Below are 144179 nucleotides of genomic sequence, written 5' to 3'. Positions count from 1 at the left end.
TAGGCAAAAGTCCCAGCGGTTTATAGCAATTGCTTAAAAGTCATACAAGGAAGAACACATAATCCACCTAGATAGTTCAGAGGAAGGATCACCTGCATCATAGACACAGCTACTGGGCCCAGGGAGGTGACATGGCCAAGTCCGGCTCGCAGGTGAGAACAGGCACATCCATATCCTTGTAAAGACTGTTGCCCTGTAGGATTTGGGCTCTGTAATCCTAGATGCTCCCACTTTTCAAGAGACATCAGACATCACAATTTTTATGGAAATGTCACCTCTTTGAAATATAGGCAGCTAATCTAATAGCACTTTTAAAAAACACTGTATGGGCAAAAGAAACATTTCTGAGAATGGGTTTTGGCCCATGAACCACAGGTTTGTGGCTATAGAAAATGGCAGACAAAGTAAAACTGAGAAAGTGGACTGAGCCAATCCACAGTGAACATTCTTGACAGAGACTGCCAAAGCCCTGAGCAAAGCGAGAGAGAAGAGAGCGGAGGCAGGGATCCAGGCCAGGCCTGATGGGCCTCTTGGTCCAGAAGCCAAAATGCCTGTCCCCTCCTGGTCTACCTGCTGAGTTCCTACTCCTCTTCACCAGCCACCCAATTACCACTTCTTCTCTGAAGCCTTCCCTAACCTCCTCAGAGAAAGCCATGTGTTTCCTTCTCCATCTCTTCACCTCTTTGTGGCCCATCCACCCATCCACTATTGCCTGGCTGAGGGGCTCCCAAGGCCAGAGGCTGTCTCCTCTGTGCCTGTATTCTCCAGGCCTGCCATGGTTAAATAATAAATGTTTGCTGGGTAAATTGCAAATCCACGGGGAGGGGGAGGACAGAGAACCCAGGACATCATGAACATAGATTCAAAAGTCAAACCACCTTGGTTCAACTCTACTTATTGCTGTGTGGCCTTGGGCAAGTTATTTAACTTTCCCAAGCTTCAATTTATTCATCAAAAAAGTGAGTACAGTTTCTATTTCATAAGTATTCTTACGAGAATTATTCAAGACAAGTCATGTAGCACCGTGTCTGGCATATAGTAAGTGCTTAAAGAGTACCAATTACAATAATAGTACTTACTATTATTATTGTTTATTATTATTATTATTAGCCTAAAGAATTATAGTTCTGACAGTTGGAGTCTGAAGAAAAGTCTGTAGATTAGAAGGGAGATTTAGAGCAGAAAATGCCGGAAGCATTTATTAATGCTTTTTACTTGTGCCAAGACAAATAGTCCCATAAATTTGTATTGTAATTTCCCTCAGCTGTACTCTTCAAGATTTGCACCCAATTTCCCCATCAAGAGGGATATACTAATTATTCACTTGAACCCACTGTGTGTGCTTAAGCCAGCAATTGAAGCGGAAGCAAGGTGCATACCGCCGAGGTGATAACAAATAAAGACACTCAGGGTACATTCATCAACAAACCTCCTTGTCACTGGTGGGAATTATAGTCAAGACCCTGTAGCACTAAAAGGAACCTTGCTGGAATCTTTAGCCTAGGCTGGATGAGGAGTTCTGTGTTTAAAGCCGAATGTAGATTGGCTCTCTTAGACTGATTTAAGTGAGCCATATCTGAATACATGTTTTTAAAAACCCAAAGCAAAGTGAGACAGAGAGAATATAAATAGTTGAAACTAAAAGATTCAAAAACTTTTATTCTACTAGACCTTGTATGCTGATCATATTTTAAGTGAGTGCTGAAATATTCCAGGGAGCTAAAATAACAAGGAAGAGATAAGCCATAAACAGAATTATAAACAGTCAAATAAAAAATGGAGGGGGCATCTATTATAAGGTAGTTGACCTAATATGAGGTAGTCACCCTAAAAATGAGTTCAATTTTTTACATTTTCCCCCCACCAATCTATCAAATGTAATACGAGCTTTGCTACATTTACTCCCCTACAGGAAACAAATCATGCAGCTAAGTGAGCAACTGAAAGCAGTATATGCATTTCCAGATCTGAAAGAAACAATAGTAAAAATGAGAAATGAAGCAGACCTCTTACTTGAAAATCTTCAGGAAGAAACTGATTTGCTCTCCAGTGTCCGTAACGCAAGCATCATGGGTAAGAGAGAAAATGCACTTCAACTGTCTGTTTCTAGACAGAGATTGATGAAACCCATAGTGCATTCCATTAGTGATTCACCCTGTGCTTACTGCTGTAGTGCCTGAGCACTTTAGAACACAAAAACACACCCATCAGAGGTATTATTTGTACATGAATATTTCAACTTTTTAAACATTGCAGAACCTAGATAGCATTTGCTCAAAATAATGAATAAAGCTAACAATGTCTGATACTAAACATATACTAAAACCCAAAGTAATCTAGTGCCAAGCCATGCAAGAGATCTTGTGAAATCAGCAACTTGGAAATTTTAACATGGCCAAAGGAAATGAGAGAGATATTTTCCATGCCTTCCTCAATGTAAACCACTCCATTTCCAGCAACCAAAGAGCAAAGGAATATAGGGCAAAAGGACTTTCTCATAAGAACTTTGTAAAGATACTAGAAGATACTAGAAGCCCATAATTCATATTGCTCAGGGCTCAAAAATGAATAGGAGCCAAAGCCAAGATCATCCTGATGGAAGAGAGATGGAACTCTGGAGCAAAACTTTGATTAGTTCATCTCCTGATGTCTGAGAAGATCTCTGTTATATTAATGGACAACTTGTTATTACCAGGAGAGGCAGCACTGAATTTATTCACATTTAACCCATCTAATTGAGAGGTAAAGCGAAAATGTAAATTAAACCCATCTTAACAAAAAAACATTGTCTGCTTTTCTTTGTCCTATGTGTATGCTCCTGTTTTCATCTGATCTTGACCTAAAAGAGAAAAAAAGAAAACATAACAATTATGACCCTAAAGGAAGACCTAAATTTAGTAAAATGACTATTGATGATGTTCAATGAATGCTATGTCAAGATTAAGGAATCTGCTCTGGATTCCCATTCTGGAAGAAGGTGCCCACTGAAAGAACCGAAATCCATCAGTGGCCACCTGAGCCAGGAAGAAGGAAGGAAAACTGCTCTCATGCTAATCTGCTCAAACTTGCCATCCAAAAGCAGCCTTTTCTCCATGCCTGACACTTGCGCTGGGCAGCAGAGACAGGGAGATGAACACAGCAAGTCCTTGCCCTTAAATTATTCCCATCCAGTAGGAAGACAGGCATATAAATAATACCCCAACAATGAATCCCCCAAGCTGCTTCAGAAATGGAGTACTGAGAATGGAATTCTTCCTACGTTTATTAGGAAAGGCTTCAGGGAGTTGGTGACAATTGAATTGGACTTCAAGGAATGAAGATAAATTTGCCAGAAAAATAAAGGAAGAAAATCATTCCAAGCAATAGGAACATGGTTTGGTTTGGTTTGGTTTGGTTTGATTTGGTTTGGTTTGGTTTGGTTTCATGCTAAATGAAAATCATTATATATTAAGAGTATGTTAGTGTGAGAACCAAGAAGGTTTAAAAGATAAGGTGGTGTTGGTGCCTGAATTATAGTTATGCAGGGAATAAAGAACAGGATCCTGGGCCTTTGGTTCATAAAATACGCAGTTATAGTTTAAAGCCCCAATATACCATCATTTATATTAAAATATACCATATTACTTTCATGAATTTATACTTTAATAAATATATGGAAAAGATGGAGAAATGCTTAAGAACACAGGTTCTAGAGTAAACCACATGGCTGCAAATCCCAGCATTACTTCTTACTATCAGCAAGACCTCAGGCAAATAATTTACTTCATCAGAGCCTCATTTTCTCACTTGTGAAACAAGGGTGATCATATTAATACACACCTCTCAGCGTTTTGTGAAGGTTAAGGAAGAAAACTGGTGGAAGTACAGGCACACAGAAAGTATTCAACACACGTGAGCTGCTGTCATCAACCTCAACATCAGAGGTCAGGAAACTGCAGTCCACCGACAAATCTTACCCACGGACTGTTTTTGTAAATAAAGTTTCATTAGAAGATAACCTCGCCTTTTTATTTATGTATTGCCTGTGGCTGCTTTCACTCAACAACTACAGAGTTGAAGAGCTGTGACAGAAATGCTATGGCCGGCACACCTAAAACATTTATTCTCTGGCTCTTCGCAAAACAAGTTTATCACTCCTGCTCTATATAGTTAGGTAAATTTAGTATGTTTATCATATTAGGATTTTTAATTAATACTAATCAATACATAATTCATATATTTGTGGAACATTTTACCGAGTATTTTCATATTAGCTCACTTAATCCTCAGAAATTATTATCGCCAATTACAGAAAAGCAAACACAATCTAAGAGATTAACCAATTTGCTCAAGGACATACGCAGACAGCAAAGGGTGAACCAATACACAAACCAGTGTCTGCAGACTTAAATTTCAATATTCTGTACCATTATATCTATATTTATTACACTATATCTAATCCTTCCCTATTAAGTACAAATTCAAAGAAGAGGTTGTTAATTGTTGTATTGGTCATTGAGACCAAGATGGTAGTTAAACTGTGTAATAATTATCTTGATAGCTAATGTATAATTGCATTTGTTTTCACAAAATTTATTTTACCTCAATTCATGTTGATATAGATTTCTCAGAGAACATCAAAAAATATTATCAGAGATCGTTATCTGCTGAAAAGAAAACTAATGAAACTACTTCCATCATAAGTAACTCTGAAAAAATCAGAAATGACTTACTTACCATCTTAGATACATTAACCTCAAAAGAAAACTTGTCATTGGAAAATTTAAAGCAGATTAAGATACCAGATATCCAAATATTGAAGGAAAAGGTAAGCATTCATGATGGTGTAGTAAAAATGTTTGTGGTTTCTACTTGGTATACAGACCTCTTCAATTGTATTTTCATCTTACATTTTATTTTTTTAATTTATTTTATAAATGTATAAGTGTATATAACATATATGTGCTCTGTTATGTAATGTATAAACAATAAATATGTTTATATATTTTTATTTCTTAAGTCAAAGTTTGAGAAAAATCAAAGAATAAAGATTGTGGCTTGATTTTATTATTTTATATTATTTACTATTTCCAAATGGTACAGATTGTGGGCATTTACTCCTCCTGCCTCATTGTTAGTAAAAGGTAATTTTTATTTTTTAGAAAATAAAATTAACATGGAAATGCTAAATATTTGTCAATTTTCTCCCAAAACTGTAAGTATAAAAAGGATAGCAATTGGCACAATGCTGATAATGAATAATTTAGATACTGGTTCAGTTAGTTACCTAGGAAACATTTAATGGGTCACATCTACGCATTAAGCGTGAAGAACTATTGAAGAAATACTATGAATAGCACAGGGCCTTGCCTCAGTGAGCCTGGACGGCATTCAGAAAAAAATCTGCCAGCAAGTTGCTTTTTAACACAAGTCATTTCTCCTGTCAGGTGTGTGGAGAACCAGGGGATGTTCCATGCGTGCTCTCAACCTGTGGTGGCCCAAGTTGTCGTGACTCCCTGACCCTCTCAGGGAATGCCTTTCAGAAAGCTCAAGAAGCAGAGTCCATGATTTATAATTTGAGCAACCAGGTTCAAGGGTGGAAGAATCAGGTAAATAATGTTTTCTCTTGTTTTATTTATATAGCTAAAGCAATTTTTTAAAAAAGCAAACTATTTGAAATTTTTAAAATTATCATGTAGCTTCTAAGCAAAAGGGTAGATTCTGGTTATTAGGTATTCTTATGCCTGGAAAAATTGGATAAAAATATAGGTATGGATATAAATGTAAATTTAGAAGTACATGTAAATATTGACATATTTACTATTTCTATATTGATATTTCTATTACAATATATATGTTTGTAGGACATAGACTTGTGAGGACATGATTCTTTTATAGCAAACACTACATAGAAATGTGAAGACTCCTAGCCTCGAATATTTGAAAACTATAGATCTCTCAAAGTAAAAAATAGTTTTTCATCAATTCACAGGTATATTTGAAATTCTACCAAATATATAAAGTTTAATGTTAAAATTTAATTAAATGTTAGGAAATATTTAAATAGGATTATTACTCTTATGCCTTGAACTTCTTCCTATGTTGATAAACATGATAAAGTTGTTTTAATATTTAAGTCACTGATAATCGAATCTCTAATAATTTTAAATGATTTTATTTACTTTTCTGGTCATATTGATAAATGAGTATAAATTTTAATTATCTAATTTACTTTAGTTTTTTTGTGAATACATTATATTCATTTTTAAAATATGGATACAATTTAGGTATTCTGTAGATACATTATATTCATCTCGAGAACAAGATGATGATGTACACCCTAGCTTGCTCTTTCTGACAATATGCATTGAGCCTTTGGTGAAGAAAAAGCTCTTAAAGAGCTGAATTTTTTACCAATGTAAGTTAAATATTGTGTCAGTCAGCACTCTTATTTGCAAGCAACAGAAACCAACTCCTGAACAAAAAGAAAATATGTGTGAAGACATCTCAGAAATAAAAGGAGCCTAGAGGGCCAAGCTTGGGAAAGGGGTGAGGACCACAGCTACGATGCACGTTTGTGTATGCACAACCAAGTGCTTGTCATGTGAATATACGCGCGCATGTGCGTGCATGGGCATGCGTGCACACACACACACCCTCAGAGCAATAGTTTGCTCTGTGAGCCTCACCTCTATGGGCTTGAGCCCCAGCTGGTCCTGCATCCTTGCTCTACGTGCTCCAGAATCCAAGTCTGGAGCAAGCCTCTGATTAGCCAAGCTGTAGAACATCCCTATACATACTAAATGTTGAAAACTTTTATTTACAGAGTCATAATTCTTATTGCTACATACCTTTTCACTTCTATATTATTCTTCATTGCTTTAATGAATATTCACTGAGTACCGACTATATAGTAGGTATTTACCTAGATGTTGCAAATACAGCAGTGACCATAAATGCAAATCCTGGTCTTGCATCCCAGTGGTTAAAACAATCCTTAATTGCTTAATATAATTTTAAACTACTTTATTGCCCCTTCTCAAAAAAACAGAAATCTCACACCATTTAAACAATCTCTGTGTTAAATTATTACTTTTAAAAGATAGCCCCTGAAGTACATATTAGCAGAATCTGGCTTAATCAGCACATTACTGGAGAACTAGAAAATGTTGGGGAGGGGTTGTCATGTTGATAAAATGGTGTGCTGTTTTCCTCTTGATTAGAGGTGGAAGAATGCCAGAGAGATTGTGAGAGAATTCTCAGGAGTCAATTGTGACAGAGGATGGATTGCAGACAGATGTTTTAAGAGTGAAGTAACTTAGCAAACTCTTTCTTTCTGAATATGGCATCTACTAATCTCCACTGAGATTCATCTGTGTAATTTGGTGCTTTCCTGTCCAAAGTATTTATTTCTGGAATTCTCATTTTACTCTTATGCATTCTTACTGCTATCCATTTTTTTTATAATGAGATATAATTGACATATAACATCATATTAATTTTAGGTGTACAACATAATGACTTACTATATGTATATATTGCTAAATGACTAACACAGTAAGGTTAGTTAAAATTATTATGCATAGTTACAATTTTTTACTTATGAGGAAAACTTTTAGGATCTACTCTCTTAGCAACTGCTATCTATTTTAAAGTTTAAAAAGTTCTAGAGAATTAAGGAATAACTCAAATTAAGATACATATTTTTAATCATGTAAATATTTCTTTTTTGTTTCATCATTTGCCAGTGATACAATTAAATCCTTTCCCACAAAATATGTATGGCTCAATTAAGCAGCCTTCTTTTGTGGAGAAATAAAGGGAGATTTTTTCCCCTAATTATGTTTGATCCTAATTAGCCCTACTTCTGTCACAATTAATGTATTCAACACAGCTCAACTTGTTGGTGATATTGTCCTATTGCTTTCCGTTTTTCCTTTTTCTAAAGTTTCTTGGAATCCCCCCAAAAAGTCCATGACCTTTCTCAAATCACGCATTTAAGAATTTGCATTTTTAGGTTGCAAGCCTTTTAGTCCTATCATTCCTCCACCAAATGCACAAAGTGTTCAGAATTTATCTTTGTAGACCGCACTGAGTTCAAACGCATTTATTAACAGACGAAATGCTTTCTTTTGAGCTTCCAAGAAAGTGTATTACTTGAATTTGAGGAAGGTTTAGAAGAGTAACTATTTTAACTTATATAAAGGAAAATGCTCTAAACTTTGTTGAACATATGGCCACTGTAAGTAACTAGTTCTAAGTGAAATTTGTTGTTATTATGAACTGCTAAAGCCTCATTAAAACAGAATTTGTGTTTGAGATTTGTGTCAGGAAAAGTCATTAGTATTAGGTCAATATTGTTTTCAAATAATAATTTTGAATATTAATAATGTTTTGAGATAAATTTACATTATTAAGAAAATATAATGAAAGCAAATAATATCTTTTAAAAGAGTCCTTTAAAGGGAATCCATTATTAAATTACCTACACTTCTATTTCATTTTTAGTAACAGTTTTATTTGGTCCAGCTAAGTAATTAAGCATCACAGAATGTGCCTAGTTGTGTTTTCCTCATTATGGTTTTTTAATTTCAGATCAAAAATATAAGTAAACTGGCAGAAGTCTCCAAAAACAACACCTTACAGTTAAGTGAGAAACTGAGGAATATGAAAAACCAAAGTGAATCTGAAAAAGAAAAAATGCATCTTTTAATAAAAAAACTGAAAAAGTTTCTGTCAGGTAATTCTTAAAAAATATTAGAACAACTTATTGTTTCTTTAATTTTTTTAATGTATACTCAAACCTCACAACCAATTCCAAATTACGTTAATTGTAAATGACATGCCTAAATCAGAAACATGATGTACCCCTTAATTTGAGTTTTCTTAATGAAAATAATCTCAAAATATTAACTCTGGACCAAATATATGTGTGTGTGTGTGTGTGTGTGTGTGTGTGTGTGTGTGTGTGTGTGTGTGTATTAAAATTCTATATATATATAGATTATAATTAAAATTCTATATATATATATAGAATTTTAATTAAATTCTAGACTTTATTACTAAATTAATCTCATACAGAAAGCCATATATATATATATATATGTGTGTGTGTATATATATATATACACAAATAAACAAATAAATTTTGTCTTTAAAGCCATTTTATTTTTTTAAAAAAGGAAGGTCCAGCATGATGCCTCTATCAGATTCCCTAATGTTGGGATTCCATGATTTTCTCTGCTGACAGAGTGTATGAGATCGAGGTATGCCAAATTTTGGGTTGTGTATCAAATACCATAGTGTACCAGCTTCTAAAATATTGGTTATTAACTATTATCAGCTGCTTCCCAAGCCTCACATTGCACTCTGTGACCAAAAGAAAGTATTTAATTCATTATTATTATAAATTATTATAATTATAATTATAAACCTATTCCTCATCATGCCTTATTTGGGGAGAGACATATTTTAAACTCCAAAAACTTATTAAAGATAAAAATCAAATAGTATGGCTGGAATTGACATGAAACCTTACTCTGCAAATAATGCAGTTTGGGTACAGCACTGCACGGAATTCATCTCAAGAGGCTTTCTTTTCCATAGCCATCTTCTAAACTCAATAATTGAACACTCTCTACATGAATTGACAATTGGGATATCTATTACAATCTGTGCAATCATTTCATTAATATGTTTAAAACTTATAGGAGACCCCTGTGGCCAAGTATTTTTTCCATCTCAACATTTCTAGAAATAGTATTGGCGGCTTCTAGTTCTGATCTTCAAGATAGGGAAATAATTAAGTAATAAAAAGAATCAGTAAAAATTACCAAAATAATCGGTAAAAATGAATGGAGGTAGAATCAGTCTACTGGACATAAAGCAAATTTTTAATGAGTTAGCTAGATGGATTGGTATTGACTAGACACAGATCCAGGAACTGGTTGGATTGAGGAACACATTAGCTATTTCTGCAGATATGAGTCAATTCAGCATCAAAACAAAAATAAAATCAAAACTGCCCAACCAGTTGTGTGAAAATGGCAGAATATGGTCCTGAGCCCCAAGAGAAGGCTCTACCAGCTTTTCACCTAATTCACCAAATCATGGAGCCTTTTCCCTTATAAGTCCTATTTCTCATTGCTACTGAGTAAATTTTTAATAAAAATTTTACTTTAACCCAAGGAATTAAAAAAAAATACTGTATTCAAATTATTACAACAAAAATTAGACTAAGCATAGAGAAAAATCCTATTCCATTAAAGAAAATTCTCTGGTCAGCGTCACCAGGGAACAGTACCTTTCACCCACCCAATTCTTCTCTTTTCCTTGCTATGAAACCCAAATAAAATCACCATTAGACTGTATGGTGGCCTCACTCGTCAACTCTTCTTTGACCATCTTTATATTTTCCTTGTTTTCTGAATTCCGTATTAACAAAGTTTGTGTCACTTCTCCTGAAAATCCCATTAAAATTTTTTGAATTTATAATCTCATAGTAAATACCAATGAATGTTTGATGACTAAATATGTGGTTAAATGAAAACCACTTTTTATTAGAACTTTTTACAAAAAGAATGACTATTTTTAAAAACTCCCTGATTCTGTTTAGAATATAACTTATTCGCAAAAAAAAAATTGTTGCATTTCAAAAAAAATTACAGGAAAAATATATCTTTTTATATTAAACAAAATAGCTAAAACAAAAATGACAACAAAAAGGATATGAACTTGAGTCATGTCACTAAAATGCTAAAAACCATCTGTGGCTCCCACTGCCTCTTAAAGAAATTCCAAGTATCTTAGCCTCACATTTAGGGGTTCGGGTGACCTGCTCCCAGCCTTTCTGAGCTGCTCCTCCAATTTTAGATACCCCACTCTACAACCAAGAATGAGTATGAACTGTTTCTTGTTCCACTGTGAGCTTTTGCTTCTATGGTTCCCTCAGTTTAGAATGCCTCTTACCCCTCCCCTCACCCCATATATCCACGAATTTAATCTCTGCTGTCCTCCAAGACTCAGTTAAAATGCCTTTTTGAAGTTATTCTTGAAGTATTTTCTTATACTTATCATTTCTCTTCTTACATAATCAGTATTTATATACAATAACTTATATTTCCTCACTTGGTGGTAAACCCCTTGAGGATCAAATCTGCGTCTAATGCATCTCTACTTCCCCATGGGACTTACGCTGTCCTCAGTAGGAAGCTAGACAGCGGTGGTTGTTACCCCAAACACTACCAGTCTATCTTCCATGTTAGTTCTCACAAGGGGGCCAATTTTATTTTTCGAAAAAGCAGGGCAGAGATGTATTTAGAAGTTTCTTTATGATGTTATTCACATGATACTTTACTCGGTATTGTATTTCCTTCTCAAGATAAGCCTTTGAGTGGCAGCAACAGGTATAGTTACTCAGTTATACAGATGAGCAAAAATTGTGAGCCTCTTTAATGTCATGAAGGATTCGAATCAAATTTTGTTGAGTCCAAACCCAAGGCTGCCCCAGAATCTTATTCATTGTGTTTGAATTTCAATGACTGGCATCTAAACATTTTAATTGCTTTTGAATTTGTGCTTATAATAAACAATTTTTACAAGGATATTTTGTAGCATATATACAATATTCCAAGTCTGGAGTTTTTCATTTTTTCCAACAAGTGTAGCAGGTACTCAGCACTGTATGAGCAATGTTCCTTTCAGAGCAAAGGGAAATTGAAGATGAAGAAGAATCTATAGAACATATGCAATTTAATCCCTGCATTCTAGGGACATATACAATCAAATGCAAATGCATTTGACTTAGTTTGTTTTGGTTATACTTAAAAGATACAGTATTTGATAAGGAGACATAATGACCTAAAATCTACCTTCTTATTTAAGAGGAAAACGTGCCTCCAGAGGACATAGAGAAGGTTGCAAATCATGTTCTTAACATCCACCTGCCAATAACTTCACAAAATCTAACCCAGGAACTTGACAAAATATGGAAATTTATGCAACTGTGTGAGGACTACAGGACAGATGAGGACAAGCTAAATAAAACAGCAGATGGAGTCCGAAAGGTTTTGGTAAAGGCAAAAGCAGCTGAGTAAGTACAGTATTAATATTCTCATCTTGCTCTAACAGGCCAGCCACTAAAAGGCCATTTGAAAAATATTTGCCTAAGGAACTATAACATTCAAATGAGGTTACGTTCCAATAATTTGGTACCCAAATGAGGGCTAAGCTGTCTGTGGAGAGGCCTCCAGGAAACTGGGAGATTGGGAGACAGTGTGCAAGGATCCCTGTTTCCCATTTTCCTTAAACTCGAAATGCCTTTCCAATGGTCTGTTACCTTTTTGTACTAATATGCACCAATAAATGCCATATACTAATTATATTATAGTATCTTAACAGGTGGTGAGAATATCAGAGTATTTTCTCCTTCTTGTTTACCTATTATATATTTGGTACTTTCTAAATTTATAATAATAAGCAGTACTTTCAAAATCTAAATTAAAAAAATGACTTTAATAAAAAGGTATGATGGTGAAGAATAGAAGAAATGAACACTACTGCCCCAGGAATAATATAGGAGTAAAATGATATACACAGTACAGAGAGTTAACTAACTCATGCTTCCTTCTGCCCTTGTTGACTTAGCCAAGCAAAAAGAAAAGCCACCTTGAAGCTTTATGAGCATGGGGTGCTGTGGGTCAGGGTGATAGGGTTGTTAGATGGTGGTTAGTTACATCATCAACATCCACCACCATTTTGGGATGCCCAGCAGAGTCAAGACCTGAGCTGCCCTCTCTGTCTCATGATCCACTTACACAAATGAACTGTACCAGACTCAACTGTAAGTCCAACTCCTTCCAGTTTTAATATTTAAAACTAGGAAGATTAAGTAACGGCAGTACAATCACACAGCTATTAAAAATGATGTAAATGAAGGATTTTTAACAACATGCAGATTCTTACAGTGTAATGTTAATGCTTTTAAAAATAAGGTAGCAGATTATACATGGAAGAGGATCTCAATCATGAAAAGAAAAAATTTTGTAAAACAAAATGCTAGAATATGTCAGTACTTTAAAAGGTGGTAGGATTACTGGTAAATTTTTCCCTTACTGATATTTTTCTTCTTCTTGGTTCCCTTTTCCTGCTCCTTCTCCTTCTTCTTCTTTTCTAAATGCACTATAATGAGCAGTACATTGAAAATCTAAAAGAAAAAAAACATCTTCAGTAAAAAGATATGGTGTGCGTGTATGGTGGTGGGGCGGAGAGGGGGCTGTTATAAGAAAGGAAAGCTCCTGAAAGCTACATATAACTAAAGAAAGAAGCATAGAAAAGGAAGATGACATACTGTATGGTTCCAACTGTAGGCCAGTCCAGAAAAGGCAAAACTGAGGGGACAGTAAGAAAGATCAGTAGTTGCCAGGGGTCAAGGGGAAAGATGAAGAAATGGAGCACAGAGGAGTTTTAAAACAGTGAAAATACTCTGTATGACACTATAGATGGATACATGTCATACATTTGTTCAAACCCTTAGAATATACACCAAGAATAAACCCTAAGATAAGCTATGAACATTGGGTGATTATGATATGCCAGTGCAGGTTTGTCAATTCTAACAAATGTGCCCTCTGGTGAGGCACATTTATATTGATAATGGGTGGAGACGGGGAGATATACCTGTGGGAGTAGGGGGTATATGAGAACTCTCTGTACATTCCTTTCAATTTTGCTGTTAAGCACCTAAACTGCTCTAAATAAAGTTTTTTGTTTTGTTTTGTTTTGTTTTTTTATAAGAGACCTATGCCCACTAGGAGGAGAGGATAGGTTAGATGTGGAAGGGGGCATTTAGCTGTTTTGGCTTTGGGCACAAATATTGCTAATTATGCCTCTGCAAAGATCTATCTGATATTTCACTCACTTGGTATTTTTTTCCAAAAGTGTATTTTAGCCCATAGATCTAAGTATCTGGTGAATGTTGACTTGAGGTGAGCTCATTTCTATAAAATCGCCTATCACTTGGAATGCTTGTGATTTTAACCTCTGACTGGGCCCCTGGGCAACTGGAATGCCACTGAAGCTTAAATAAACCTGAATAAACACAGCCTAAAAATGCAAGACCTTCAGTTCTCTCTTTGCTCTCTGTGGAGCCTCTTGACCCTCACCCCCAATCCAATAAGGATTTAGAAATTGTTGCTTAAGTTTGAGAAATTAGAGCACTAGAATTGGCCGAGGATAGTTTTTCTGTTCAAAACTTGGCAGTTATATTCCCAAACCTCTGTGCTTATGACAAATTAATAAACAAGACCTGTATCCTTGATTTCCATATCTGGTGAAATCTGTATCTGCACATGCATATATATGTGTTTTTATTGGCATTTAATATGTCCGTTATTCAGAATGAAGACTTTAGCATTTTGCCTCACTTAAGAGTAATTTAAATTTACTTTATAAATAATATTGTAAAGCTTTTGGTTGACTCCAATGAATTCTCAAGTTGAAATAAATGAATAATTGCATATTTATCTAACCTGAAATATTAATATTTTACCTTAGAAAATCAGGAAATGTTCTATTAAATCTTGACAAAATGTTGAATAAGTTGCAACAAGTTCAAATCACTCAAGAACGGGCAAATTCTACTATCACACAGCTGACTGCTGAGATAACAAAAATAAAAAAGAATATACTTCAGGTATTTCTCTTTTTTTCTTTGAAACTAACATGAAATAGATTTTGAGGGTAGAAATAACCCAGTTTTTATGTGTGCCAATGTCATGCTTGCCTTACCTGTCTGATGGGATTATTATCAGGATAAAATAAGATTATAGTAGTATTATGCATTTATATAATGTTCTATAGAGCTCTCCCAGCAACATTACATTTCCTTGTTGACCAATCCTGGGGATAAAGCAGGTGCTATTGCCAGCTTGTAAATAAGGAAACTAAGACTCAGGGAGGTTAAGTGACTTTCCCAAGGTCACACAGCTACTTAAAAGTAGATTTGAGGCTAGAGTTTATCCCTTCTGATACCAGGGAAAGTAATAGACTTTTTAAAGTTCACAAACCAAAGAAATGAAGTTAATTGTTGCTAGGTTTTTGTAACTAAACATGCATAAAATCTCATCAGAGTATCCTACGACTGAAAAAATATCTTATCCTAAAGAAAGTGTTCTGTCCAGAGTTTGGAGGGAACAAGGCCATGGTTTAACCCATATGATGGATCCAGGAGAGGAATTCTGGCAATTGGGGGACAAGACAGGACCCAGTTCCAGGGTGTGTGGAGTCACTTCCTCCAAGGCTCCATCATCTATCTCATCTCCTTCCCATCAGATTGCGAGTTACTCAGTCTCAATTCTTCGGCTGTATTTTATAGATCTAAATGCATGCATCTTAAAAAGAAAAGCAGACAGCAACAAAACAGAAAGTAGTGCAACAGGAAATCAAAGGATTGGATATAAAGAGGTTCCATATATCGGGTGACAAAAGAATTAGGAAGGCCTCCAGATTTTCCTCCTTCTAGGCATGTTCTCTAGAACAGGGACTGACAAAATATAGCCCCAGGGCCAAATGGGTGCACCAACTCTTTCCATATCAAAGTTTTATTGGAATATAGCCACATATTATCTGTGGCTATTTTTATGCTACAATGGCACAGAATTGAATAATCACAGTACAGACTTTATAGATTACAAGGTGTAAAATATTTACTATCCAGCCCTTTACAGAAAAAAATTGAAGATTCCTGCTCTAGAAAACCTCTGACATATGCCCAAGGGCACAGAGACTTCTATTTCTAAAAGTATGGTAGACCACTACCTGCAAGGAATCTTACTAATAGAGAACAACAACAACAACAACAAAAACTAAAAATGTTAGATAGGACATTTTAAAATTTTTAAATGCATAGCTGAATTAGTATCGAAGAGAGGAAATAGTATGAAGACAGTAAATCCTCAGATGCCAAAAATGACAGGAAAGCATGAATCCAGAGAGGTAATTAAGCATGAACCTGACAGCAGGCAGAGGGCATCCATCTGCTAATCTCTGGTATATTAGAGCTGTTGGTTTTAATGGTCACCATGCATCACAGACAGAAAATAAAGCCCATGCAAGTAGAAAATAAGACCCTGCATAGAGGTGGGACCCCAAAAAGGCAAAATCCTCAGTGAAATCTTAAACTGTTATGCAGATATATCTATATCTGTATCTCTAAATCTATCTATCTATATCTATTGCTATCTATATCTAGAGAGAGAGAGAGAGACTGAGAGAGAGAGAAACACCAGTAAAGACATTTGCCCCTGAATGGAAAGGAAAGTCTTCATTAAGAATTACTAAAGCTGGGCTGGCTCTCACAGGAGTTTGGGGCTAGGATTCACACTACCTGGGTGGCCCCAACAACTCAAGCTAAAAATGTCATTTAAAGTGGTCCTGGGGTGGTGGTGCCCTCAAATGCCTGACAGAGGCAAACAGAAAATCTCCTCCAAAGGAATGCACCTTAAAACCCAAGCCTCAAAGAATTCCCCCAAAACACATAAAGAAACAATTTCCTTACACAAGAGAAACAGTAAATGCAACCAGATGTGGATATTATCATTACTGGATATAGAATACAAAATAAGAACATTTATTATGTTTAAGAAAATTAAAGAAGGCATGAAAGTATGACCAAAGAACAGGAGGTAAGAGATAACAAATGATCGGTTAGATTTCAGAAATATTTAAATCGGACTTCTAAATATGACAAGTATAGACATTGAAATAAAAAACAAGTATAACATGTTCATTATTATTTGTAAGGGGAAAAAAGTAGAAGCCACCTGCATTAACTGGAAAATAAAAAAATAATTGGAAAATAAAAATAAAATAATGATATATTTGTATACAGTCAAAATTAGGAACTATTGCATGTTGTTAGAAATATTGCATGGGATATAGTGAAAAGCATGTAGAAGTACATGGAATGACAAATATTAGATTCAGGGTAGTGGTCGCCTTTAGGAGGAAGGAGAGGAGATAGGATGGGGAGTAGTATACCGAGGACCTTGGCTCACTGGCAATGTTTTACTCTTAAATTGGCTGGTGGGTACATGCATATATATATATATATATCATATTTTCTCTTAGACTCTTTAGTATGTCTGAAGTATTTTATTTTAACATTTTTTTGTAAATGGAACAGAAAAAGCAAAGGAATAATTTTGTTTTCCTTCATACCTAGCTTATTTTCTGAGGGGTAATTATATCATTTATTTTCTCGTTTGTTTCTTGTTACATAAACAGACTTTCTCCTTTCTGATCTTTAAATCAACAACAGGCTGAAAATCAAGCCAAAGAGACTAAGAATGAGCTGGACTTAGCAAAGCAGCAGTCAGCACTGGAGGACGGACTTTCCCAGCTGCGGACCAAGCTGCAAAGGAATCAAGAGCAAGCCATCCATGCAGAAGCTCAGGCTGAACCGGCCCGACGCCAGGCTGGGAGCCTTGAGGAGGTCATTAGGCCTACCACTGCCACCAAGAGCAGACAAACAGTGCTTGTTCAAAGGCTAATCCTTTAACCCCAGATTTTTGCACCATTTATCAGGATTTCCTGTAGAGCTGGTCCATGCTCAGTAGTGTATGTCTGTAGGGATTCCGATAGACAGGAAGTCTTTTCCGCAGTGGAGGGTTGTCTCTGATGAAGGCAGGAGTCCTTTGGCCAAATCATGCTGGAGTATTTGCTCCCTGTATACTCTCCCTAGTATTCTTAGTGGTCTCCTGGTCAAATTTTTTCTGAACTTCTAAACTTTTACAATTTACGTCACTGGTTTATTTTGTATGTATTTGCCCTTTACTCTAATTAAATCACATAACATATAAAGAAAACAAGAAGTGAAAGTCATCTGCCAGAGAATAGATCAAGTTGCAAAAATCAGAGTGAGTTAATCAAACCGTTGTGGAAAGTGGCCCATTAATTTAGGCTGCCGAAAGAACTTACCATCTCATTTTCTTAGCACGGTAGCATTAATATGGTAGCTTAAACAAGAGGAAAATCTTAAGTTGTTTTTACCACTGGTCTATTTTCTTATTTTTTAATCCCTAACGCGCTGGGTAAATTTTCCACTGACTTGGGAGTTGAGAGCATTTTCCATGGAACAGAGATTGAGAAACTGCTTCCTGCCCGCCCTCTTCCCACTTCCATATTCCATTCTTGTGTCTGACCTCAAAGATTTCCTTTCTAACTCTGAGGGAGATCTTTATACTAACACTTCTACTTCCCTTCCTGCCTCTCTTCCTACCTCATTTCTCTCTCACCTTTTTGCCAACCAAATAATGTATACCTTGCTGCTTCTAAGTCATCACTGCTCATTCTGTCCTGCATTCTGCAGATGCAGCTGTTCAACCCAACTGAACCAAGATTTGTCAAGGGCAGAACTGGATCATTCTGTCCTCTGTATCTCTAACCTTAACATAATTCAGGACAATTGATGCCTCATAAATAGTTGCCTTAACATGGAATCATGATTGTTGTTTTGTAACAAGGAAGTTTTATTTTTAATTAACTAAAGGTGAGATTTTTTTCAACCTGGGCAAATAGAAGCCCTTTTGAAAATATCAGGGTAATTCAAGAATATAGACTGGATCATGGTTTCTCTTATTCCATTTATGAACAGTATCATGCAACATCATGCATATGTACACACTTTATGAATATTTTCCAATGACAGGAATATTGCTCTGTTACAGAAGTTCGTTGAGCTACAAACTCAATATGCTGTGCTTCAACATAAGACCAGTGCTACAGGACTGGCAAAGGAAACATTAGGAAAAGTGAAACAGCTAAAAGATGCAGCAGAGAAATTAGCCAGAGAGACAGAGGACAAAATAAGAAGAATAACAGGTATCTGTCCTTTTTTTCCAGCTTTACTGAGGTATAATTGATAAGTAGAATTGTATATATTTAAACTGTATAATAGCATGATCTACTAGACGTATACATAGTGAAATGATTACCACGATTAAATTAATTAACAAATTTATCACCTTACATAGTTACCTTTTTTCTTTTTGTGGTAAGAATGCTTAAGATCTAATCACATATATAATACAATATTATTAACTACAGTCAGCACCATGCTGTACATTAGATGCTTAGATTAGTACCTTAGAATTTATTCATCTTGTAACCGAAAGGTTGTACCCTCTGACCAACATCTCCCCATTTTCCCCATCCCCCAACTCCTGGCAGCCACCATTCCACTCCACTCTCTGTTTCTATGAGTTTGACTTTTTTTTTTAGATTCCACATATGAGTGAAATGAGTGAGATCATACACTATTTATCTTTCTCTGTCTAGCTTATTTCATTTAGCATAATGACCTCCAGTTTCATCCATGTTGCTGCAAATGGCAGAATGTCCTTCTTTTTTCATGGCTGAATTTTATATATATATATATATATATATATATATATATATATATATCATACACACACACACACACATATATATGTGTATATATATATATATATAAAATCTTTTTTTATCCATTTATCCATTGACAGACACTCAGATTATTTCCATGTCTTATCTATTATGCATAATGCTGCAATGAACAAAGAGCAGTGCAGACACCTCTTCAAGATACAGTTTCCATTTCCTTTGGATATATACCCAGAAGTGGGATTGCTGGATTATATGGTAGTTCTATCTATTCTTTTTCCCACTCCATTAATTTGACAATAACATCATAATATTCCACCTTCCTGGTAGAATTTATGTCAATTTCAATTTATCATTGACATAGTTTAACCACGTATATATGAGTCCACTGAGGAGAAAGAAGAAATTGGGTTTGTGCTTTGGGGACTGCAAAGTAACAAGACTCTTGCATGATTTTACTTAAAAGGGCATCTAAAACAATGAGCATCTACTCTGCATTAATTGGAAGGAAATGATATTTACCATCGATCACCTTGAAATGCCTTTTTCCTAACCTAATGGTTTTCAACTAGGGATGATTTTATCCTCTCTTCTGGATATCTGAAAACATTTCTGTTTGTCACAACTAGGGAGTACAACTAGCATCTGGTAGCTGGAGGCCAGGGATGTTGCTAAACATCCTGAAATGCACAGGACATGGCCGCCCGCCCACCCCACCCCCCATGACAAACAATTATTCTGCCCAGAGTATCAGAGGTGCTGAGGTTGAAAAACCCTGCCCCAATCTGTGCTGCTTATTTTCTCGCCTTGTGTAAACAACTCTTTTGGAGTCAATGTGATCTAGATTGGAGTATTAGGTCATCTAGCATAGGTCCGTAGGTAGCAAACCAGAAAGAATCATATTCTGGACAAGGATTTTGATCAAAATGGAAATTCTGATGCATACGAAGTGTGCACACATAGAATATGTACAATCAGAAAGTTCATTGGGATTTCTATTTTCTACAACTGATACTCATGATTTTTCTGGGCAATCATTATGTCTTTAACTACTTCTAAATCATCAAGAAATATCAAATGTTGAGTGGTCTAGTTTCACTTTGGTTGTATGTACTATTTCCCAAAATTTTAAACAATCATATTCATTTGTAATGTAAGTAACTCTCAAAGTTTTAAAATAACCTGAACTCCTCCCTTATAAATGTGTCTTTGTTATAAATGAGTCTCTGGCCTTACAACCATTTATATCATCATTATGACATGGAAAAAAGTGAAAATGCAACATCAGTGTGGGCCAAAGTCAGGAAGGATACATACCAAACTGTTAACATTAGCTATCTCTGGAGAGAGGGAGAATGAAGAGGAAAACACACTTTTTACATTTATATAATTGTTTCAAAGTAGCGAGCTTGTGGGCAATTTTTTTTTTCATTTTCAGCATTTCCCTAATAATCTAAAAAATATATACTAGGAAAGATTTAAAATGACAAAGTATTTTTGACCTTATACCTCACTCCATAGGCAAAAACATGAAACTCGGTTTCTATTATTCTCAGACCTTGATCCTTACTATAGGAGCAAAAAGATTGGAGAAGATTTTTTGTCTTATATTTTATGTCAGGATCCAAATTGTTTCCACTTATACCCAGAGACTAAAACTTTTACAGTTTTCAAAATTAGGTTGGAAGGGAAGTTTAAATTAGGGGACTTCTCAAAGAAGTCTAGAAAAACACATTCTACTTTTCCTCTTTTCACATTAAGGCTGTTTTCACAATTCAACAGGACAGGAAAAACAGTCATTGGTTTGGCCATCTTCCCAACTCTGCTGAACCACAAAGTTTGTGCTCTGTTCCCATCTGTTAGGAAGAGATGTCCGTGAGATTCCAGAAAAGTGCCTGACTTAGCTTGGCTGGATCAAAGTTGAGAGAATGGGTCAGGGTCCCATTCTGCAGCCAGTGTCCCTCCGCAGAGCTTTGTCAGTCAGGGTCCCAGCAAGAAACAGAAAGCATACTTGGATGTAATTCTGGATCATACATTTATAAGCCTAGTTGTCTCAGTTATCTATTCAAGCAGCTACCTTCATCTGATGGATCAACTGGCAGGTCTGCGAAGGGTCAGGCTTGGCTGAGAGGCTGAACCTCTCTTCTCTCTAAGGTATTTCATTCCAGGCTGCATTGCGACACAGTAGTTTCAGGGTTCCCCAAGAATGAGCACAGAAGCTTTGAGGCTCTTGAGGTCTTGCAGCATCATTTCTTCCACTTTCCATTGGTCAAAACAACTGGTAAAGCTGGTTTTGGGGGGAAAGGTAACTAGACTCTACTTCTTGATGGGGAGGAACTACCACAAAAGCACAGGAGTTAAGAGAATCAACCAAGGGTGTGGAGGTTCTAGGTGATAGCTGCAGTGAGAAGCCATCAGGGTACCTGGGCCTGAAGGAGCAGAGGAAGCAGGAGTGTCAGTGCTGTGAAGTGGACCCATGAACGCTGGAGCAGAGGGGAAGAGGCCACCAGGCGGGAGCTGGTGCTGAGATGTAAGGACTTCCAGAACCTGCTGCTCAACAGGAACGGAGTCTGCTAGCTCTTCCCACTGTCTGATCACTTCTCAAAACTGGGCAGTGGCCAAGTGTGAATGAAAGCTAGAGGTCAGGGAAGCCAGGTGATGTCATCCAGGGAGGCTAGCTTTCCAGGACACAGAGGAATATGGAGAACAGATCTGGCGGGGCAAGTGAAAAGTAAGCAGCACAGTCGTAATAACTTATGTAGTAAAAACACAGGAGTCTTTTCCTTTTCTTTTTTTTCCAGAAATACACTTCCAATGCTGAATCCCCGTTTCAACCCTGAATGATCTGTATTTGAAAGTTTCTAGTGACAGCATGCTCCCCATCTTCCATAGAAGCTGTTTAGTCTTTAAACAGCTGTGACTGCTAGAAAGTTCTTTATATTCAGACAAAATCTTCACAGAACTTTCACCTGCTAGTTTCTTTCTATTTCCTCAAGATGACCAAAAAAGCACATTTATTCTGCTTTTCTGGTCCGGAAATATTTGAAAATAGCTATAGCATATGCCCTGAATCTTCTTTCCTTTACATGAAACATTACCAGTTAATTCAATTTTTGTTCACGGGACAGTTCCAAATTTATTCACCATCTGGTTCCTTCCTCTAAATGCATGCAACATGCTACTTTGACAGTTACTCAGAATCAACTGAGTATCCAGGTGTGATCTGACCAAGTGAAGTGGAATATCTGCCTTTCTTTCTTAGAAATTCCACTCCAACCTAAAGCCAGGTTCTTTTCCAAAGGCCACTCACACTGTTAACTGTAGTTCTTTGTACCATCTCCATTCACCACCCCGTGGGCTCCTTCTTTGTGTTTAACATAATTCCCACATGTTTGTTGATTGAAGCATGGATGGATAGATGGGTGGGTGGATGGATGGATGTTTAAAAGTGAAGCCAAGAAAGGCATTGCTTTGCTTTTACTGTTCAAGGACTTCAATATTAGCAGAGGAGAATGAAATGAAAATATCAGTCCTTTTTACTGAAAGATTGGGATGCCCTAAAATGAAGAACACATTTTAAAAAGTGAAGTTAAAAATAGAAGGACTAAACTTTTGGAAATATAGTACCTCACCAAATCCAATCAAGGCTTGTCATCTGCCTCTTCATTTCTAATCAATTCTAAATAGCTATAGACTCACGTTGATAAATGCTTTAAGTATAGAATATTTTAGGCAAAAATATCAATTTCTCTGCTCTGATTTATGTGAAAACCTTGAGAAGTCTGGTGGAAATAAATGTTTTATCTATTGATTCAAAGCATAAAACTAAATCTCTAAGAGACACATAAATCTCTGTTTTGGGTATCACATGGGCATCCAGGAGGAATCTATCAATTGGAAATATATCGTTCGCTTCATTTTCTTTTTTCAGATTTAGAAAAGAAGATCCAAGATTTGAATATAAGTAGACAAGAAAAAGCTGATCAACTGAAACAGTTGGAAGATCAAGTCATTGGCATTAAAAATGAAATTGATGAGCAAGAAAATAAATATGCAACCTGCTAGACTTAGGCAGAGTTAAAGTACAAAAGCCTGTGCCTTCATTTCCGCCTTCTGATGAGCAAACCTGAAAGCTATGCCGAACTTGAAAAACACAAATGGTCAGTCTCTCCTGCTTCCCCTTCCTGGAGCCCTCTCCTTGCTGCAGATCTGCTCAGTGTGGCTGGAGTGGAACTAGGCCAAGGAAATGCCGCTTTGCATGGAATAAAAAGGGAGAAGTAAAGAGATTGTCTCTGGTTTCAGGAACCTTTCCTCTTGCCTTTCATAACTTAATAATAATTAGTTACATATAACAAGTACAAATCTAAATAAGTATTCTGTTTACTAATACTCATTTCAGTCAAGTGAACCTAAACATTAAATAAATTGCCAGAGGCTGGGGTGGGGAGAATGAGGAGTTACTAACCAACTGGCATAAAGTTTCAGTTAAGCAAAATGAATAAGTTCTAGAGTTCCACTATACATTTTCTACATAGTTAACAATAATGTATCATATACTTAAAAATGTGTTGAGGGTAACTCTCGTATTCAATATTCTTACCACAATAAAATAAAATTAAAACAAATAAATTTAAACAAATTAAAATTAAATGAATCAATCAATACCTCTAATGCTAGGATGGAGTAAATATGGATGATATATACTAGATTGTCTTATATTTTTATTTAGATTTGCTTTATCTATAAAACTATTACTCTATTCTAAATAAAATGTATACAGTTCAAAATGTAACTTGTTTTTGTACCTACTTTTCTATTTATTCTCTCAACCAAAGGATTCTGTTTTCTCCAAATGGCACTGGAACTATATTCAAAAACTAAATATTGAACCACTTTTCATAATTTGTCTGCAAGCATTTCTGCTGTAAATATGCTACTTATTTTTAAAATTATGCTGTTATTGTTTAGTATAAAAGATCAGATTATTTCATTTCAAATGGGTCTATGATTTCACATTAACTTTTTTCGCATGTGTGATAAATAATAGAGCATATTGATTCTGTTTGTAGAAGCTATCCTTCAGAGGTATTATTTTAAGGGAATTTGGTCCCACATTTTTGAATAAGAAATAATATACACCAACATCGATGTATGAAAGGGGAAAAGTAACTGGAGCCATTTCTATCAAGGACTGACTCATAAAAGATGGATTTAAAAATTCAACAGAAGGGCTTTAGAATTATATATAAATATGAAATTTCTATTGATAGAAATTGATTTAATGTAGGTTATTAAGGAAAATTACAGTTTCCCTGGAGATCCTGAGGAATAGAATGAAACTTTTCTAGAGGAAGGACCACCCCCAGAAATCTCTTGAGATATATGATGGTAACACTCCACATACATAGCACTTAGATTTAGAAACTTTCACCAAAGAATGGCGCACAATATGAACCAGAGTTAAAAAATACAGCTGTCACAAAACCGAAGTTGTTTAATGTAGAGGGTGAAACACACTCCAGCTTTCCCACCCGGATACTAACTTTTACCTTTATATAATGATAGCCTTAATTTTACAAGCATTGTTGTCTGTTTGCATCAGCAGCATTCAATTGCTTTATCTTTGCAGATCAGAGACTATAAGGTAACATTCCAGAGAGTGTGGAAAGGGTTAAAGAAGGAAGAATTTCTGTCCTCTGGGAGGTTGTTTAGTTCTCGAGAGACAGACAATTCCCCAGCCATGAAATCTGGGGAATCAAGGACTAGGACTAGATAAACCCATCATCTCCATGGGCCTCTGGGGTCTGCAGTTCAATGAAGTTAGGAAGTATGTGATGCACTTTGGAAAATTGCAATTAAGAAGTGGTTATGCTTTCTAAACTTTGGTTTGAAAATAATAAACATTGGTTATCTTTAAAAACAATGTGTATATATGAGAAATCTCATTCTTCAATAATGTCAGATAGATCATCCTAACTTCTATTACTTGCTGGATCAATTGTTCAAGATTGTGACCAAGACAGAGATTTAGTGAAATTGTATCTCTTATACATTGCAAATTTGACAATGTGTAGCAAGATCTTTCCTATGACCAATTGAATTTGTATGTTAAGAAAACCATCTTAAATATGGGGGAGGGGTGGGAGAAATTTTGTGAATAACTCATTGGAGGACTACTTATGTAAAAACTCAAAGAATCCAAATAACTAAAAATAAAAAACAATTAAATATTATAATTTTACCAGTTTGAGTTCTTGATGACAAACACTGAAAACTAGAGGTAGTTTATTAAGCAGGAAATGAATTTACAGAAAGAATGTCTGATAGCACATAAAATTGAAGGAAGACTAAAGAAAAGGTAACCAAGGACAATTATGCATCTGTGAATATATTCAAGATCACACCTCAGTAGCACTCAGGTTAGCCTGCTAATGATGGCTGTGCTGGACACTCTCCACCATCCCATTAACTTCTGTCTCTGCATGTTGCATCACCCTCTCATGGCTCAGCATCCCTGGTAGAAGTAAGTTTCCAATGGCTGAGCCTCTTTGTGTGTCCTGTCTGCCAGGGTGTGAGAAGAGAGAATATCTGCCCTCTTTGGCTTTGGTAGTGGGAAGGGAATTTTGCCTCCACCTATCTTTGGAAACTTCCAAAGAAAGATTTTGATGCCAGGCATCAAAAAAATTACAAATTTCCATTATTGCCCACCTCTTTCTTTCTATTTAATGTCATAATGCATTCTTTATCACATTTTTTCTTCTAAAACAAAAACAAATGTTTTCATCAAACATAATGTTGCATTCATTCACTCACTAGGTGACCCATCACTCACTAGGTGCACTAGCTCTATGGCTGTGGTCTCCAACTGCACTCTGTTCCTTTTCCACTTCTGTGACAATTCTGTCTTGAAGTACTGCAACTTGTAAAGAAAATAAAAGAATTTACCACCAACATCCACCAAGTATAGGATAGTGGGAGAAAGAAGAGAGACAAAAAGGAAATTAAATATGTTTTATATTTTATAATAAAAATATAAGTTCATACAAAACATTGCATATCGAGAAACACAGATTGAAGTCGACCTCATTTCTGTAACTTCAAGAGGCTATAATTGGGATCATAAACCCCAGATACTCTTTGTTATATATTCCATGTTCTCTCTGCCTTTAGCAAGTATCTGTCAGGTAGAGTGACTCAAATCATCCCTCCTGAGAATTCTAAGCCTTCGAAGGTCCTTCCTGTGTAGGGGTAGAGTGCTCTTACATTACATTTTTCCCCTGGATGTGACAGGACTAGATTGTCTAGATCTGCCACTGTACACTCCCAGATTTATTTCTCTTTAAAAGTCAATATAATTACCCCAGTCAAAATTATAATCCCCCCTTTTTGGCCTGTTTTTCCTTTAGCATGAGAAAACTGAAATAGCTGGGTATTGGTATATATTCCAATTCAGGGGAAAAACTGTTGCGTCATCTAGTAAAATCATACTTTCTTAGAGACCAGAGCCCAAAGTCATAAGTACAGGAAGTAAAATACTACTTGTGAGTCATTTGGATATAATTGTGAGTAGTGTCACCTATATATCCATTCCTGATTTTTAGATCCATGTACTCTGCCCTTAGGATGCTCCATCAGCTTTCATGGTAGAATGGCTTTGCCTACCATCTAAGAAAGATAATTTGATGTGAGTAGCTAAATTAATTTATTAATTAAATAGAATATGTAAGGCATCTATACAACATAATTGTCAACTGTTAATATGATTACAAGATACATTTTAATTCTTCATGCAAAATATTTACATACATCAACATGCACACATTTTCTTTGCCTCTGTTATAATGGTTCTATTAGTCTCCTAAATTTGAGTTGAGTGAACACTACATCTAGCCAGTACTGGGAAATCTATTGAAGTATGTGAGACACCACCAACATAGAGATGTCTAGACTAAATTCTGAGTTTCTCAGAGCAGGAGTTAAGTGAAGGGCAGGAGTTAGAGAGCCCATGTTGGGACTGAGAGTAGGGACCAGGCCTGTGGAGACCAAGGCTGGAAAGATTCAATATTTAAGGCAGGCAGACAGGATCTAAGATACCTAATGTAGAAGGCAAAGCAAGACAGTGGACAGTGGACTGAGTAGGTCACAAATGATATGAGTGAACCAGTAAACATGAGGAAACTCTGTTACTAGAGGCTAGGAAAAAACACTTGCAACCCAGTCGGTCACATCAGAAAATCATTATGAAGATTAGAAAACAAGTGACTATGAGGTAGCCAGTGTGATCCATTAAGAAAACAATTCTGTCTTCTCCTAAATTAGAAACCAATGCCAGATAAAGGGCAGCTCAGAATCAGTAGGTGAGTCCAGTTAGCCAGTCACCAAGGGGCACAATGAAGTGAAGGAAACCCGAAAGTAGATCCTAGTCAGGACAAATGAGCCCAGTTGGGGCACAGGCTAGAAATTGCTGTCCAATATCCATTCTCCCTCTTAATGGGGAGATGCAACTATAATTTTTAGGTTTCTCAGTAATCTTTAATCATTAAACAAATTAGTTTAATCAAATCCTTCTGTGTGCAAACCCCAGCACATACATACCCACTCTTCTTCCCACTCACCCCCAAAAACAAACTTGGAACATTTTTTTCATTCACTTTATTCTTCTAACTAAAAGATCTTTCCAAGTCCTGATTCTGGTGCTTCAGAAAAGCGAAGAATTTAAAATTTTAGTCAAAGAGTTCTCATAGGCTTTTTCCATTATAAGCTTTAGCGCTTTTAGCAACTGAGTTACCTACTTAACAACCCACAAGATGGCAGTCCCATGTCCTTTCATACTTCCTGCCCTTAGCCCTCCATTTCTTCTGTCCTCTTGTGAGAGAGTAAAAAAAAACTCCCCGCCCGCCCCCCCAACATAAATCAGCCAAAGCAGAACTTTTGTGAACACCTGCTCATCCATCAGCACCTAGCTTCTCTTCTGGGGCACGACTTGAACCTATAATATAATCTTTAGCTTTACTCATGAAATGCTATGAGTGGCTATTCTAGAAGGCTTATACTGTCCTACCAACCTGCTTCTGATTCCATCTGCCAACTAGATGTATTTGTTAGACAAAACAAGCTTAATACATTCTATATCAAACATATTAATCAGAATGTACAGGGTTTTTGAACAGAAATGTAGTGTTTTCTTTATGTTCATAGAAATTGTACAATTTTTAAGTCAAGAGTTTGATTCCTAGTGATATCCAACGTAGTTCCACACACAACCATAGTTCTCTTTAATGACAAAATCCAAAGGCTAGGGAATAGGTGGCTGGCTGCATTTTCTTATATTTACTAGGTGATCATAGATTACGTACACTGTGTTTCAAATTGCTCTCTAGTCATCCCAAAATGGCACCAAAAGTTAAAATCTAATCTTTAGTACTGGTACTTCTTTGCAGCGAAGACTTTGAAATATTTAGCCCATAAATGTTCACAGTAAGAAACATTAAAATCTACCTGTGGAAGATACTATCCCTGATGAGAAGAGATATAAAATGACTATGTCAGAAAAGTATTAGATATAGCTGAGCAAACTTTTAGAGACATTAGCTGCAGGCATCTCAGGAGCTCTCACACGTGATATGCTCCCAGAGACTCCTTCCTCATACAGGGAAAAGGTTTAAGAAATCTAAAATGCAAAAGATTTAATAAATTCCCTAGTCCTGATCCCTCATTTTCTGAAGAGTACTGAGATTAACTTAGCCAGGGTCACACAGCTAAACTGGCAGAAATACCAAGGCAGGTATGATACAAAATATATCCTGTGATAAAACTCGTTCTATTGTACCCTTCCTTTGAGACAATTTGCTCTTTTAATTGGCCTTAGGCTCTATTAAATGAACCGTCAAATGTAGCAGAACTAATTTAACTAATTTAAACGGTCTTTACATAAATGGTCTATTTTAAAAGTTGAATATTTTGAAAGTAATTCTGCTTGGGAAAAACAAAGGTCAAAGTAGCTAACCAAATAGAAAATCTTTATCCTTGATGTTAGTGAAAAAAAAAATGTGTAATCTTTTGGGACAAGTAGTCTTGAGAATGGCCAGCTGAGCATCTAGTTGTAGTTATTAAACACATTCAATAGAAATATTTTCGGTCCTCAAAACTTCCCATGTAGTTTTTAAAAATAGGGCTACAATTAACTTATAAATAACAAGGTAGGCCAAATTTTAGATACTAAGCTTTATTATATCTAAAATTTATTACAATATATATATTCAACAAAATTCATTTGATTATGTAGGAAAACAAAATCAACCTAACCACTAAAAGAACTATTTAGTTGGGAGTGTTAGTTTTATATGATATACAGACCATTTCTAGGACTCTGTAATAACCAAACAGCTATCCGGATTCTTACACCTTCAAAGTGGGCATCTAAATTAATCAAAAAACTTTTCCTGATTCTCAGTTAATTGAGCCTATCAAAGGTATCCCCATACTTCAAACTTTCTAGAAAGGAGTAGAAATGGAAGTTAAATGAAGCCTGAAACTCAACAACCATACTAGTGTTTGAGGATTCCAGCGATTTGTAGATAGGAAGCAGCCCAAAGCTTGGAAAGGCTGTATAAACATCCTATATCTAAAGAAAAACACTTGGGGGTCTATTTGACATTTAAATTTAGCTCTGTGTTGGCCATACTGCATTGTGACTCATCTAGGGAAGGCAAAATATGAATGGAAAAGATCAAATATTCAAGATTAAGGAAACAATTGCTTTCATTTGAAAAGAAGAAGTCTAACATTTCTTACAAATAAATGTACAAAAGTCAATCTAGTTAGATATCATGTTTTAAGTTATAATTTTATTTTTTAAAATTCTAATTCTGTTTTTCAACTCTTCAGACCACCATAGCATGCATATATATATATATATATATATATATATATATATATATATATATTCTATACCTTTCCATACAGCAGATTCATAGAAATGTATATACTAAATTTTCTCCCTAAATGCAATTTTCTTTTAACCCATTTCGAGGGGTAACTCCAATATACAGACAATTTGAAAGATTTAAACATCTATGTAAACATGTTTCTCTGTAAGAAAAAAAATCAACTTTCGACCTGAACACAGCTTACCATACTTTGATTAGAACATAGGAGGAAAGGAAGTGTTTAACAAAAATTAATCATGGCTACTATAACATTACATTCAAACCTAAGTAGATCATAACACTTCCTACTCAACTCAAATTCAAGTTTCTATCAAACTGCATAATTTTAAGAGATATCAGTAAGCTTGGTTTATTTTTCCTCAGTTCTGACTGGCCAGAAGACAGACTCTTTTCTTAAGGATACGAACATTTCTCAATATCTCCAACTTGGCTGCAGAGGCTATTAAAGTGAACTAAACTTCTAAACATAAAAGATCACTTTAGAGAATGCAATCACAGAAAACTACCTTAATTTTTAAGTAATTTTTTAGAACAAGAGCTATACATGTTCATTATGGGAAAAAAATCATAAAAGGGGAAAAGCTATTTAATATTTTGGGCTGTGTATACAGAGAATTCCTGGGTGGTCCCCCTTTAATCCCTCATGAAATCTAATATACATGTAATATACTTGTTTTTCATAATTGTAATCTACCTTTTCCCATTATATCATAGAAACAGGCCCCATCTTTTTAAGCAACCATTTAGTATTCCATTACAGTAATTAGCATGATTACTTAATTAATCCCCCATTGATGATCCTTGAGGTTATTTCCAATTTTTCTTGTTATAAACAGTGGTGTAAACATCTTCATATGCATTGTTTAACATGTTTTTCCAGAGTCAAGTTTACAAATATTTTAAATTTTAATATATTTCAGATTGTCTTCCAGAAAGGCACAATGTTACCTCCTCAACGATCACTTATGCTAGTGCCTTCATGAACCTCATTGCAGATAAGGTCACAAGACTTGGAGACATTGACTTACCATTATATCATCACCACCTCGCAGCTTCTCACATGACTGTAAAGGGTGGTTTAGTTCTTGGTAATCTTCATGTAGATTTATACCCTCCCAATTACAGTACAGAGCATTCGCTGAGCAAATTTGTGTTAATATTGTATCTATTAATATTTCATGTATCTAAATCACAACAAACTGCTCACTTTATATATATATATATATATATTTCCCATGGAATAAAATGAAATGTGCTATCTGCTTTTTTTGAAATACTAATGTATATTGAGGATGACTCATCCTGGCTAAAAAATTACTTGTGAATGTTTTCTCCCAGAAAGCACAATGGGCAGTTGCTAAATTAATACATTCAACAAATATCTGATGAGCTCTGTGCTTGGTGCTGGAGAAATTAGGATGCTCTCAAGGTACTTGCAATTTAGCACACATAAAAAACATATTCATATGCCAACCACATAGTTGGTGAATACTCATTACACACCTACAATGTGCTTTGTGCTGATGCTGAGGATAGAGCAGTGAGTGTGAGAGACAGGGTGCCTGGCCTCATGCATACACATCTGCTCTAGAACAATCTAGAAGACCTTCTCCAACAGATGTATGCCCAAGTATTGCACCTGGGCAGTGGAACTGAGAAGGTTAACATATGTGACGTATCATCAGAGGTGGACTTTGAACATAAGTAAAAGTTGGCTTGGCAGAGTTGAGGGAGAAGATATGCCAGGCAGAAGAAATTGGATGGATCATAAAACAGGGTTTGGTTTTTGAGAACGATGAGTACATCGAGGCTAGAGCTTGGTGGGTGTGGGAAGCTGGTAGGCTGAGAATGCAGAGAGATGAGAGATTATATAGGGGCCAGATTTCGAAGAGCCTGTATAATGTGCTCAGGTCTCTGTGCTAAGCTTTCCTGGACTTTGTATTTGCTTCACAGATAAGGAACCTGAGGCACACAGAAATGTGACTTACATGGTTCCAATTTAAGAGCCTCGTCATTCAGTGAATCTATTAGTGACTAGAAATAACTAAGTTAATAGGTCTTTGAATTTGTACATAAAGAACCCAAACATTGTCAACACTATACCATGCTTTATTCAAAGTATAGCAAATAGTTATATTTCAAAAAAGACTTTTGGTTAGAATTACACAAGTTGTAGACAAATACATTCTCTTTATTAAAAGTTAAAATTACAAATAAGGCAAGAGTTCTCTTTAACCTCCATCCCAAACACAATCCCTTAAAGTACCCACAATCTTCCCTTAAAGTACCCATTCCGCTTGCTATGCATCCTTCTAGAACTTTATCATTATCTAATCATGTGTGTGAGAGTGTATAAATGTGTGTATATGTTTGTAGAAATAGAAAACTATAATGTTCTTCCTTCATCTTAGACTTCAGTCCTTATTAATATTTACCAATGGTATATATATAGATATATATATATATACACACACTGGTCTCTAAATGTAGAATATATACCATAGTACTACTTGGCACATAGTAAGTGCTCAAGAGTATTAAAAAGAATGAGAGAGGTTGCTGCTGAGGCTTAAGGTACTAATTGGGTAGATAGGTGGAGTTTCAAAGGTCAACCAAATAGTGGTGATTATCACCATGGATTATCTGAGTATAGATGACCAAATTGTCAGCTCCATGTTCCATGATTTTTAAATAGGATTACCAAGAAATCATTTAGTCCTAGAGTTTAATAGCAGCATTTCGTTAGCCATCTTGAAAAGAACAAACACATCCTACAAATTCTTTGTTTGACAAATAGCCCAATATGTGAAACAGCACCTGATCCTGAAGTGAGACCTAGTGCCGACTTATTTCTGGTGTGATAAAACACAGCACCGGGCTCTGGGTGGGTTGGCCTTCATAAGCCTGATTAGCAGCCTTTGCAGCAGCAAGTGCAGCAGCTATGGTGAAAGAAATGCTCTCTTTCCAGAAGAGCAGGCTACTCTTTCAGAAGAACTGCTATTGTAGAGTTAATTCTTCTAGAAGGCCAAGGGCGTAATGGTTGGAGGAGATAAGGCAGAACTGCTGCTATTTAAGAGAGGATGACTTTAACCAGCATTTTCATCACTTCTGAAATGTGCTCAAAGATCTCATCTTCCCAGGGTAAAAACTGGATCGAGAATTAGGATCCACTTCCAGTACAAGCCATAAATAGTAGTGGAGCATTTAACTTGCTCATTAAATCCAGTTTCTTGGATCACCCCAGGTAATAATTAATAACTCAGAACTATGAGATAGGTTTGCAGCAAGAGAGTAGCTTAGACAATCACTTCAAGCCTCTGGTATAAGAATATTGCCTAGGTTCAAGATATAGGTCAAATAAGAAGTGCTTTTTCATTCAGTAAACATATTCCAGAGACTTACTGTGCACCAGGCATGGGGATAGGAACTCATGGGGAGATGTGTCAGGATTTCACGGGCTCACTGGGAGCTGAACTTGACCTTTCAAAAGGAAAAAAGAATCTGGATAAAAAAGCAAAGGAGGATTTTTAAAAATTAAAATATTAGAATACAGAAAATCCTCTTTTCTTCCTTTGGCTATTACTGATTTTCAGCATCCTGACAAAGCTGAGGGAAGTAACACCATCAGCTGAAATAAAACTTCTAAAATCATCTTTAAAATACAATTTTAGGTGAGTTGTTATGAGAGATGAACTAAGTTTAATGAAGAAGTGTTTTTCTAAAACTTAACTATCAACCACTGAGTGTTAGCTGCCTACTCAACATGACAGTGATTTCAATAAACATTTTTAAAACAAAAAGCAGTCTTAACATACCTCAAATTCTAGATGATAATGTATTTTGTCCAAGTATATAGCTTAGAGCAAAAAAGAACACATTTCATTATCCGTGAACTGGTAAGTATTTGTGTTTTTAAAATTCTTACTGCCCTTCTTTAGGTTGGGCACTCGTGAAGAAAAGTAAAGATATGATATGCCAGAAAATGGAACTCAGGTTGATGACTAACATTTAAGTCTTAAGGTATTTAACTGACTACATTTAAGTTAATCTTGCTATGACTCTGATAAAATGTTTGAAGAGATTTCCTAAAGTTCTCCAGCCTTCTTCAAACATTAATCTCCCTTCTACTCATTTTTAAAGTGTTGGGTTAGCAACCAGATACTAAAATCCATAAACAAAGAATAAATAGTGAACTGAAAAAACTTGTCTCATTTGGTGTTAAATATAAATTAGAACATTTTTAAAAAAGAAATGGTTTTTTAATTCATGGGCATAGGTGGGTAGAAAAGTGCCACCCTATCTCATGTTACCTCTACAGTACCATCTTGCCACCTTTTGGGGAGGTGAAATGCAATGGGTATGCAAGCTCAGAGAATGCCTGTAAAGAGCATGGATGAAGCCTTCTCGCATCTATTTTAGCAACTATCTTAAAATGCTAAAATATAGATTTGGGTATGCTCTCGTTTGTGACATTTCTTTTGAGATATTTAAGAATAGACAGATGATTGTTTTTAAGACGGTGTTGAAAAAGACCTGCCTGAAGTAGCCAGGATAAACTAGGTTACATTGCAGTTTAAAACAAAAAACCTCCCAAATCTCAGGCTAAAAGTAACAAAGATTTATAACTTTCTCATGCTAGATATCCAGAAACATTAATTGGCTAAGGTAATATAGGCTTTCTTCAGGCATAGCTGGATCAAGTTACCTCAAAGTGGTCCTTAAGGATCTGCCCTACTGCTTCCCTCAGTTCTGCTTTCCTCTGTGTTGGCCCCAGTCTCAAGAAGCCTCCACCAATTCCGGGTTGACATCCACATTAACTCCAAGTCTAAGAAGAAAGAGAGGTTTTCTTTTCTCTCATGAAAATTCCAGTAATTTCCACAGAAGTCCCATAAGTCACCTAACTGGAAAAGCTGACTTACATACCCATCTCTGAACCAACTACTGGGAAGAGGAAGATGGAAATGCACTGATTAGCCTAGAGCCCATGGAAAGATTAGCCCTATTTGAATTATGTGGGTTGACAATGTGAAAGGATCAATCCCCTCAAAAAAAAAGCCTAGGAGCTGTTACCAGATGAAGGGATGTTAAACAGCAGTTTCTATTGTATGGTCTGAAACCGAAAATGCCATTACTTCCTGCCTGATGGATTCTATATTATTGAGAGTGACAGTAACGACCCCTTAAGTGTTCCTTTAACACTTATTAGGAAGGGTTATTCAATTTGAGTTATTCGTCCAACAAGTAGATATTGAATGTGTCTGCCACCTGATGGGAATATGAATTCTGATAAAATACAATCCTTGCCCTCAAATAGCTCTTCGGGGCAAGGATATTGAATACAAAATTATAAATTACTGTCTTACATATTATAAAAGAGGTTTGTAGAAAGTGTTGTATAACATTTTTCCTAAATTTTACCAGTCATTGAACTTTTCTAGATCAATTCCGAACTTGCAAAATACACTTAAATCTAATTTTCAAGACAACAAAAATCTACTACTTTTCATGAGAATGATGTTATCTAAATAGCCAGGTTTTAAGACCTAAAGATCAAAGTCTATAATGTGACATCTTTGCTTCACTGTCAATGCAGTATTTAAAATGACACGCATAATCCCAGACAAGAAAAAGCTGAAGGAGTTCAGCTTTGGTGGTGACCAAACCAGTATTACAAGAAATATTAAAGGGACTTCTTTAAGAAGAAAAAAAATCAAAAATATGAATAATAAAATGACAAGAACTACTTATATATCAAAAATTACTTTAAATGTAAGTGGATCAAATGCTCAAAGACATAGGGTGACTGAATGGATAAGAGAGACAAGACTGCCTACAAGAGACTCACTTCAGATCAAAGACACAGACTGAAAATAATGGAAAAATACTTCATGAAAATGGAAATTTAAAAAACTGGGGTAGCAATGCTTATACCAGACAAAATAGACTTTAAAACAAAGGTTATGATGAAACAAAGAAGGATCCAGGAATCCCACTTCTGGGTACTTATACAAGAAATCCAAAACGCTAATTTGAAAAGACATATACATCTGTTTGTTTACTGCATTATTTACAGTAGCTAAGATATGGAAGCAGCCTAAGTGTCCATCAATGGATAAATGGATAAAGAAGAGGTGGTACATATATGCAGTGGAATATTACTCAGCTATAAAAAAGAATGAAATATTGTTATCTGCAATAAGATAAATGAACCTACAGGGAATTATGTTAAGTAAAATAAGAGAAAGACAAATACTATGTGATTTCACTTACATGTGGAATCTAAAAAACAAACGAATAAACAGAAACAAACTTATAGAGAGTATTTTGATGGTTGCCAGATAAAAGAGGGTTGGGGAGATGAGTGAAAAAGGGGAGGGGATTAAAGAATATGAATTGGTAGTTATAAAATAGTCATGGAGATATAAAGTATAGCATGGGAAATGTAGTCAATAATGTAACAATTGTGTATGGTGTCTGATAGGTACTAGATTTATCAGAGCATCACTTCGTAAGTTACATAAGCATCTAATCACCATGTCGTACACCTGAAATTAATATAACGTATATCAACTATAATTGAAAAATAAAAAGATTACTGAGAAAATAGATCATTAAAAAATTAAAAAATGAGACACATAAGTAGCATTCCAATACTGTGTGAAAGTGACCTTGAAAGCAGTTCTTTCCCCTCCCCCACCAAACAAAATGATAAATGCCTCAGGGAGCTAACTGTTACACATTCTTTGAGACAGAACAGCCAACAATTTGCAGTCTCATTGGCCATTCAAAATGCTATAGAACTCTCAATTGGGCTCCTTATACTGAAGCAGGTAGTCCCAGGTAAGTATAAGTGTGGGAGGAGAGTCGTGTCGGCATGAGTAAAGCCTCAATGGGATACTAATACTTTTACTAATAAAAGTGATTGATTCCTCCTAAACTTGTAACATCTTCAGAAATTAGAAGTTGTAGGAAAAATAATAGAAAAGAAGAATTTGTCCGTGAGCGAAATTTGGAAGTATTCCTAAAATGAACTCTAGTCTGTTGATGATGTTTCTTTATTTCTTCAACTAGAAATTCATGTTAGGTAGAAAGTGGACATTTAAGAAAGTTTTTAAAACATGGAGAATAGCCTTTATTTACTTTCATTTAAGAAATATTATTGAGTACCTACGGTGTGCCTCCTGTCACATCAGGCAATGTTTATGCACAAATGAATGTTTCACAGTACCTGTCTCACTGTCTAATGGTGGAGATAAGAGCATAAACAGTTACAGTCTTATGTCATTTATGCTGTAACAGGCTTTTACACGGTGCTAGTAGACGGGGTCAGGGTGGAGAAAGGGAGGAGAGCGTCATGCTTAAATGGAGGCTTCAAAGGTTGCACTGTCTATGTTGATGACATCAAGAAGGGTCCCTGTAGCAGACAGAAAGAAATGAAGGTATAAAAAGCATGTCACATATAGGGAACTTCAGGAAGCTCACATGGGCAGAGGGAAGCCATCGATAGCTTTTGAACAAAGGAGCAACATTATGAAAGTTGCATATGAAAAATCCTTCTGGCAATGTTATGGAAGAATAGACTGAAGAAGGGAAGAGTCTAGAAGTAGGAATAGCAGCCAGGGAGCTCCTGCGGTCGTTTGAACCAGACGTGAAGAGAGACAAAATTAAGGCAGGGCAATGAGATTAGAATGTCAGGGGAATGATGACTAGTAAAGCAGAAATGACAGGACCTGACGATAGGGTGAGAAGAGGAAAAGGAGAGGGAAATGTCAGGCACAATTCCCAAGCTGGGCTGGCTACAAAGGCATGTGATCTGCGCAGTCTCCTGGGACTCCTCGCTCAGAAGGGTCCCAGGCTTGGTTTAATGCTCTGCTGCCATCTTGAAATCATTACTTTTTGAACAAGGGGTCCCACATGTTCAATTTCATTTTGTTCTGGACCCTGCAAATCCTATAGCCAGTCCTGTCCCCAGGTTTGTCTAGAGCTAAGGGGTGGATCATGGTGACAGTAATTGAAATTGGAAACAACACATTTTGTTCCACAAGGGGTGGGTGAATAGATGAGTTCAGTTTTGTAACACATGTCCTATGGGTCATCCAAGTAGGGATATTCAATAGGCTATTAGAAATTGAATGTAAATTCCAAGCAAGGTTCAAGCTGGAGTTACAGATGTGGGGAGTACCAAGTCCAAGGCAGTGGAAACACTGGGTGTGGATGAAAGTGTTTAGAGGAAAAAGAAGCTGGAGACAGAGCCTGTAGGAACACCAACATTTAAGGGATTAGAGAAGAGAAAGAGAAATGGAAGAAGAGTCGGAGTGCTGTGGGAATATTTTGGAGGGAATTGTGTCCTGGAAACCAAAGAAAAGGGAGTCTCGAAATTGATGGAATGAACTTAATAAAAAAAAAAAAATTGAGGGAGTGATATGTGACACATATGCCACAGAGATCAAAAAGGGAAAATGCCCATTGTATTTGGCAACTAGAGGGTTGGTGGTAATTACTGAGACCACTGGAGCTGGAAGTCATATTATAAAAGGATAAAGGAGAAAGCAGGAGGAAACAGAAGGTAAGTGCAGTGTCATTTTGAAAACCTGGGCTATGAAGGTAAAGGGAGGAAAGGAGTAAGTAGAAGGCATGTAGAATAAAGACAGGTTTTTGGTTTTTTTCCCCTTAAGATGAGAGAATTGAGCAGGTTTGTATGTGAAGGCACACGCTTCCAGGACAGACATACAAAAGATAAAGGTGGGAATGGAAATAGACTAATTCAAAGACAGAGTGGGCGGAAGGTGTTATACATGCTCTCCTACATGTATACATGCAACAACAATAAATCTCTAATTTTATTAGTAGTGTTTAGTTTACTACTAAGTGAGGTGGTCAGGAGAGCAGGGGGCTTTAGAAGAGTGTTGAAGGTGAGTAACTCTTGCCCTCTGGAGAGGACACTGACCCGGGACAGGTATAATTGCCACATAGCAGGGAGGCCTCCGCTGCTGTGAAAGCAGAGGCCAGTCTCAGGAATGATGCTTGCAATTCGAATGGGTGAAAAACTGTAATAAGCAACTCTGCCCCAGAGTATTAAAAACTTGACAAGAGGAAAAGGGATTTGCCTTTTAATAGTTTAAGCTCTGAAGACCCTCCATTGCAACATTAGACCTCACAACAGCACCTCTGCTTTCTCAGTGCTGTCAGCACCTAGGATCCTGACCATCAGTGAGTCTGCAGGAGGGCAAGTGCCGCTTTGGTGAATAATTAATGCATCACCGAGACCTGAGGCTCCTGCCTCCTGCAGCAGAAAGCATGTTTATAAACTCATAAAGCAGCGTACTCTATGGTCTAATGATTAAACTTTCCTGAGCCCTATTTCATTACAACTAAGTTAAAAACTGACCAACTGGCCACTTAAACCTCTCTGGAGTGATTAATTAGAAAACAAGCAAACTCTCCTGACTGGACTAACAACTAAGGACACTTCCCTGGTTCCGGGCACTTTTTCCCAGAGCAAGACTCAAGAAAGCTCAAGCCTTGACTATCCATTGCTAACGCCGCAGAATTGGGCTAATTCGCATGGTGGCAGAGTTCTGTCATCCGCCTCTCTTCCCTCTTCAACTCCCAGGAGATGAGTGAGCTTATATTTTATCTTATTTAATTAGGCGGGTCACACACTGCCGGTTTAAGACACTTCATTAGAGGTCCTCTCCCTGGCTTCATCATTTGTATATTGTTCCATGGAGTTTCTCTCTAGAATTGCGGAGGTGGTGCTTGTGGAGATTGTGAGGAAGTGCCTCTTAGGAGAGACTTCCAGCTTCGTGACTGAGTCAACTCTGTCAAGGTGAGATGAGAAAGGTGTCACTTAACAAAAGTGTCGTCTGAGAAATGATCTGAATTAGAGCCATCGTCTAGATTTATGTACGAAGTAGACTTTTAAAACAGAATCAGATGGGTAATTCAATGCCGTTGCCACCTGGGCAGGCCCCGGATAAATGTGTGCACAAAGGGAGCAGTTTTCCTTCCCTCGTATGAAGACATTATAGCTGTCGCGCCTAGCCACATCTCAGAGGTACTTAAGGGTTCGCTTCTTTCCCAGGAACAAGCCAGAAAGGTCGACCTTCTTTCAAAAGGGTTAACTGAGTGCCTTCCCTGAATGCGCAATGCAAAAGTTTGTAGCCTTAGGCACCTTTTCGTGACTCACTCCTTACAAATGTAAATTGCACGAGTGCGCGGGAGGTCCCGAATAGCCTCCCCACGCCAGGCGTTCTGAACACCTCCTCGGAGAACAGCCCCAATGCAGCCCGACCCCCTAACCCGGCTCGGGACGCGCACCCGGTGGCAGCCGCGCAGCCGCTCTCTGGGAACCAGAAGAGCCAAAATCCCGCAGAGCCTGAAGACGCAGACTTAAAACAAAAGCTCCCCCGGATGGTGAGACCGAGACCTCCCCCCCTCCTAACTAAGTTGTGGCCTCCTGCCGCCCGCCCCTTCGGCTCCAGCTCTCCAAATGCGCATGAGCAGAGGCGCCTCCCTTGGTTCCTCCCAAGGCTAAACTTTCTAATTCCCTTCTTTGGCTCCGGGCTGCTGGCCGCCGGGAGAGCGCTCGCACAGCTGGGTGAGCTGAACAAAGTGGCTGCGCGATTTTACCCCTCCCCACCCGCCTGCCCGCCCCTGTTTCCGTGGGAGCGGCAGGAAATGGAAGGGCCCCTCTTCTCTCTCTAAACATTTACCTTATTTTTTACCCCCTTCACCTCTCCAGAAAGGAACACGAGAAAACAGGGCAGGCAGCTTGGTGATCTCTCTTTTGCCGTGTCCTCTTGGCTACAGGCACTGGACATGGGGCTGCTCCAGGTGTTCGCTTGCAGTGTCTTAGGTAATTCCGAGAAAACGGTGTCTGTTGGGGTGGGGGTGGGGTATGGGGGAAGAAAACCCCAATGCCGTTTGACCCAGGTTTGAGGGCGCCTGGGGGATCGGGAAAGGGACTAGGGTGGAAATTATGCCCTGGGATTAAATGCCAGCGCCCTCGGTGGCGGCTAAAGACCGCGCGCGAAGATCGTCGCGGACCTGCATCCCGGGGACTCTGCGCCCACATCTCGGGATCCCGCAGGCTCCCGCAACCGCCCGGCGGGTCTTTGCACTTTCGGCCTGTTCATGCTGGGGCTCTCCACCGGGGGAGGCAGGCTCCCCAGGGTAAAGGGGCTCGCCGGGGAAGGCTCTCCGGAAGCCCATTTCCCAGGAAAGTGCCCGACCTGAGTGCAGACTTCGTCCTGGGAACAGACTGGGGCCATGTGGATTTAATTAACCAGCGTTGTTTGCCCCCGGATGGCGCCAGAAACAGCTGGATCGGGAGCTTCCCTGGAATGGCGAAGCGTTGAAACTGCTCCAGAGCCCAAGGGACTGTTCTCTTCCCCCTTGCTTGGGAAAGTGATGTCCTCCGCGAGCCCTGCCACCTCGCCCTCCCCCACCGCGATATTTGCTCGTACACACACACACACTCACATGCCCCCACGATCACAAATTTCCTCGTACACACACGCACTCACATCGAGGATGCACGTGCACGCGGGTTCACATACACACGCGCGCGCAGATGTGCGCCGTTTGGCCGCCAGCTTCCTTGCATCCAGGTCCAGTCACGTCGAGTGGCAGGTCTGCACATCTATCGTTTGTGGCCGCAGCTGCTACCTCGGAGCAGATCAGGGTGGGCGCGATGCTCTTGGTCGCTGGACAAACCTGAGGTGGTGTCTGTGTTTCCAAATCCTCTTCTCCGCGTCTTTGCCTTCCCGGCCTTTCTCTCGCTCATCTCTCCATTGTGTCTCTTTTTCTGTGCATTCTGCTTTTTTCTGAATCCACTCTGTCGCCGCTCCTGCTTGTTCCTTTTGCTCAGGCTCGCTCCTTATCTCCCCCAACCCCCAACCTCTGACGCTTGTGCAGCCCTGTTGAAAGCCGGAGTGCTCGCTCAGGAACCCGAGTTCAGCTACGGCTGCGCGGAGGGTAGCTGCTACCCAGCCACCGGCGACCTTCTCATCGGCCGAGCACAGAAGCTCTCGGTGACCTCGACGTGCGGGCTGCACACCCCTGAGCCTTACTGCATCGTCAGCCACCTTCAGGTGAGAGGGCCCGGGGGACATCCCAGCTGGACGCTCTGCGAGCGCTTCCTCCAGCCCAGACGCAAGGGGCAGGCAGGCCCAGGGGACTCCGCATCCTGCCAGCTCTCCAGATAGGAAATGCGGCCAGCCAGGGAGGCCCGGGATTAGGCTAGTAGCTCACCCTCTTGCCCACCTCAGTTTGCACAGTTGCATCCCCCGAACGTTTCCTGCCGACACCACTGCCGGCGGTATGGAAAGGCAGGGCTGTAGACCGACCTCGCCCCTGCCCTGTGCACTGACCCACAGCTCTAATAGCCATATGGCTCTGTGTGTGTGTGTGTGTGTGTGTGTGTAAGTAAGTAAGTAATCTTTCGCCTTTGGAAACGTATAAAAAAGGCGTTCATCCTCTTTTTTTTATAGTGAGTAGTGATCTTGGGTTTTTTTCCAAATCTTTCATTTGCATGAAGAGTATTCCAGTGCTGACAGACACCTTGAAAGGTCACTCCAATCACTGAACCTGTTTTCCTCTCCTCATTTGGTGCTGTTTTCCCATTTACCCCTATTAGATATTAGGATCAGATGCTTTCTTATTCATAATACTCTAGTTTTCATGGTACTGTCATAGATGAGGACTGAAATGAAATTTCAGGATGTTATCTATTTCTAAAAGTAGAACCAGATTTTATATTTCAGAAGTCACATTTTTACAAAGTCAAAATTAATTTAAAAAGAAAACACAAAGTGTAAACTGTCCAGAATCAGAATCCCTTTCCTTGATGTTTAAAAAGGAGACTGATATCTCTAAGGCAAGTGGAAGATGTTAGTCTCACATGCCGGGCAAGTTCCAAGCTAATTGCTCTAATTTTGGTCACTTCACCCACTTGTATACCTGCCCTTCGGGAGTAGGACACAGTGCGCTGTGGTTTGCACAACAGATTCCTTAACATGGAGTCACTTTTACAAGCAGAAAGAGAGCCCTTTCTGGAGATCTGATAAATTAAGTCCAAGGAATGTGGTAAAGTGGATTCCACTCATTTGCTTCCAGGTTTATGCAGCAATGTCTAGACTGCTTCCTCATGATTAGAAGGGAGGCTATAATTAAACTTTTTTTTGTAAGTTCTGGTAATTGTTCTTCAGTATTAGTTTCCTTGACTACGAGTTAATGAAGGCAGTTGATATTACCTTTTCTAATATTAGCGTGTGTATTTTACCTAAAATATATGCTAACATTTACCTCAGAATCCAGGACATCCTGTAAATGAATCACCAGATTCTGAAACCAGCTTTGACCAGAATGAGAATGGACTATTTGTGTTAAAAGCAAGTAGAGCCAGACTCTCTGGTTTACATGATTAGCCATGAAATTGTGGAGTGCTCTTCACAGATACCAGAGCCTAAAGAAAGGAACTGGGCATGCACTTTTCTCAGGCATTTAGTGAATGTAAAAAATGAGTCAGGAAGTTTACATATTTTGTCCAGGGTCCCATTGCATCTGTGATTTCTGGTCTCTCTATTTTAGTACATCTTGCCGGGCTCTAAATCCTTTTGGGAGGAAAGAGAAAACTAATAGCTAACTAAATAAATACAAGTGTAAAAGTCAGTTGATATTGTCCTCATAAGAATATCACCCTTGCTTAAATGTTTGTAAGGAGTACATGGGACTTTATAGATTTCAATTTTAGCATCATTTTCAAACTTAAGAATAGTTTGCATTTTGGAAAACCTAGATAGAAAGCAGAGTTCCATATGGAAAAGGTAACTACTAAGTTATGCTGTTTATTATTTGTCATGATGAAATGCAAAGAGGGTTCTCTGAACCCTCCTGACCCACTGCCAGGGTGGCTGTGGCACCCATTTTAGGGAAAAGGAAGATGAGAAGAGAGAAGTTCAAAGCTACTCTAAAACCTAAGTATACCTTAATTTCAGTTCAGGACCATTTTGGCATTCTTTGAGCTGGTCCAGTGTATAGTTCTGCCAACACAATAGGACAGCCCAGTACTCCTTCCCCAGATATTCTGAGCAGTCTGTAGCCTGCACACCACTACTGCTGATTCACCACTTGTACAGAGTAGACCTAAGTAGCTCTTAAAGCTTCTTAAATACTTCTGCCTAACACTTTGTTTCTACCTTATGTAGGTTTTAGAAAATCAGGCCAAATGAATTGTTTTCTTCTTTCATTTTCAGTTTGCTTTATGTCAATAAAAATTCTCTAATGCCTCTTCTGCATTTTACTTTAAGAGTAAGCTTCGCTAGCTATTTATTGAGATTAAGGCTTAAGCCTAGAAATTGCATTTTGATTAAACTGTTAGCTGATGGAAACGATGCTTTTTTTTTACTTTTGACCTTGAATTTGCAAAAAAGGAGGAAATTTGCAGGAGAATTCCATACTCAGTAAGTTAAAGTGAAAGGTATGTGATACGTCATTTAAATAATTTTGGTACATTCATTTTTATTGAAGCAGGTAGGTAGGTTTGATTTTTGTTTTGCAGACTTGATTTTTGTTTTGGGGTGTGTGTGATTGTTTCCTAGACTCATGAAACTAACTTTGCTTTCAGGAGGACAAAAAGTGCTTCATATGCAATTCACAAGATCCTTATCATGAGACCCTCAATCCTGACAGTCATCTCATTGAAAATGTGGTCACTACATTTGCTCCAAACCGCCTTAAGATTTGGTGGCAATCTGAAAATGGTATGTGGTTGGTATGGGAACAAGTCCGTAGAGTGTGTTTGGTCACTTGGAAGGGGTTTATGGGCTCCTGAGTGTTTATAATTACTATTGGTTCCTTGATCTTGTAATCATGGCCTTTGACAGATAAACTGCCTGAAGCACTAACCTCTCTGGGTAAAATCTGATCCTTCTTCCTGAAGCATACACTTCCTACAAGAAAGCAGTCTTTCATGCTAGACCACAGTATTTCGTAGTCCTCATTTTGAGGAGGTTATTGAGGAGTGTGTGGTAAGGCCTTGTACTATCACAGGCCCACAAAACGTAGCATCTCTCATTTTGATCAACCCCAAATGAAAGGGCAAAATCACTCCTCACCACTATCAATACCTTTCTTCTATCTAAAGAAAATTTAATAGTACTATTACTAAGCACTGGACATGATTTTTCAAAGACTCTGTCAACATGGATATGACCCCAAGTCGGTTTCTCCAGTGAGTGTGTAAAGTCAGTCTTTCGTCCCTTCTTTGCCTTTTGGGTATGGTTTAATAAATTCATCAACGTGATGTCACTATTGCTGTAAAACTAAGCCAAAATTAGTTTTGCATTTGTTTCAAATTCAAATGCTGAACTTTGGGGAATAAAGATAAAGTTATTGTGTTTGTTAATTGTGTAGATCTTTTTTAAAAAAAAAAAAAGAGTGAGCCAGAAAGAAAGGCCTCAGAGTATGTAGACCTAAGCCTGGCCATAGAAAGCATGGACCCTACTACATCTGCACCCCTCCGCGCCCCAAGAAGCTTTTGGAGGTTCACAGTCATTCATCATTCTGTAAAGAACTCCTTTAATAGAATTCCTCATCATTGACTATGAACTCTCACGTGCTTGCTAGAAGACTGTTGGTTTCATTGATTGGCTTTGGCACTCCATTGGTTACCAGCTTGACTGAGATAGACTGGTCCTCAGAAAGCATCAGTTAGAGCCCTATTTTTATAGGAAAATAGCTTGGTTGATAGTTCAGCATGAAAGAGAAGCTTCTGTAAATCTGCACCTGAATCACAGAGGACTTTTGAAATAGCATAAAGCTTATTACAAACAGAACAGGAGCATTTCCTGACTGCTCACGTTCTTCTAGTGAAATGAGAAGATGGAAGAAGGATGTCTCAGTGTGAGGACTGACACTGTTCCCATTTCAGGTGGTAGACAGTAAAATCGTTCATCATGTGCTATTGTTCTAAAGGAGGGGAAGTTCTTGCTTGCATCAGGAGTTTATAAATTTCTACAGCTTTTAATTTGTGTGGCAAGGAGGCTAAGTGCCAGAAAGAAGGGATTTTCAATTAGAGGGGCTTGAGTTCTCTCACCCTATGACATAAGATTAGAGGAGATTAGACTGATGGACTAAATCGGACCTATTGTTACTGTCTCCTGTCGTCTCTCTGTTGTCTGATAGTTCACAATTAAGGACTTTCTTCATAAATGGGATTTCATCCATTTTCTGTGTGTTTTGTCCAAGTGGAGCTTTACATAGCATTAAATAATCAGTGCCTGGGCATAGAATTGGGCCTGGCATTTATATCTACTTCCAACTTACCCTTTGTGATGATCTGTTCCTAGGTCTGACAGGAATCACATATACTGTGGAATAATGATCTTGTTTTTCTCCATGGAATTTTCTTCTCATGTTAAAAAAAAAAACCGTTGTGCTTTATCAGGTTATGAATCTAAAGTGGAATGTGCTTTTAGGGCACACATTGCAGCATATGTTCTTATGTTACAGAAGTGGTGCTAGTCTTGTTTGTACTTTACATTATTTCATTATCTCTTCATTTTGAGCAAATATTGCAGGGTTTTAAAAGCCTAGACGAGGAGAGACATATAGTTGCTTAGCTAACATTTCACTTGAAAAAAATGTTCAGAGTAGGTTTATGATATGGTTCTTTTTAGTAATTTAGATAAAGTTAGTATGATTATAATATTTTTCTTTAACATTCCAACTAACTCATATCCGTTCCAGTGACCACTTCCTCTTCTCCTCCAATTGATTTGGCAGTTTTCCAGCAGGAGAGTTCATTTCAAAAGTTCTACTGATTTCCTGAAAATATGCCAGCTGGTGATATAATTCATTCTCACTCATTCCTATTTTCCTGTATGTAAGACTTCTTTTGCTCTGGAAGATGGACCCTAAAAGCTCTCTGAAGCACAGGAAAGGTGGAAAGGTCTCTTTTACCAAACAGGCAGGCTCCAGGGCCTAACGGATTGGGGTGGAGGTATTCTCCGCCTCTGGAATTCCAGTGGCCTTTTTTGTGTGTTAAGGCGGGTCTGATGGACCCTCAGTGCATGATGCAAAGGCTCATTTGTTTGTTCAGGCTCTCCCCGAAAGGCAAGATGTTAATATTTGTCTGGGCCAGTTTATTTATTGGATTGGCTCTTTGTCTCTTTGGCATTGTTTCTCAGTTGTGGAAATGCATCCAACGCCTTCCCCGTCAGGGCTGGGGTTTTCTAAATTGGAGCATAACCAGCATATGTGGTAGACTCTTATTTATTTTCCTTGCTGCTGAATAGAAACAAAAAGGAGTATTTGTGTTTCTCCTAGAGAAGGATTGTGTCTCTGTTCTTCTTCAGACTGTCAGTTGAACCCTTGCTGTGCACAGGAAGTGCCCCTTTTTTTCTTTATCCTTGGAGAGCCTCTTGGCTTAGTGAGTTGGGAAGATGGTTCACTGTTTCTTAAGTAAAGATGTCCTTGACAGCAGCTATAGGCATTCTGCCAGATGCCTTTTTCTAGTGGGCAGATTCAACACGTTGAGCCCCAGAAGGATTTATGAAGACGGGAGGATCCTTCTGATATGTGCTTTACCACCTAAATCAAGACAGAGGTTTATTGTCATTATCTTATCTGCGGCTTCAGCTTAAAATAGAAGGCAAAGAGGGTTTCTAGGAGGAGCATAAAGATAATTTAAGAAAATAGTCTCAACTGTTCACAGATGTTTCTGTTTACCTTACTATTTCCTTTTTTACTTTTTAAAAATCTATAGGTGTGGAAAATGTAACCATCCAACTGGATTTGGAAGCAGAATTCCATTTTACTCATCTCATAATGACCTTCAAGGTAAGGAATCCATAAATTTCTCACAAATGACACATGAGAACACTGTGTAATTCCCTGAAACTGATATTCTGAGTTGATATAAATGGGAACATAAATATTATTATTGCAATAACTTGGGATAATTGAGCAGTTTTAAAAAACATGGGCGTGAATAACTACACTTAACAAACTCTCTTATCTTTGTGGCAATAAGTAGAAAAACCCACTATTCTAAGGTAATTCAATGGTAAACTTTTAATGAGAAATCTTTTTCTTTCCCTATGGACAGAGGCAGGTCTGACTCTCTCCCAAACCACCATAAAACATCTGGACAGTAAATCCCTAATCGCTTGGCTTGATGATTTAATGCCGAGTTTGGTAACTGAAAAGGAAGTGTATTATCTTTAGTCTCCAAGGTTTTGCAAAATTTGTGGGAACAGTTTTACAGTTCCTTAAGAAATGTGTGTACCTTCTTAAATGTGGCTTCTCTCATCCTTTCTCTTTTAGAGATGTAAAATGACTCCAGGACTAGGGAATGTCTCCATACAAAGTCCCTTTGTTTCTCCTTAAGCAGCTGCCTGGGAATGACAGACTTCATATGGCTTAGAGTACATGTTGGTGCACACAAACCCCATAATTTACGTATTGCTTCTCAAATTAAAATCACTTGTGAATAGTTTTCAGTTGGAGTCGGGGGCCTTATCTATACCTTCTCAAGTTAGGAAAAGGTGCCAGGGATAAATTTACTGTTTGGGCAGGTAGCCATAAAAGTCTCACTTGCATCCTCTGCTGAAGCCTGGGAGGCTGGGGCCGTGGGTGGGCAGGGGTCAGAACTGATGGAGGGAGGCTGGGAGGGAGGCTGGGCTGCCGGTTCCCAGGCCCGAGCTCTTCATCTCCTTGCCCTCACCTCCTCAGGAACCTGCTGTTACTGCTGGGATGGAAGGTTTACTCTGTGACACCTGATACTGAGAGGGGCGGGAGGGCTTCCGCTAAACATACCTCTTGTCCCTTCATTGATCATATACTCAACCTGGCAGTTGGAATTAAAACTCAGCCATGCATGAGGATGCTGCTTTCATGTTATGTGACACCTAAATATACTCAGTCATTTTTATTAATGTTGATGGTCCTATTTTTTTTATTTTGGAAAGGACATCTGTTTACATACATGGATAGTTCTGAGTTTCTTTATATTCAAAGTCCTTTGGGCACGTATTCTGTAGTTGAAACTTATTCAAGGGAATACAATGGGCCAAAGGTGAAATTCTGCATGGAAGTGCAGAAGGTAAAAAAGAGGAGGTGGGTGACTAAACTGAGATGTGAAGATGGGTACAATGTGTCAGACTTTAGTTTGTGAGAGAGAACTCATCCTTCGAGTTCTAGCTTATGTATGAAAAGCAACCTCTATGGGGTTGGACAGACAGGTGCAAACCCCCATTCTGCCCCTTACTGACAAGTGTGGCCAGATCTTTGGCTTTCCCTGGGTAAAGTGGGAAGAATAATAACACCTGTTTTATAGGATTGGGTGACATTCCCCTCTGCTCTGGGAGTAGGGATAATCTTGCTACCTGGCCTATAGTGGGAATGTGGTTGCTTTTTTATATGGTGATGATTAGTAATTGCTCTACAAATATTTACCGATGAATGAGTAAGTGAATAAATGAATCTAACCATCTTCTGTTTGTAAAAACTGCCTCAGGCATTATGGGATATTTTAAAGATAGTGGTTACTGCTTTCTGGGAGCTTCCAATCTTCCAGGGGAGAAACAACTTATAATACGTGACAGAATGCACTAACTGCTGTGGCAGAAGTTCGGACAATGAACATTAACACAAAAGAGGGTGAGCTTAACGTTAGCCTGGAATACAAGAGAAAGCTTCATGAGGAGAGAACTGGGGCTGCACTTACCCTGGGCCTGGAAGAGTGAGCAGGATTTCAGTGGGAGGAGGTGGAAGGAAAGCCGTTCTGGGCAGAGGAGACAGTCTGAGAGCACAGCTCTGGTGGTGGGACCATTCGGGCAGGGTTTGTTCAGCACGTACAATGTAAGTTTGCCCCGAGCTTGGAGGTGAGCAGAGGAAAAGAAGTAAGATGATAAGCACCTTGATTCCTTCCTGGGGAGTGTGAACTTAATAAGAAATAGGCAGCCGTTAACCTGACAGAAATGAGACCTGTATTTCAGGGAGGGAGCCAAGAGGAAATGCAAAGGGGTGGCCTGGGACAATACTGAGGACTCTCGTATGGTCAGTGTCAGTGGAGGGCCGGGTCAGTGCAGAGTCTGTCTGTGATTCTCTGGCAGGAGAAAGCTGCCTCCTGAAACCCAGGTGTCCTGGAAGCATTACTTGGAGAGCTTTTTTCAGATCACATATATCCCCTTACCCCCTTCTACTGCTGCCTCTGATAATCATCATACAGAGAAAGGAGGAGTCTGTTTTCTAAGGAAGTCAGCTGGACTCCTTAGAATCAAAGGTTAGGCCATAACTGAAGAAAGATTAGAAGAAGAAAGATTAGAAAGATTAGAAGTTACTCCATCTGAGTAACTAGGAGGGTGGTGATACCATTAAGAGTACTGAGGACAGGAAGGGGATGAGGATGAAGAATATGTGTTCTTTTCTGAGTCTGCCATGAAGATGGCTGATTGCTAAATGGATTGGGTTTTCTTCGGCTAGCAAAACTCATTTCGTATATACACAGTATGCTTTTGTATATAGCCAGATGTTTCCAAATTCATAGCTCTTTTATTTAGTGTAAAGTCAGAGGCAACTGTGCAGTAATGTGAGGACTCTAAAGGATGGTGACTAAACAAAGAATGTGGAAAGCCTTGTGTTTTGTAGGTAAAATGTGTTATTCTGGTTTCCAGCAGTTTCTTAACTCCACAGGAAATTGGATAATTCATCAGTGGCCCTTTGGGACTAAGAAATTTCCAGAAAGGAGAGAGAAGGGAGCATAGCCAGGACTGGCTGCAAGGCTCTTCCTCTCTGCTCCGTTGTGACATAGACATCAGGCTCGTCTCTCTCAAAGCGATGCCACCCAGGACCCTGCTCGCCTGGGAAGTTTGCCCTGGTTCACTTAGTTATTGAGTTTTCACCCCTTACTTTAAAATTCTTAATCTAATACTCGAGTTAAATAAAGTATCATTTTCTTGTATTCCTGAATAAGTAAAAAAATATCAACTGGATCAATTAGTAAGTGAATAAGTCAAAGAACCTGTCAAAATATGACCTTCCATATTCTTACCCTTCTCTCCTTTTATCAGTGAAAAAGACCATTAGGATTATTAAGGAAGGCAAGAAAAGGTCTGAAATGTACTAGCTTTCACCATTAGCTGTCATCCAAATTTCTGTCCAGCACTGGTTTTAGTTCAGAAGTATTTTTGTTCAGGTTCCGTTTGCTAAGTTGGCTTAACTTTCTTGATCTTTTCTCCACTGTAATCCAATGTCCACTTCTCCAAATGCACTTAACCCTGTTGATCAGTGTTGAAGTATTCACCTACTTTTAGTGCTCATTCTGCTTCATCTCTTTTTTTCAGTTGACCCTGTCCACCACACTTTCCTCAACCTCTGCCTCAGTTCCCAGAATTCTTGTCTTTTTAGTCCTTCCTCTCTGACATCCACTTTCAGCCTTCTATTATGCCATTTTAGCCAGTGAGGCAGAAAGATAGGTCTGGTTTTAATTTAGCTTGAATTTCAATCTAAGCTCTACCGATAGCTAGCAAGTCATCTGATGTCTCTGAATCTGAATTTCCTCATCAGTACAACAAATGTGTTGTGAGGGTGTATTAGTTTCCTAGTGCTGCCATAACAAAGTACCAAAGACTGGGTGGCTTTGACAATAGTCTGAGATTAAGATGTCCTCAGAGTTGGCTTCTTCTGTGGCCTCTTTCTTTCCTTGACTTGTAAAGGCTGTCTTTTCTTTATGTCTTCACCTGGTCTGCCCTCTGAACATGTCTATATCCTAATTTCTTCTTATAAGGACACCAGTAACAATGTATTAAGGCCCACTCTAATGATCTAATTTTACCTTAATTATCCCTTTAAAGATCCTATTTCCAAATACAGTCACAGTCTGAGGTTCTGGGGGTTAGTTCTTCAATATAAGAATTTGGGGAGAATGCAATTCAGCCCATAATAAGATTAAATGAAATAATGTAATTAAAGTTCCTGGCATCGCTCACTTTCCTTCTTTGTCTAGCCCTTCGTTGATGCATTTTCTTGGAGCACTAACCTTGCTGCCTTTTAACTTGCCCTTTGCTTTTTGGTGGGAAATTCTATATTTGGAGGCTTCAAATATTGTATGTATACAGTGACTCCCAAATCCATGTTTCAAGCTCCATTTTTGCAGCTGTGTGCCAGACCACGTTTTCCAGTTGTTCAGTGGGCATCTCCATGTGGATGTCCCACATGTTATTAGTCCAAAACCAAATGCCTTCACATCGCTTCTGTGTCTTGGTTATTAGCAGCACGGTCCCTCCAGCTACCCAGGCTCAGGTGCCCATGTTTCTTTTCTCTCCCTCCCTTTCCACTGAAAGGGAGATTGATCACCAAGTACAATTCAATACATTTTACTTTCACTAAACTTTCAGAGCTTTCAGTTCTATCCCTTTATCTCTATCCAAACTATAATGTTTGACTTAAGACCTTCATTTTTTTTCTATTATTTGGTTTCCTTGTCTCTTGTTTTGTCCACGTCCAGGATCTCTGCCAGAGTTATATTTCTAAAGTGCACTCTGATCATTTCATTCTGTCCACTTACATCTTTCAGTGTTCCTCTTTCATTGTATAAAAATAAAGTAAACCCCTTAGCATGGCAAACAAGTCCCTTCCTGCCCTGCCCCAACTGACCTCTTCTGCCATCTGTAGCCATCTCCATCCCTGCCTGGAAAACACCTGGTTAACTCCTTTAAGATCCATCTTTTCTCTGAAGCATTCCCTCGCATTCTGTGTAGTAAATATACATAACACAAAATTTGCCTTTTCACCCGTTTTTAAGTATACAGTTCAGTGGCATTAGGTATATTCACAATGTTATGTAACCGTTGCCACTATCTATTTCCAGAATTTTTTCATCACCCCAAATAGAAACTTTGTTCCTATTAGGCACTAACTCCTCACTGGCCCCTCCTCTAGCCTTGGGAAACCTAATTTACTGTCTGTCATTGTGTACTTGACTATTCAAGACATTTCATGTAAGTGGGATCGTACAATGTTTGTCCTTTTGTGCCTGGCTTATTTCACTTGCTATACTGTTTTCAAGGCTCACCTGTGTTGTAGGAAATATCAGAATTCTGCTCCTTTTCATGGCCAGATAGCATTCCATCGCATGCATACAGCACTTTGCATTTATTCGTTCATCTGCTGATGGGCATTTGAGTTGTTTCCACTTTTTGGCTATTGTGAATAATGTGCCGTGAACACTCATGTACAAATATCCATCGGAGTCCCTGTTTTCATTTCTTTTGAGTGTATAGCTAGGAGTAGAATTGCAGGATTCCCCAGATTTTTGAGTTAGTAATTCCTTCCTCTTGTTTTCCCCAAGCATACCACATGTGACTCTACTGTGGTGTTTGATGTGTGATGTCGTATATGACTTATACCCATATTGGTACCTCAGTGGACTATCTACAGTATTTAGACTACTGTCTGGTACTGAGTAGCAGTCATTACATGTATATTGAATGATAAAATGAACAAATGAAAGAATAAGCACTCAAACTAACCAATTATATTATGGGCCTGGTGACTAAATATACCAAAACTTGTCTGCTATTAATGCCTGTTTGTAATCAGCTTCTAAAGAGAAACAACTTACTAATCTTTGGTAGGGTGGGGAAAAGTGTGAAATTTAGAGGCTAGACACTTGCAAGAAGAGGCTCCATGGAACAGCTTGAAGTATTTGAAATCCAGCCAGGGTCTAAAATACCAACCATAGGCAGTCAGGGTTTGTGGCGCACAGTAGAGTGATATTTTCATCTGAGATTTCAAAAAAAAAAAAACAGATTACCACTGAAAATTATCAAATGAGCCTTTTCCACCCTGCCTTCAGACATTCCGTCCAGCTGCTATGCTGATAGAACGATCGTCTGACTTTGGGAAAACCTGGGGCGTGTACAGATACTTTGCTTATGACTGCGAAAGCTCATTTCCAGGCATTTCAACTGGCCCCATGAAAAAGGTCGATGACATAATTTGTGATTCCCGATATTCTGACATTGAACCTTCGACAGAAGGAGAGGTTTGTCTGCTTTTTTGGTATTATATTCTATTTGCAAATCTTGTTTTTGATTATTGCAAAAATACCAATTACTCTTATATCTATTTTTAGGTGATATTTCGTGCTTTAGATCCTGCTTTCAAAATAGAAGATCCATATAGTCCAGGGATACAGAGTAAGCTTGTTTTCAAATAAAAGTTTGATGGAAAACAGCTATCATGGAAGAACTCTTACCCAGAGAGCACTGCAAACCAGAATCTAAATATTCAGTGCTAAATCCATGCTCTTCATTTCTTTCTTTCTCTGCAATACTCCACCAGAAGCTCTCAAAATTGACAATAATCAAAGTTCTCGTTGATGGGAAACACATTTTGATAAGAGTAAAAAATTTATGTCATAGGTACTCAATTATGCTGGTCGTAATACCTTATTTTATTGCTCAGTATAATATATATGTGTGTGTATTTATATGCTCATATATTAGGCTACAGATTAAGCTGTTGTAACAAAGTGCCTCCCAAAATATCATGGTTCAAATAAATAGAAGTTTATTTCTCTCTTACAAAATCACCCAGAGGGATTTTCAGAGAAGAGTAGTTCAATTGCCACAAGTAGGCTTACCAGATAAAATACAGACTGACATCCAATTAAATATGAACTGCAGATAAACAATGAATTGGTTTTTTAGTACATGTATATCCCATGCAAATTCGTAGTTAGTATAACTATATTCCGTGTGATATTTGGGACACATACTAAAAAATGATTGTTTATCTGAAATTCAAATTTAACTGAGCATCTTGTATTTTTATTGCTGAATCTGGCAACTGTAGCCATTAGATTACCCAGGTTCCTTCTGTCTTATAATCGTTGTCTACATGGGTAGAGTTGGACCAAAACCATGTTCTTGTCCCAACCTGTGGGAGGGGAGGAATGAAGGGCAAGTAACACAAAAGCTGTTATAACTTCTATTCACATCCATTTGGCCAAAATTAGTCACATGGCTATACTGCAGGTGACTCTGGGAAGCATCTCTAGCTAGGTGGCCATGTGTTCCCTCAAACTCTAGGCTAGGCCTCTTATTGTCAAACAAGAAAAGAAGAAAGTAGTGGAGGGAAACCAGAGGTCTCAGCCATGCTCAATATGCTGAATAAGGTGAGGGCTGTATTTCCACTTTACAGATGAGTAAACTGAGGCTTAGAGAGTTGGAAAACATGTATAAGGTGACATGGTCAGATCCTAAAGCCATGTGTTATGATTCTCAGTTGAAAGCTCTTTGCAGCATTCAACGACTATGCTTATCTTTTTTCAGAATTACCTTTTGATCTTGGGAGGCAAAATTCTCACTGATTAAAAGAATGGGCTTTGGAGTCAGACAGATTTGAGTTTAAATCCCAGTTCCAACAACAATAAAAAAAATAAATCCCAGTTTCGGCATATTAAAACTATGTCACCTGGGGCAAGTAATTTACTTAAAACTTTTTGTTTAAGCCTCTGTTTCTTTAAATCTGTAAATGGAGAGTACTATTGACCTTAGGGTTGCTATGGAGGGAAAACGAGTTAATGTATATAAACCATCTACCACAGTGCCTCACGCCATAGAAAATGCTCAGTAAATTCAAGCTGCACTGCTGCTGTTGATGTTGCCATCAGCTGTGGCTTAAGTCTTGCCTAGACCTGGTCCTGTAGTCATAGTGAAAGGCTGAGGCTCCCCTTCGTGCTTTTAAGGTGCAGTCAGGTTAGCAGAGTCAGGGCTGGTTCTGGCTGGTCTTTCCCAGCTGAGCAGAGCCTTATTTTTAACCAAGACCCCATGGAACTTCCCAGTCTGAAGCATGGAAGAATAGAATGGAAGGCATCCAGGGAATATTGCAGAGGAGTGCCATTTCCCCATTTAACTTCATTTTACATGTGGCTCAGACTGTCTCTGGTCTGTAATTTACTCATTCATTCTATTATAAAAAAATTATTTAATGGCACAGCCAGCCCTGTGCTATTTCTGCATGAGCTTTGTGAGGCCTACCCTCCCTGCTCTCAAAATTCAGTTGTGAGAAATGTCCCCCTGGGCTCCTATGACAAATTGCTCCTGGGCCCCTAAAAGGATTCACTCATGATCTGCTCCTTTTTGGGTGAAATCTATGGGACTTGAGAATGTGTTGTCATTACAATTCTCTTCGATTGCTAATTCTCTTCTAAGGTATCAAAATCTATTTCAATATTAACGAAGCATTTTAGCAGTTCATGCTTTTGATTAACTTTGCAATCAAGGGAACAATATCTGTTTAGTTGTCCCTATTGTTGAGATCTCTGAGACTCACTTCAAAATTGATTCTGCCTCTTAGAACAGCAATCAAGGCTTGGTTGTTAAATGTGGCAGGAGAGAGTGGAGGGGAGTGTATTTGCTCTTCTGAGGGCTTCCACAAAGATCAGTTCAAGGGTTTCTAAATACTCTAGCTGCTCTTCAAGTTCGTTGTTTGGCCTCTTGTCAATAAGCGCTTGTGTTCTTTCTGTGCAGAGACATTCGTGGAGGAGGAAATGTTGGCATTCATAAATTCTTTTCAGCTCGGTAGACCATGGTTTCTCTGTTTAGGTTTTGATTTTACAAAGAACCTAAGTTTAATGCATGGACTGATACACTTTCTCTTTTCAACCCTCAGCTCTTTCTATAGTCTTCATTGTAAGCTTTGCATAGATTATAAGTATTTAAAGTCGTATGTGGGCTTTGAAAGTATCTGATGTGGTGGGCCAATTCCCTGTGGCCCTGTGTAGAAATTAAAAGACTGCATCAGCAGAAGTGAAAGTAAAGCTTCAGAGCAGTCTCAGCCTACAGATCCAGGTGGGAGGGCAGAGGGACCAATCAATTTCTTGGGGTCCACTTCAGCAGGAGCAACTTAGTAACTAGTGAAAACACTGGTGGAGAAGGTTGAATGGCTCTTAGCTGGTAAAGTTACTGTAGAATGTAATTGACAGTGCAGCTTCCATAATCAGCATAGGTCTATAGACCCAAGAAAAAGAAAAGATAAGAGAAATTGATCTCCAAGTAACTTATATTTAGGAAAAAATAATTTGCCCCAGTATCCTAATACTAAGTTCCTTTATCTTTATGCCACTATATTATATGAGTAATTATATTGGTAAATTCATATCATAAAACTTGGACAGAAAAAGTTTTAGATTGTCACGTTGCTTAAAAACTTGGTTGAGATATTCTATCCCTGGATTGTGGTTATCTTATAGTGTTAAATCTATTTTAGTAACTTGAATTTCATCTAAATGGTGGGAAATTTAAATGAAATCTAAAATAAACACAGAAATATGTTTCTTTCTAACTATTTTATAATAATAATGAGAATTAGGGTGCTTTGATAAAACTTTTTCCACCTGAATGGAATTTTCTGATTTTGAGACTTGACACTAATTGCTGTGGGAACCAGGTGGTATTGCAATAGTTTAGATTACTATGTGCCAGTGGATTCTGGCAATCTTGCAACCACATTCTTGCATATTTCTACTTTTACACTTCTTCCTGAAACATCAGCCTACAGACAAATCTGTCACAGAATAAACGTTCTCATTAAACTAAGGAGGAGGTAGTAAGCTTTTTTTCTTCCAGAGACTGTCACATTATGTGAAACTTTACTATTATGATCATCTAGATCATACAAGGGGAGTAAACTTAACTTAAGCCATTTTTATTTATCATACCTTTCTATAACGAGAAAAGATGTTGTATAATTGCAAAATAAATCTTGCTTGTCTAATCAGACTTTTCATCTCCTTGGTGACCTTCATAGACCTCTTAAAAATCACCAACTTGAGAATCAAGTTTGTGAAACTACATACTTTGGGAGATAACCTTTTGGATTCCAGAATGGAAATCAGAGAAAAGTACTACTACGCAGTTTATGACATGGTGGTTCGAGGAAATTGCTTCTGCTATGGCCACGCCAGTGAATGTGCCCCTGTGGATGGAGTCAATGAAGAAGTAGAAGGAATGGTAAGCAAGTACTCTGTGTGGTGTGCCCCTTTATACAGGTGAACTTAAAAAGCCTATTTAAGTTATTCTTCACTGTGAGCCTTTCACGTTTTCTAGGGGTTTTATTCTTTTCAGGCTTACAGTTAGTCCTTTGCACTATCGTGGTGGTTGATTGTTGATTTTCTCTTTGCTGACTTTCTTGGACTAAGAATGTTAGGACTGCTGATTTCATAGATACTGAATTACTTTTTGGAAATTGTAGCTGAGGGCTGCTGCTACAGTAGATATTTTAATCAGCAAGGATTAAAAAGTTTTCTAAATAGCAATACATCTTCTTTTACTTTAGGGAAGATTAAAAATCACAAGCATTCCGCCTTTATGCTAGAAGGCATAAATTGATTCCAGCCTGAAGAAACTGAAATTTTGAACCTAGGACCATAGGCTATCATTTAGGAATCAAATGGACTGTTTCTTTATATCTTCTAGTTTCATTCTTTTCCCACTTTTATGCTGTGTTTTCAAATTATATACTTTTAAATTGGGGGATTTGGGTGATTTCTAAAATGGATAAAGTTAGGTTATTTTACCAGCTTCTAAGCAAACTGGTAATTCTTATAGATCCATAGAATTTTTAAGCCAGACAGGAGTTATTAAACCAGCAATCCTTATTAGAATCCTTATTAGGGATTTAGTAAGTACATGGCAGACAGAAATTCAAATCCAGCTCTCCTGACTCTGCCCCAGGGTTCCTTCCACTAGACTGTGGGTCTCCCTCTTTGATGAAGGATGCACCTTGCTGACTTGCTGTTTGCCTTTTCAAAGTTTGTTGGTCCTCATCTAAGAAGGCGGAAGATTGAGTGTATTCAACTTTCTAAAATTTCTGCCTTCCTTCTACTACAGTTAGAAATTTATTGCATAAAGTTGAATTTTTAACAGAGCCTAAAGGGAAGATGTTTCCTAATCTTGTTGCTATATATTTCAGAGAATGTTATGAAGATTTGGTTTACTTTTCGGTGTAATAAATTTGGTATGTAGCTGGTGTCACACAATCATGTCACTGTCACACATCTCACAGTATGTTGGACTATTTATTCAGGAACTATACAGTCCTGTGGTATGTGCTTTGGAACTGTTTTTCAATCTATGTGAAACTACTTTTAATGACAGGTTTTAGACTTCTGTTAACTGCATTTCTGTCAAAGTGGGTCCAAGGTCAACCTGTCTGTCCCATTTCTGAATTCCATTCTATAGAAACTAGTGTTAAGGTGAGGTGCCCACATGTGTGCATATTCGGTAGACTGAAAGAATTTATTGTTTATGTGCCTCAGGCTTCAGCATGCCTTGCAGTAACACAATGCAAAATAATACATCATGGGCCCTCATAAAAAGAATTAATATCTTTTTCTGAGATTTATATTTCCTTTCTTAAAAGAAAAAAAAGTAAAAGGAAAAATGGAAATGTAAAATAATTGGTTGGAAAAAATTTTAAGTACTGTGCCTGAAGTAAGAACAAAATTTACATGGCATGGTGGTGAAATGTACAGCAATGTGAGTTGCTTCCCAAGTGGTGTGTATACATTTAGTTCTGCATTATAATTTTTGTTGGTTTCTATCATATTTTTTAACTCTGAAATAGTTTGTTCTTTTTAAAAATTTTTAAGTTACTAATTTTGTTCATCTGGGTTCTTTTCATTGATACTTCATAAAATGTTTATTGAGTATCCATTATGTAATGGGAACTATTTCTATAGGTTGGTGTTATAGCCATCAACAGGACAGATAGCATTCATTTGGAGGGGGACAAAATAAAAACAAAGAAACACTCAATGTGATGCTCTAGAGATTAGGATTAGTATGAAAAGGGGTTTATATTCTCCATTGATCATGGTGAAAATCTGACCATTAGTATATCTTTTACTTTGTTCTTTCCTGTTCGTATAACTTTCAAGGTTCATGGACACTGCATGTGCAGGCATAATACCAAGGGCTTGAACTGTGAACTGTGCATGGATTTCTACCATGATTTACCATGGAGACCTGCTGAAGGTCGAAACAGCAATGCCTGTAAAAGTAAGTCTCAGTTGAAGGGACATTTTGAATCAATTCAGACCCCAGTATTCATTTTTTGGTTAGAGGTATGATAATAGTACACTATTTTGCAAAAGGAAGAAAAGTTACTACCCTTTTCCCAGCTTCACCCTGATACTCCTAGGAAACCAATATGCGCTCAAATAAATTAATATTTACTGAGCAGCATTGTATGTTGAGCAGATTCAGTAGAAGACAGTTATGTTTTCCCTGACACCATACCTGTTTTTTAAGGCAACATGACCATGAGAGAAAAAATGATTGAAAAATATGGCATGGTAGAGCATTAAGGTTGAAGAGATACAGAGTTAGAGTGTTTGAGCTTGTTCATTTACCAGCCCAGCTGCAGCCTCCAGCTTACTTCCATCTATCCATCCATCTATCCATCCACCCATCCCAGTGGTATTCTCTGAGCAGGGGTGTCATCTGAAACACCGCCACCCCTCTCCACCCCACACACAGTGATTCTAATATATTATCCTCCCCTCGAGGAGTGTGCCTGCCACTGCCCCCACTGAGAAGGGCTGTTCTAGAAGTCAAGAAAGCAGTGAAGGTTGGAGTGGTCAAGGTTTTGTTAGTAAGTACAACCCAGTTGGCTCTTGGTGAATAGTTAAGATTGTTTAGGTAAAGAGAAGAAAAAAAGAAAGGGGGAGGGGGAGGTGGGAGGGACCTCAGGTAAGGAGAACAACATTTAGCACAAGGCCCCAAGGACATTCTTGTGACCACCATAGTCTATGCTGGGAAATGATCCCAAAGTTTAATTCAACCAGTGTATCAAGAGCAATACTCTGCTAGACACCAAGGATACATCAGCAGATAAGACACCCTCTCTACAGGACATAGTGTTACAGGGGGAGACAGATCAGGCTAGAGGGTAGAGCCCCATGAAAACCAAGCTGAGTTAAGCCTCATTGTGAGAAGATAAAAGGAATCCATGTGGACTGTTGACTATGAGAGTGAGATGATTAAAGCTTGGTTAGACCAAAACAACTCTGCCAAATAGGCTAGAAGAGGAACAGACTGCACTCAATCCGGCCGGATGGCTGTTAAGCAGACCATAATTCTCAGTAAAGAAAATTACTGGCCTACTGTGGTGGCGGGAATGGAGAGGAGGGGAATCAGGACTTTCCTACCTTATTTCTCAAAGCTGGCAGCCCAAAGAGGCTTTTCTAGGAACATACTGCCTAGAAAATCCTCCAGAGTGATATATCTCCATACCCCCCTGAGCAGGACCCAAAGGAACCCTCCATGCAATGACAGCCTTCCTGTCAATAAGCTTCCAAGAAGACTTTCCCTAAAGGTTTTCAACTTTTTATAGCCCATTCTCTTCCAAAGAGGGCAAATTATTGAATTTATTTCATAAAGTTCACCCTTCAAAGGTTTCCAGCATGATTTAGGATTTAAGCTGATATCGTAAGTGGATGTGTCTTTTTTCATCACAGGTGCTTTCTTGTTAATTGCTGTTTTGCCTGAACTTTTGTCCCTACTTTCCAAAATAAGCTTCCTTCCTACCAACCCCAGCTTCCATTGATAAATAGATTTAAAAGGCTTTTCTTGATATTGGTCTTGTCACACAGAATGTAACTGCAATGAACATGCCAGCTCATGCCACTTTGACATGGCAGTCTACTTGGCTACTGGAAACGTCAGTGGAGGAGTGTGTGATGACTGTCAGCACAACACAATGGGACGCAACTGTGAGCAATGCAAGCCGTTTTACTACCAACACCCGGAGAGGGACATCCGAGATCCTAATTTCTGTGAACGTACGTGGGTAAAGGTCATGTGGGAAAAGGTCATGAGGTGGGACCTCTCTCAGGTCATCCTTCAGTTTGAAGAGTCTGATAGTTAGCATCCTTCTTTCAGAACTCATAGTATGGGCATCAGACCCAGCATTATTTTCTCTGCTATGCAGGATGCTGGGAGTGGAATTTATTTGGTAGTCTAGCCTTTTTTAGTCTATTTTTGTGCCATCTGGCGGATGAAAGGAATATATGTACTTATACAAACATACATCATGTCACCTGGTGCTTTTCATTCTTTGTAGAATGTACCTGTGACCCAGCTGGTTCTCAAAATGGGGGAATCTGTGACAGTTACACTGATTTTTCTGCTGGCCTCATTGCTGGTCAGTGTCGGTGTAAATTATACGTGGAAGGAGAACATTGCGATATTTGCAAAGAAGGCTTCTACGGTTTAAGTGCCGAAGATCCATTTGGTTGTAAATGTAAGTATGTTTGTTGAAAAGTTTAGGAGGTCTCATAATTCCCATTTTATTTTGCAATTCTAAATCCAGACTACCACTTCATACTCCTGTGATTTATGTTTCTTTACTTCGTGTTCTCTTTAATAAAGCTTGTGCTTGCAATCCTCTGGGAACGATCCCTGGCGGGAATCCTTGTGACTCCAAGAGGGGTTACTGCTACTGTAAACGTCTGGTGACAGGACAGCATTGTGACCAGTGTCTGGTAGGTAAATCTTGATTACATGGATGTGTAGTTTGTGAATATGACATGTTTTAACAGAAAATGCTTTTCGCTATTGTAAATTCTACCATCACCCTTATATGTAAATGTTAAAAGACATGCGTAGATACTTTACAAAAGAAGAATTACTAATGAATAATTTTGACAAGATATTCACCATCACTGTTAGAATCGTAAAAGAAAACCATAGTAACATACCATTTTTACAGACAAAATTAACAAAAGTTTTAAAAAATGAGTATGCTGACTATTAGGACAAAATGAGGGGCTGGTACTCATAAGCTGCTGATGGAAATGTGAATTGGTTCATACTTTTTGAAAAGCATTTTGGAGATATGTATCAGTAGCCTGTAGAAATGTGCATACCCTTTGACACAGTAATCACACTTCTGGGGCTCTACCTAATAATCGGAAAATCAGACTCAGATGTATTCACCAGAAGACTCATTGCATCTTTTTTTTAAATTAATTTTTCAATTACAGTTGACATACAATATTATATTAGTTTCAGGTATACAACATAGTGATTAGACATTTATATACCTTATGAAGTGATCACCCAATAAGTCATTGCATCTTTTATTAATCATAGCAAAAAACTTAGAAGCAACAATAAAGAAAATTGTTAAGTAAATCTGAGGGCTTCTATACAGTGTGATACTTGGTTGCCACTGAAAATTACAATAACATGAGGAAATGCTGATGCTGGTATAAAAAGTACTCAGAATATGAGTAATATCTTGATAACGTAGGAAAAAATTTCATCAAGAAAAACAAACTCTGGAAGGAAATATACCAGAAAGTTCACTGATTCCAGGTAAAATAGTTATGAGAGTAATTTTTTTAAATTAGTCTGTATCTCGTAACATTTTTATGATTGCTTTTATAATATGCAAAAGGAAGTCTACTTGAACCCATACTACAGTTATGATCACTAAATATGCATACTTGCATATACCCTGATAGATTCTTAAAGTAAATTTCTGAAAGTCTGATTTAAATGGGTGAACCTAGTTTTTATCGCTCATTAGGAAATATGTATGTGTTGAGATGCAAAGAGATCTCCCTTACGTAGAGTCTGCCCCATTTCTTCTTATTTCTTTCTCCGGTGTTCTCAGGACTTGGTGATCTCCTCACCTTCCAGTTGTGAAACAGTCCCTGCTTTAGGCTATGTTTCCAAACAGGCAAATCCTTGAAGAGCTTTTAAAATTTTTGACAGACTGAACTTAGGAAAAAATCTAAAGGCCTGCCGAATATTTGCCAAAATTCTCCTACTAACTAGGGTAATTCTAATGAAGAAAATTGGTATCTTTGCCACTTTCTCATGGTTATTATTGGGTTCAGGCTATTTGCAGGGCAAAGAAACTGCTCTGATCTGATGTTACCTTGTGCTCATATGTAAGTAACTCTCTCTGATCTCGGTGACCTGCAGCTTGGGTTTCTTTGTTTTAGAATATTTGTACTCATTTCTTCTGTAGGCTTTCTGCTTTCACAGTGCAAATGAATGTTCGGTGGAATAGCCAAAACGTGCTATAACTTGTTTCTTGCTGAGTCTATTATTTAATACAGGAACCCACTTTTAGATGCTTAATCTTCTGTTCTGCAGCCAGAACACTGGGGCTTAAGCAATGATTTGGATGGATGTCGACCTTGTGACTGTGACCTTGGAGGAGCCTTAAACAATAGGTGAGTGAAGATTCACTTACACCCTTGTACTCGGTCACCTGGGAAAGCCCTCATGACCCTTAGGTGAAGTGACATTCAGTCTCTGAAGAAGATATGGGAAGTATATTCACTTTTGATTTGAATGACTGATAATCACTTGGTCTCAGTGTTTTCAAAGATTTATTCATTCCAAGAGTTAGCTTTGAAACCTTCTACTATATTTATGTTTCTTGGTTTTAATAGTGTTGCTGTTACTTGTTTTTGTACTTTTACTTTGCAGTAGTTTTTAAATTGTGGAAGCAATATATACCCATAGTTTTTTTTAAAAAAACAAACGGTTCTGACAGGCATGCTGCCCTTTTTCCCCCCAAGTTCTACTGCCGAGAATTGCCACTGTTAAAAGTTTTTTATATCTCTCTAGAAGTTAATAATTGTGCTCAGAATATGTGTTAAAAATTACAATTTCTTTCCTCTAATTTCTTTTAAAATAACATGTTAGGTTTTATTTTTTTAACAGGCAAGTGCAAAGAAAAAAAATAGCCCATGAGTTCCCATTTTTTCTCACTGCCATTTTTTGAAAATCAAAGTAATATATGTTATGTACTATTCTGCAACTTGCTTTTTTTTAACATAGAGATTTTTTTTGTAGCAGTGTGTATTCATCTACCCCCCCCCTTTTTTTGTATTCTATCATGTAAAAGTGCTATGGATTTATTTATTTCCTTTTTTTTTCCCCCTTTAAAAATGTTTCAGTGAATAAATACCCTTGTAGATATAGCTTGATGGATGTTCGTAGATATATCTATAGATTAGGTTCCCAATAATGGAATCACTAAGTCAACTAGATGTACATTTTTTTATTTTAATAGAGAATGTCAGATTGTCCTGCAGACAGATTGTGCTAGTTTATTTTTCTGCCACCCAGTTATAAAAGTACCTTTTTCTCTATTCCCACCAGCAGTTGGTATCAACAAACATTTTATTTTTCATCAATCTAAAAGATTAAAAATGAACTCATATTTTGATTTGTATAAAGAATCTTTTTCGTTTTTTTCTTTTTTTCACCTTCCAAGCTTATTAATGAAAATTACACATAACTTTTAATGACTTAAATAAGTTGGTATTCTTTGAATAGATGAGACATGAAGCTCTACCAGAAATTATCATAATACACATTTGGCAAGATGTTAAATTTGTTAGAGTTTAATTGACCACCTTTGAGGTAAAGAGAGTTTTGTCTCTGTTAGTTACATGATCAGATTCAGAGCATTCGGTGAAGATGGTGTGAGTGACTGCCGGAAGGACATCAGGTGTTTCCCTGTGGCCCTGAGTCTTCCCCGAGAGAGCGTGCTGAATTCGCTGAGCGAGCCTTCTGTGCTCAGGAACTGACTCCCCTATAAGATTATTTCCAACACCACACTAGTCTGCTGGACAGGAAGGAGATTTTAGGCAGCAAGAACATGTTCTGTTTGGCCTCTGCATTCAGGTTTGTCTTACTCCAGATTGTGCGGTAAACTCAGTACAGTGGGCAGCCTCCAAAACTGCACTGTGAATGTCTGTTCTTAAGAAACCTCCAGAGAGGGGGAAGAAAGGCTAATTCTATACAAGCAGGGTAGAAAGGCAAACTGCTGGCTGCTTAGGGACTCTTCTCTGACTTTTCTTTGTGACTCCCAGGACACATGCTGATTCCTCTAGTAACCGATTCCTCAATTCAAAGCTGTCATCACATCTAAAATTCTTCATGATCAGATGAAAATGGCATCCGTAATTCTCCAAATTACGTCATAAACTCAGGAATGTCCGATGTTCCTTTACCCTAAATGCTTTCTATTACTTATACTCCCTTCTTCTTTTTCTCTATTCCACACACATTTCCTGTCTCTAAATCCACCCACACACATTCCCTGGGTTGCCCCAAGTCTGTCTTGCACAAATTTCCAAAAACCAGAATGTGCTAATCAAAAGAGTTTGTGAAGCAAAAATTTTTAGTGATTTTAAAGCAGATAATTTAATCCCTCTAGCATGATTGATAAGACTTTATATCTTTTGACGTCGCTAATGGCAAAAAAGAACCTTTACAGATGCCCCTAGCCCTGTGACTACAGTGTTTCATAGTGATGATCCTTTTCAGAGTTTCCCTCATGGGCATTCTCTCAGAGCCCTGGAGGGGTAGTTGAGGCACCATCTTCTGAAGCACTGATTCTACTTGGAGAAAGCTCAGGAAATACTTACTGAATAAACAATGTGTTACGACCACTCATAAATATCTTCTACTTGATAATATTCCTTTGCTTTACCTTGGACACATTGTAGGTATTGAATAAATGTTGACTGAGTTAAAGAATTTGAGAAACAAAAGATTTTTAAGATGTAGAAACTAAATACGCACTCCTTAGGAAAGGCGATCTCTAAATGTGATCCCCAAACATTCCTTGGGTACTTTGGCCAGGGACAGAATTAAGTGTAAAAGTCATGTGAAGTGGAAAAACTTTTTAAATGTTTTATATAATAAGCCAAATGGATTTTTATAAAACAATATAAGATTAGTAATCCATGTATATTATGTTGACAGCTAATCTGAACTTTCGAACATTCTCAGGAGGTAAAACTTAATGTAAATTATGTAACTCAGTGAAGCTTTGCCCACCAGATAACGTGCTTTAATGAATAAATAAGAATGGTTGCTAGGTAAATCCTACTTGTAAATGTTTAAAAAACACTGAAAAATATAAACATCTTTACATAATCCTTCAAAATCATTTCATCAATTAATCTAGGACTTTGATATCTGGCTTGGAACCCACCACCACTTTGCTGAAGACGTCTAGCTTCCTAGACTAAAGTTCCCAGTCCTCCTTTTGGTGTTTCAACAGCACATTACTTCTGCATCTCTTTTAGCACTTATTTTACTGGGCTTTGTATTATAGCTGTTTATATTTGAAAGATCTCTTTGGGCAGAGATTGTGTCTTATTTGTTTTTGCATCTCCTTCATTCCTAGCACAGTGGGACTTGCTGGTGCTCAATAAATGAGGAACTGAAATTTATTATACTTTGGAACAAGAGCAGAAATTAATACCCGTTTTCATCAGTGTATTGAATGATTATGGTGTCTAACCCTTTGTTAATTATATGGTAACTGAACATAGAAGGATTACAGAGAATAGCTCCTATCCCTTAAGAAAGTATCCTGGTTTGGGGAGTGGAGCTATTCTGGATAAAATGGATACTGTTTACTGTTAATCAATATAGAACCAACTCTTATTTGTAATCAGAATTTTAGAGGAGAAATCACTGTTGAGCAGAGTGGTGATTTGTATGAATAATGCTTTTCATCCTTTAATTTTTCCCCCTGATTTCTTAGTAATAGAGATAAGTTGAAACTGTACAGTATTTACTCTGCTCATCACTATTAAATGATAAATAATTTTCCATCCAATAGAATTTTTAAACAGGTTGCTAATGTCTATACTTACAAGAAATCTGTGTTTTTAAAAAATAATCTTGGTCTTCACCCACTTAGAAAAAATAGGGCTTGTATTAGTTTTCTATTGCTGCCATAGTAAATTACCACAACTTAGTGCCCTAAAACAAATAAATTTATTATATTACAGTTCTTTGTGTCAGATAAGGTCACCCTAGACTAAAATCAAGCTGTTGGTAGGACCAGACCATGTTTCTATCTTAATGCTCTAGGGGAGAATCTGTTTCCTGCTGATTTTCAGTTGTAGAATGAGGTTTCTGTTTTCCTGCTGGCTCTCAGCAAGCATCTCATGGCTGCCCACCTCCTTCGACTCATGGCCTCTTTCTTTCTTCCTCAAAGCTAACAACCATGGGTCAAATTTTACTCATTTCACATCTTTGACCCACTTTCTGCTTCCCTCTTCCACTTTTAAGAACTCATCTGTCTTGATTGGGTCCATCTGGATAATCCAGGATACTCTCGCATCTCAAGGTCCTTAACCTTAATCACATCAGTCTCCTGTGCTATGTGAGTTAACCTATCCACAGATTTGGGCGATGAGACCATGGACATCTTTGGAGGCCATTATTCTACCTACCACAGGGCCTGATTCGTTTTATCTTAAATCATTATTCTCCCTTACTGATCCAATGCATTGAATCTGTATCTAGTTACAGGGAAATTTGTGTGAGGGACATATAAACTTGTGTACCATTTCTATCCACTATGATTTTTACTTGAACGCAGGAAAGAATAATTACATGTAATAAATCTTTTATCTAACTGTGGAGGAGGTAGGATTTGAGCTTGGATGAGTGAGGTTTGAGAGGTGTGACAGGTGGGGAGAAGGGCCTTTTAGCTGAGAGGAAGAAGACTGGTGAAGGCATGGAGAATGTATGTCAAGGTCAAGATCTGGCCTGATCTTGACCATCTCTGCTTACATTTCTCCATTATCCATCTTTGCTCTTATCATTCCTGTCCTCTCTCAACCTGTCAAGATCCTCTGCAACCTTCAAAGCCTCCTTAATCAGGTGAACAATGTCTTTCTCTGTGCCCATAGTACTTTGTAGCTCTTACAGCATTTCAGTTTGTTGCATTGGTCATTTGTTCTATTGTTTATCTCCCTGGTAAAATTGTAAATTCTTTCAGACCAGGACTATGTTTCCCTCCATTATTCTCTTTATCATTTAGCCAGAAATAATGGACTTTACCAAGGAAGTAAGGATTCATCCAGAAGAAAGTTGACAATGAACTAAAATGGGAGAGTATTGACACCAGGAAGCACAGCTTCAAGGGCCAATATTTGATTTACTCAGTAAATATTTGTAGAAAACTATGAAGAGTGTGGCTCATCTGAAAGCAAAGAGCAGGCACCAAAAAAAGAAGCAGTTTATGATTCAGAGGGTGGATTATAGAAGCTGCTGGAAACCAGGCAGAGACATCATGACGTGATATGATAAAATAAGAAGAAACAATCATGTATTTTTGTGCAATGATGAAAGCAATGCTATAGAGAGACTGGTTTTGCAGTGTAGACAGATGTACTGGATGGTCAGAGGGGACAGAAGAGCTTGAGAGCTCAGTTTGAGAGATTGCTAGAGTAATAGGTATGTAATGACAACATACTGACTAGGACAGTGACAGTGACAATGAGTGGAAACTGCTAGGTTGAGAATCATCTTGAAATAAGACTTGGATATTGAAGATAAAGGAAAGGGACGGTTATGTCTCATCTGCAACATCGGAAGAATTTAAAATCTGCTGACAGAAAGAGCTGAAGAAGCCAGTGTTAAGAGGTGACAAGCAGTTTGGGACAAGATAAATTAGAGATGACAGCTTGGCAAACATGGAAATGTCCCATTCATGTCTGGACGTGTACAACCAGAGCACAGCTGTGTGAGAGCTAAGAGCTGTAGATGTGAGGGCCATCTACACAGGGGCAGGTAAAGCCACAAGAATGAGTTCATTAAAGGAATGACTATGGAAGTGGAGCCACGCCTAGTGTAAATTCTGTGGCCACAAAGAGGAATGATTGCCAGGGCTGATGTTAAGGAATTCCTTTCACCTGATCAGATTCTCCTGAGCTATTTCTTCTTTAGAATTGGGCTGCAGATAAAAGGCCACACCTCAGCTTTATCTGCTTATTCTTTAGTGATAGCATGTGAAGAATCTAGTTGTTTTCTTCTTTGGTGGTTAGTGTTTCAGATATTTGTTCCCTCCGTAAACATCTGGGGAAGAAAGAAAGATTTTTCTTCATGTCCATATGATATAATATCTGATGCTTGGATTTTTGAAAATGGCTTTTGTGGGTGGACTGTGCCCAAAGGGGCCTGGATCCTAAGTGGAACAAACTTTCCTCCTCTGGAAATTGGCTGCAGGATGTTAGGTATGCATATTCCTCTAGGATAAAAATGATTCACATAATTTACGGAAAACACTTCATTTGGACTTGCCTTAGGTACTTGGTTTAAAATAAACTTTGGGATGAGAAAAAAATTAAGGAAGTCTAGAATGGGTTTAAAGTAAGAATTCAAACCACTTGACTTAAATAAAGTAAAAATGGATGCATGTAATTTGGTTTTACCTTGTACACAAAATCATGATACTAAGGAAAAAGATAGACATAAGCTGAGAACAAAATGAACACATTATAGTTTATCCAGAAGCCTTTATTACCTAAAAGAGTAATGACTAATTTAAATAAGGTTTTTATTATTTACACTAAATCTTCTATTTTTCTTTTTTCTTTTTCTTTTTCTTTTTTTTTTTAATTCATAACTACTATCCTTTACACATTTATTTGTTCAAACAATGTTTGAGAGTACTGGCCTAGCACTGGGCCAGGTCCTGCAGGGGCCAGCTGAGGTAAACGGCCCAGGTCCTCAAGGAGTTTATAGTCTAGTATGGGATTAAATAGGTCTGTCAATAATCATACTACCAGAGAGAAGGCAATAAATATCTTAATAGTACAGATAAGGAACAATCGAAGCCTCAGGAAGCACCACTTGAAACTGGAAGAGGGAAGGAACCAAATGAAACTTAATGAAAGGAATGAAAGTTGATCTGGGCTTTGAAAAATAAGTAGAATTTTGAAGATACAGTGCCTCAATTTTAACAAACACCTATTTCATGACAAGCTTTGTTGTAGATATGAATACATCATTTCTTACGCAAGGAGGTAGTGGCATAAAAGAGATGATTCATTCTATGGAGTGAGGAGTTGATGGTCAGGAAATGCCAGAGCAGGAATCATATGCGAGCTCAGCCTAGAAAGAAGAATAGGTGGACCTTTGTTGGATGAATCAAGGAAAAAGACATTCCAGACTGTAAAAACAACATAAGCAAAGGGAAGGGGTCATGAATCACCCAGCCAGTTGAGAAATTTTAAGTAGTTCAGTGTGGTTGGAGAGGTGAAGGGAAAGAGATGCACTGGAAAAACAGAGAAAGGCCAGATTCTGGAAGTCCTGTTGCACCTCCCCAAGGCCAGTGTGGCAGGAAGGGATATGGTTAATGCAACTTAGGTAAGTTCATTTGAGCAGCTCCCTGGGGATAGTGGTTTAAGTTGGGAAGTTGGAAGACTGGCAACAAAGATACCAATTAGCAGACTGTAACTCCTTTTACTGTGAGAGAAGGAAGAAAGACCTGGTACAGCCCATGGAAATGGGGAAGAGACACTCAATATACTAGGAGGTGAAACCACAGAAGTTGGTCCCTAACTGACCATGAAGAAGGAATCTGGAGGGTAACTTCCAGGTCTCTGACTTTGCTGACTCAGTGGGAGTGTCTTCTCCCCAAGAGAGAACATGAGAGGGGTTGAGTGCTACCTTCTGGATCTGTCGTTAGCCCCCAGGACACCTAAGTTGGAACTGACCTTCTTGAAGTTGGATATTTGGGTCTGAGACACAGGAAAGGGGTTGCAGTTGGAAATAAGGTAAATAAGCAAAAATTACAAGATATCAAAGGAAGAACACTTGTGATATCTATAGAAAGCACCAACGTGGTGTGGATGGAGCATAGTGAAGAGAAGGCAGTGGAGATAAAAGTAAAAGACCAGGTCATGCAGAGCTTTCAGCTTCAGAGTTTGGGGTTCATTCATAGGAATATTTTTTTTGTGGTAATTTTCCAAAGAAAATAAGACCCCTCCCCCCAAATATTTCACCCCACTTAATGTTTAATGGCAAATGTACAGCTGCATCCAGGGGGTTCCTTCATAAGTGCTGAGCACAGCTGACCCAGCTCCACCCCCTTGCAGCTGCTCCGCTGAATCAGGCCAGTGCTCGTGTCGACCCCACATGATCGGACGTCAGTGCAACGAAGTGGAACCTGGTTACTACTTCACCACGTTGGATCACTATATCTACGAAGCGGAAGAAGCCAACTTTGGACCTGTAAGCAGGGGAGTGCTTGACAGGTTGATAAAGCAGTGTTTGGGGGGCAGTCAATGGCATATACACATTTTGTAAAACCATTTAAAAAGTATTCTGTCAGTGAGACCAAAGTAAGCATCAGTAGTATGCCTTCCTGAGAACAATCATATTTAAAGCTAAGTAAATCTACAACTCTCAAAGAGACTTTGGAACATTCACTAATAAGGCTTTTGGTGTTTGGGAAAAGAGGGTTTGGCTTTTGGGGGGGTTTTCTTCCATTCTTCTCTCTACTTATGCTCCAAAGTTATTGTTGATCTAGTAAATACTCAGAGAGAATATGGTTTCATTTTTCCATTGCCATATAACAAGCCATCCCAAAATTTGATGGCTTAAAATTTATGTCTGGCACTTCAGCACCGATGGCTGAGGCAGCTGGCAGCTGGCTGGGCGTTTTTCTCTATGAGACTTTACCAAGCAGCTACCCTGAGCTTCCTCACAGAATGGTGAGGATTGGGGCCGGGATTGTGAGACTTCCAGCATGGTGTTTAGTTCTAAGGAGGAAAAAACCGCTCAGTCTCAAAGTCTGACCTCAGACATTTCAGAATGTCATTTTCTTATATTTTTTTGGTCACCAGTCACAAGGCCAGACCAGAGTCAAGGGCGAGGTTACATAGGTCTCACCCCTTAATGGGTAAAGCCTCACACACACACATACAGGGAATGAAGGACTCAGGTTTTGGAAACGACTAGTCACAGGTATTATATATAACCCTGTGAACAAACTCAAGTGCATGCTGGAGTTAAGCAACTCATATTGGTCAATTCTCAATCTCAGTGACAGAATGAACTCATCGGTAGTTTTCATGACCGTATCGAGTTTCTTCACTTATATTTGGAGCTCAAAACAAATTCTGCTGAGAATGACGGACAGAAATAAATCCACTAGATAGTGGACTAACCTGGTAAAAGTCTGTGAAATACCTCATCACTCCTAGGCTCACTTACAACAGCATTCGGAATGTTCTCTCTCCTTCCTTTATGCTCTTTCCCATGGCTACATCACAGAAAGTCTGCCCTAGGCTTTTGAGTCCCATGTCCAATGTCCCAAGATTACCTCAACCACAAAACTAAAAAGAAACCAATTTGCTGTTCATATACCAAAAACTTTTTACGATCTACTGGGAAAATGTGACTACAAAAAATAGGTATAATATCTACAGTGTTGGACCTTTGACAGCTTTATTTAATTGAATCGCATGTCAAGGAAAGCCTAAGGACTGTCTCCTTGTCCTCAGGGGGTCAGCATCGTGGAGAGGCTGTATGTGCAGGACCGGATTCCTTCCTGGACCGGAGCGGGCTTTGTCCAAGTGCCCGAAGGGGCTTATTTGGAGTTTTTCATTGACAACATACCATATTCCATGGAGTATGACATCCTAATTCGCTATGAGCCACAGGTAAACCCTTGGGGGAACTAGTGGGAATAGGACTGAAATTAGTAGGGGAAAAAAAGCCTTTTTTCTATCGGATACTCTTTTGGTGAAATTTGGAAGCTACATTGGAATAGAAGAACTTCTCTCTGACTTTCTAGCTTCCATGGAAGTGAAAATACACATTTTTCTTGAATTCAGTTTCACAGACATCTAGTGGTCTCTTATTAGACACTTAACCTTACTGAGAACCAAAGTGGTGACGAGAATGTCTCAGATCCTCCCATTGCCCTTACAGCCTCCACTGCCCAGAAACAGACACTCCCCTAACTGTAGTAAGAGGCCAAAATTGGAAAGTGTAAGAACAGAGATATGGAAAGTGTTTTGAGAGTCGTTCCACATAAATAGGTAAGGGATATGGTTGGGCATGCTTTCAGGAAAAATGCCAAGATCAGTAAATGAACTTGGACTCTATATTGAGAGGAAGCTATCGAAAGGTTTTGAGCAGGGAGATGTCACTCTGAGCTGTATTTTAAGAAGGATAGAAAGGGATGTTGAGAGAGGCAGGGAGAGCAGTTGTTTCGGTGTCCAGGTGAGACAGGATTAGGGCTAGAACTGGGGCGGGCAATAACAGGAAATGGTAGAGGGAAGAGAAATGCAAACAAGTGTTTTCCATTTAAACTTGGCAAATGCTCTATCGGGAGAGATCTTGATAAAAACAGGCAGTAGTGGGCCAGTGTAGATGGTCCTTCTGATTGATTGTTTCTTTTTCTAGCTACCTGATCACTGGGAAAAGGCTGTCATCACGGTGCAGCGACCTGGGAAGATTCCAACCAGCAGCCGATGTGGTAACACAGTTCCCGATGATGACAACCAGGTGGTGTCCTTATCCCCTGGCTCAAGGTCAGTGTGACAGCTCAATAGAACTAATATGCAAATTATTTTTTTCTGGTCTCTTGCCTTGTGAGCTGTACAGTTACCATCTCAGAGCCAGAGCCAAACCCTGACTATTGACTTTCTTCCTTCGGAATGAGCTTTGATTGATTGTTTAGATATGTAAACTTTGACTTTTGTTGTTGTTCTCTTTCGTTCTGGGGCAGGTATGTCGTCCTTCCACGCCCCGTGTGCTTTGAGAAGGGTGTGAACTACACGGTCAGGTTAGAGCTGCCCCAGTACACCTCCGTTAGCAGTGTGGAGAGTCCCTACACACTTATTGATTCAGTAAGTGTAAGGTCGGTTCTGGCCTGTGCAGGGAAGGCTGGGTGGAAAGTGTTCCTTTGCTTCCCCAGAGAATTTCGTGGAGGGCTAACACTGAGAGGCTAGGCAGAATAATTTTTTCGTACCTCCAGGGTTGTTTTGCTTATATATTTTAATAAAACTCCACCCTCTGAAAAGGATTTACTCAATCTGATTCTTTCTGAAAATACGAAGTATCTTAAAAATGACATTTCAGAAACCATCAAACTATGTAGGGCCTCTCTAAGCTTTTTCTGGCAAGAATATTTTAAGAATGAGAAAGTTTATTGAATGAATCTGATTTTTCCTTTTCAAGAGTCAAATAAGCATTTTGGGTTTTTACATGTTTACTTGTTTTAATTGGTGACACAGGACACCACTCACAGTAAGAATACTTTGCTGTTCTTGTTTCTTCATAGCTTGTTCTTATGCCTTTCTGTAAATCACTGGACATCTTCACTGTGGGAGGTTCAGGAGACGGGTCGGTCACCAACAGTGCCTGGGAAACCTTTCAGAGATATCGATGTCTGGAGAATAGCAGAAGTGTTGTGAAAACGCCGATGACTGACGTTTGCAGAAACATAATCTTTAGCATTTCTGCCTTGTTACACCAGACAGGCTTGGGTAGGTATTAACTGTAGCTGCTTCTGCCCCTTCTTTCTTGAGAGCCAAGGGGACTCTTGGCATCACAAGATATGTTGGAAGGCATCCCTATAGTTCTGTGTTAGGCAGTCAGCACAAAGGAAATAGTGTCTGAACTACAGTTTGTCTTTATTTTTTTAAAGAATACGTATTGATAGAGCACCACTGCAAATGCAGTCAGTGCTCAAGAAACACACAACAGATGACTAGGGGAACAGTCCATAAGGATGCAGCATTTCCATAGGCAGGGTGGGCAGTTGGGGTAGTATCAGAGGAGCATCACGTAACTGAAATTTGTTTTTCTCTTTGAAAGGTCGGACCTTTCAAAAGTCTTAGTGACCCCGGAGATCACTAAGTTTTGTCTAAGGTCCTGTGATATTTGAGCTTTGAAGGCGAGGGTAAAAACCCTAATAACCTTCCTAGAAAAACTGCTTGTATCTGCTAACTCTGTCTCCTGTTACTTCCCTCCAGCTCATCATAGGAATAAGATTGTTTCTCATGGGAATTCTGAGTAAGCCCAGGTAGTAAAGGAGGAAGGATTGGAGTGAACCCAAGGGGAGGGATGGGCCAGGTGTGACATGTTGTACTCAGTTTCTTTGGGTGGAGCAGCTGCTCTATGTCACAAATTCTGGCCTCTCTTTCCCCTGCAGCTTGTGAGTGTGACCCTCAGGGCTCATTAAGTTCTGTCTGTGAACCCAACGGAGGCCAGTGCCAGTGCCGGCCAAATGTGGTTGGAAGAACCTGCGACAGATGTGCTCCTGGCACCTTTGGCTTTGGACCCAGTGGATGCAAACGTAGGTTAATCAGAATTGTAATGTATTTATTCAGATTGTCTGAGATATACTGGTGTGGGTTCCATAGCTTCACTTTGGAGGTTGATCACGCGAGCCCATGAGTACTCTGAGCTGGGCGTGAGGGGTGTGTTTGCATTTAATGAGTTTCTCAAGGTGGTTCCTCGGTCACCTGTCTCTTCAGCTTGTGAGTGCCATCTGCAAGGATCTGTCAGTGCTTTCTGCGACCCCATCACCGGCCAGTGCCACTGTTTCCAAGGAGTATATACTCGGCAGTGTGACCGGTGCTTACCCGGGTACTGGGGCTTTCCAAGTTGCCAGCCCTGCCAGTGCAATGGTCATGCCGATGACTGTGACTCAGTGACGGGAGAATGCTTGAGCTGCCAGGACTACACCACGGGTCATAACTGTGAAAGGTACGTGGCTGGGGCCTCTCAAAAGTAAAGAGAAAGAGATCATTTTTGGCTGAGCAAACAGCGTCTTAGGGAAATCACGGAATGAATCTCCTCTGGACTCCAGATGGCTCATTCATTTCTGACCACCTCAGTATTTTCTAGGAACTCATTCCTTTATCCAATACATATTTAGTTTCCACCTTCTGTGTGCCAGGAACTGTTCTGGGGCTGGGAATGTTGCAGAGAACAAACCCGAAAAGAACATGCCTTCGTGGAGGGTCATCCTAGAGGTCACCTGTACAGAAGTCATCTCTGTCTCAGCAGGTTCTGGCCTAGGATGAGAATTGTGAAATGTTAATGTCTAATTTCAGTCACAGAGTAAAAACCCAATCCGAATAAGATTAGTCATTTTAAATAGCTTTGTTTTTCTAAACACTTTATGCAGCTACAGTTTCCAGGAGACCACAGAAAATATGCAAAAGTCGATCTATTCTCCTGTCAGCAAATATGAATTGGATAATTATTATGGATGCAGAGCACTGCACTAGATGATAGTAGGAATACGACATAGAATGTGCTTCTAATAACATTACAGTCCCACTCAGTAGATAAGAAATTACTTGCCATGAGAAAATGGCATGCCGACTTACACTGTTCCTTAAAGCCAGACAAGCTATTAGAACCTGCTTTTTTTTGGCGTACTAGTCTCTACCTTCCATGTCAATAAATTTTCTCTTTTAGTATCTACTCACTCTATAAGATTCGTGTTTTAAAAATCTCAGCAAGTGCTTCAGTTAGCACAAAAGTTGTTTATCAGATGAAAGAGATTGTTAGTGAAAAATTAAATATGTGATTATGGCATGAAGATATGCATGGAAGCAAATGTGTGGCTGTTGGCTCTATGCTAGAGGGTGTTCAAGAATCGGGAGGTTCCAGTGATGATTCTTTTGAGTAAAAATTATTCCTTTCAGCCACAAATGGCTGTATTGTAAAAGGATCACAAGGAAACAGTTATACAAGAAATTAGTATGTTGCTGCCATCTCTTGTTTTCTGCATTAAGTTTTCCATTATTCTTTCAATGGGAAATGGAAAATAAGTTTGAGGAAAAGAGGAGCCGAGAGTAGGATGGGGACCACAGTAAACGAAGGTGGTTGTCTACATGCCAGTTCGAAATCAGCACGCTCCAACACCCCGTGGGAATGACTTGGTTGGTGTTTGTGACTGTTCTTGGATTTTTCTTGTAAAGCATTTTGATTTCTTGCAGGAGAATGGGAGGATGTGGGAGGAAGAAAGATGTTTAGCCCTAGTTTGATTCTTCTGTCTAATCTGAGCCAATTTCTCATCATTTTTTTTCCTCTTTCTAAGATGGTGTCAATTTAAAAAGATGTTCTAGGTTCGGATTGTTCCCAAAGTGGGAAACAGGCGGGAGGCAGGAAATAAACACTCATTTTCTTTCGTGACTTATTTGGGTTTATTTCACCTAGAAAACTTTCTCAGAAACCATTGTATGAAATTGCTTCATCACCACCAGTTCCCCAGCACATGACCAGGGAACATGTTCTTGTATTTTGTCTGTGTATTATTAAACAGAAGGTTGATTTCCTCTGAACATCTTTCTCCTATTTCTTCACCACCCCCATTTAAAAAATATTACCTTTGCCTCAAAAACAGACAAACAAACGAACAAAAACCCACCATGAAAAACAATGAGAAGTCCTTAGACCCAAGTTCTAGGCCTAGTTCTACTTCTAACCTTCTTTATTACCTTGGGTGAGTTAGCTCACCTCTCCAAGTATCCAGCTTTCTGTTGGTAGAATAACTAGGTTGGATTAGATGATCTTCAAATTCCTTCAAGCTCTTATGTTATAAGAATTAAAAAAGTAACCCAAGTATCATTCATGCTGAGAAGCTGCATGACAGTCAAATAATTCCTTGCTAAAAGTCAGGAAGCTGGATTCAAATCCTGCCTCATTACTAACAAGTTGTGAAAACCTTGCAGATCACTTAACCTCCCTGGGTTCCTTATCTATGAGGAGAAGAGATGGGACCTGTTGGGTTTGGGAGTTGATAAATAACATCCCTCCTCACTGCCCAAGTTCAAAACCACCTGAGACAGACATGAGAGTCGTATAGTTGGAGAACATCCTTATCAGCTCTATTACTGGTAAAGGCTGGGTTACAGAACATGCCACCATGGGCTTGCTAACATGTCACTCTCCCAGGCAGAGCCAGGGACAGACAACCACACCCCACCGCCCAAACTCTTTAATGCAAGGCAGGAGCCAACTAGAATGCTCAGGGCAGGCAGGCCGCTGATAGGACCGTAGGGTACACTTAGGAAGATGTGCCTCTTCCTCTGGGGAAAAGTGAGGGAGGGTCCAGACGAAGCCAGGGGTGTCACCCTAATGCAGTGGCCCTGAAAGTATGATTCCCCAGACCAGCAGTATTAGCATTACCTGGGACCTGCTAAATCAGAAACGGGAGGAGCTCGGTGATCTGTGTTCTAACAAGACCTTTCAGGGGATTCTGATGGGAGCTAACGTTTGAGAACCACTGCTCCAATGGAAAGTCCTCCATGTGGACACATGAGGAATGGGGAATGAGTATTCTCAGAAAACATGGTTTCTAAGACTTTCTTGTGACAGGTTTCTCACCACACTGGCTCATGGCCATCTCTCTTCTGTGGCTGATGTAGGTGTTTGGCTGGTTACTATGGTGACCCCATCATTGGGTCAGGAGATCACTGCCGCCCTTGTCCTTGCCCAGATGGTCCTGACAGTGGACGCCAGTTTGCCAGTAGCTGCTATCAAGATCCTGTTACTTTACAGCTTGCATGTGTCTGTAATCCTGGATACATCGGTAGGTAATGTGGAGACTCTTGAAGGAAAAGAGGTGTCTTTATGAGTTAGTTGTTAAGAAAAAGATGGAGAACGAACCAATTTAGTTTAGTTTTTATAATCTTTAACTAAAAGTGAAGGGAATCTAAGATGTTCTATTCCTGTTTGGTATACAAAGGAGAGTCAATTCTTGAGTCTCTGTGATACTGTTACAGTACGGAGCAGGAGAGCAAGCTCGTTTAAATCTATAAACGAATCCCTGTGAACACTGTTCTGTTTTTCAGTGGTAGAAAGATTAATTTACATTTGACTTCTCCCTTCCTTTATCCAACTCCTAGCAGAAGTCTCAAAGTAGTGAACAAACAGTGGACAAAAAGAAGACAAGAATATCACCTATGGGATCCCCACATAACTGAATCTGTCAGTGCTAGATACATTCTTCATTGCTGTTATACTCACATTATCTGTCAACACCCAAAGAGTGTAGCAAGTTGTGAAAATTAACCCCTTTAATTTCATCCTTGATGCCACCCTTTTAAATACTAGTTAGTTAGGCTTATCCATAGCTCCGTAAACTTTTGCCTGGAGTTTCAGGATTTCTTAGACAGGGACATTGGTCATCAGCAAGGACCCATTTTTGCTCATGCAGGAGCAGTGATTTTTCAGTTAATATAATCCTTGGATTAGGATTTAAAACCAAGCTAAGCTTTACCGTGTTAGATCATTGTGTAGTTCCTAACCTGTCCCATCCCTGTGTGATGAGAAGCTGAGGTCTCATATGCTGGAACTCTTAAAGCTGTCCATGCCCTGCTGTGGCCTTGGAGCTGGGCTACCACAGTGTTTCAGATGACAAAATACTTTCCCCTCACAACTAGAAGCCTGTTTTTCTCCCCTGAAGATGTGTTCACCCCAGGCTCGGGAACTAGGTGAGGAGCACAGCACAGCCTGGGGTGACTCTCCATGGGAATGTGGATGGAGTCAATGAGCTAACTGCCATTGGTTTTATTGGACAATAGGTTCCAGATGTGACGACTGTGCTGCAGGCTTCTTTGGCAATCCTTCAGAAGTTGGGGGGATGTGTCAGCCTTGCCATTGTCACCACAACATTGACACAACAGACCCAGAAGCCTGTGACAAGGAGACTGGGAGGTGCCTCAAGTGCCTGTACCATACAGAAGGGGAGCACTGCCAGCTCTGCCGATTTGGGTATTACGGGGACGCCCTCCAGCAGGACTGTCGGAGTAAGATGCACATTCATTTTGCCTGCTCGTTAGAGTGGTTTCCACTTCCTTCTACGTTGGGGGATCTCATTCTGGTATTTATTTCCTTTTGGGAATACACTTGTTCAGAGAGGTAAAATTTCACTTTTGACAAAAGAAAGATGAGACTGATATTTTTTTTCTTTGCATCCTCATTTTCTAGCAGGACTGAAGTCTCAAGGCATAACTCAGTGCTTGAGAGACAACCAAAATGAAAACCTTTGTAGCTATCCCCATGATAAATGCCATTTAATAAAACGTGTTGATTTTATGTTCTGCCCAGGAACTGTGCTGATTAGCTAGGACTTACGGATCCTAACAACCCACTTTTCTCCACACCTTTTCTCTGTTGTCAATGGACAGAGCCTTCCAGTTTAAGGAAAAGAAAGAAATAACACCTCTAAAGTCTCTCTCTCAGAACTCCTTATTTCTCAGCCAGCATTTCCTCCTGCCACTGTTGCAACCCCTCAGGCCCCCATCTTGTTGATACAAACCCATGAGGAATATTGAGGACCAACAGGGCTGGATTCCTTCAAGCCTTCCTAGCTTAAAGGGCTTCTGCCCATTCTGATACATCCATTACGGCTGCTCCCTGCCAAAAGTTTGAAATCATTAGATATCTCAACTCCCATGGCATGTTTTTTATTATTTCCAGTTAAATTCTCAATTTTAAAATGATAAACCAGTAGCTTATTAAATCTGCATATTTAGAAAATACTGCTAGGCAGAACATGTCATCGTGCATGTCCGCTCAGGAAATGTCAGAACTGTGTAAAGTAAAACATTATCAGAACTTCTGAAGAACAGTTGTAGATTTTTTTTTTAATGCCTCCATTTCTTCCCCTGCTTGTTTGCATTTCCAGATTGAAATCTGGAGAGGGAAAATCTTAGCCATTGGCGTATAGCTAACTTTCGCATGGCCTATACATTCTATGAATGTGACTATGTAAGTAAATCTGATTGTGGTATTTTTCAGAGTGTGTCTGCAATTACCTGGGCACCATGCAGGAGCACTGTAACGGCTCTGACTGCCAGTGTGAAAAAACCACTGGCCAGTGCTTGTGTCTTCCTAATGTGGTTGGACAGAACTGTGACCACTGTGCGCCTAATACCTGGCAGCTGGCCAGTGGGACTGGGTGTGACCCATGCGACTGCGATGCTGCTCATTCCTTCGGGCCATCTTGTAATGAGGTGAGATGCTATAGCTGGTGTGAGGCTGTCATGGCATAAAGAAAGATGCCTTTATTGGGTTCAGGTGACAGCTATTTGGTGCCTTTGCCCCAACTTGTGGTCGCGGCCTTGCCCCAGGCCACACAGCTTGGCAAACACAGCACAGACTGGATGTCAACCCTCACTTGTCCCCCTCAGCTGGGACTACATAACCATGAATGGAGGCCCCATCTGATACACCCAGAGCATTTTAACATAGAGCTCCAGCTGCAGACTCACATGAGAATAGACAGGAGTGTGCTGTTTCTCTTCAATCCCTGGCTGCTGAATCAGACTGTTTTCTTAGCCACGCAGCCTGAAAGGAACAAACAGCCATACTCAGCATGTAAAAACTGCTTCTGTTTCCTGACATGCATTCAGAATGAAGGGCTCCCCATGGCAGGTGAGTCCCAGGTGGCCTAGGCTTATTAGGGATTTGTGAAGAAACATGTAAATAAAGGGTAATATGCTCTGGGCCTCTCCAACCTCTGTCACAGGAAAGCAGTTAGGAGATGCTGGTGTGGGGCCCTGAGCAACCTCTTAGGCAAACAGCTCAGTCCCACTTCACCCAACTGGCAGCTGAAAAAGAAAGTGCAGGCTGGCTTCTGCCCTGCAGCCCACTTGACTGAGGTCTGTTTTCTGGCCGCAGTTCACAGGACAGTGCCAGTGCATGCCTGGGTTCGGAGGCCGCACCTGCAGCGAGTGCCAGGAGCTCTTCTGGGGAGACCCCAGCGTGGAGTGCCGAGGTGAGGCCGTGGCAGATCTTGGGTTGTTATTGGATCGGAGTGGAGGGAACAGATGTCTGCAGGAGGTTTTGGAAACCTCTAAAGTACAGTGCAAATTAATTTGTCTATAAAAACCGTGTTTAATTACAGAAGAAACTCATGCTCATTGTTTGGAGGAAAAAAATCTTTAATATTTTAGCCCTATAGAAGTGTGGGTAGTAAAAAGTGGACCCGCTCATTTCTCCAGCTCCATTCCCTAGGGTAACCTTTGTTTCCGCCCAAACACACATATGCACCACACGCACACACTCAAAGTTGATTTTTTAAATGCTTATAACCAAAATGGGCTCGTATTAACCATGTATTTCGGTAAATTGATTTTTCCCCCCTGTGAATAGTATTTTGTGGACATCTTCCTTGTCAGCACATGCAGAGCTAAGTGGTTGTTCTAGTAAGATCATTTTATTCCAGTGTGTCAAGTACTCTGCTGACAGTTAAAACCCTCTGCATTTGTACTTTGTGTAATGTCCCCACAAAGGGCGTTGTCATAGTGCCTTCGTGCACAACAAGTCAGATAGATGACAGGAGCTCCAAGTCTGTTAATGTGAATAAAACCCAGATTCCCACTAAAGCTTATGATAAAATAGGACTGGAGGGAAAACTTGACATTTTCATAAGAATAATAACTTGTTAAAATCATATGAATCACAAGGATTACTTAATTTTTGTGCTTTTGCAACTTTTTTTTTTTTACTTGCCAGATTACTTTTCAGATCTTAAAGTAAAAGCATTTACAGAAAAGATTTGAATAGATTGTTTCTGTTCTATTTTTGTATTCTTTCCTATTTGGGTTTTCTTCTCTACGTTTTAAGTTTATGACTATGAATAAATATCTTCTGTGGTTACATATTTGTTCTTTGATATATCTTCTTTGTTACACTTCTGAAATTCTAGGTCCCTGTTAGACTCTAAATTTTTAAAAAAGAGATCTTTTTCCTTTTTGGATACAACTGTAGCAAGAAAATAACACAGATCAAGTTAGCAGTTCATTCCGTATCTCCTATCAAAGATCAAAAACCTAGATATTGTGTGTTTCTTCAAAGGACTGTCCCTTAAGAGTAGGAGAATTTTAAACAGTGGACAAGACCAGAACAAAAGGCATATGATTTGTTTTTCCAATTGAGGCTTAGCCAGAAGGATTTGAACCAACATCTTAGATTAGATTCAGATTTGTTCCACAGAGGAGATGATGTTTGCTGTGTCAATAAACAAGTGCTTTTTCATTCATCATTCTTCAGTCCAGATGTTGGTTCTTAATGGGAGCTGACTTTCTCACTTCCATTAGAAGGGCTGTGATATTCAGTGCACCACTTGCTCTAAGATGTCTTCTTTACGTAAAACCCTGCTTGAAATATGGTTTCTCCAGAGTTCTTACACTATTCTGTTAAATTCCTCAATCTTGTAAATGCCCTTAATGCCACAGGGACTTGATTTTTCTCCAGATAATGATTCTATCATTGCTTATAGCCTGATTCTATCAGCATGTGTCATTGGAAAAATTGCTTTGGCTGCCAAGCTTTCTGACCTTTTGCTCCATCTAAGCTTTGTTAGCATGAAAGGCCTGTTACCCAGAGTCAGAGTCAGAGAATTGTTCATTTACTGATCAGAACTTTACTCCTTACCCTTTTATCTTTTCTTAAACTTTCAGCTCTAAATCTGCCAGAGAAATTGTGGCTTAAAGGAACAGTATCAACTTGTTTAGGCCAAAAGCTGATCACATTTTAGAAACTTTGCAAAGAGTGAAATCCATGGTATCAATGTTTAACAACCTCTTCGTTCATTTTATTTAGAAAAAAGGTCAGCCTATTACGTAAGAAAATGCTGGGACCCAAATGTTTTTCACACCCTGTGGAAGAAGCTCTTAACTTACAGAGAGAGTGAGAATTGACTTGACAATGGAGAGTCATCGCTAGCCACAGGGCCTTCTGTATGCAGGATGGCAATAGAAGCAAGACCAGTATGATCGAATAAGGGTAGAGGCAAAAATGCAGAAGCAGATGGAGCTCAGGGCTCTAGACGTACTGGAATGTACTCACAAATGGAAATGGGGGGACAAGAACTTGAAGGAACTGTGTCCAGCGATCAGCAGGACAAGAATAGGTGTCATCTGCAATCAGATGGAACTATGGGGAGAGAATGTAACCACTTTTCTCAAATTATGTAATTAATTGCCAAAGAGTCTTCGATTTCAAATCTTTCAGTTGAACAGGGTACAAATTTAAACTTTCTAGCACCACGTCATTAACAGTAAGCTTACAGAAAAACTTATGGGAAAAAAAAAATGTAGTTATGTAAAAGACAAATGAGTTGAACTTCAAACTTATAAATTGTTGAATGTTCCTATTGTCCAGGCAAGTTGGGACTCTTGGCCATGCCAAGTCTGAACAAGCCCACCACTGTGCTGGGATGGAGAGAGAATCTTATCCACCCACCACCGAATGTGCCAGAGAAATTCTCAGCGTAGAGCTCTGCGATGTGCCCTTCAGGAGTCAGAGGGTCACATTAGAACTCTTGCTGTCGATTCATAGATAGCAAAGAGCCCCTGGCTCTTGGGAAAGGACAGTGTCTCTTAAACTTAGGCAAATTGGAAATGTGGAGCATGAGAGGGAGGCTCTGAGTAATGGCCATCATGTTTGCTTCTCATTTCAAATTGTTTTAATAGGGAACTTAAGTCCATTTCTTCGCTTACACATAAATTTTTAGAATACTTGTATTTTCTCAGCCTGGGATTCCTTTACAGTCACCCACCTATTCTTTATTTATTGTCAGTGTGACTCAGGAAATCAGATTTAATTTGATTCTTTAGAGAATCACAAATACTCTTGTTAGTAGGTGGAAGCCTTGTCTTACACAATCCTAATCACAGAACGTGGCCCCAGAAGTGCTAGGCTAGACCAGAGGTGGGCACACTACACTCATGTGCCCAATGCAGCTCACTGGGTCAGTAGAGTTTCACTGGACACAGCCATGCCCATTTCTTCTTACATATTTTCCGGGGCTGGCTTCATGCTGCAATACCAGAGTTGAGTAGTGTGACAGAGACCATATGGCCTGCAAAGCCTAAATATTTACTATCTGGGCCTTTATAGAAAACATTTGCTGACCCCTGGACCAGACAGCCAGCTCATTTTTGCAGGTAAAATCATATTCATTCTCCACCTTTCATTTCAAAATCAAAGTTATATTACTGAGGCGAAAAAAATGTGGGGCTGGGGGAAGTCGAGGATATAAAAAAAATAGAAAATCACATTTAAGAAATCAAAAAGTATTAAATTTCTCTTGCTTTTAGTAAAATAGAAATACCTAAGTAAAGTATCAGTAAACCTTTTCATATGATAGCAAACCCTGGAGTCCCATGTTACTTTGAGACAAGGTCCATGGCAGAAGAGAATAAACCCTGTTTGCAGATTGTAGGACGTAGCACTTTCTCAGTCCCCAGGCAGATTTAAGTTTCAAAAGGAAAGGTGGATAACCGACACAACACTGAGTACTGCCCATTGGTGGACACAGCAGAGAAGAGCTGCCACCTGAACGGGAGGCACCCATAGGCTCTCTGGGGAAATAGGTTATGTAAAGTAACATGATGGTGGGAAGCAGAAACCAAGTGGTGCTGACCTTTTCAACTGTCAGAAGAGGCAAGACCCTTAGGAACTGGAGTTGTTCAGCAAAGTTTCACAGAAAAGGTTAGCTCTAGTGGCCATTTACTGAGAATCTGCTGCATGCTGAGCACTGTCAGGGATATTATAGGCATATTTAGATTTTATCCTTACAACAAACCACTTGTGAGGGTAAGTATAATCTCCATTTCACAGTTGAGAAATCTCAGGCTCAGAGAGGTTAAGTGACTTGCCCAAAGACAAACCACAAGTGAGGGCAGAGGCGGGATCTGAAGTCAGGCCTGGTAGATACTCAATGACTGTGACATTTAGAGAGAGGAAATTATTGTCTTGGCTAAAGGAAGGGGGCAGGGGATGCCCTCAGGAAACCATCTCACTGGAGAGTCATGGAGAGATTTGGTCTCACCAGTCTCTGAAAAGCCTTGGATGCCAGGCCATTGAGGACGGACTTTCTTCAATGGGCAGAGGAGGTCTGAAGAAGGAGAGAGAAGGATATAAAGAAAGCAGAAACGTTATACCGACTGATAAAGAGGTACATAGGCTATTTCCCATTCTGCCATTGACTTGCTGGTGTTTTCCTCTAAGCCTCAATATCTATGAAATAGGGCAGTTTACCTACCTTTCAGAGATCCTGTTTTAAATGATGAGAAAACAGCATAGAGGAAACCTATTAACCACATAACTAAAAATGTATTTACAGATGAAGGTGGAATTCTTATGGCTCATTAAAATGGTTACTGTCTCCTTTTTAAAATGCTATTTTTCATCTTCATGATTCGTTTATTTTTCCTACATATACTCTCCTTTCCGAGAGAAAGTATTTGATCCTCTGCCCAATAATACCTTTTCTTAAAGCAACGCTGAGCTGCAGGTCCACCTGGACTCCCGTTCCTTTCCCTAAGAGAGGAGAAAATCCATCAGACCTCATTGCAGACTGCCTGCAGAGTTAGTTTACAATGTTATAGATCTCAATGAATGTGAGAGATGTTTAGAGAGTCTCCTTCATAATTTTAGCGTCCATAATGTTTTCCATTGTCAGGTGAGAACCAGCCTTTCTGCTTCAGTCAAAAATACCTTAGGGGGTCTTTTTACAAAGTCGTAAATGTAGGCCTTCTTGTGCTTTCTTCCCAGATATTCCCATTAAAGAAGCAATTCTGGAAACTCAATAGGCAGGAAAGGAAACACATGTCCACAGGAGCTTTAGCAGTTTCCCAGCTTCAGTTTGAAATTAAAACCTGATGCATGATAGAGTAGCCATTTGGTATCCTTCCAGAGAAAGTCCGGGATAGACTTTTTCAGTGATGAAACCATAATTCAGCCATCTATGAAATCGGACTCTTTACTTTTCACTTGAAAAAAAAAAAGGAATGCTGGTCAGTTCAGTTGTCTTCTGGAGAGAGCTGAAGCTCTGCTGGCTCTTCAGAATGCTAGTCTTAGAGGGACAATGAACAGGGTCCAGAGATCAGCAGGGACAAGAATAGATATTGTCTGAAATTAGATGGAGCTATGAGAAAAGAATGTGACCACTTTTCTCAAATTATGTAGTTGCCAAATATGCCTTTAATTGCAAATCTTTGAGTTGAAATGGTTTTTGAAGGGCACAATTTTATACTTTCTGGTGCCGCCTTATTAACAAGATACTTATGAAAGACTTAGTTCATAGCTAAATATTCTTATGGGAAAAAATGTGGTTATGTAAAAGACAAATGAGAAAAACCTTGATGGGAGCGCACTTGCCTTTTAAACCCTACAGTCTGGGGCCAGTATCTTCCCCCTCAAATATGTCCGTGAGAGAATGAGAGCAAGACATGACTTTACCAATGAAACGAATAAAAAATTATTAGAGAAATTAAAAATAAAGTTAACCTATGCACACATTCTTTGTCCCAAGCATGAATCCAATGAAAACCTATTTAGGACTGAACTAAACTGTACCTTTGCTTTATCTACAAAAAGAAATCATTTGCTAAGCAAACTAAAAGCATGTGCAGCATCTGCCTCAGTTGTCCCAAGCCTACAGAAGATGATAAAGTAGGCACAGGTCTACAAGGGCACTTAGACCCTAAGTAGGCTACCACTGGGGCCCTCTGGGCAGGAGCAGACTGAGAGCATCATTGATTACAAAAGGGATGAGGATCTTACATAGGTCCTTAGGTTTGTGCATCAGCCTACACTGGTGGACTTCCAAAGTCATGACTCTGCTCCAGCTCCACACACACTCTCTCACCCCTACGTACACACATTAACATACAAGAAGAATGCTGAAACGGCTGAGAAAATAACACAGTCAGTACTCCTCAAAATAGGGTCTAGTGACCCTCACCATCAGCATCACCTGACAACTATTATACAAATTCTCAGGTCCCTGCCTCCCACCCCCAGACATACTGATTCTGAATCTGAGGGTGGAGGAGTGGAGAAGCAATTGTATTTCATGAACCTTCCAGGTGATTCTGTTGCATGCCTACGTCTGAGAGGCTAGGACCTAGATGACCCAGCTAACTTAGCTTTTTGGAAGACGACTGAATTTTACCAGATGATACGGAAATCCATTCCTAAAGTCCAAACAACATAGCATTCAGACACAGTGTATCTTAAGTGCCTTCCATTCTCTTGATCTCAGAAACTGATGAAGGCAGTGTTTTTCCCAGGCCTTTCCCATTATATTTCTGGGGTGTCACTAGTTATTCCACTAGGAAAAAATTCCATGACAGATGAGTTTGGGATATGACTGGGTAAAGAAATGTGAAAGAGTTTTTACTGCAGACCTCTGAGTCTTTAATATGTTGGTGTTTTTTTTGAATCTTTGAGAGGAAGATGTAGAATTTCCTGAACCTACTTGATTGTGGAACCCTTATTTCCAGGAACATCTGGAACTAATGGTCTAGAGAACACACTTAAAGTTATCCCCAGCTCACCTAATCTGCTTCCTGATCCATGAGAATGCCCCCAAAAAAGAAAGGAAAAATGAAACATGCCTAAAGTGACTAGAGAGAAACAATAGGCTTAAGGGGAAAAAAGGTTTAGTTTTGAAAACCCAAGGCCCCAAAAGAAAGTTATATGTTTTATTTTATTTTATTTATTTTTTACTTTTTATGGTGACATTAGTTAGTAAAATCCAGTAAGTTTCAGGTGTACACTTTAACAGTAAGGCATATATATATTTCATTGTGTGTTCACCTCCCATAGTTAGCTTTTTTTCTGTTGCCACATATACGTTATATTTTAAATCCTAAAGGTTGAGAAGTAGAATATTCCAAACTTCAATTTTTTTTAATAATCATGGTTATTTGTAAATATGAAAAGATAAAGATAAGGAAGTCCACAACAACTTTTTTTCCCTTTTATCAAATGGAAATGTGACCAAGGAACACTGAGCAGGAGACCACCCGACACTTGCATGGATACAGAAATAGGAATAACATTATTGAATGCTTACTATAAGCCAGACGCTCCTTGTAGTACTTAAGAATTAATTTATTTCATCCTGAAAACAATCCTTATGAGGTAAAACTGTTGACTCAATTCCCTCACATAGCTGGCGTGTGGGGAAGGTAGGGTTCACAGACAGGCAGCCTGAGGTCGCAACTTGTGTTCTGACCACAACGCTGTACTACTTAAACTTGCTACTCAAGAACTTAGAGTATAATTGGCTAACAAAGGTGTTGAAAAGAAAAACTAATGAAATGCTACAGGCCGCAACATATCTTTCTGGGTTTAGAGGGTAAAGGTGTTGTGAGCAGCTCTCAGACTATCAGTGAAATTGGTTCTGGAAGATATTTCATTAGAAAGTCTTTCATAGGCAAATCATAGCTTTTTACCCAAGAAAATGTTATAAAGATATTTGAGAGAGTATGAATTTGGTGTGCTTTGTCACAGTTGACATTTTTAGGAGGATTATTTTCTTTTTAGGGGCATGTGAATGTCCTTGCATGCCAGTACCAAAAATGAGGTTAGGGCCTCATTTGCATGATAGATGCATGATAGCAAAGACAGCTGAACTCCAGTTTTCAAGTTAACCCTGTGCTCGGTGCTGAGAACGGGAAAATGGTTTAAGATGTACCCCTGCCCTTGGAATCCTCAGTCTAGTTAAGGGAAATAAGATTCCGGCGGGGAAGGGGGGTTGATTTTGGTTTTGTAATTTTTTTATCCCCACCTTTTCCCAGAAAGGATTTAAGGCCAGAGATAAGATTTGTGTACAGGCTTTTTGTTATTCAAACACTATATAAATACTCAGAAATGTCAAGTGTTGATATAAAAATGAGTTAGTTGCCTAAGATTTGGGACTCTAAGCCAGGGTTCAGTGACACAGGCGATGTGACAAGTAACCTCAGCCACAGTCCATTGGCCAATTTTACTCTGTACCATTGGGCTCTATGTAAGATGTCAACCCCTCTGGGCCAGTGAGAGATGGGTCTTGAATGGATCCCCATGTTCTTTTACTCTGACATTTTATGAACTTATGCTCTTAGTCTGGGGTGGTTATCACAATGGCAGATACTCACAAGTTAGATTACACTTAGATGAAAGGCTTCGAACTAGATAGTTAGAATTCCTGTGATCTCTTTCTGATTTAGATTTCATTTTATCAAGTTTATTGCATTTTGCCAAGTATTCATTCATCATTCTGTTTTGTGACAGGGAAGGGCAAGGTATGTCAGTAGCTGCTGTTAGTGTTGTATCTTAGGCCAGATGCCTCATGGCATCAGAGGTCACCTGAATTGTTTGTACTGGTAGGATCTAAAGGGAAGTCGAGTAAGAGGAAGGCAGAAGCAGGATAGAGCTTAAGAGCACAGTCTAGAGTCGAAAGTGCTAAATTTAAATCCTGGCTCAGCCATTTCCCTGCTGTGAGACTTGGGGCAGGTAACCTATCCCACACGGTTATTGTGAGGGTTAAATGAGGTGATCGATGCATGTAAACCATTTCTATAATGCCAGGCACAGTAAGTGTTAACTTTTAAAATAATTATTGTGTACTATTACTATTATTGTTAAGAAGTGGTCAACAAAGGTTGAGGTAATGCATGGTTTAGAGGAAGCTGCTACAGTCTCTATGACAGCCATTGGTAAATGGTCATCAATGGTTGACACCTTCCCACTGTAACAGTGATTGAGGTTTGTGATCTAGTAGATCAGCTAGCATTGCTGTTTTCCTTTCTAGCCTGTGACTGTGACCCCAGGGGTATTGAGACGCCACAGTGTGACCAGTCCACCGGCCAATGTATCTGCATCGAGGGTGTCGAGGGTCCACGCTGTGACAAGTGCACTCGAGGGTACTCGGGGGTCTTCCCTGACTGCACTCCCTGCCACCAGTGCTTTGCTCTTTGGGACATGATCATTGCTGAGTTGACCAACAGGACCCAGAAGTTCCTGGAAAAAGCCAAGGCCCTGAAGATCAGTGGTGTGATCGGGCCTTACCGGGAGACTGTGGACTCAGTGGAGAAGAAAGTCAATGAGATCAGAGATATCCTGGCCCAGAACCCAGCTGCGGAGCCACTAAAGAATATTGAGAATCTCTTTGAGGAAGCAGAGTAAGTAGTTAATGAGTCTGAGTAAGAATTCACAATATTATTTCAACTTAATAAATAAACAGCAGAGATGTCTTGGCATGGTGCTTCCATCAGGAGGTGTGGTTAACCCTGTGAGTGAAAACAGATGCTGGGCCTTTTATTTTCCGGCAGTCTTTACTCTGGGCATTTGGGTATGTGAATGTTGGTACATCACTGGGGACCAAAATCGTGGAGGCTGCAACGTAGAATGTATGCATGTTATATTCACAGGTCCTCTTTGCAAATAGTGTTCTAAGAACAAGACATTTGGAGACAAAGGATCCATAACAAAGTCACAGCTCAGTTATGCACTAGGCTTGTGAACGTGAATGACTCACTTATTCCTGAGCCCCTCTTCTCTCCTGTGGAGGAGGAGAAGATAATACTTGCCTTTACTTTACAGAACAACAAAAGGATTGATCTACGAAATGGATAATGTAATTGCAAAAAAACATTATAAATATAAATTATTATGTTTCGCTACTACCAAAGACACTCCATTACCATAATAAGAATGCTATTTCCAAGTTATTTCCACTGCTCAGCCATTGGTCCACCAGAACAGTGCTTTATTCATCTAATTATAACATTTTTCTACAGTGGAAAATCTTCTTAGCCCTTCCTTAGGCAGTCATCTCTCTGATTGGATAGCGTTTATTTTGCCAATGAAAGCAGAGAGAATTGAGCTGAGTAATGCCTAACTTCGCAGGAATCATTTGTCTACTATTTCTCCTAGCCTTCTCTCTCCTGCTGTCAGTCATTCCCACTACCATTGCGAAAAAAGGAGCCCAGAAAAACAGCACAATAAGTTCTAGGCCAAAAGACAAAACAGAAAAGGGGGTGAAACATTTGAGTTTCCCCAAATGCTATGTTTTTTTTTTATTACAGACTCGCCATTTGGCATGAACAAGGGGACTGTTTCATAGCTAAATCCTGTACACTGGGGTGATTTTACATTATGACAATGTTGTGTCCAGAATAACCAGACCCAACTTGAGTGCTCTTAACCAGGAGACAGTTTATTAGCCGGCGGCTGTCCTTGCAAAGGAGCAGCCCCGAAATGCCAAGATACAAGGTTTTTAAGCCCCAAATCCCATTCCTCATTCTGTCTTAAACACAAAGGTCCATCTTTCTCCTATTCACTACCTGTCAACCCACTGGTCAGGTGTGCAAGCGGGAAGTACAGAAGCAGAAAGCTTGTGGTAGAATGTTATGTTCCTATGGGTGATTGCCTATGTTCCCATGGACAATAGCCAGTGTTCCCATGGGCGATGGCCAAACAGTAATTTTCAGCTTATATACAATTGATTATTTTTCATGCCACACAAGCAAGCAGGGTTACACAGGCTAAAATTGGCAGTTAGCATATGAGCTCGTTGTTACAAGTTTCATGATTAACAGAATGTGGTTAGGGGTTCCAGAAAGTAGGCCTAAGTTATAGACTTCCTTTGTCCAGTTTCAGGTTTTAATTATTCTTTAACCCTTTCACATTTCAGCAGGCCATCACAGACAAAACTAGAGTAATTTTTTTTTTTTGTAAGATGGGACTTTAATCAGCATCTCTAAGAAGCCAGATGGACTTTTCATCTCAACTCTATGTATGAGAAGCAAGAAAGAAACAGCTGACATTAGCTCAAGTACCTTGTAGAAAGTCCTTCCTAGGCCTTCTAGATTTAAAGCAACTGGTCCCTTGATTTCAAACTTCAGGTTTGGTGCCCAGGACCACGCGGTTGACCAGGGTGTTATGAAATGTCTACATGGGGCGATAATGCATTTAATGAGGAATTTTACTTCATCCAAAAGACTGTGGTGCAGCTCAGCCTCCTAACACTTAACAACATTTTGGAAGGCCGTGGTCTGAGTGCAAGCCCATTTAGGAAATGATTCCTGGCCTTGGTCTTATGCACCTAAGAGAGAACAAAAAAAATATGATATCCCTTGAGAGCCTGCCAGAAGAGAGATTACATTCCTCAAACAGCTCTGCTTCTACCCTCACTATTCAATTTACAGTCAGAGAGATTGTAAGCATCTCTGAAAAACAAATTTCATTAATCTTTTCTCAACACGATATCCGAGGATGCATGTTTTAGAATCTAAAGTGGCACTATTTAAAAATATACAATGTTAGATTTGATTATTTTTAATTGTAACATTCTGAGAAGAAATGAAAGCCTTCTATGAATCAACAGATTAATAAGAGCAAAGCACAGAAAAAAGAAACTACATTATAATAGCCTCAGGAAAAGTCATTGGGTTTATAAAATGTAATTTAACCTACAAATCCTTTTAAGTACTTTTTCTCTGAATTGGGTCATGGTATTATCTCAGCCTTAAATATCATTTTTCTAATGGCCCCCAACCTTTCAACATATCTACATTTTCCCACTTTTTTATACTAGTCTATCCCTGAGAAAACAATTATATTCAATTGGGTGACCCAGTGATACCCAGAGTTATGGTCTTCTCAAAGATTACTTTCACTGTGATATGTACACACATGCATACTGTGTATACCAGTAGATCCCTAAAGTCCAGCTTTGGAGATACGAAGAGACAGAACAAAATGCAGTTGGGTTTAGATTCAGAATGAAATATTGTCAAAGCTCAATGTTTATCATGTTTCATTCTCAGTGGATACTACCTTTTTTCTTATGAAAAATAAAAGGGTAGCTTGTTGGTAGACGAGGCTCCTTGCTTAAAGGAGGGACTGCGTATAAACTGAGTGACTCCTGCTGTCTTCTTGCTGGCTATGGGGCTTCCTTTCTCCATGTCCCATCTTGCAGGAGATCCCTGAGGTTCTCCTTCAGGTCAGAGCATTTTTGGCAGATGGCTGGGAGGCATAATTCTACATTGGAGTCACGTCCTTTGTATTTGCGGGATTGTATGGGTTTTAAGCTGCTTACATACAGAGCTGGAACTTCACACTCTGGACCCATGCTCATATTACAGCAGAAATTCGGAATCCTTCAAATGGCCCATCTGCCCCAACAGAGCCAAGTGGTGCTTCTATGTTTTTCTTCAGTCTTTGAAGAAAAATTGTTAGATTTAATATAGTCTCTTAATGATAAGGAGAATAAAACCAGTACTGAGATAAATTGTTACCAACTACTTAATTGGTTTGAAATTACAGAGTAATGGATATAGTATTAGTAGAAAAAGTAAAATCGAGACTTCAAAATTCCCCTTTGGTTTATTTTACTTGGGTAAACTTACCCTTCTCTTTACAGGAAACTAGCCAAAGATGTTATGGAAAAGATGGCTGAAGTAGAAGTGAAATTATCTGACACAGCTTCACAAAGAAACAGCACAGCCAAAGAACTAGACTCTCTACAAACTGAAGCAGAAAGCCTAGACAACACAGTGAAAGAGCTTGCTGAACAATTAGAATTTATCAAAAACTCAGACATTCGGGGTGAGCATTTTTTGTGCAAATACTCAGTCCTGGACAATGGACTTAACCATCTGTCTAATCTCTTTAATATAGTACTTTAAGAAAAAAAACCCAAGTGATTTCTAATAATCTTAAAGCTTTTCTCATTGAATCTCTGGCACAAATGAGGATTAAAGTTTCCATTTTATAAACGTGGGACCTGGGCCACAGAGAGACTGAGAGACACAGCAGAGGTCCCAGGGAGTGGCAGCCATAATTTCATTAGAAAGTCATCTGTTTCCTGATTTTTTTTCACTTCGCAGTTTAACCTCCTTGACTTTTCTTGAAAAGGGGCTCATTTAAATAGTTAAGAAATTAAGTTGATAATTCTGCAAATCCTTTTACATTCAAGAATATTGCTTGGTCGGGAAATAATTTTGGCCAATCCTTCATTCATTGTTATCATAGGCTATATATAGGATATCCTCCCCCAAAAAGTAAAAGAAAGAAAGTAGAACTATGTCAGACCACACTATCTATCCTATTTAATGCACGATTGCTTATTTTTTTGGCTAAATCCTTAAAGCCAGAATGTCATGTTGTATTATGTATATAATACTAGGCCTTTGAGTGGATCTAAATAGTTAAATGACTGAGAAAGGGAAAAATTAGCTGGACTTATGATCTATAGGCTGCCTGACAACAGCTGTTTAGAAGTAACTGGAGGGTTGCCTGTGTAGAAACAACATCTGCATGGTTGACTTAATTTTTCATCCAGATGTTTGGCATCATCCAGAGCCCAAGTAGGTGCTGATGGGACAAAGTATATTTATTGGTCATGAAAGTTATATTTCTTCATAAAGATTTCATTTCTTGAATTTTACAACAAAACCACACAGTAAACTTAGTGCCGAAAGACACCAAATACAGACATGGCTTGATGAGGAGAGTGAGTACGAGGGGACTAACTGTGGGTAACTGTACTTCGTGCCCTAGGAGCCGTGGACAGCATTACCAAGTATTTCCAGATCTCTCTAGAGGCAGAGGAGAGGGCGAATGCCTCCACCGTGGATTCCAACAGCACAGTGGAGCAGTCGGCACTCACTCGAGACAGAGTAGAAGACTTGATGTTGGAGCGAGAGTCCCAATTCAGGGAAAAACAAGAGGAACAGTCCCGCCTTTTGGATGAGCTGGCAGGCAAACTACAAAGTCTAGACCTTTCGGCAGCTGCCGAAATGGTAAGGTTGGGGGTTCGGCCTTAAGGCTGTCTATCAGTGGTATAGGAGAAAAAAAAACCTCTGCTTTGTTTTTAATGTTGTTCACTTTGCAAATGAATGAGCAGGAATGAAACTCCCAGACTGGTCTCTGGACCACAGTATGGGGTATCCATGACCAAGCCAGATTAAAAACAAGTGTGTGTGTGCCATCTTCCTTCTCTTCAAGCGGCTTCTCTGTGGTCCAGCCAGAGAATCCTAACTACGCTCCCATACTGTTGAACTGACTCTTTACTTCAGATTTACACTTGATCCTTTTCATACTATAGACATTTCTATCTACTTTGTTCTGTTTTGAAGTGCAAATTTCATTGCAGTGGATCAATTCAAAATCATTCTGAGAAGGATTTCCTAAAAAATTAAAGGGAGCTAAAGAATTTTTTCCATGGATGTTAGTTAAAATGTTCCATTGTTCCAGTAACTTTACCTGAAGATTAACCCTGAGACCAGCCTAGAAAGTAGATTCATTTCCCAGAAGCTTTTGAAAAGTAACCCTGGAGCCAAATGAAACTGAGTAGTGACTTTATTGAAAATCAGGCAGAAGGCCAAAAAAACCCAAATTAAGCCTATTCTTCTTGATTCCTTATTGTTTTATATGGAAGAGTACCTGAGAGCATTTAGAGAGCATTTTTTATAGACTTTTTTTTTTATAAGGCTTATGCTCTCTTAGCATAGAAACAGAGGAACAGTAAAAAGTGGGGGTGGGCGGGGGAGAGGTGAGTACATAGAAGACCGTGAAGAGTTCAGACTTCATTAGTTTTGTCTTAGTGATAGTTCTCCTCCCTCCTGACTCCTTCCCCACTACCCCTTTCTCTGAAATATACAAAAACACAGTCTGTACTATACTGTGACAAATGGATGCTTACAATATATATTCATTATCTTAATAAACTTTATAGCATCTAGTGGAAAGAGGGAGTAAGTAGTCCTCCTGTCACTATTTAATAGAAAGAGAAATGGAGGCCCAGAGCAATATGTAAATTGTGCCTAACTGGAGACAGAGATGTTAAACTGAAGCATGGAATGCCAATTCTTTCACTCTTTCCTTTCAGTCTTGATTCCTTCCTTACGAATTCCAATAAAAACCAGTAATCACTGCAAACTAAAATGAAAAGCAATTAAGCATGCTAAAGGATGTCTGCTTTGCAACAGACAAGGTATCTGGGGAGGGGTTGGCCAATGGGCTGGTCCCTCTGTCCCTGTGAGTGGTGCTGTACCGTTCCTCATGCTCACTTTCCCATCTGATGAGCTACTTAGGGATTAGCCAGCTTCTTCCAGTCTTGTTGTACGTTTGTCTTTGTTAATTATCCTGTGAGAACTCCATACTGCCACTTCTTGGGTAGACAGATTTTTGTCCCTTTGTGTTTTTTCAAGTGCCATCAGTTCTTTGTCTTTGTGTCTGTTTAGCCAGACCTATGCTGTTTTTTTTTCATGCCTGTTGAAATAAAACAGATCTAGTGTACTGTCATATTGTTTTTAGAAAGCACCCCTGAGGTCTTATCCTGTTCTTGATTAATGTTCTTCTATAGCACACAGAATAAATTTTATTTTTTCAAGATTTTATGTAGAGTGATCGATCCTGTTTTCCTAACTAGATGGAAAGTTACTAATGGGCCTTTTATGTCACCCTATTCACCAAAACACTTAACATGTGGCTAGTCTAAAAAGGTTTTCAATACCTGTTTGTATTTTTAAATACAAAAAAGGAGAAGCATTCTGTGGCTCTCATACTGACAGACTTCAACTTGTTATAGCAGATAATGTTTACACCCTGTGCAGAGTCCATATGGTATTCCATTTCAATAGGGCAGAAGGTATTGATGAAGATTTTAAATTTGTTTCCTTAGAAATAAGCAGGTTAGCTTATTCCTAAACTCTTTGCTCCTCTCTCCATCCCAAACCCTGTTTTCAAGCACCCTTGCTGAGGACCACCTACACGCTCCCTGGGGCCACCCAGGCACTGCACAGCTGTTTTGCTGCAGCAGATTCACTCTCTGAACCTTGTGCCTGCTCCTTGGCTTGTTGCAGACCTGTGGAACGCCTCCAGGGGCCTCCTGTTCCGAGACTGAATGTGGCGGCCCAAACTGCAGAACTGACGAAGGACAGAAGAAGTGTGGGGGGCCTGGCTGTGGTGGTCTGGTCACTGTTGCACACAGTGCCTGGCAGAAAGCCATGGACTTTGACCGAGATGTCCTGAGCGCCCTGGCAGAGGTGGAACAGCTCTCCAGGATGGTAATTGAGTGGATGGCTTCAGTTTTTATTGTTAGTTTGCTTTTGGTTATGGACTAGAGGATCTGAAAGGGAGAAATCAATTTTAAGTGCTGACTAAAATAAAAAGAGCATTTCACATCAAGTATGAAAGTTCAAGTTTTTGTGAGATCAGGGAAAGAGATGAAGAGGTTTTATTCATAGTTTAAGAATTCGCTTTCTTCTCATGACAGTAATTTGAGATAACCATGTTAACTTACCATACGCCCAAGGTTATAAATATATACAGCTATACTACAGAAATTCTATACTAAGCAATTGAGAGTTTATTCTTCTAAAGTAATACATGAAGTATTAATACTAACTTCGTATTCACTGAAGTACTTATGTTGGTACCTGAGAAAAAAACAAGGAACATTTTATAAATACCAAATGTTTTGGATAAGTTAAAAACTAGAAAAAATTTATATGCCAATCCAATCTGTATGAGAATACTGTATTGGAATCTGTGTACTGAATACTTAGTCTGTAGAGGAATATAATCTGTTGAATGGGAGGCATTTGTTTCTAAAAGCCGTGATTCCAAATGCTTAGTTTTTTATCATCATTTTTGGACCATTTAGAATATCTAGTCTGCTTTATAAACAGTGAAGTTGTTCCCTGGCTAATTTATTCCTCATATTTAGGTCTCTGAAGCAAAATTGAGGGCAGATGAGGCAAAACAGAATGCTCAAGATGTTCTGTTGAAAACCAGTGCTACCAAAGAAAAAGTGGACAAGAACAATGAGGAACTGCGAAATCTGATCAAGCAGATCAGAAACTTTTTGACCCGTAAGGAGTTTTTTCATTTTACTTTTAGACATTTCTTTCTATCTTGGAATATCAAACTATTTTATAAGAGTCTGTGTTTGAGAGGCCATAATTCAAATCTGAAACTTTTAGATAAAGCAATTTCTGGCAGAGAATAAAGTAACATTTCTAAATTTAAAAAAAAAAAAAAACCATGTAAAATATTTCCATTTCTTAAAGAAGTTTATATATGTGTATGTCAATAACCTCAAATTTTATGCAGATAAAGACACACCTGATGTGATACCCAAGTAGCAAATCAAGAAGTGAAAGCAAATCATATACTGTGAGAACTGAATTTAGAATTTGTTAGAGATTACATATAATGTCATTAGAACCTTAACTTGAAGTAGCGTTTATTTTGGCATTGCCCCCAAAACTTTGTAATATTGTTATTTACAGGATATTTTACCTATGGTTAGACAGCTCTGTACCTTAAGTGTTTTTTTTGTTGTTGTTTTTGTTTTGTTTTAGAGAAAGAAAATCTCTAGATCTGTGGTCTAGCATATAAGAATTGCTGGTCAGTTTGAGTGTTATCAGTAAGGATGGTTTTGCCTGCAAGTTACAGAAAACTCTCACCTGAAATGGACTTACTCAAAAAGATGTGTAACACATAACAAGAAGTTTAGCAGTAGGATAGCTCCATGGTTCTGAGACCTATGTACTTTTCATCTTTCTGTTTTGCCATTTTAAGCATATCGCCTTTGCTCTCAGGCTAGCTCCTCCTGGTTACAAGGTGGCTGCCCAAGATCCAGACTTCACATAAAGACACAGTAATACCTAATGAAAGAAGAGACCACCTATTCCTTTGTTGTATCTTTAAAGGGAGGAAATCTTCCCCAGAACCCTTTGATCAGTCATCTCCATAAATCACACTGGTCAGAAATCACACTGGTGTCTCATGCCCATGCATAAATCTCACAGGCAAACAGAATGGGACTACCCTATATGGCAGACTAATGAGGATTTATGTGGACATCATTCATTCATAGGGTCACTGAGAGTTGGAGCCGACTCAAGGGCACATAACAGATACAATCAGGATTTAACTCTGAGTTGATAAGCTTACTTTACCTTAGAGGTAGGCACCTAAACAAAATCAGAGAGGAATGGCTAATAAGTAAGGAGCTAACAGTATTTGCTAAAAATACCTTATTGGAATATCCTGTGCAAGCCATAATTCAATGATATATTTTCCTATACTTAAATCTTTAGGGGTCCATTTTTATGTTGAGTTAAAAAAAAAAAAAGCGGCTTGAAAATTAATGACTTAACCTCTTTTTGTTTTTGTTTTTTTTTTTTACCTTCCATTTGACATTTGAAACTCCTTGGCTTCTGATAACTACACTGTCTTGATTATCTTGCTTCTGATTGGATTTTTCCTCATTCTTATAATTTCCTGAATTCAGATCACTCATAAGGAATATCAGCTCTTTAAATCTGCATTTACAGTAGTTTCCTAGCTACTTTTTCAACCTCAGTTGAAAGTTTACATTGCCTGTTAGGATCAAGTCCCAGCTTTCCTACTCTGGCCTCTACTGTGTTCTATAATCTGAACCATTCACTCCACTCAACTTTCACGTAACAGGCTCTGTCCATACTGTTTCTCTACCCAAAGATGTCCTTTTTTTCTTTTCAAATACTATTATACTTCAAAACCTGGTTAGTTCCTCATCCTCTGTGAAGACTTTCCCAACTACCCCAGCCTATGACAAATTCTCCAGTAGTACTTATTGTCTGATTACTTTCTTATGTGTGGGTCTCATCTCCCTAAGGAAGTGCATTTGTCTTGGCGTAACCCTCACTGTGCTATTCACTTAGTGGATGACCAATAAGTGGTTGAATGCGTAAACTATGATTTTCGCTTCTTTATGGGAACATCTTTGCTTTTAACAGAGGATAGTGCTGATTTGGACAGCATTGAAGCGGTTGCTAATGAAGTATTGAAAATGGAAATGCCTATCACCCCACAGCAGTTACAGAACTTGACAGAAGATATTCGTGAACGAGTTGAAAGCCTTTCTCAGGTGGAGGTTATTCTACAGCAAAGTGCTGCTGACATTGCCAGGGCTGAGATGCTGTTAGAAGAAGCCAAAAGAGCCAGGTATCTGAAGACTATGGCATTTAAGGGGCTTATTTTGTGTATTTAGCATACAGTAAAATAGTATTTCCTTAAGCAATGAAAATTTCTAAGAGTGACCAATGTGAGTCTCTCTGGATCATTTCAGGAAAGCTGTTCTTAAAAGAAATATTCTTTTATGAAAGGAAGTACCTTTTTCACATTCACATATATTGCCTTTCTTTTACTTAGCAAAAGCGCAACAGATGTTAAAGTCACTGCAGACATGGTAAAGGAAGCTCTCGAAGAAGCAGAAAAGGCCCAGATCATAGCAGAGAAGGCAATTAAACAAGCAGATGAAGACATCCAAGGAACCCAGAACCTGCTGACTTCAGTAAGATATTACAATCGTTATATGTGAGAGAAAATACTTGCACATACTCTTCCATCAGAAAAGTACATTTATTTGATAGTTACCTTTGAAAATTCTTGCAACTGAACATTAAAAGATAAATCTTAACTATTCCTTTAGCACAGATGCTAAAAGTGACGTTTTCAAGGAAGAAAAAGGTGTCTGAAGACATTGGAACATTAATACTTCTTCCATTTTCACCCCCACAAAAGGTTAAGATAAAAAGTTTCCTGTTCTTTCAAGAAATCACATAGTCTCTATTCAGTAGTTTGAAGTGTAGTATTAATTTTGAAGTCCAGTGTTAGAAAACTGTTATAAAAGCAGCCCAAAAGCAACTACATGGTTAAAACTCGTATCTCAAGAATTATGAGGTGATCATTCACAAAAATTTATAGTTTTGAAAACGACTAGAAAGCAACAAAGGTCAAAATGGACATTGCTTCCAATGTCCATTCTAGAGGAACTTAACGGAGATCTAAACAATGTGTGTTCAGAAACACATAGAAAACTTAATTTTTTTTATAAGCAGAATGCTCTTAGAGTCTACCAAATAAAGTCACCCAACAATTTTTCATATGCATTTAATGCTTTATTCTAAAAATCCTCCTCTCTCTTAAAAGTAAAGCAAACATAGTCCTTTTTTTTTTTTTTAAATCAGTTCTATAAGGAAATTTTTTTTCCTTCCAATTTTAGGAAAGTTCATTTCTTTTATAAAACTGGGTGAAGAAAATTGATAACTCTTCTAACACCTCCCCATCTTCTCAGAATATACTTTGAAATTAGATGCACCCAGTACCGTCGGCCTTCTCAGGCCAACAACCCCTTGTTTAAAACCTGGGAGATAGTTTTTCAACCTGATTTTTAATCATTAGTTGATACAAACCTGTCTCCCCGATTCCATTGCTCTCAGTAAAGTAAGGCCCAGTAGTTCATCAGCCACTTTCCCCTTCCTAAATTTTGAGCATATACAAGGCTTTCTCTTAAGCCTACTTGTGCAAGTTTAGAAAATTGTTTTTTCACCAGACTGTGTTCTAACTCTTTAATCATTTTGATTTTTCTGTCTTAAGTTTTTCAAATTTCTGTTTGCTGACATTTTAGTGAAGTGTATTTCAGTGATTTTTTAAAAGTTACCCTATTTTGAAAAGAAAGTTAGAAAATATCAAACTATACATGAGGTGTTTGGTTTGATGATGTACATTAATAACTGATTGTTTCTCAGGGACCTAAGGGGCAGGAAGTGTTTTGGATTAACGATAAGAAACTAAGAGAATCTCTAAACTATGCTAATGAAAAGCTGTCAGAAACTATTTCCTCATATAAAAATAAAACTATTAAAGCTCATCTCTTAAGAATTATAACTACTCTATGAATTTTTTTCTAAGTTAATTAATAGGTGCACCTTTAAGTCAAGAATTTTGGTTTGAAATATAAATTTTAGCATGTCTATATTGACTCATTAGTTTCATTATGACATTGTCATTCAGAGTTAATTCTATAAAAATAGACCCATCTTTTAAAATCATTTTTAAGAAAAAGTGAGTGCTCAGTGAAACTAGTTTATGATGGGCCAGAAAACTTTGACTAGGTTTTTTAAAAATTAATGTTTATTCATTTTAATTTGAAATCAAATGTGGATCTTTCCCAGTTACCCAGATGAGACATTTTCTTCTCTAAATAACCTTATTTATAGTTTCCATCTCACAATCCTATAAGTAACTCTTCAGTTTTAGAGAACATTCCTGATCTCTGTGTCTTTAGTAATTAGCTGAAAACACTAAAATTAACTTTCCAGGTAGTTCTGTAAAAGACTTTCATTTAAAGTTGACAGAAAAGACTAAGGGTAACTAGAAGTTATAATTTTCCCACCCACATTAATTTGGCAATTCATGCGAAATCACTCTTCTCACATCTGCTTATTTGTGAACACTGGCCAAAGTCTGCAGATGTCTTTAACTGCTTCTCAACATATTAAGTTGCCTGGTAATGGTTTACTGTAAGGAGACATTTTACGTGAATTTCATCCCAGATCACCAGAAGCATCAAAAGAATAAAGTTAATACGTGAGATGTAGCAAAGACCATTTAAAAGTTGGACACTTTACTTAAGCTTTCTTGAAATTATATTTTCTTTTTAGTAATTACTTTGAGTCTAGAGTAAAATGGCATAGCAGCCTTTTTAATCTTCCTCTAAACTTGTATTCATATCGCTTCCTATTCTTAAATTAATGGTTTGCTGGATGATTGACATTATACTTTCAGATAGAGTCTGAAACAGCAGCTTCGGAGGAAACCTTATTCAATGCCTCCCAACGCATCAGCGAGCTAGAGAGGAATGTGGAAGAACTTAAGCGGAAGGCTGCCCAAAACTCTGGGGAGGCAGAATATATTGAAAAAGTGGTATATACTGTGAAACAAAGTGCAGAAGATATTAAGAGGGTAAGTAAATCTTTGTATCTTCACAGCTAGGTTGATAAAGGAGCAATAGTCTCCTCACTGCCTTCCTTGGAATTAATAAGGGACACGGGCTTAACATAGTCATGAGAAACAACGCTAATGATCTGTTTTGACATAGCAGTCTTTGGAGACACAATGAAAAAGAACTGGAGTGGATTTGAAAGTATCCAATAAGCATGACCTAGGCCCTCAAATCCAACTTGGCTAACGATTTGGAAAAATAAAATTTAGTGGTGGAAGTCTTAAAACAAGCATATTAAGCATGTATTTCTGTATTAAACAGGAAGATCTTCACAGCATACAGGAATTACCTGGCCATTTAAGAAATCTCTAAAAGCAGGGTAGAAAAAACTTAGAGTTCATAACAGAGAACAGCTAATAGGAGGAAACCAACATCTCACCCCTACGCACTCATTTTGAATTTACCATCCCTTGCTTCTCAATGGAAGTTACTCTTATTTTGCACAGAAAATCTCGCAAGACCCAAATTTTTCACTAGAAGCCAAGTTGAAACACAGGTTCAGCCTCTAAATTTGTATGAGCTTTATTTCCAAAGACATCTCTTTAAACTTTAGAAGCCAAGTTGAAACACACGTTCAGTCTCTACATTTGTATAAGCTTTATTTCCAAAGAAATCTTTTTAAACTTTTGGGGAGAGTATTAAAACTGTTAAATGTCTAATAGGGAGTTATAACTGATAAGTCAAGATTTCCCTGGCATTACTTTGGCTTTTGGGTATTACATAATGATGACTATCCTACACCTGGACTGGGGAAGAGAACAAAACAATAAGACAAGTTTATTGCCACGTCTGTCTTTTCCACTATGGTTTGTTGTTTCCTGTGGTTCTGTAAGTAGTCTTCTTACAGAACATTTTGCATACATGACATTTAATTGCAGTAAAGAGGAACAAAACCCCTTGACATGAAATTCCTATTATCAATGGCTATTATTTAAAGTGTTTCTTGAATCACTTGTAACCCTCTTTCCAAACCCACATCAGTTTTTCCTCTCAACTACCCCACACATGCTAGCTACTACATTCCTGCACTTTCATTAAATCTACCTTTTCCCTCTGATTTCTTGATACTAAGTTTCTACAAACCCTAAATTAGTCAAGAATCCAGATGGTCCTCCTTCCATTTCTTCAAAATGGGCCTTTTCTGAAGTCTAAATATTTGGATCTCAGCACATCTACTTTTGAGAATATCAGTTCCTCCCTACAATGTCTCCATAGAAAAGTGCTGATCAGCAGAAGAGAAAAAGGGCTCAGCCCTAGAGACGTGCTACCACTCCAAAGTGTCTGAAATCTTGCTTTTAAAAATCATGGCAATATTATAATCCCTATTTCAAGATATTTTCAATCATTTACCATTGAATAGTTTAAAACCTGAGTACCCTTGATGATGGCACTCAATCCAGAATGCTTGCTGTGCAATTAACATCTATATGATCAAAGTTTGCCATTATACTACATACTGCTCTTAAATGTTAATTACTGATAATAATATTATCACTGCTTTGTGTCTAAATGTGGGACTGCAGACTCTGGATGGTGAACTGGATGAAAAGTACAAGAAAGTAGAAAATTTAATTGCCAAAAAAACTGAAGAGTCAGCTGATGCCAGAAGGAAAGCTGAAATGCTACAAAATGAAGCAAAAACACTTTTGGCTCAAGCAAACAGCAAGCTGCAACTCTTAAAAGGTAGATCTTTTCATTTAGATTCCTGCTTTCATAAGGAATTTTAAAATTAATGTATCTGTAGAGGTTTATTTAAAAGGTGAAAATCTATTCACTGTCTTAGGCATTTAATAGAGTCTTATAAGCAGAGTCAGTAGTAGATTTTGAGATCATCAGAGTATAAATTGTTCAGACTTTCTCTTTATCTTCCACAGATTTAGAAAGAAAGTATGAGGACAATCAAAAATATTTAGAAGATAAAGCTCAAGAATTAGTAAGACTGGAAGGAGAAGTTCGTTCACTCCTAAAGGATATAAGCCAAAAAGTTGCTGTCTATAGCACCTGCTTGTAACAGAGGGCTATACGATGGCTGAGGTGACCAAGTAAAATTGCTATATTTTAAAAACTGACTCAGTGATCTTCAGAGTAAAACTCTTTGCCAATTTAATGTTTTTAATTGCCACCTTTTGTATGGAGTTAAATAAAGTACAGTGCTTTTGTATAAATATATATTTAGCATAATTCTTAAATTGTTACTTCTACTGATTTAGTGTTCATGAATCTCTTGAACAAAGAATGTTATTTTCACTGTAAAGATGAATTTATAAACAAATTGATTGCCTCCATAGAGATCCTACTTTCTGTTATATCTATAAACAAACTATTATTCCTCTGTTTACTAAGTCAATATCCTCCACAATTCCAACCCAAAATCATCTCCCAGTGATTTCTGGATATAGAACCTGAGTTACCGTCACTATTTCAGTGGTTGCTTAGTTACTCAAATCTCCAAAACTCACAAGTATTCCTTGCTCTAGTAAAGAGAACAAAATGCAGCACTTTTTAGAAAATTGTGGCTTTTAAGTACTACCATCTAGAATAGGGCTAGGGTTGCTGAAGGGGAGGTTTAAATTAAATCAAGCCAGTTTATAGACATTGCGCCCGCCAACTGAGCAGTGCTACTCAAAATACAGAATGATGCTGTATTTGCTTTTATATTATATTTGATTTCACAAACCAAAGATTCTCTGCTATAATCTGTAGGTGAGGCCAAATCAATTAGATAGCAGTCACTTATTCCACAGAATAACGAAAATAGCTAAAATACAATTGCCAAACCTGTCAACTTTATAGTTGAGCCAACTGGGTAACAGGCCAGGCCTAAGTGGTTTTTTCACACATTCTTCTTAGAGCAAGACTATTCTGTGTACCACTTAATCACCACCCACACATCCAACACAGCTGCATTTGAAGCTGGGCCTGAATGAAAGTTATGTAAACAGTTGTAATTTAAACAATAAGGCAACTTCTCTCTGGTTCAAGGCAATTATTTGTCACTTTTGTTTAGGTAAGAATCCCTAGTAACTAACAAAGTGGTCATATACAAGCATCATCTACTAAGTCTTTTTGTTCCAAGTATTTTACTTAAAATAGTAGAAACCTTCACTACTCACCATTCCTTTTCAGCTAAATAACTAAAGATCTCACTTTGAAATTCCTAACTTTAATCAGTTTAATGAACTGGACAAGTAACAGCCCCAACCTTCAGAAGCCAAGAAAATATCAAGAATTTAGTAAACAACAGTATGTCAACGTTTAAAAATGTTTTATACCTAGAATTTCATTCCTGCCCATATCAATTTTCATTCTCATTAAATGGGAACCCTTAAAGTTGGACTTAATGATTATTCTGTTTCTCTATAGCTAGAACTTCATATTACATTATATTTTACTATTCCCTAATTAAAAACTTTTTCCCTAGAGTAGGGAACAGGTTTGAGGTTTAAAGAAACTAGCATTTCACATAATATTGGGATTTCAGATTTTAAAAAGATGCGGAGTCATTTCCAATAATGGCAAATAGCACATATCAGACCAATCCTCCTGCTGATAACAAGTGCAAACTATGAACAAAATGTTCTTGTTTTTCCCCTAAAGTAAAGATACTGGAGAATAACCAGAAGCAGGCAGAAGGCAGAGGAGAGTTGATAAGAAAGATCAGCACTGGGTGAAATTCCCATCTTTAACAACTTTTCACTTGAGAGGAGACTCTAAGTGGCAACTTAGGCTGAAGCCAAGTTTTATTTACTGGTTAAGGACTCAGAGGGCAGAGTTTAGAGCAACTTCAATAACTGAAATATGAGAGAAGGAAACCCCAGAAAAGAGACAGGCACAAAGGAGAGGGCCCCCAAATTCTGCATATACTTGGCCCAATCTCTGGTTGACCAGTGAACTATACATGTATCAGGCAGATTTCAGGCAGCCCAGGTAAAACTAAAACTGAGTAGAGATCTCAGCTGCTGCCCCTGACAAAGATGACAAGAGTTTAGGAGTTGGAGATAGCCAAGTTAACCTCCTACTAAAAAAAATTCACTATTTTTCAGAGGTATGTAACAGAATCCAGAGTCCTCACAATGTACCATTCATAATGACTATAATACAATCCAGGACCACTGGACATATTAAGAAAAAGGAAAATGTGACCCACATATAATGCAATTAAAACCTAAAGACTACTAAAGACTTTCCTTTTAGCTATCATCAACTGATGGTATTTTCTATTTCATACAGCTTTCTGCTGATAAAATATATTCTCCAAACTTTTCCTTAAGACGAGTATAACCTTTAAATTACAATCAAATGACTATCTAGTTTATATATTCCTAGTACTTTAAGATAGTTTATTTCCCTCTTTAAATTTATGCTATCCCAGATTTGAGAACTACTTTAATCTGAAATTATTCTTAAGTTTAGTTATTATATGCAAAAGCCTATTTTTCATTTAACACCATTACTTATTTCAAGAAATTGCCATGTTAAATATTTATCAACAAATAAGGCCCAGCAAAGGACATAATGGAAATCGACATAGGAAAAGACGCAGATTAAAGACTCCCTTATATTGTTTCTCCAAAAGTATATGCTAAACATTTAGTAGACATCACCAAAACAGATGAAAGGGTAATGATAGCCAAGTTAACCTCCTACTAAATGCCTTAATACTGTACTACAATGTGGGGAAAAGATACATCCAGGCCTGTAAGAGCAATAATAAAGAATAAGAAGAATACACACAAGAGGCAGTCAAAAGAATTCGGACCATCTTGATATCCACTCAGAATAACCAATACAAGAATATTTAAGAAATGTTTATTTTCATATCTTCATTTCCCACTGTAATACATTTAAGTTGCCATTTAATATCTGAATTTCGTAAATATACCTCCTTCATTTGGTGAATTATAAACTCCAGACTACAGACCTCAATGGTACCTTAAAAATCTAAACATAAATTCTACCTCTAAACTGCAAGAATTTGGAGATTAAATAAAACAAGTGAGAGACCACTTTATTTACATGAGTTGAGTTTATACATATTTTAATCTTATTCTAATGAATGACTCTTGATTCCAATATGAAAACCAAGTTTAAAATAACTTGATCACCTTGCTTTGGATACAGCTATTCACATACATACTCCAGCTCCATCCATGTAATAATAAGTAAATCCAACTTTAATATAGCAGAAATAAAAGCTACTTAACATAAATTCAGTGAAGTTTAACTTTTCACAAACAGCATGGAAAAATACACTGAAAAAAATTTTCCAGAACACTACTGTAAGTAGCTTTTTTTTCAATATTAATGTACTGAAATAAAATACTAAATTTATTTAAAATATAGATGAGAGTATTCCATTCTGTTCAAACCTACTAAATACCTTCCAAAAGTTTCATAATTCAGTCCTAGAAATTCTTGGAGCTGTGAGCATATCCTGTTCAGGAATGTGATCTCTACAAAAACTCCCAGGAAATTTCAGAAAAAAATAAATATAATCTTCTAATTTAAAAGTTGATTGATTTGCCAAATGAAGCAGCCAGATTTGCTTCTCTGAAAGCTTCTGATAAGGTCTGCAAGGGAAGAAATTTAAAATTAAAAATCAAGTATTTGTGGGTCAAAAAAAATTTTCAGGTGGCCATCAATTGTGTTGTTAATACTTACCGGATGCGCATGACAAACTCTAGCTATATCTTCACAGGATGCTCCATATTCCAATGCAAGAGCAGCTTCATTTACCATTTCACCAGCACCCTTTAAAATAATAAACCAAGAAGTAATTTTGTTTCCATGGCAAAAACAAATACATATTAAAAGGACAGATTTGTTTTAAGAGCAGTTAACTGCCTCTAGTCAGAAAAAGCTTAACAGAAAAGGTGGCAGAGAAGTTGAGCTTGAGCTCTGCAGCCAGATAGGCTGGACTCAGAGACTGTGTCCTTCATTCCATTTATTCGCCTCAAAAATGGGTACAGCAATACTGATCTCACAGAGTTATGAAAATTAGTTAGTGAATGCATTTAAGACTAATTACAGAGTAAGCACTCAAATGTTACCATTTTTGTTACATCACACACCTAAAATGAGGGCATGCTTCAGATTCAGTGGTAGAAAAGGCTTCTTTTAAAAGGTAACGTATGAGCTGAGACCTGAATAATAAAGGAGTCACTCATGCAGAGATCTGGAGGCAGAGCATTCTAAGCAAACAGTACTACTACTACAAGCACAAGGGCTCTAAAATGAGAAAAGCTACAAGCACAAGGGCTCTAAAGTGAGAAAAGGTTTAACCTGTTATGAAATTGGGAGAAAGACCATAGGCAGGAAATTAATAAGCAAAAGGGAAGAGTGGAAAGAGATGAGGTCAGAAAGGAAGACGGCCAGATTTAGAGGGCCCCTATATATAAATCTGCAGTTGAAAAGAACCATTGGAGCGTTTTAAGCAGGCACATGGTACATGTTTTAAAATGTTAATAATAGTTGCAATATGTAAAGTAGATGACATGGTGGGCAAGACTGACTGTGACAGTGTTGCTGGTACCTCGCTAGAAACGATGCACAAAGAGGCCATTTTCACACTTTACTGGTAAATAATAACCTCAGAATGTAAATACCAGGTGACTTTAAATTAATCTTCTAAAGAGCAATGCCTTCCAGAAATCCTAACAGCGTTTCTGGTTTTTACAATACTCACTGGTCCTAGAATATGTGCTCCCAATACTCTGTCTGTTGATTTCTGCCCAAGAATCTTCACCATGCCATCTGTGTCAGCATTTGTCTTAGCTCTGCTGTTAGCAGCAAATGGGAATTTACCAACTTTGTACTCAATACCCTGTGAGAGACAGAAAATGAAAATCTACATAAACTGAAAAACTACATTGTCATTGACAAAATCATCTGCCATTTGTTCAGAAAATAGATCTCAAAAAGGTAATTCTTCACAGAACATAAAGAAGACCATAAGGCTTGTTACTGAAATATATTTTGTATAGAAACACAAGCAAATGCAAATTTCAGTCTATCTGTAAGTATTTCAAAGCCCAAAAGAAAAGCTCTGGAATTGCCAGTTTTTGAATATAGGCAAGTGAATGATCTCCTTTATAATACTATAAAAGAAAAATATATAAAACTAAACTATAATGTTCTATATAGTTATTAAAATGCATTAATGCAATAATAAAATGATTCTCAGCCACTAGGGTCATTAACTCAATTCACACATTGAAGTAAAACTCCTCATTCAGGATTACCTCTTCTTTCAACTGCTCTTCTGATCTGCCAACCCAAGCAACTTCAGGGTGTGTGTAAATCACCGACGGTACACAATTGTAGTCAATGTGCACAGCACCACCAGCCATTCCTTCAACACAGATAATGCCTTCATCTTCTGCTTTGTGAGCCAGCATTGGACCAGCGACCACATCACCGATAGCATAGATGCTATCACAGAAATTTTAAAAAAAAGAGACCTTCTGAAATCACAGATACTCCTCTTTGATTATGCCATGTTAACAAAATTATGTTTCTAGTTATTATGTCACCAAAAGTATGTATGAAATACAGCTCTTCAAATATCTGAGTGGGTTCTAATCTTTGGATAATGAAAAAGTCAATTAATTGTTGTTTTTACATATAATTTACCATTCTTCCCCAAAACCAATGAATTAAGTATGACAAAAGTCTCATTTTGAAAATAGTTTGACATAAATTTTAAAATTATTGAAAATGCAACTTACTTTGGAATTTTAGTTTGAAATCTGGTATTGACTGGAATTCTACCTCTAGGATCTAATTCAATGCCAAGCTCTTCTAGTCCCAAATTCTGAGTAAAAGGTCGTCGGCCAATGCAAACCAAAAGTACATCACAAGTGATAACTTCAGCTTTACCACCAGAAGCAGCTTCGATACTAGACAATGAACAGTGTACAACTGTTAAACACATCTACATAAATAGCTGTAGACTTGGAAATTTAAGACCAGACATTTCTCAAATGTTTATGACATTCTAACAGTGTTAAGTATATTTTATTATAAGATAAACATAAGGGTCAGGCAATGAAAAAATGTACATACTCTCTACAGACCTATCATTAAAGTCTCACAAAAACAAGCAGTGTAACATGGATTAAGAACAGGTCTTATAGTCAGACCCAAATTCAAGTAGTGGCTTTGCCACGCACTAGCTGTGTAACCTCAGGCAAGTTATTTCATTAAGTTATAAAAGTGCTTAATAGAGTACCAGCACATAGTAAGCAATGTAATTAATATTATTACTGATACCCCCATATATTTGTCTAAAAGTACTGAATTCATTTTACTGAATGTTGAGAGTTTACATTTTTCTGAATGTATACAATGAAAAATACATTTCAATGAGAACGCTGAATTTTTCTAGCATCAACCTCATCAAGAATTTCAACAGACTGATTTGATAAGCATTACTGAGTTATATTCAGCAATAAATGGTCTTAAATTATAAAATAGCTAATTCTGAAAAAGGTTTTTCTTAAAGAAAAATAGACAAGGATATTATATCAAACACAAATGTAGCATACTTACGAAACATCAATTTTTCCATCTGACTTCTTGGTAGCTCCAGTAACTTTTGTATTCAATTTAAATTTAAATCCTTGTTTTTGAAGGATGCGTTGAAAGTTTTTAGATATCTCCATATCAATTCCAACTCCACCAACATGACCCAAAAACTCAACTGCTGTGACATCTGCACCAAGTCTTTGCCAAACTGAACCCTGCAAATAATTTTTTTTTTAAATCATAAAAATAAAGGTTTCTATACCAAATGCTTACTGAATTATATTAATTTATTGTAGGATATTTTCTTTTGTAAATATGTTCCTATTAGAAGCTCTGAGATTTAAAATTAACACCATGGCAAATATGTATAACTTCATATATTTATTTACTCATTCATTCAACATTTATTGAGCACCTACTATATGCTAGGCACCAATTTAGATGCTGGGCATACATCTGTAACCAAAATACTGCCCTCAGGAAACTTAAATCCTGGTAGAGGAGAAAGACAAATAATTGAAGAGGATAGTAAAGTACTACGAGAAAAACAAAGCAGGAAGTAGAACCAGGAGTACTGAAAGGAAAAGAACTGCAATTTTAAATATCATGGTTGATGAAAGGCCTGAGAATGACATTTGCACAAAGACGGGAAGAGAGGAACAAGTGAAAAGAAAGGTCCCAAAGAGGAAGAAGTAGCCTCTTAGTGCTACTAATTACTATTGGTGAGATATTAAATTGACTCGTTTTATTTTCTCAACAGAGAAATGTTTACTTTTTTCATTCAAATTATAATTTAAACTGAATGTTGATTTTTTTTAACATTTTAACAATTTTAACTTCTGAATATTCACATTTGAAACAGACAAGAGAACATAAGTAACAAGTACATACAAAAATTAACTTTAAATGGATCTGGACCTAAATGTCAAACACAAAACTATAAAATTTCTAGGAAAAAACACAGGAGAGAATCTTTGTGACCTTGAATGACACAAAGGTTTCTTAGCTACAACACCAAAAGCACAATCCATTAAAGGAAAAAAAAATGTATATAAATTAAACTTCATCAAAATTAAAAACTTCTCTTCAAAACAGTATTAAGAACACAATATTTAAGAGTGACATCAGCATCATGGAGTGAGAAGACCCCTTGGTTTTCCCCTTAAAATTACAAGTTGGACAACTGTAATTCAACAAAGGATTCCCTGCTGAACACACAAACATGTCTGAGAGATCTGAATGTAGGTGTATTGCAATGAGCATGGGAGGCAGGATGGGGGAAGGATAGAGAAGGGGGCCACAGAAACAGTCTAGCACCTGATGCAGCCCCAGCTAACAGGGTAGTGGGGAAGGAGTCAGCTACAGCCCTAACATGGCAGCCAGGAGAGCCAGAGCGGCAGACACAACATTCTGGCTTGGTGGCCAGCACCCACTGCAGTTAAACCTGGTGACAAGGGGGGAAATGTAGCACAGTGGTGTGGCAGCAGAGTGGACTAGCCACTACCAATACTATCAAAGCAAAACCGCAGACAACCAAACTTACCTCTCCCGTCACATACATACACCCTCCCCCACCTTTCACAGTAGAACCTGGTAGAGGTAGCAGTGACACCTCAGATAAAACAGCATGGCTGGCAGCCTCTGGTTACAAGGAGCCAGAAAGTCACAGGCCCAGAACCCCAACACCAGTCACATCCCATCATGGGAATGGTACCCAGGCAACTCAGATGCAGAGAGGACAACCACCTCTACAGGGAATAGCGGGCATTTCCCTAGAACCAAGCTACACCAAGCCACCAAGATCCTGGAGGTGCCAGTAGTGCCAGTAAGAGAAAAGTAAAACTTGCACTATGGCACCACCTACTGGAGAACAAAAGAAAGACCTCTATGTAATCAGCTGAATTAAGAGCAAAACAGTACCTAAAAAAGAAGAGTCCACTACCTCAAATGCCCAGGCAGAAAAACAATCCATCAAGTACTTTGAAAAACCAAGGTAACAAGGCAGCTCAGAAAGAAAATAAAGTCTCCACAAACAGGACTCAAAGATGTAGAAGTCTGTGATTTAAAATAAAGTTTCCACAAACAGAACTCGAAGATATAGAAGTATGTGATTTAAATGACAGAGAAATCGAGATTGCGCAGTTACGAAAAAACACAATGAGATACAAAAAAACACAGAAAGTACTTCAGTGAGCTCAGGAATAAAATTAATGAACAAAAAGAGTACTTAACCAAAGAGACTGAAACTATAAAAAAGAACCAAAGAGAAAACTGGAGCTGAAGAACTCAATAAATGAGATGAAGAATGCATTAGAGCCTTAGAAACAACGGTAACAGATGGAAGAGAGAATTAATGAGCTCAAAGACAGAAATCTAGAAATGACTCAGGGGGAAGACGAGAGATAAGTGAGAGTTAAAAAAAAAAAAGTGAAAGAACATTATGAGAACTGACTCTATTAGAAAGAGCAACATAAGAATAATGGGTATACCAAGGAGAAGAGGGAGCAAAGGAAACAGAGAGCTTATGCAAACAAATAATTGATGAGCACTTCTCAAGCTTACAGAAAGAACTAGACCCTCAAATTCAAGATGCTAACAGAACACTTAATGATCTCAATGCAAAAGGACCTCCTCTAATATGCATTATAGCAAAACTATGAAAAGTTAATGACAAAGAATTCTCAAGGCAGCCAAGAGGGGGAGAAAAAGACTGCAATCTACAAAGGCAACGACATTAGATTATCACCAGATTTTTCAGCAGAAAACGTACAAGCCAGGAGAGTGGAATGAAATATTCAAATATTGAAAAAGAAAACACCAGGCAAGAATAATATATCCAGCATTTATCCTTTAGATATATAAAGGCTATCGCAGACAAAAAGTTGAGGGAATTTACCACAAAACCTGCATTATAAAATGTTTAAAGGAACTCTTCTACCTAAAACGAAAAGACAAAAGTATACAAAACTTTGAGTAGGTTGACAAACAGAAGCAGGTAACTGCAACTCAATTTCAGAATAGGGTAGTAAACATGTAATTATTATATAAAGATTAAAGGGAAAAAAATTTTTTAAAAGACTGTAACTTCTGCAATCTGGAAATGAATGCACAACACAAAAAAGGATTATCTGTGACAACAATCATGAAAAGAGGAAAAGGACTCAACTTACACAGGTGAATGTAGATACAATCAGAAAGGAAAAAACTACTGTATGTGTGAAACATTTTCCCCCCAAAAAATGTAACAGTAATCACAAAACAAAAATCTAGAGCTGAGACATGTAACATAAAAAAAGAGGAAAGTAAAAAAAAAAAATCACAGAAGACCACCAAACTGAAATAGCAGACAGAAATACAAGGAAAAAGAAATAATGGAAACACAGAGCAACTAGAAAACACGAGATAAAATGGCTATAGTAAGTCCTCATATCAATAATCACCCTAAATGTAAATTTACTGAATTCTCCAATCAAAAAGCAGAGGAGCATTGGTGGTATAGCAGTGAACAAAGGTGCCTTCTAAAAGGCACGGAACAGTGGGATAGATTTTAAGAGGTGGGTCAGGAGACCCACCTCAGCTGCAAAGACAAACATAGGCTCAAAGTAAAGGGGTAGAAAGTGATCCTCCAAGCGAATGACATCCAGAGAAATGCAAGTGTAGCCATACTTTTATCAGACAAAATAGATTCCAAGATAAAAAAGATGAGACAGAAATCGACATTTTCTAATGATAAAGAGGACATTTATCAAGAAGACATGACACTTATCAGTATACACCGTTTGATTTATGCAGTACTTTGTTTACATGAGTTTTTTAATATGCAGTAAATATTCTCTGTTTACGTGAATATGCAGTTTTCATTTACACAGTCTCATTTTACACAGTTCTTTCTTTTTCGTTTCCATTATTGGCAATTACTCTTTCTAAAAAAATAGCTTAACTCAGCAACATACAAAGAACTAATACTTACTAACACAAGTATTAATGATCTTCCCATTCACTGGACGGCAAATAAAAAAGCATGGGTGACTACTGATGTTTTTTGGGATTGGTTTTACAAATGTTTTGCTATAAAAACTGAAAATTATAAGAAGGAAAAATGTCTTCCTTTCAAAATACTTTAACTTTTAAATAATGAACATGGTCATCCACATGACTTAGAACATTCAAATATAAAAGTTGTGTATTTGCCACCAACTACAACTTCCTTGATCTGACCTTTAGATCAAGGCATTAGTTCCACCTTTAAATTAATTATATTAAATGAAGTTTTAACGATATTTTCAATATATCTGAAGATAATGAATCAGTTACAGAAGCCTGAAATACACAATTTTAAACTGTATCAAGAATATTGCTTTAGCTTTGAATGATATAAAGCTGTCAATTTTCAGTACTTGCCAGAAAGCAATATGGCCAGAAGTGGTTGTACCTGGGAATATGGTTCCAAGAACTGAAGAGGGAGTTAACTGGCATTAATTTATTAAATAAATTATAAGAAAAAGGCTCTGACAATTTGAATTTGGATATTAATAAATTACTGGTTGATCACTAATTAACGGATAATGAATTAATTCATTTAATATGAGGGCCATCCTGCCAAGGAATATGGCAGTCACTTTGAACCAGTTTCATTTACTGCAGAAAATAATTACAAAACTCTTCAAATGGCCACAAAACTGAAAACTGCAATTCTAGATATTGATCCAAACATCCAATGAGCTTTAAAATTTCAAAAAGATTTTTTTAAATGTCACCAGTGAATATCGAATAATTTATAAAACTTAGCAAAAGATGGGGTTGGGAAAAGGTCATCCAAAATCATAAATAAACCAAAGTAGTACTACCAAATATTTCGAGCGATGAAGATAGTGACTTTGTACCAATTAAAATGAGAAGGCTGACTGCTTTAGATTATAGTACAGACACCAACAGCGAATAAAATTTTTAGTTTTTCTGAATTTTCATTAGCATTTTTTTGTAAAAATGTGAAATAAATATTTTTATGACTTATATGGACTATTTCTTCAGTATTTTTTTTATACTGGTGGACTCTTTATGCAGTATTTTTCATTATAAAAAAAGACACTTGGAACAGGTAATCCACATATGTTGAGGGACAGGTGCAAATAGTGCAATTAGTAACAAATCTAAAGGGGTAAATTGACGAAAATACTAGTGGAAACCTGAATACCCCACTGACATAAATGGTCAAATCATCCGGAGTGTCAAAAAGGAAATACTGGCCATAAATGGCATTAGACCAAAGGGACATAATCAACAATTATAAATCTTTTCATCCCAAAACAACAGACTACACATTCTTCTCAAGTACACATGGAACATTCTCAAGGACAGAACGTATGTTAGCAGCACAAAACTAATCACAATAAAATTAAAAAGACTGAAATCTTACCAAGCATATTTTCCTAACACAACAGTATGAAACTGGAAATTAACTACAAAAAGAAAGCTGGGAAAACCACAACATGTGGGTTTTAAACATGCTACTGAACAACTACTGGGTTAAAGAAGAATTAAGAGATCAAAAGTACATAGAGACAAATGAAAATGACAATACGACATACCAAAATTTGGAGGATACAGTAAAAGCAGTACTAGGAGGGAATTTTATAGCATTACAGGCCTACCTCCATAAACAAGAAAAATCCCCAATAACCTAGTAAAAAGTCCAAAGTCAGTAGAAAGAAGGAAATAATAAAAATTAGAACAGAAATAAACAAAAACAAAACAGAAATAAATTAATGACACAAAAAGCTGGTTCTTTGAAAATAAATAAAACTGAGAAACCTTTGGCTAGACTCGCTAAGGAAAAAAGAGAAAAGACTCCAATAAATAAAAACAGAAATTAAAGAGAAGTTCAATGGACACCCAGAAATACAAAGGATTAAACAAGAACACTATGAAAGGCTATATGCCACCAAATTTAATAAGCTAGAAGAAACAGACAAATTCCTAGAAATATTTAACCTTTCTAGGCTGAACCATAAAGAATTGGAAAACCTAAATAGACCAATCACTAGTATGGAAACTGAAACAGTCATGAAAAACCTCCCCAAAAGCAAAAGTCCAGGACCAAACGGCTTCACTTGGGAATTCTAGCAAATATTCAAAGATTTAATATCTACCCTCAAACTCTTCCAAAAAATTTTGAGAGAATACTTCTTAATTCATTTTATGAGGCCAACATTACCCTGATACCAAAATCAGACAAGGACAACACAGAAAAAGGAAATCCCAGGCCAGTATCTCTGATAAACATAGATGCAAAAATCCTAAACAAAATACCAGCAAATCAAATACAACACATTAAAAGGATTATACGTCACAATCAAGTAACATTCATTCCAGGGATGCAAGAATTGTTCAACATATGCAAATCAATATGATACACCACATTAACAAAATACAAGATAAAAACCATATGACATCAATAGATGCACAGAAAACATTCAACAAGATACAACATCCATTTATGATTAAAACACTCGATATAATGAGTGCAGAAGGAAAGTACCTCAATATAATAAAGGGTATATATGGCAAATCCTCAGCTAAAATTATACTCAATGGTGAATTTGAGGGTCTAGCTCTTTCCACAGGCAAGCAGAGGGTATAAAATAGCATGGTATTCAGAGAACTGCAAATAGTCTGACATCTCTAATACATAAGAGGAATTGAGATGAGGATGGAGAGGAAGGGAAGAACCAGATCATGTCAGTCATGGTCTTTATCTGAAATGCAATTTGCTCAGAATGAGAGCTGCCTTCTGAAAGACTAAAAGGCCTGAAGGGCTGTCAAAAAATTTTTTAAATTAGTCCAGTTCTAGGGAACAGAAAGAGTGGAATATACAGGGAAAGAGATTTCAAAATAAAAGAGAATGTTCTAATGATTAATGATTACATACATAGGTTGTCTTGAAAACTCTTGACTACTAGAAATATTTAAACAAAACTCAATGTTGATGTGCCTGTAACATACGAAGAATCAAAGAGGGGACCATTATGTAGCTTCCAATCCCATGGAGGCAATAAGACACAGACATTACTTACCAATTCCACACCTATTACGCCTGCACCAATGACAACCATCTTTTCTGGAACTTTTTTTAAAGATAAAGCTCCTGTAGATGACACTACTGTATCTTCATCAATCTATAATAATAATATTTAAAAGATACAATCAAAATCATTTAGAAAAACCTATTGATTTATAAACTGTGATCACACTCAGTACAATAACTAAAAATACTAAGTCATTTGTTTTGAAGTATCTATGACTTCTATCCATATACTCAATTTTATCAAGCCTCATGAAAAATAGTCACTTAAAATTTTTATTAAGCATTTCAAAACAAAACTTTATGTTGAATTAAACTATATTGTAAAGTGTTCTATTTCTGGTCAAAATCACTGCAGAATAAAGACGGGCAACTTCCCAAAGGTGAATGACGGTCAAAATATAGTATTTCAGTCAGAAATCTTTCATTCAAAGTTAATAGCTAGCATGAATAAAGTAATTTATAAAATGTATTTCTGAAAGAAGATTTTGGCAGTTGTAAATAGCATAAATACCGTGATTCCAGGGAAAGGAGTAACTTCTGAACCTGTAGCTATAAGAATGTTCTTTGTATCGATAACTTGTGTGCTGCCATCAGCTTTCATAGCAGTGACCTGATTTTTCCCAGTTATCTTTCCGTATCCATTTACGTGAACAACCTTTATAAAATATTTATAAATCACAAAGTTTAAAACATTTTTCGATAAACAAACATGATTGACAGGAAAAAAAAAACCACTCTATTAAACAATTTATCTAATACAAAATGCCCTTACTTAGTAATGCTATACATGGAGCAGCTAAAAATTTGTTATATATGTTAGGGAAATCAATTTCAGGTTAGCATACTGTTTTAAATTAAATAAATATCCCCCAGCAGCCAAGTTCTAATAGCATCACTCTATCAGCATAAAGCTATGTTTAATGTATATATAAAATAAAGCAAAAATATGAACATTAAACACACTGACCTTATTTTGTTTGAATAAGTGGGCAATTCCACCTGTTAAAGCTTTTACTGCAGTACTCTTCTGCTCCATCATCTTCTCTAAATTCAAGCGAACTTCAGACACTGTAATTTATTAAATAAATCTTTAGTGCTTAGCTAAATTCTTAAAACAATGTATGATATTTTTCACTAATCAAGGTCTGGAAAATTTCAACCTAATGCTTATAGAACTATTTATAAGGCAATATAACTTTTCTAAATTTAATTACTGACATAATAATCCTATCTGGCAAAAGCCCAACAATATCATATTACAATAACATAATCTATCAAACACTACAAAAAAATCCACCTTTGGGAAAAATGCAGTCCGAAATTAAACATGATCTACCACTGTGACAACATATTCTCCAAACACTGTATGATGATCCTAAGCCTGGAAGAGATTTAAGTAGAAATGGCAAACAAAAACATCACCTGAAATTTTAAATAAAAGGAAATACTAAATTTCATGAAACAAAAACTAATAAAATTAGAAAACTTCAAATACAGAAAATGAGTTTAATCAATTAGATTTTAATCACTCATCTACCTCAGAAAAGAACTCTGAAGCAACAATGTAAGATGAAGAAGATCAACTCATAGAACTTTAAAAGAATGGTATCTTAGAAATCAGCTCAACCAACCAACATATATCTTAGAGATGAGAAAGCAAAGACCCTGAGAAATTTGATTTACCTACAGTCATAGAGCTAGAACAGGCAGTTCTGCCTACGATGCAGGTCTCTTAACTAATCCTCTCTTCTTTCCTTAGTGGGTAAGGAAAGTGGGTTCTGATTCTACTTTTCATCGAGTTTAATACAATATTTGCTTTAGTGTATATACATCACCTTTAGACTCTCCAGATTGCCAACACTGCAGCTTATTCTTTCAGATACCCACTGCTACCAAGAATCAAATGAATGTAAAAACAGGCTCCCAAGGTGTGTTTAAGCCCTTCCTAGAACAAACTAACCTTCTGGATGTATCTGTCAACGATAGTTGGAGAGAAATAATGAAAACAGACCCAAAAGAATGGCAGGAGACAAGACATAAGTTAAAATGTTATAAAATGTCATTTTCCACTATGCCATATCCTTCCCTCTCTTTTCTGCTCTTTCCACTACCAATAACTTGGGTAGACCTTCGTTCCTTCGCCATTATCTGCCCATAGCACTCAGGAGTCCAGTGCCCCCACACTCTCAAACGATCTCCAGGTTTCAAGAAGATGCACACACGCACACACACACAGTAGACTTCACACAAAAGTTGACAAAGGAGCAGATGTCATGGTAGAAATCTGAATTAAGCCTTCTTTGTTAAGTAAATCTCTCTACATTTTTAAGATCTTTTTCTTACACTTCCCTCACTAAACATATATTACACACTCATCAGGCACAAGTTGTCTTTAGCCAGAAGAGTTAAGTATGGCTGGTAATATTGCTAAATATGAAAGTATACTTACTTTCAATTCCCCTAGATGCAAAATCTTTTCCATGGGCCATGTGGTAATAATGAGAGTTATTTAATAAAGCCTACCGGAAAGAAGACAAAATGTTCAAAGCAGACAATATACAATCAAAAACCACTTATGAAATGACATTCTGCACGTGGAATAGTGCATAAGACCACACCAATTCAGTTCTTGTTCTTACATAATTAACCTAAGACAAATGATAAATGACATAAAAAATGCTCAACAAACAAGAAGGAAAATCTTTACTTTCTTTAGAAGCAAAAAGATAAGTACACACTTCAGGGTGGCAGGTGAAAAAGGTAATCATGTTTACTTAATATATAAACTACCTAAAAGAATTTACAACCTATTATCTGTTTCATTGTTCAAGGAAAGCTGAAGAGAAAAAAAGTAACATCAGAGTGTGGTTGAATGAAAACACTAGGCATTCTGAGACCAGAAAGTTATTTCAAGAATGTATGGTAGACTGGTGACAACACTCTAAATTTTACAAAGGAAAAGCATGTTTATCATCAATGGGTTGTTTATTTTGCAATAACTGTATCAGTCTAATATTCTAGTCTCAATACATCCTTCTAGTTGGTGACCAATGAAAAAATTTCTGTACTGTACAAAATATATGCTCACCTTAGAAGGAATACAACCAACATTCAAGCATGTTCCACCAAGTGTTTCATTTTTCTCAACACAGACTGTCTATAACAAAAGAAAACATTATTTAACTGCACATAACCTGCAATATTTCGGTTCACTAAAATTCCAAATGTATTTGTCTTAGTTCTACAAAACAAGCTACTCAAGGTAGGTGGGTGGGTTGGTGAGTGTGAGTGTGTGAATGATATACAGTCCTTTGTAATTTATCATTTTAATAATAGTAAACTCAGGCTAACCCAAAAGTGAATTATTCTAAGAGGTATTTCCATTTGTTTAACATTACCAAATACATGCTTTTAGCTCTATTTCTGTATCTTCCAAGGTGTGATTAGAAGCCAATGAAAAGTATTGGCGGGGGGATAATGGACCTCGTTTTTCAGTTCATGAGAATAGTACAACTAAATGAACCCTCTCTTCATTAGTCTCAGGCTTAAATATAATTTACAGATTTAAGAACTTATTTGCCATTATTATCTACCTGCAAGTATTTTGTGAATATGATCCAACACCTAGTTTTAGTCTAAATCTTACCTTGAAGCCTAACTGGGCAGCTTTAATAGCAGCAACATATCCTCCAGGACCAGAACCTATCACTGTTACATCAGCATCAACTACAATAAAAGCAAATTGATATAAAACCGTTAAATTGCTTAATATTGACCAAAAACAGTACAATTAAAAAAAGATATTTTAAACCTACACGAGAGTGAAAATAACTAGCATTTTCTAAACAGTAATATTTTATTCCTAGGTATTTGGTACTCTTTGATGTAACTGAATATGCCACAGATTTTTCTATTTCATTTTCCATTTGTTCATTATGGGATATGGAAATACAACTAAGTTCTATATCCACTGACTGCTAAATACCACATAATTTTATTTAATGATAATAGGCATTTCATGACACTGGAATACACATCTGTATAAAGGAAAGTGCCTGAGCTATAGAATCTGACACACGTGGCTTCAAATCTTAGCTCTGACACTTAATAGTTGTGTGACCAAGTGACTTTTTTCCTGTAATAGAGAAACAATAATACTGCCTTAAATAATTGATGTTAGGATTAAATAAGGCAATTTTGTGTAATACCTTGGTACTGTTAATAAAGACTGATTACCTCTTTCAGGTTCTTAACTTCTGAGACATCAGGGGGAAAAAAAAATCAGCTTTCCTATAACACATGGCAAATATGTTTTGAACTTTATGTGAATATTGATAAATTTTGTAAAGTTTAAAATAAGATAACCAGAATATTCTGTTAACTATTCTGGATATTTATCACATAAAGACAAAAAATTCAAAATTAACTCTGATCAGCAGCCTTAGCAACATAATTACAAAACAAATGTACAAAATATATTCAGTTATTCCCATTCTCCTCAATCTAACTTCAAATAAAGCAACAATTAGGAATTAGGAGAGTCTCCCTTCTCCTCCCCCTTCACTGTCCTTACAATCTCAATTATTCTACCATTTAGCAGTTTTTAACACACTTCCACATACTATGTTTGATTCTCAGAACTTCTTATAAAGAAGGTAAGAATGGTATATATCTGACATTTCACCGATAAGAAACACAAGGTTCAGAGAGGTTAATGAACTTGCCCATGGTCATCTAGCAAGCAGACAATAGAGAAAAAATTAAGTTTTTTGTCTCTACTTCCAGTGGTCTTTCTATTATTCAATACTATTCCTTCCTCAATTTCAACTATCATAAACTAAAATCCCCAAGAGCAATAATACAGCTTTATAATGACTAGCTATCTGAACTTAGGTGAGTAATTTAACCTACTTCATCTTCAGTTTCCTCATCTGCAAAATGAAGACCACAAAACATCTACTTCGCAGGGTCATAATACAGAATTACCTATGTAAACAGTTTAGTATAGTACCTAGAACATACATAAGTATTCGCCATATGACAGCTATATTCTGACCTCTAAAGATGGCAATTTTAATTTATCATCCCCTTCCCGACAAAACACACAACCCTAGGGGATGGGAGTGCACTAGTATCACTCAAAAAAACCTTTGCTGGCCTTGAACAGAATCAGAGAACCTGTGTTGGAAGACAACTAAGAAGTTATCCAACTCAATTATACACAAAATCTAAGAATCCTTTCTCCTTAATAAATCAAAGTGCCGATTCTCCTTGGTTATATCATATGATAATTAGGATTACTCAATACATGAACAAAATATAGCTAGTCCAATACATGAAAAAAGTACTGCTTCAATTTTTACTGATCCATTTGTGCTTTTTGGCCACACTGGTTGGCTCGCTCATTCATGTTCATAATTAAATATGAAATAAAATGTATTTCTATTTTTAAACTTTGAACCAAATGACCTTAACAATATCCCTTAATTTGGTAGAGTTCAAATATTAAGCTCTACCACCACTTAAATTCTTGAGCAAATTATTTAACCTCTTTGGCTTTGATGTAACATAAGGACAATAGTAACAATTAATACCCATATCCAAGGGTTGTGAGGTTAAAGATAATGCACATCAAGACCCTAAGGATGCCAGGTGCATATTAGGCACTCAAATGTTTCTTCCCTCCTTAGATCTACCTCCTAACTTTAGTCTTGCGGCCTCCAATCTCATTCCCACCCTCTATAACACCGTACATACTACTGTTCCATTGTTACTCCCTGCTAAAACCCAACTCAGACCTTATTCTCCTACTCTCCATTGGTTTCCCTGTCTTTTTGGATAAAGTCCAAGTTCCTAAATACAGCACCAAATCTCTTCAGTAACTATTTCTCCAGCCTTGTCTCCCACCACATCCTACTTATCCACTAATACCATGCAGTTTAAACTTCAGCAATAGTGAATTACTGTTAGCTTACACCCACAGAACTATGCTGGTCTACCTATACACATTCTGTTCCATCTGCCTAGAAAAAATCCTGACAATATGCATTTTACATTACAGACACAAAACTCCTGGACTACCAATAAATGACACAGCCCTGGTTCTTACAGTATAGGAAGAAAGAAAAAGAATTACAATAAAAACTCCAATTTGCAACCAGAATGATCTTTAAAAACAAATATAGTCATATCATATCCCTGCTTAAAACATTTCAATGACTTTCAACTACCCTCAAAATAAAAGTGTTAGAATCTTTCATAATCTGGAGAAGTTAGCTCACCATCTTTAACACACTTCAGCCACTCTGGCTCTTTTCAAGTTACTCAAATGCACTATGCTCCTTCCCACATAAAAGTATTCTAGCATGCTGTTTCCTCTATCTGGAACACTTCTTCTCATATCCGCTACTACCACTCCAACCCTTTTCAGATATCACAATCATTTCCTTATGAAAAATTCTGTAAACGTTCTCAATCCATATGTAGATTTCATAGCTCCCTATGCTTAGCCTGTAGAGTTCTTATTACAATTACACTTAATTATCTGTTGAATGTTTGTCTTCCCCAAATGGACTATAAACCTTATAAAAGCTGCACCTCGTCTGTCTTATTCACTTCTGTATCCCAACAACTAGCAGAGTAGATACTCCATACTTGTTGAAATAATGAATAAGTATTGAGTACTTAACTGTGCCATTTTAAGTGCTAAACAAAAGGTCACAGTCCTTGCCAATAAATAAATACCTAAGATGAATATAAATATGTATGTAAAAATGCTTGTTACTTCATCCAAAGACTTGACACATTGTATCTACCTGTGTACAAAGGGATCTATAATTTACTCAATGTCAAAGAATCACTGAACTGTTTGATTCGTAAGGGCTCAGTTACCCTCGTTCCATTAAAATTTAAGTTCTTGCTCCAGACCGCCTAGCAAATAGAAGGCACTAAACAATCTTCGTTTGAATGTTTCCGAGTATAGAATTAGCCATGGAACGTCCTTAATTGCATGCTTTGGAAATGACAATCTAACATTTCTCCTATGTGTGAGTTTAGAATACATAATATTCCCATTTAACGAAGGAGACAAAGTATGTATGCCCATTATATCTCAATAAAACTGAAAGAAAAAAAAAGGAGACAAAGGGTATAATGGTCTACCATCTAATTAGTATTTTTAAAAGGAATTCCTGACCTGTTCAAAGCTAAGATAAATCAATCATTGTTGGTTATTAGTGATGGAATCCTCCCCCTACTTTCTTCTAAGAAGAAAATCTCCAAAATGATAATAGTTTGACAATAGTTAAGGATACAGGATAAAATTATTTCACAGAATAAAAGGAAACTGATGGTCAGTTTCCCCCAGCTAATAGTATTTGTACAATGACGCTTTAAGATGTGCCATGCAACTTATAATCATATGTGTAATTCCATTAAATGTCAAAACAAGTGATTTCAAATAATCGATATCCTTGGTATTGGGAGGCCAACATACCTTACTATAAGTCCACTGACTTTCTGTTTTAAATACTTTAAAAAATAAAACGTATAAACTTCAAAAATATAAAAAAAGTATAAAGAAGAAAGTACCCATAATCCATAGCTTCCTTTTAGGACACATCTTTCTAGTCTTTAAAATGTGCTTTTGATCCCATCAACATTTTCATTCAGGAGGTGAAAAAAGTCATCTCACATTCTAAACAATGTTAAGCAACCAAAACAACCAGACCAGCAGACAGAATTAACTTTTTAAAGGTAAATACATAAAGTCATCACCCTGTTCAAAACCCTTCAGTGGTTTTACCTGGAGTAAAATCCAAACTCCCTGGCCCAGCTTACATAACTCTACGTGATCTGATCTCCACCCACCTCTCCGATTTTACGTTGTATAAGTCTTTGCTCCAGCCACAACCAGTCTTTTTGCAATTCCTTAAACTACACAAGCAAATCCTCACCTCAGACCCTTCTCACTGCTGTTTCCCTCTGCCTGAAATAATCTCCTCACTCCCTCACTTCATTCAGACCCGTGCTCAGACATCGTCTCCTCAAAAGAGCTCTGACCCCTTACCTAAAATACTTTCTTTTTCTCCCAACTACCTGCTTTAATTTTCAATCACTTCCCAAAATATTGATCTGCTACTTGTATATTATTTGTCTTTAATGGAATCAGATAAGTTCAATAAGGGCTTTGCCTTGTTCATCACTTGGAACACAACAGGTGCTCAATAAACATTTAAGTGAATAAATGTATGAACAATCTTGAGGGACAACTGTTTCACTAAGTACTTACTTGTTTGATCTGCATAAGTTCTCAGAGGCACTGCAGAAATTCCCTGTATGCCATGAGATATTTGACTGAAATGGCTTCTCTGGAAGAAAAGAGAAAATGTCCCAATTATGTAAATAAAGACCTACTAAAAGTCAATGAAAACATGACTTTGGGCAAATGGATCAAGCACTGATTAGTAATGCATCTTCCATTACCACCCAAAGGTTACATACAAATTTCTCCACTTTGACAATAATTAAACTTTTCAACCTCAGCTTGCCACACTATCTTTTTATTATGCATATGCAAACATTTCATGTTTAACCTAATAAACATGTTATTCAATGGTGTTAATTTTATTGAATTTTCAGAAAATATGGCTAATTTTAGGTACCAGGTTATCATTTTAATATCATAATTGAAGTTCTTAAAGTACTTGAATAAGCATTTGAATACCCTACATTACGACAATCCTTTTACTTGTAATTAGTTTCCTAACTCAAATCTATCACATAAAATCTATGCTCATGTTCCTGAACCGTCAACTATGAACAAAAAATTAGACATGGAAATTTAGGAAAACACACTAAGTAACGTATTCATATTCAAGAACTACTACAGTTCTACAAACTACATCATAATCTCCACAACAACCTCTAAATATCAATGACTACTATTTCCTAGAATAGCGAGGCACAAACAGAGCAAATACCTCCTATCACAGCAGGCAAATGGGAGGCAGCGACAAAACCTACACTGATTAGTAACGTTCTCTATTCCAAGGCAATTCTTGCACCTGAGGTTGGAACAGTAGACCTAAGAGGGGAAAACTAAATGTCAATCCTGAATTTTAGTCCCAGCTCTGGCCCTCATTAAAAGTGTGATTTCAACATGTTACATTAACTTTCGAGAACAGATTACTCATCTTCGAAACAAAGGAGTTTGATAGTTATATTATCTTTAGAGTCTCCATCAATGTAGTACTCAGCCACAATCCCATATATATACAATCTGGCTGTAGTTGGTGCGCGGATGTCTTAACGATAACCTACGATAATTAAAAATAAGTCCCTAGGAGGCATGGCAATGAACACTAATTTAAAGCCGTAAACACTAACGGGATGAGGAATTCCTAGGGTTGGCTACCCGTTGGTGCTGTCTAGGTCTGGGTCTTTCAAGCAGTGGCCCTTGGGTTACTTGCCTAGTGCACAAAGTTAGGTCCCTCAGGGACACGGATTAGGAGAGTATAAGGCATTAAGAGCCAGAGATCATACGGAGAAAGGGCAATTTCTACTTCCTTCTCCAAAACGGAAAGGCCTTTGTGTGACCACATGCCCCATGACCCTGACCTACAACTAGAGTGTGTGTGACTGCTGGCCGTCACATAACGGCAGGACTTCTTCACAGCCCAGACCTTTGCCTCCCGGCCGCGGCCTGGACTAAGCCGGTTCAGGGGCGAGTCTGCGGATGGTCCCAGCCAGGCCGCCGGCCTCTCCCACCCATACCAATTAGGCCGCGTCAGCCGGCCTCCCGGTGCCTCTGGCTCAGCACGACCTCATCCAGTCGGCCCTCACCTTGGCCAAGGAACAGTACACACGACTCCAGCTCTGCATTTTTGCGCTGTACTTTGCTTTCCGCCAACGTTTTCACCTCCCGCAAGAACCTCCACCGCCTTCCAAGGTCTCCCCGCCCTGCGCATGCACAAGTGTGGCTTACGTCATGGGTCGAAAGCCGAGCGATTGGCCAGCGCGGTCTGCACCCGGCGGAAAAGGCGTTCCTATCAGGCTCGGCGTCGTACACTGCCGTAAAGAAGGTAGTGCTTTGTGGCAGTGGGGATTGAGGCACCGTTTTAGGGGGTGGTAAAAAACTGTCCGGAATTGTAATGCGATCTTCTACTACTTGCAAGACGAAATGAAAAAAACGAGACTATCCTTTGCTTGATATATGCTGCAGAAAGTAAAGCTTTACAAGTTCTTGATTGTGTTAGGCCAAGGAATCTCAGTACTTTCCAGGCATTATCTCAAGCATCCTTACAACACCTATCTGACGGATTATGAGTATTTCTGCTTCTTAGATGAGTTTAAACAGTACCCCCCGAGATCTCCCAAGGAAAAGATGACTGCATCCTTGAGGTCAAAGCCTTTGGTCTTAACTACTGCTTTATAGCCTCTCCCCGGAACTCAAATGCCATGTAAGGGATGGGGCCACAGTCTGGAATCACCAGCGCTTTGCTCTAATTAAGGTAACTGCCAATATATAGAAAACACACTATCTTCTACCTCCTCAGTTGGGAAACACACCTCCCTCGTAGAGCAAATTAGAATGGGTGGGTGGTAGATGAGATTGTAGATTTTCATAAGAGGCAATGAAAAATGCCATCGAGATTGAGCACAGAAATCTAAGATCTCATTCTTTCTTTGCAATAACTACAGTATGGATAAATTTGATTGTACATTTCTGGAAAGGTTACTGCCCAGGCGCTGTGCTGATCTCTGTGGATTTAAATACTAGTTCAAAATTACTCCTTAACTATGCTCAGTTTTAGGGAAGGAGATATGAATGATATTCAGTGTTTGTTAACGAGACTGCTAGTGGTCATCTAATATCCATTCTCCTTGTTCTTTCCCCTTTACATAAGCATTTTGGCCATCTTAACCATTTTCATGACTTTAGCACCTGGCTACATACACTGATAACTTCTAGATCCTTACCTTCAGTCTCTACTTCTCTTCCTGATCTCCAATTCCATATTTTCAAATGTCTACTGAACACACCCGACTGGGTGCCCTGCCAGCACCCAAGTTTCAATTATCTAAAACATAAATGATAACTCCAAATAGCCAATCATAGATAGTAAAAATTTTGTAGCCATTCATAAGTCCTTCCTCTATCCCAATATCTAATTGGTTACTGTTTTAGTTGACTACCACTAGAAGCAGACTCACAGACAAGCATTTGAGTGCAATGAGTTTGTCTGAGAGACAATCCGAAGAAGCATCAGTAGGGGATGAAAACAGGATGCAAATTATTGTGGATACCTTAATGACTAAATTACCACTGTAGGCAATCAGGATTCACACTCACTGGAGGCCTCTGGGAGACAGCATAGAGAATGCTTCAGAGTTGTCCTCCCTAAAATATATTCATCTATTTTCATCAGTCAATGGTTGAGGACTGTTCCCAGGGATTTTAACTCCCCAGCACTTCTGGCCTACCCCACAATTGGGCTGAGTGAGCACCAGCAGCCAGAGAAATTCCTCAGGCAAAGAGTTCCTGGTGCTTTCAGTAAGATCACTTTGGGTGAGCATGCAGGGGAAAGTGGGTGCTAAAAAGACACAGGCAAGATACCAATAAGGTCTGCTACAGTCATCAAGTTCTTTCAATTCTGTGTGAGAATAAGAGTGAAGGAAACATTGAAGATCACGCCGAAGCTTCTAGCTTAGATGGCTAGGTGGGGAGTGAAACCAACACATAAATAGGTAACATAGGAAGAACAGCTTTGGAGAAAAGATGATGAGTTAAGTTCTTTGAATTTTTTTATGCCAGCTGGACAAATCAGTTGAAATTTTCAATAGTTACTGGAAACACAGGTCTAGAGCTTAGAAACTGTAGACATGGACTTGAAAGTTTGGATATGGATAGTGGTTGACATTTTAGGAATAGATGAATTTACTAAGGATAACACCTTAAAAAGGAGCTTTTGAGGGAGAGTAAGAAGGAGCTGTCATAGAGATTGTACACTTCATACAGTCTATGGCATGGAGCAAGTCCCAATCACTGTTTGTTAATTTACTTTTAATTGAAATATGTGGCCCTCTAGAAGAGGCTGTCGTACAAGTAGAATCCCCATATACTGCCGCTGTCCTCTAAACTGCTTCAGGCAAGGATGACAACCAAACAATGGCATTTAAGGGGTCCTAAAATGGCCCTCTGCCCCAACATTTTTACCCAACCACTGCCCCAAGTTCTGGCCTGAAAGTTTCCCATTAAGAGATTTGTTCCTATTGTTCCTTTTCCAAACATTCTCTATTAGAACAAGCTATCAGTTACTGGCTACAATTCTCCTTTTAGGGAAAAGAGGATTCAAAAATTAACATCTGTTGAGCAGATGTTCTAAACCCTGTGATAGAAGATATATATCATTTCTCTATTTGATTCTCACCCAAGTCCTGTGAACTGCTTTATCAGTGGATCTTCTAGATGACTCGTGAAAGAAATAAGATCTTCAGATAGGTGGAGGGATTATTCTGGAGGATAGAATCTTCTCCTATTGGGCAGACCTAGGTGAAAGGCATAGGCAGGTGAAAGGTATAGGCAGAAAGAAAGGTATAGGCAGAAAGAAAGGTATAGGCAGGTGAAAGGTATAGGCAGAAAGAAAAAAAGCCTAAATATATGAGAAATCAAAGACTTCTATCTGACACTCGCCTTGAATATGCATATAACCACTGCAGTAATAGTAGTAACAACTCTAATAATAACCTGAATTTTTTTAGAGTCTGCAAGCTCTCTTTATCCATTCACTTCTTCACTTGTCCAATAATCACTGAGGGCCCACTATGTGCTGAGCACTGTGCTAAAAGCTAGAGAAACAATAAGGAACAAAAACAGAACCAGTCCCTGCCCTTCATGGAGTTTACATCCTAATGGAACATACGTCAACCAAATACTTCCATAATGAAATAGAAAGGTGTAATTATGATAAGTGTTATGGTGATCCAAGAAAGGATTTAGACTAGCTGGACAAGTAAGGGACAGAAGGCTCCCCTAGAAAGCAGTGTTTCAGCTAATATCCAAACAATGAGAAGGAGCGTCCCAGGCAGTAAGCGTTATCATCATACTCATTTTACAGATAGGAAAGAATGCTGTGAGGATAACTGGACTGACAATTAGGAGACCTAAGTTCCAGATTTGACAGCTCTTCACCTTCTATGTAATCTAACCTAAGCCATCTCTTAGGACCTTGCTTTCCCAAACTTTAAAATGAGGTGCTACAAGCTCCCTTCTAGCTATAAAGCTATGCAGAGTTGGCTTTCAGAGAACCGCACAATCATCACAGTAGCTATTAGTAGTGAATCTTTGTTGCTCTGGGGACTGTTGTCTGTTGGAACTCCTTTTATCTGTTTAAGAGATCCATTACAGTGTGAGACCAGACTCCACTAGGAAACTCAAGTGGCCGCCCCTGACTCTCCTGGCCAGCAGCAGGTAGAGCAGACACAGAACCCAAGACGAGTAGATGTTCCCACCAGGAACTGAGTCAAAGGGGTGGCACGAAGAAACTGACAATTTAAATTCATTCCACTGCAGTTCCAGTGGTTCCAGTGTTGGCGCCCAATGGTGGCAATGGCAGTGTCCTATTCAGACCCTTCCTGTGGGAAATCTCAGCTGGGGCCATTTAGCTTCCTGCCTGCTTCTCAAAATGTCACATTGGTTCTGTGGCATTATTAACCTGCTAATAAACTTCTTTTTGCAAAAGTGAACAAGAGATTACTTCTCAGAGATTACCTGGAATCCAAAATCATGATTGGTACACTATCATTTATTAAAAAGTTACTTAATTTTTTCTAACATTAATGAAAGTTTTATTCAAAAGAGAATATTGAAAAAGAGGTGAATTCTAACAAAGGAAAAAGTTAATGGTTATCTATCCTACAGTAAAAAATGGAACTGGGAACCATTTTCAGCATATAAATAAACTCTACCTTTACATTTCTGAATAATGTCGTATTTGCTTCTTTGAGAGAGCCATGTCTTAACTTTTCCTGATAAGGCTTTGTGAATTGTGTTCAGAAATTTTAAAAGTACATACATATATAAAAATGGCTTTAAATGAACTACTTTTAAAAAATCTCACTACTGCAAAACAGTTATTAACACCACTTTTCAGGGAGGTAACAGAAGATCAGAGTTTAAATAGCATACCTAGAGTCATTTAGTCAGTAAGCAGCAAACTCCTGTGAGTCTCTGCTCTTTCCACAATTCCATGCTACATCCATTCATGCTGGACACAGTACTAATTGGTAAGGAACAGAGTTCCTTGGATCTTTCTTTCTACTACCTCATACTCTTGTGATGGAAGACTTTGTCTCTGGCATTGGCTTGCTTTGATTATTTAATCCAGGTTAGCTAGGGTTGAACTTTCCCATTGATAATCTGACAAACTAGCTCGAATGGTCTCAGAGTTATTGCCATAGAGCCCTCTCCTTTGAATATTTTCTGGTTTTATTGAAGAAATTACTGTACTTCATTTCCTAATCGTCTCTTTTGTTCCTGACAAATTTCATTTTCTTAGATGATGCTTAAACAACAAAATTGTATCAAAGTGTTAATCTAAACATTTGTGGTTGATTGAGTAGGTAATAATGATTCACAGTATGTTATAAGTAAACGGAATAATTTAGAGTCAAAAGCCGCTAGTACTACCTGCCCAGAAGGGAGCAGTGTACTCTTATGTCACTCTGGTAACTTCTGAAAAGCCAGGAGATTCCAAAAGAAAATACGTTGGGGCAGGGATGAAGGGATTTACTGTTAATGCTTCAAAATGATTCTAAATAGAAAGATATTAGGCCACTGATGTATACCTCCTAGGTACAAAATATTGTGTAGGACATTGTGAAAGGAATGCAAACTGTCTATCTAGTGACCCTGACATGGATAATATTAGTATCATCATTTAGTGAGATGAAGTTACTTGTCTAAGCTCACAAATCAATTAAGTGATAAAGCTAGGACTCATAGCCAGGGTTTCTAATTCCAAGTGCATTACTCTTTCCATTAAATGTTTCTCTACTTCTAGCCATTTTAATGGATTTGAACCATAGTGTTGAGCTGTTCAACCAGCTAAAAAATTCTTGATGATTCTCAAATCTATAGCTGCCTAGATAGTCACTCTCTCTTACTGAAACTGAGATAAGAGGGACTAGAGATTTGGGTGTATCTCTCAAGGCCACTTTCTGCCAGCTGGCGAAAGATTTTCTCTTCATAGTTTTTGTTCTCACAGAATTTAAACTCCTTTAGGTGGAAATGGTACTTGGAGGGAAACGAGTTGGAAATACCCTTTACTTTATCTCTTTCAATGTAGTTCATTGAATGCTTCTAGTTAAGGAGAAATTCATACTAACCATTAAGAAATTAGGGAGAAAAAAAGAATGAAAAGACCAGAACACTTAGGATATGCGAATAAATAGACATTGAGATGAGAGGGTTGTTGTTATATCCAAAGATGAAGAGAGCAAGAAATAATGTAGAGGAAATTGTGGTAGGCTATTAGAAAATTCATTAAGCAGGGAGGAACTGGATCTTATTCTTAACACAACAGAGTACGAAAAGGGACATAGGGGCAGGTTTATGAATGACTTGATGTAATGGAATTAGATGAAGCATGTATGTGAGACATGTAACTACTGTAGAAATTTGGCTATTCTTATGATTAAGCAGATTCTCTGTTGTGTTAAATAATATAATCATCATCTGCATAAATCAGGCATGTCCACAGGGCAAGTAGGTATTTTATTCATTTATTTGTTAGATGTCAAGAAAAAAGATGCCCAAAGAGGAAACTTCTGCAAGTCATTCTTTCTGCAGCTCCTAAAGAATTGCAAAATTTCCCTGTATTGATACTGTTATATTTGATCATTATTGTTCTGACAAAATGAGCCTTAGTTTTTTTAGGCTAAAACATGCTCCTATCTAACATTTTTCTGGAAGCATGTGCAGCCAATTCTTTTAAGTTCAGCTTTTTTTGAAAAGACAATAACAACTCTCTTAATGCAAAATTCTAACCTAATGTAACAATTAATAAATAAATCGAGTAGTACCCATATGATGTCTAGCATTATATATAGTGCTGTGAGAAATAGAAAATTTTGTTATCCTTTTTTTATTTAATTTTTATGGAAATTTTCAAACACACACAATGGAAAAAAATACTATAATAAATCCCATATATCCATCACCCAGTTTCAGCAATGATCAATTCATGGCCACTATTGTTTCACCCACATCACCACCTACATCCCTCCTCTGGTTTGATTTTAAAGCAAAACCCAGTAGTCATTTCATTTCATCCATAACTGTTTCAGTGTGTATCTCTAAAAGATAAGGATTTTTTAAACAAGGATTTTAAAATAGAACATAAAAATTATTCAATATAATCAAATATCCAGTCAGTACTCAAATTTCCATTTAGGATTTGTCATTATGGACAATATTATTTACAGAGATCTTCATATATGTCAAGCAGTGTGCCAAACACTTTATAAATAGTATGCGATTTAAACTTCACACCGACACTATGAAAAAGCTAACATGTACATTTTATAGTATAAGGAAGTAAGGCTTAAAGATGTTAAGAAATTTTCTGTGGCCACTGCCTTTTGAAGGTGTACAAGAATAGCAGGAGAAACAACCTACAGAAACAGAAAGCAGGAACAATTACAATAGATTACTGACATATGAATACTAAGGATTTAGAGGAGGGAGAAATCTATGTGTGTTGAAGCAGGAAGTAGAAAAAAAATCCTGGCAAATGAGAATCCATAATACAAACTGTTAAGACTTTCTGTACTCCAATATGAAAGAGAATTCCAAAAGAAAGTCTTCTCACAATACAGTTGAGGAGGTGTGTTGCCAGAAATGTCAAGGGCTCACAAATGACCAAAACCTATTCGATTGTTTATGTAGCTGCAATATGTGCTACAACCAACAGGTGGAAGCAACATTCAAGAAATGTTAAATGTCACTAATTCTATCCTGATCTAACCAGTAACAACCCTGCCTTCAATTCTGAATTGCTCAAATATGTTTAAGCAGATCTCTCAGTACTTACTCCTACCACTAGAAATGTGATTTGGGGAACACAGAAGAAATAAAAGAGCCTGTAGGACAGTGTTTCTCAAAGCACATTTTGTAGACACCCCATTTTTACATCTTTTACATTATCGTCACTTGGAAGCCTTGCTAAAATGCTGATTGTGAAGACAGTACAAGAAACACATGGATGGATGGGGAAAAAAATGGCACAGAAGATAGAGGCTTTGTTCATCCTACTTGCAACTAAATCAAAGTTGTGACAGAAATACGGAGCAAACAGCAAGCAAAGCCACCTCGGATCTAAATGAATAGAAACACTGCAACTAGGGAGAGAAATATGAAATCACCCTGCAACAGTAGAAGGTAGGAGGGGGTGAAGACATGAGGTTGCCTTGTATGAGTGGCTGAATGGGACAGAGGCTGCAGCAGCAGTGGCCAGGCCGTGGCAGGCGCCTCTTAAAGCGGATGTGTCTCCGAGTGAACTTTTGCAGTGACAGACTTGCTCGCTCTGAGCACCAGCACCTGGTCGGCTGCTTGGGGGACACAAGGACTTACAAGGGGACACTGAGTTATCTGAGAGAAGGACGGAAGCGAGGATCTCTCCCAGGCAGAAGTGCTGGCAGTATCCATTGTTTCTCTGTTGAATCCTCCTCACTCCCAGTGTGAGGACACAGCACCGCCATTGCTGAGATGTCATTGAACTGGATAACAAAGGTCGCTCTGCCCGGAGGATTCCCTGAAACTCCATCTCCCCCAACTTGCAGTTTCACCCAAGCCACATCCAGTTGTGTCCTCCAGGAGTCCAGTGCTCTTTGCTGAGCCAACTCCAAGTCTCACACTGGTGGCAGCTGACTTCAGTTTCTAGCATGGCCTCTTGAAGCAACTATAAGCACAGATTGCTTGCTGAATCTTAACAGGTGGCCCTAGAGGGGCACAGGCTGGGGCTAAACTTGGCCTGTAGCTGAACTCCTCTCAGGACTGTGCCACTGTACACCTACTATACAAAGCCACAGTAAAAAGACCAAGAGACTTAGGAGCTTTGCTTAGTATATAGAAACAGACACAGAAAGGCAGCTAAAATGGGAAGACAAAGAAGCAGAAACCATATGAGAGAACAGAACAAAGATCCAGAAATAGGCAGAGTTCAAAAACTGGTTATAAAGATGCTCAATTAACTTAGGGAGTGTAGATGAACTCAATGAGAACTTTAACAAAGATAAAAAGCACAAAAATGGAAATGAAATTATAAATGGGAACCAATCAGAAATGAATAACACATTATCTGAGATGAAGAGTACATTAGAGGGAATCAACAGAGTGGGTAAAGAAGAGGATTGAACCACCAATATAGAGAATGGGGAAGCCAAGGACACTCAATCAGAACAACAAGAAAAAAGGAGCCAAAACTATAATAATAATTTAAGGAGCCTATGGGACATAATTGAATATAAAGATATCCATGCCATAGGGGTACCTGAAGAAAAATAAAAAGTTGAAGAGCTATTTGAAGAAATAATGATGGAAAACTTCCCTCATCTGGTGAAGGAAATAGACATACAGCCCCAAGAAGCTCAGAGAGTCCAAAAAAAGATGAATCCAAAGAAGCCCACACCAAGACACATCATAATTAAAATGTCAAAGTTTAACTACAAAGAGAGAATCTTAAAAGCAGCAGGAGAAAAGCAATTAGTTACAAGGGAGTATCCATAAGACTAGCAACTGATTTCTCAAAAGAAACTATATAGAACAGAAGGGCTTGGCACAAAATATTCAAAGTAATGAAAACCCAGGATCTATAACCAAGAATACTTTATCCAGCAAAGCTAACATTTAGAGTTGAAGGACAGATAAAGAGCTTCTCAGATAAAAATAAGCTAAAGGAATTTAGTACCACCAAACCATTATTACAGAAAATGTTGGAGGGATTTCATTAAGAATTTAAAAACATGTATCAAAAACATGAATAAAGAAAGGTAATAGCTATATTCCTGTCAACAAGTACCTCAAATGGAAAAGAATTAAGTGCTCCAACCAAAAGATAGGGTGGCTGAATGGATATGAAAACAAGCCCCCTACATATGCTGCTTATAGGAGACTCACTTCAGATTAAAAGACACACACAGACTAAAAGGAAGGGGATAGAAAAAGACATTGCCTTGATGGACCTAGAGGGTACTGCACTGAATGAAATAAGTCAAATAGAGAAAGGCAAATATCACATCATTTCATGTATGTGTGGAATCTAAAGAACAAAATAAACAACAACAACAACAGAAGTAAACTCATTTTGAGGGCTACTAGAAGGGAGGGGGGTTAGAAGAGATGGTTAAGAAAGGGCAAAGGGATTAAGTACAAATGGATAGCTACAAAATAGACGTGGAGATATAAAGAGTAGCATAAGAAAAATAGTCAATATGTTGTAACAAATATGTAAGGAGGAAGAGGGGTACTACATTCGGTGGGGTGATCACTTTGTGAATTATGTAGATCTCTAATCACTATGCTGTACAACTGAAACTGGTATATTATTGTATGCCAAGTATAATTGAAAAAAAACCTCATCGAATTGTGCAATGTAAATACGAGCAACTAATTGTATATTATATTTCAGTGAAGATGGGGAAAAAAATTATTGACCTACAAAAAAGTGAAAAGAGAGAAACACGTGTAAAATATTTCATTAATAATATTTTCTATTGATTAATGTTGAAATGATAATAGTTTGAATATACTGGATTAAATAAAATATATCATTAAATTTAATTTCTCATGTTTCTTTTAACTTTTTAAAATGTGGCTACTAGAACACATAAAGTTACATTTGTGTCTCATATTTGTGATTCCCACTGTATTTTTATTGGACATCTCTGCTTCAAAGGTTAGAAATAGAACATATGACTCAAGCCTGAGCAATCAGACCAACACATTCTTACGATCACAGTGATTGTTTCAGGGACTTAGGACACAATTAGAAAGTGAAACGAACTCTTGTGCTCTTTTTTGCTTAAACTAGTTTGTGTTGGAATTTCTATCACTTGCACCAGAAGATTCCTAATTGTTACCCCTTTGTATTTGACATTGGTGGTCTATAGGAGCAAATTTCAGTCAAAAAGAGGTGAAGTTATAATTCAAGGATTGAAAACTGAGTGATAAGGAAATTTAGGCAAAAAAACGTAAATATGACATTTTGTGGTAAAAAGAAAAAAGGTCTGGGTCTACTTAAAGGAGGAATGGGTGAAGGGGAATGGGTTTTCTGTTTATTTGAGTGGATTTTATGTGTTTTGGTTGGGGGAGAACTGGAGTATCCTCACTGCTTTATTTTCCTAGCTTTGAGGTAAATGAGAGAATAGAAAACTTCTTTAATCACTCTCTCAGCCCTAACGTCTGGGCTTTCCTTACCCTAGGAGAGAGGCCTCTTGAAGTAACCCAAGCAACAGATGGTAAATGCTTGAGGGAGAGAGAAAAAGAAAGATTAAGAAAATAGTAAGAATACACAACTGAAGGGCTAATAGTTTACTAAAGGTAAGGGATAAAAAAGAGAAAGACAATAAAAATACTCAGTTTCCTGATTTGGAGCACTTGATTTGTGGTGATGTCTTTCACCAACAAGGAAGCATGGGCTAGAGAGCAGATATGACGGGGAATGAGGGGGTTTAGACATGCTAGTTCATTTCTGTGTTCTCCAAGAACCACTGGGGTGAAAGGCCCCTTAACTTTTTCCTCCCAGTCATACTATGCTACAATCCCTTCTTGCTCTTCCCAAAGGGCTATTCCAAAAAGCCTCTGGAGCTCTCTAGACAACAATTAGACACCAATTTCCATGGTACAGGAAATCCCTCACCCTCAGGAGACACTCATCAAGCTCTCCTAAGAATGCTCAGCTAATCTGTAACCACAGCAGCATGGAGTAGACTGGATATTTGGCCACCCCGCCAGGGATCAATAAGTGAGTCTCCTCTTCCCACAGGAACTTCGATCTATGTGATTCTCTTGGATACTCACAGCACCACTGTGGTGTGAGTGAGGTGGGGAAGAACTTTTCCGATAGAAGAATGAACGCACCACACACTCTTGACTCCTACTCCCCCACAAATCATCTCTCCTTCCGCAGGCCTTTCCTTATTTAGAGTGTGAGCAGTGTAAGGGTGGAGGTTGATGGCAAAAGGTTTATATAGGCTGCCTCTGATCATACTTATATAAAATTATATACATATTTCTGTAAGTAGATTATATATGCATTGAAAGACATCTGAAAGGTTATTTACCAAAATGCTAACACTGATACTACCCCTCATAACTGTTTTTTAAAAAATTCTCTTGGAACAAAGATTTAGATATAAACATGTAAAATGTATCAGAAAAGATACAGGTGCAATATGTGAAAATATTCTTATGCCTTACATGACTTAAAAACTAAAATCAGCTCTGCAACTCTTGCTCTGAGGTCTGTGCCCTGAGCAGCAGCAGCGCTCACACCACCCACACCGACAGAGCCCTCGTTCTCCTCTCTTCCAGTCTGTGTGCAGTGGCAGTGGCAGCAGCAGCTGCCCAGCCCACCACAACCCTCCGCAGTCATGTCCGCCAGGTTCTTATCCTTATCCTCCTACCACAGGATGTTTGGTACCCTTGCACTGCCAGTCGGCAGAGCTCCAGCCAAAGCTGCTTGACCACATCCACCTGCACCTACAGCCTGGGCAGCGCGCTGCGCTCCAGCACCAGCGGTAGCCTCTTCACCTCCACCTGGCAGCGTGTAGGCCACCGGCCCCTCAACTGTGCGCCTGCAGAGCAGTGTCCCCAGAGTGTGCGCCTGTAGGACTTGTGGACTTCTTGCTGGCCCGCCATCAATGCTGAGTTCAAGAACACCGGGCACTAAGGAAAGTGACAAGCTGCAGGAGCTGAAGGACCACTTTGCCAAGTACATGGACAAGATATACTTCTTGGAGCCACAAAACAAGATCCTGCTGCTGGAGCTCCAGCAACCCAAGGGCCAGGGTAAGTCGTGCCTACGGGTCCTCTACAACAGAGGTCCCCAATCTTTTTGGCACCAGGGACCAGTGCTCCTTTGAGAATCTAATACCTGATGACCCGAGGTGGAGCTAAGGCTGTGATCTAGAGAGAGGCTGCAAATACAGATGAAGATTCACTCACTGGCCCTCACTCACCGTTCCTAACAGGCCATTGACCAGGACCATTTGGTAAGTCTATGAGGAGGAGGAGATGCAGAAGCTGCACCTGCAGGAGGACCAGCTCACCAGCGACAATGCCTGCATGGAGGTGGAGCACAATGATCTGGCTGAGGCCATCATGAGACTCTGGGAGAAATTGCACAAGGAGATGCTTCAGATAAAGGAAGCCGAGAGCACCCTGCAGTCTTTCAGACAGGATGTTGGCACGTCTTGACTTTGAGCGTAAGGTGGAATCCTTGCAAGAAAAGATTGCCTTTTTGAAGAAACTGCGTGATGAGGAAATCCAGGAGCTGCAGGCCCAGATTCAGGAGCAGCATGTACAAATCAATGTGAATGTTTCTAAGGCTGACCTCACAGCTGCCCTACGTGATATACTTCAGCAGCACCATTTATTCGAGAGCTGTTTGCAAAGTTCCAAAGACAGCAGAAAACTTTCCTGCTCTGAGCACTGGGGAGAAAGGATTTGATTATAGAGTTTCTTCCTTTCACGGAATTATTCTGAGATTTATGTGCCAGGATAGTGACTTCACATGCCATAATGGCACTGGTGGCAAGTCCATCTATGGGGAGAAATTTGATAATGAGAATTTCGTCCTGAAGCCTACAGGTCCTGGTACCTTGTCCATGGCAAATGCTGGACTCAACACAAATGGTTCCCAGTTTTTCATCTGCACTACCAAGACTGAGTGGCTGGATGGCAAGCATGTGGTCTTTGGCAAGGTGAAAGAGGCAAGAATATTGTGGGAGCCATGAAGCGCTTTGGGTCCTGGAATGGCAAGACCAGCAAGATCACCATTGCCAACTGTGGTAAACTAACAAATCTGACTTGTGCTTTATCTTAACCACCAAACTATTCCTTCTGTAGCTCAGGAGAGTATCCTTCACCTTTATCTGCTTGGAATACTCTATAATCTTTGTGTTCTCACTGCAGTTCATTGAGTTCTGGATTCTCCTTATCCCCCTCCAAGTCTAGCTGGATTGCAGAGTTAAGTTTATGATTATAAATAACTACTAAACAACAACAATTAAAAGGAACCAGAACTTGAAGACTTGGAAAATTCTCAGCCTATCCATATTGCAAAAACTTGAGAAAGCTTGTTCTTAAGAGAATGTTAAGGATATGGCTGAATGATCATTTGATAAGAAGATTAGTATGAATGCAAACCACAGGTCTAATCATCCACCTCAGCAGAAGCTAGAAATAGAGATGAGACTGTACCCACAGAAACTCTGCCAGCTGAGACTAAAGGAAACAGAGAAGGAAGGAGGACTGCAAACTTGTGTTATGCTTTAAGAAAAGTGAAGAACAAAATGAAGTTGATTCAGAGGGCTGCAGTATGAGAGGTGGGAGGGGCCTGCTGTGCTGAAGGAATCTGGCTGCTCTGCAGAGCCTACAAGTGATGACGTCACTCCAGTGGGCCTAGGTACAGAGCAGAGTATTGAACCAGAAGATTATTCTCAAGCCTTAAGATTTAATGGAATTTACCTTGCTA

At 38.2% G+C, this 144179-nt stretch overlaps 3 protein-coding genes and 1 pseudogene across 10 annotated transcripts in view; 3 read left to right on the top strand and 1 right to left on the bottom strand.

The window, feature by feature from the left end:
* Positions 1-25634, top strand: part of LAMB4 (laminin subunit beta 4) — a 100335-nt gene extending 74701 nt beyond the window's left edge. For all 3 annotated transcript variants that reach the window (XM_039849118.1, XM_039849119.1, XM_039849120.1), the window contains 9 exons: positions 1913-2073; positions 4602-4807; positions 5427-5588; positions 8575-8719; positions 11863-12070; positions 14533-14671; positions 17297-17470; positions 18705-18858; positions 23330-25634. In XM_039849118.1, the coding sequence (XP_039705052.1) occupies positions 1913-2073; positions 4602-4807; positions 5427-5588; positions 8575-8719; positions 11863-12070; positions 14533-14671; positions 17297-17470; positions 18705-18858; positions 23330-23463 (1483 nt within the window). In that variant the 3' untranslated portion in view covers positions 23464-25634. The remainder of the gene's footprint in view (positions 1-1912; positions 2074-4601; positions 4808-5426; positions 5589-8574; positions 8720-11862; positions 12071-14532; positions 14672-17296; positions 17471-18704; positions 18859-23329) is intronic.
* A 14520-nt stretch (positions 25635-40154) lies between these two features.
* On the top strand, positions 40155-106920 carry LAMB1 (laminin subunit beta 1). 4 transcript variants are annotated; one of them, XM_039849122.1, is made up of 34 exons: positions 40155-40176; positions 41092-41205; positions 42267-42442; positions 44977-45112; positions 48118-48191; positions 54211-54399; positions 54490-54553; positions 58170-58372; positions 60301-60421; positions 62017-62205; positions 62487-62666; positions 62795-62907; positions 64532-64611; positions 72304-72439; positions 73714-73872; positions 74621-74748; positions 74946-75066; positions 75501-75705; positions 76374-76517; positions 76699-76930; positions 79606-79769; positions 80764-80988; positions 81983-82197; positions 82865-82961; positions 91779-92148; positions 95394-95578; positions 96533-96774; positions 98839-99042; positions 99705-99849; positions 101764-101971; positions 102179-102320; positions 104597-104773; positions 106337-106496; positions 106688-106920. In XM_039849122.1, the coding sequence occupies exons 2-34, from the start codon at positions 41169-41171 to the stop codon at positions 106822-106824; spliced, it is 5358 nt and encodes a 1785-aa protein (XP_039705056.1). In that variant the 5' UTR covers positions 40155-40176; positions 41092-41168; the 3' UTR covers positions 106825-106920. The 4 variants fall into 4 exon arrangements, with proteins under 4 accessions (XP_039705056.1, XP_039705055.1, XP_039705057.1 ...); XM_039849121.1 differs by lacking the exon at positions 40155-40176 and adding an exon at positions 40592-40763; XM_039849123.1 differs by lacking the exon at positions 40155-40176 and adding an exon at positions 40790-40947.
* Positions 106921-109606: 2686 nt separating this feature from the next.
* On the bottom strand, positions 109607-130423 carry DLD (dihydrolipoamide dehydrogenase). 3 transcript variants are annotated; one of them, XM_039849127.1, is made up of 16 exons: positions 130267-130406; positions 129405-129508; positions 128714-128792; positions 124070-124149; positions 123512-123580; positions 122873-122942; positions 121721-121804; positions 121391-121491; positions 120935-121078; positions 120413-120514; positions 113364-113554; positions 112541-112711; positions 112055-112244; positions 111499-111636; positions 110475-110564; positions 109607-110383 (listed from the first exon to the last, which is right to left on the bottom strand). In XM_039849127.1, the coding sequence occupies exons 6-16, from the start codon at positions 122910-122912 to the stop codon at positions 110318-110320; spliced, it is 1317 nt and encodes a 438-aa protein (XP_039705061.1). In that variant the 5' UTR covers positions 122913-122942; positions 123512-123580; positions 124070-124149; positions 128714-128792; positions 129405-129508; positions 130267-130406; the 3' UTR covers positions 109607-110317. The 3 variants fall into 3 exon arrangements, with proteins under 3 accessions (XP_039705061.1, XP_039705059.1, XP_039705060.1); XM_039849125.1 differs by lacking the exon at positions 129405-129508 and having other exon boundaries at positions 130267-130423; XM_039849126.1 differs by lacking the exons at positions 121721-121804; positions 129405-129508 and having other exon boundaries at positions 130267-130423.
* Positions 130424-142074: 11651 nt separating this feature from the next.
* On the top strand, positions 142075-143153 carry LOC120591444 (vimentin-like; annotated as a pseudogene).
* Positions 143154-144179: the final 1026 nt, after the last annotated feature.

Source organism: Pteropus medius, unplaced genomic scaffold (assembly GCF_902729225.1).
Source record: "Pteropus medius unplaced genomic scaffold, Ma_sr-lr_union100, whole genome shotgun sequence".
NCBI lineage: Eukaryota > Metazoa > Chordata > Mammalia > Chiroptera > Pteropodidae > Pteropus > Pteropus medius.
Note: the sequence above shows the minus strand (reverse complement) of the source record. Positions and strands in the feature narration are given on the sequence as shown.

Excerpts from the sequence above, each read along its gene's own strand:
- LAMB1 (XM_039849122.1), top strand. The coding sequence starts at position 41,169 with ATGGGGCTGCTCCAGGTGTTCGCTTGCAGTGTCTTAG. Across the intron at positions 58,373-60,300 it reads ATGAAGAAGTAGAAGGAATG|GTTCATGGACACTGCATGTG; the intron begins GTAAGCAAGTAC and ends ATAACTTTCAAG. Across the intron at positions 99,043-99,704 it reads TGGAACAGCTCTCCAGGATG|GTCTCTGAAGCAAAATTGAG; the intron begins GTAATTGAGTGG and ends CCTCATATTTAG.
- DLD (XM_039849125.1), bottom strand. The coding sequence starts at position 130,305 with ATGCAGAGCTGGAGTCGTGTGTACTGTTCCTTGGCCAAG. Across the intron at positions 121,492-121,720 it reads GGACTGCATTTTTCCCAAAG|TGTCTGAAGTTCGCTTGAAT; the intron begins GTGGATTTTTTT and ends AATAAATTACAG. Across the intron at positions 110,384-110,474 it reads GAGTTTGTCATGCGCATCCG|ACCTTATCAGAAGCTTTCAG; the intron begins GTAAGTATTAAC and ends CTTCCCTTGCAG.